We start from the raw sequence: 142,554 nt of genomic DNA, 5'->3' as shown, positions 1-142,554 counted from the left end.
CCCTGTGTTATCATTCCTCTGGTCCATTCTTTTGAGCTGCATCAGACCCTCTTTGCTGCCCAGTGAGCTGGTCAGTCCTGGGCTGGGACAAAACCTGGCTCCACTGTCCTGCAGGACAGCTGCTGGCTGGGGATGAGCGAAGGCACACATGCTGGAGCTGCTACCCCTTCTCTGTCTGTTCTCATGCTCAGGGCTCCTTCCGCTGCTCCGCACTCACACTCCTCCCAGAGCCTGTAGACAAAAACCTAATTGCATGACATAAATTATAGCAACTCTCCAAATAAAAGCCCAGGGAAAAAAAAGGCTGTGGCTGGATGGACACTTGAGGGCTATTAGAAGATGCATAAATTCTTTTCCTTCAGTTTTTCATTTTTACATGTCTAATTACAGTGAAAGGAGCTTTTCAAGGGTTGCTCAACTGCCAGGGCACTCAGCAGCCCCTGGCAACTGGAGTGGGAAGAGGTGGCAGTGTCGGAGGGCCTCGTTTACCTTGGATAGAGCCTGGGGCTAAACAAATGCCAAGGGCTTGGGAAGGAGACAGGGAAAAACCACTGCATTCCCCTGGGTCTCCCCCGGGAACCTGCTTTGGTTCCCCGGGGCACCCATCACTCCTTCTATGCCATCGTGGTCCCTCTTTTATTTCTCTGACACTTCTCAAGCATCTTGTAAACTTTAATTAAACATGCCTCCTAGGGGTATCCTTTACACTCATTTTAAAGATGGACTGGCTGAAGACAAAGAAAATGATCAGTGTTTCTGAGGACTGGGAATAAAACCTGGGAGGGGGGAGGTGGTACTTTAATGGTATCCCCCCCTCCATCCCCGTGCTCTGCCCAACAGAGACTCTGCCACCAACAGTATCACTGGCACCATCCTCAGCAGCCCCAGCTGCCCTGGGGAGCTCAGAGGGAGCAGAAAGGACCTAGCAGCAGCTGTGGATCCCCCAGAAAAGGGAATCACAGGCTGGAATGGGGAGAAAAGCCCTTAAACCAAGAGAAATGTAGTAGGGTCAGAGGGCAGGACTGCTCCCAGCTCGAGGCCCCGGTCAAAGCACCCAGTGCATGACGAGCCACTGTGATAATTAGGGGCAATTTATACTTCCAGGTCAGGGGCTCACTCTGGCTTGTCATCGATTTTTAGGTGGGTGATAAACTGCCTGGAAACCAGAGCTGTCGGGATAACACGGGAAACATCCTATTAGAGGGGGAGCTTCTGGAGCAAGTGCTGACACCATCACCCCCTAAAGTCCCCCATGGCCATGGCCTGGAAGGGGACTCCCGAGGTTTGCTGTACTGAACTCAATGGTCAAGTATACCGGTGCTGGGTGTGCAAGGCGTTGCTTTGTGTCTGGCTCACTGTCCTGCCATGTAGGCTCTGTGCTGTGCTGATACAAGGGGTGAAGCACAGTCAAGGCGAGTGTGGGGAGCTGGACCCCCTGCCTCTCCTGCCTGGGAAGAGTTTTGTCCCTTTGGTTTTCAAAGCCCTGCTTGCAGAGGCAGATTCTGCTGCTCCTGGTGAGCACAGTATGAGCTTAAATATGTTTGCTCCATCCCTCTTTCTGCAAACTGCTCTAGCAGGTAGAACTGTTCCCAGATTTATTTTCCTAGCCAAAAGAAAGCAGCAGCAAGAGGCAGCTAAATGTGTGCAGCAGCTCAAGCTCAGCGTCTCCCTTGTTAAACACACACCCAGCCCGGCCGTCCTGTGGATGCTCTCTGGGCAGATTTGATTGCACTGATACGATCCTACTCCAGATATGCTGCTGTATCTGGAGTCCAGCTCTGCTTCCTGTAATTAAAGGTGTCAAGTTATACCATAGGCTGAATTCAGCAGTAGCAGCTAAGTACATTACATTGCTGAGACCTTGGAGTGTCATGAAATCACAGCCTCTGTAATGGGTGCTCTGAACTTCTGTGGCTGAGAAGTGTCCTTTTCTCATAAAGAGGACCAAAACAAATTGAAAGTGACCTGTCTGAGGAGACTCATGAGGATCAGTGCTAAAATTGCTTGATCTGTGTCTCAGGCCCATCTGTGGCCCTTGTCCTCTCTGGATATACCCGATAAAGAGCAGACACTCAACCATAAGCCTTGAGCTGTTGCAGCAGCTCCATTGTCTGCAAGGACAGTAATGGGAACGCTGCTGTCTGCATGTGTGCTGTATCCCAGGGCTGCAAACAGGGGCTGGCACTGTGGGACCAACGGCTGGGCACCATCACAGTCTTCCTGACATCCTTCTGTGTTGCTTTAGGTGATGTCCCCATCTTTCAGAAACAATCCCTTGTCCTGATGGAGACATAACCAGAAGCATCTGACCTGGCCGTTGTTGGCCAGCTCAGTGCAGGGCTGCAGGACATGGGCCTTTCCAACAACAAAGAATTCCATTTAAGGAAATTGCCACTTACAAATGGGAAACACAAAATTATCAGACAAATGGTTTGCTGGAGCTGTGAGTGAGGTGCTCAGGGAGCACTGGTGTCCGTGCCCATCAAAAAGCAGGGCTCAGCAGATATCCCTTGCTATCAGCTCTTGGCTAATCCCCTCCGTAGTGGCATATTTGTGAGGATGCTCCTGCCATGTCATTAAATAAAAAACTACATGAAGGTGGCTGGGTGTGTGATGGAAAAGTGACTCTGCACCATAGAAAGCCACCTCCAAGCCCAGGCACAGCTTGCTCCTTGCTCAGCAAAGCCCCTCTCATCAGCAGTGGCTGGGTGGTCTGCCTGTTAATTACAGGGTTAGTGCCATGTTACTATCAGGAGAAGTTTCTTAACCTGATAATGAGTAGGAAGCAGCTGTAGCTTGGAAAATGTAATAATTGCAGAGTGGAGCAATGTAATTATAAGGTGTGTAACAACTGCCTCCATGTTTACTTAGAGAAGACTAAATCCCCTCAAAAGCAGCAGCCGTGGCAGCAGCAGGCTCCGTTTGTTGCAGGGGAGGTGTAACTGCGTAGGGAAGGGGAAAGCAGAGGCAAGTCCTGGCCTGCTCCTCTCTGCTGCTGACGTGCTGGGGCTTGAGCCGAGGCTATGGCAGGCTCTGAGCCCAGCAGCACCCAGCATCAATCCAGCTACCTGGTGGGGCATCACCAGTTTTGGCAGGCAGTGGGCTCATGGACCATACCTGGCCACCTTCCTCCCTTCCAGGGTTGCTGCCATTCCCTCAGGAGCTCCTTGGGAAAGACTAGTAGCATCACAACTGAGCCTTTTATTTTCTTTTCCTGACGTACTGTTTCAGATCTAAGTGTGCCCTGAGCACCTCCCTGCAACCCCAGAGCTTCCCCCTTCAGTTCCTCCCCCACTTACCTGCACACGAGGCAGTTTTTACTCTGCTGTCTCCACACCAGAGCAAATTTCTATTAGGTGAAAAAATTGCTTCCCTTTCATGCCCTGAAGGTGAAATAACCAGATGAGTGGATGTGCACATGCTGTACAGAGAAAGCAGTGCTATGCTGAGTGTTTCTCCCACTGCACACAGCTCATTACTCCTCTTTTGTCATCAGTGGTGCAGACACTGGTGAAGGTGTGCCCTGTCACAAGTGTGCGATACATCCCTCACCGTGAGCAGGAGCTTAGTAAAGGCATGAAGGCACAAATGCACATGGACACAGCCAGACCATCCCTCCCTCCTGCCACACTGGCTGCCAGGCAATGCCTCTTCATCTGCCGTAGGATCTGGAGGTACGATTTCTGTCAAGCAGTCACTAAATCAGGATAAACCTCACTCCTGAGCAGGTCTCCCTATCTCAGAGAAAGCAGACCCTGCAGCTCAGAGGCTGCTCCCTGTGCTGCATGGACACATCAGGCTCCCTGCCACCCATCCAGGCTGGAACAGGACCCTCCTCTCAGCACACGTCTGTGCTCATGTGTTGGCATGCATGTGTTCATTCTCCCTCATTCTCATTCTGGTTAAAAAAGCACTTTTGCTGACTGCTTTTCCCCTGAAAAATACAGATTTAGCTCAAACAAAACATTTGTTGCGATTTTGCTGGGTGTGCTCCTTTATCTACACTTTGCTGGTGCTCAATTATCCTCCCCTTTAAAAATAAAAAAAAAAAGATAAAATATGCCAATATGGAAAATAAAAGTGGGTCAAGTTTTAAATGAATAGCAGTAATACTGACTCTGAAGCACAGTCAAACTGTTTCATCAGTCCTTTACAATGCTCTCCTTGAGATCCCAACACAAAGGCACAGCCTCTCTCGAAATGTATTGCTGGGCTTCACTGCCTGCACAACCTTTGCAAATGTCTTCCTTTGATCTTTAATAATTACCCTGTGCTAATGTGTTTGGGATGTGATGAATGAGATGGTGAGGAGCAGGGAAGGGTGAGAAGAACTCTTACCTTTCCCTTGTTAAGGTCCTTTTCTTGGTGCCTGTGATCTGCTCCTGCTACTGCCCCGGTCATCAGCCAGGCTGGAAAATGGCCCGCGTGTCAATTCAGGAGATGGACTGAGATCTGTGATGCCTTGAGAGACAATCTGCCCTCTCCATGAGCTAATTAATGAGAGGAAATTCTTCATGGCCTGGCACGCTTCCCAAATGCTCCCCCTTTTTGCCAGGGACAGGAGGGGACATCGTGCTTTCCCCATGGGGTTGGCTAGAGGAGTTGGCAGATGTCCGGCTGGTCATCGTATTCCATCCCACACCCTCTGTGAATGCTGGAGTAGGTGCCAGGCGACATCCCATTCCTTGGCAGCATCTCCTGCCGGCACTGCTGGAGAGACAGCCATAGCCTGCCTGGGCTGGTGGTCTGCATTGCCAGGGCATTGCTCTGCTCCTTGTGCCCCATTTCCCCTGAGAACAAGCCTGAAAATGTTATTTTTGATCCTGGCGCCTGTGCACCATGAGGATATATGCACAGAGCACTTTGAGAGAGCTCACACAGTAGAAAACTGATGGCAGTTAAAATCTGGCATACTGTCCCTGTGGCTTCACTCTGAAAACTCCAGAGAGTGCAGACCCCATGTCTCCTCCTTGTTCTTTCTCATACTGATATAAATGCACCACGTTCTTCCTCCTGGCAAAGTCCCCATCTAAAGCCTTTGCCCTGTGGCAGATGACACTGGTGTTCTTTGTGGGCAGCTCTGAGCCAGCTCAGGTATTAAGGGGATGAGAGTTTCTCCAGTGCTGAGTGGCATCCTCATGCAGTCACCAAGCAGCTGTGAGGGTGCAGGTCTGGCTAATAAGATCTAGCATGTCTGCGAAGGCCCTCAGCCTGTGCAAAGTGAGGTTTTCCTCAGCCTGGCTTCTGCTGCACAATTTTTATTTGAGCATCCTCATTTTCCGGTCTCTTTAGTCAAGCTCAGGCCCTGCATGCTGGAAATCCGCAATGGAGATTAAAGCTGTGTTTGCAGACGGTTGGTACTGCTAAATCAAAGCAAGCAGATTAGCCAAACCATTTGGCTTCTCAGTTCTGCTTTTCTGCCATGACGGCGACACATAGTCCAACAACTCCACTAATCCAAAAGCCAACCAACCCCTTTCCTTGGGAAATCCACCTCCTCCGTGAGGATGCGCAAGAAGCTGGCTGCGGAATACTCACTTCATGGCTGGCTCTGGGAGCAAGCACTGGCAGGCTCAATGTGGCAAACAAGGCATTCATCCCAGCAGAAATCCCTGGATATTCCCCTTTCCTGGTGCCACGCACCATGGAGGTCAGTCCTGGATACATCTCCCAGCTCCTCACCTGGCCTGCTCCATGCTGTGAGCACTGACTTCAAGTAAAGAAAAGCAATAGGCAATTGCTCAAGGTTTACACGGTGCTTTCTTTCCCGTTACTTTATTAAAGCAATGCATACAGAGGGAGCTGCTTTGTAACCACCTGATTTTTGCATGTAGCCAAGGGAGTATGAGCAGCAAGTCGCTTCGTTATGATGGCTCACTGTTTCCCATCACGTGGCTGTTTTTCAAGGCTTAAAGCAGTGTTCACCACATTGTCTCTCTCCAGGGCGAACTATTCTGGGCAGAATTTTCCTTCCAGCTGTTCTGGCTTTTGGAAATTTCAATGGAAAAACAGTTAATGTGGTTTCTGAAGGAAGCAAGCTGAGAGGACAACATCTTTGTTTTTCTCAGACTGAAACCAGCAACAACAAAACTGGTGACGCTATGTCGGTGACAAAGACCTGACCGGTTGTGCGGCTTTCTGAGGGGCAGAGGGCATCAGAATGTGTCTTTCACCAAGCCAGTCAAAATCCACTTCAGTTTAGTCAACCTGTGAAATCTGAGATTGCTTTACACAGTTTGGCAAATAGATTTTGTCTTGATGCTGTCTGAGTTGGGGAAATGCTTTGCAGGGTCCGTGTTTCTTTGTGCCAGTGAAGGCACATCTGAAGGCAGGGAGAGGCTCCAGGGGAGGCTGAGCAAGGGGAGAAGTAACAGTGATCCTTCCATGGGAAAGGTGTAAGAGTGAACCACGAGAAGAGGCACCAGAGATTTCACAACCACCCTCTGTGCTGTTTTTCCCATGTCTGAATGCTTGATTTTACCACGTTAACCTCCTTTTAGCAGAAGAGCAGTCTGCATGTAATGGACATGGGCTCTGCAACCTCATCTGCTAAGGGAATTTGTCTTCATCACAGCCTTGGCACGGGCTGCTTCCAGAGAGCAGGGATTCTCAAACACATCTAATTGCTCCCCATGGGTGCTGCAAGGGGGGCACCCTGAGCCCCTACAGCCACTCTGTGGTTGTGGAAATGCCACTAAAATGCCTGATTCTTCACCTGGAAGAAGGCCCAGGTGAGCTCCCTTGTGATGAGCCTCAATTTCTTCCAGTGCTAGGACTCAAACTGCACCACACACCTACAAAAAGAGAGAAACTGAGGCAAATTAAGTAACTGGGCTGCAGCCATGTGGCATACCTGAAATGTGGAGTCCCACATCCACTGAGTGGATCAATACAGCTCTTAACTCCCCAACACTTACTCTGCCCCCCTCCTCTGTTGCTGAAGCCCTCAGAGAGGTTTCAAATCATCGTCTGCTGGAGAATGACAAGCCAAGTCTCAACCAGCCACTTTGCTGATCTTCCAAGGCCCACGAAAGCACTGGTAAACCTCTCAATAGAGGGCATTTTTAAGATAAATGACTCTATCACCTTGGATTCAAGCCAGCCATGCAGCTACCTCCAGTCCTTTACCATGGGCAAGGCCCCTTGCTTCATCTGCTATTGCTTATGAAAATGCTCTTGCATTTGGCCTCTCTGTTTTCTTACTGGCAAGGATGCTCCTATTCCCTGGAGGTAACAGCAATCAGCCTCCAGTACCTTCCACCTCCAGGAACCACTTGCTGGATATCAATATGTACCTCAATATAAGCGTGCATGTTTGCGTGTGTGTGTGTATTTTTATGTATATATGTAGAATCAATAAAAATTAACATTTAAGGAGCTGTAATACAATCTGCGTCATTGTCGGGAAATGCAGCAAGTGTTAAAAGCTTAATGGAAAGCGGAGGAACGGATTTAAGTGAGTTGTTTGCAGACTTCAGCATGCAGGATAAGAGGGAAATCAAGGAGAGAGAGGACAGGAATTTAAGGGCTTTGGAGATGCTGCCTTTGGAGTTGGTAATGGGTAAGAGTGAACAGACTGAAACCCTGGGCTGCCTCCAGAATGTGGCCCTGGCACGTGCTCTGGCACCTGCTTTAACTTTGTGCTGTTACCTGTTCCGACCTTGAATAAAGCAACGATTCCAATGGGAATGTTGAATTAAATCAGCTGCTCAGCTCCCCAGGACAGGTGCTTGCCTTCTCCTGTTTTCCTTACACTAGAGATCTTAACAAGTGCAATTTAAACCTCTGCTGCAAATCTGGGGAGTGAAGAGGGTTCCCTGGGGATGAAGGAGCTGGAGCTGGAGGATGCCAGACAGAGATGATAAGGAGAGGTGCATGCCCTGGGGCTGGGCATGCTGCTGCCTGGCACGGCGAGGCTTTTGCAGCATCTCAGTGACACTGCTGCAGCCATACATGCTCCTCATTTTGGTCCCAAGGTCCAGCAAGGAAGCACAGGAGGCTCATGTCCCTTTAGGAGGCAGGGAGGAACCCTGGGGTTGGTGCTCATGGACCAGCAAGAGGACAGGACCTGAATGGCTCCCACATGTCATGGGAGGCCAGTGGCACCTGGGAGGGTGGTGCCAAAGGTTCAGGCTGTGGGGAGGGAGGGATGGTGGAAACTCAGCTGCTGGAGCCTTTTACGCTACTCTGCCCCAAATCCTACCAAAGGGGAACCTGCAGAGAGCTGTGCACCCATCTCCTCAGCCTCTGGAGTCTTCCAGCCACAGCAGAGGAGTCAAGGGTTGCTGTGGGACTAGGGACATGGGCATGTTGCTGCAGGTGCTTGTGACATTGCTGTGGAGCTCCATGAAGATGCAGTTGTATTTAATGTGGTTGTTTCACATCTCTGTTTATTGTCAGGGCAGAAGAGAGATGGCAGCAATCTTGATTTGCTTGATTTTTCTGATGATGATTTATTTAGAGAGCAATGGCTCGTCCAACTCAGTCCTTTGGGAGAAAGCTAGGGGCCACTGCACAGCCACAAATATTATTGAGACTTTCAACTTTGTCATCATGTTACATCCATCATAGTCTTCCTTGCCTTGCCACTGCCCTTCCTTCTCTCCATGCCCCTCAGACATTTCTCTGTGCAAACTCAACTGAGCCCTAAACAGTCCCTTTTCACCTGTTGTTTGACATGGTCCAGGGAGCATCCTCCCTACACTGGAAGGGTTAAAGCCTGCCTCCCCTGGAGGCTACGCTTCACTTGATAATATCATCAGCTTGTGACAGTATTAATGTGGGGATCAGGTGTGTGAGGCAGCCTGCATTACCCTGGAGAGAGATGAGTTGTGTCCGGAAGAGCCAGAACTGCATACGTGGCATAATTGCACCAAGGCTTGATGACGCCTTCCTGACCCCTTCTCTCTTAATAAACCATTAGCTGCCCCTCCAACAATGAACATCCTCTTGCCTCTTGTTGCATGAACCTCTCCTACTCCTCTATGGCCACATCCAACCATGTCTGCCTGCCTTCGGGATGCTCCCTCTGACTGGCTGAGCTGCTGCTCCTTCCATCCTCAGAAAGACAGCATCTCCTGGATGGCTGCTCTGCTGCAGTGGTGCTAACCCAATGCCACCCTTTCCCCTGCCCCAGCTGCACTGCTCAGCCCTCCTGTGCTATATCCCTGCCACCCTCCTGCTTATTAAACATACTGGGAAATTTTTCAATATATATTCAAATCACTGCATCTCTCTGTGAGCTGAAGGCTACCATTCTCCACTTATTCCTCCCAGTCACACCAGTGCTCCCAGCCAGGAAGGGGAGTGCTGGGCCAGGGGAACCCACTGCTGGGACCTGCTGGTCTCCCCAGTGCTGAATGCTGAGTGAAGGCAGCATGCACCTCTTCCATCCAGCCCTGCTTGTCCAGGTGGCAGGTGCATATTGAGGATGGTGAGGTGGAAAATGAACATTGAGGGTGGTGACTCCTGGCACTCCTCTGGGAGATGAACAAGGCTGGGAGTTCACTGAGGCAGAAAGCAGGACCCGCTCACTCCTCTGGCCCAGCTGTGCAGCAGTGAGGCAGCAGTTCTGCACTTCCCTAACCTGGGATTCCCAGAACCACTTAAAAGCCCCATGTACACTGCATGAGAGAGAGCCCCGATACTGCCCTAGGGCCCAAGCACCTAGGGACGCACCACCACCAGCCTCCTGCAGAGACCTGCCAGCATCATTCCTTAAGCCAGAGAGCAGAGAAAGAGCAGCAGCAGCAGTAGTTTCCCAGTTGAAACTGGGACAGGATCAGGCACATTAGAAGCCCTGAGCCTGCCCTGAGAAACCTGCAGAGGCTTGGAGGATGGGGAGAGGCAGAGTGGGGCAGCGGAGAGGCAGGAAAGACTGTTTCTGTAAAGCCTTGCTTTTAAATAAACAAGCAGCAGGCAAACAGGGATGGGTTTGGAGGGGAACCCTTTCAGATGTACTTGCTGTGAGTGCTTGACTACGCAAACCAGACCCGCACAAGGAGTTAGTCCCTATCTTTCTTGTTCTGCATTTTACCAGTAAACATATCTGCAATCACTGGGCTGGGTAGCATCCTTCAGTGAGGTTCTGGCCAACTTTTACAGCAGAAACTTATCTTCTCCGGTTGTTACTGGTTATTTGTATTCCACTTGTGCCAGAAGTTGCTTGCTGCAGGGCATGGAGAGATACCTCCCTCTCCTCAAACTGGAGTTATCGAAGGAAAAATAAGCTTTTCCACACAGCGCCGTGCCTCATGATTTAAACAGCGCAGCGAGTGCCTACAGTGGCCTCGTGACACCTCTGTTCTCTCCAGCTGCTGGCTGTGCCACGTGCATCCCTTACGAGCTGGCAGTAGTTAGGATACTGCAGCATTCCCTCCTCTCCTTCCACTGTGCATCATTAGGATTTTACTCACTGACCTTATCTGGGTATCCCATTGCTCCTGTCCTGTTTCATATCTTCTCACAGTCACCTCTCACTGGCTTGGTTCTGTCATCTGTCCTTGGGTTTGGGTGATGTTTTCCTGGTCCAGGGGTCTTGAGAAGCTTGTGTTGATGTGCAGTAACCCCGACGTCCCCTTTCTCTCAGAGCAGCCAAGGACACTGCAACATAGTTAGAAAATAAGAGCGAAGGGGTAGGAACTGAGCTTACAAGCCTGGGAAGTACTTCCCACTCAAGCCAGGCTGCCCTGCCAGCCAAACTCCAGTTACTGCATCTTCATGGCTCCTTTCAACCTCCAGGTAATATAGACGTGTCCCAGTGTGGGGATTTTGCTCAGAGCAGGACAGCTGGACTTGAATGGAGAGTTGTGTGTCTGCCAGGTCCCAGGACGTGCTCTCTGCACAAGCATATTTATCATCCTTTCACCCCCATTTTTCACCTTCATGATTTGTTTACAAATCAATTTAGAAAACTCCAAGTCAGCTCCTATTTTTTAACTAGTTTCCGCTTTTTCACCTAGAGCTGCAGCAGGAGGGCAGAGCTCTGCTGAAACCTTCAGCATCCCAACGAACCTTGAGAAGCACTTAAACCTCTGCAGTCCCCTAGTGAGGTGCAGGCCTTGCCCACATCCCTGCCTGCCTCCTCCCTCACTGCCCTGGTTCCCACACTCCCCAACACCTCAGCATCCTTCCAGGCTCCAAGTTTGGGTTTGCTCCTAACTCCCAGCATCGGGGCTCTCTGACAGCTGTGATGTATCAGTGACAGGCTCCCTTTGTGTCCTGCTCTTGCACAACAATAGATACTCCTGTCTGTTTATACAAGTTTGAATTTGTCCTTATAAATACGGTGCTGAAGAAACAGTAGGCTATAGATTGCATACTGACAGCTGAAAGATTAAGGGAATCCATTAACTAAACCAACTGCCTGGAAATCTTATGCAGAACATATACCTGAAAGCTATTATTGCTGTTCTGTCATACGGGTTTATCTCTTTATTTAGGATACTTTTTGTTCGGTTGAGGGCTTGGTGCTTTGTTGGTTGGCTGGCTGTTTTTTTCTCTCTAATAATGTAAACTTGTTCTGGAGTAACAGAGGAGCCCTTGATTAAGTATCTAAGTATTTTCTGCTGAAGAATTTATGAACTCTGAGCCAGCACTGTCCTTGCCAGATCCCATGGAGCGTAAGGGGAGGGGGCACTTGCCTGTCTCTGGGTTTGTGCTGTGAATGGCCTTGGATCAGGTTTCCTTGCAATGAACTGTTTGCATTGCTCTCATGGGCGACTCCGTCTCACTTAAATATCTGGCTGCACTTAACCTTTTTTCACCTGAGTTCTCTCCATCACTCCCATGCTCCCTGCCCTTACCTCTGCGCCAGCTCCCCGCTTTACAACAGCAGCCCACCCTCAAGGTTACAAGAGCACGCAGTCACTCGGCTCTCCAGAGCCATGCTGGGGCCTGGCTGTGATACTGTTGAAGTTTTTTTTTCCTATTCTGGTCTATTCATTTCTCTACACAATGCTCGTCACCATAGTATCTGTTCAAGCTCCTTGTTCTAAACCGAGCACCACACCGGCTCCTCTCTGGTTGTCCTCCCCTCCTTCCCCCATGTCTGCAGGGGCTTTGAAGGGGGGGGGGGGGTCTTTATGCACCTTGCTGTGTGCTGGAATGAAAGAAGGCAAAAGCGGAGACATGTGGCTCTTATAGAGTAAAAGTCTTTGAGTCTGAAGAGGACTGCTCTCTTATTAACACAGACATGCCCACGGTCTCTCCTGGCAGCAGGTCCAGCGCAATGGTTCTGGCTGGAGGAGGCTGCAAAAATCACTGACCTGCTTTTGGAAGCTGTTTTCCTGGGAAAAGACCCACAGGTCCAACCCTCACTCGTCCCTTTTCCTCATCCCTGCTTTCCTGCTTCTCCCTCAGCTGAGCCTTTCCAGTGGCTCTTCAGTGGACCTAGATTTGAGTTTGAAGTTATTCAAGTGATCGGTACACCTGTATGCTCAGGCTGTGCTACGCTAGGTTTGAGCATATGATTCCTTCCCCTGTTATTATGGATGGTTTTCTCCTTTGTTTGAAATTCCAGAGTGGGGCAGTGCAGGAAAGAAAGGTGAATGTCATGGCTAGTGAAAATGCAATTCGCACTCATGTGAGATGTGGAAGTGTGAAACATTTCCACGACCGAGGCTACCTGGCAGCAGCTTTCTGCAGCACTCAGCTCTGCACGGGGCAGGAGGTGAATGTCCCCTCTGCCAGAGCCCCCTTTCTTGCGTGATGTGTGAGTGATTAATGCTGTCCCGAGCGAAGAATAAAGTTTCAGTCACTGCTATTGTCAGGGGAGCAAGAGCGGTTCCCGTCCGGCTGTACAGATAGTAACCATGGCATCTGCTGCTCCGCAAATACAGCCCGGCTAGTGATGGTTGGATGAACAGGACAGGGGGTAAATCACATTCAAGCCCATCTCTGCACCGAGGATGTTACTGTGTTATTGAGGCGTGAGGAATTTGGAAAGAGGCTTTTAAAAGTTAGCGCAGCTGCTTTGTTGCAAACTCACCCGAGTCAGTGTATTTTCATTTCTCTCTTCCTCTAATAAATACCCTCAGGATTTTCCCACCTTCTGAACTAATCACTTCACTTGTAACATGTCAGTGAACAAAACCAGCTGCTTGTGAGCAACAGAAGAGCCGAGACAAAAGAGAAGGATCTTGAGGTCTATGGAAATGACATTTTTTGTCTGAATTAAGCAGCACCAGCAGAGCCTGGATGGACATCCATGGATGCAACATCAGTGGCTTCTGCTTGGAAGTTCTCTATGGGGCTTTTAGCAAAGGAGGGGTGTGTTTGAAGGCACAGGTGCTGTTTGAAGTTTGTTGGTGAGCTCCAGGAACAGCTCAGCCTCACAGTTAGGCTCTCCAACACAGTGAAGAAACTGTGGTGGTCCCTCAAGACCAGCCAGTGGCTGCCCTGAGCCATGCCCATCCCTGGTTGGCATTTGCCACCAGGGAGAAGAAAGGCAGGACTGGAGATGGAGAGATGAGCATGGCACTGTTGGAGGACTCACTGAGCCCATGTAAATCAGCTGGTGGTTGTGCTGGAGAAGGCTCCGTGTGGTTCGAGCTCATTTGGGCTGTGTTGGGGGGAGATGGCAGAGGTCGGGAGAGCCGGTGTTGCCAGGCAACACTCCCTGTATATTAGGAAGATAAATCCTGTAATAATGGAAAGAACGGATACTTTCTGTGCCTGTTGTTTATTTCTTTCTTCCTCCGTGGTTCTGCTTGCTCGGATCCCAGCTGCGGCATCAGGGAGCAAAATGACCTTTCAGCGCCCCGAAGGACCAAGTGGTTTTATCCTTGCTGATGAAAATGGTGCGATTTGGTGCGATACAAGGCCTTTTGGATATGGTGGGTCGAGGGCTGTGTCACTGTGGGTACATCCCTGGGCAGGAGGCAGAGGGCTGGCAGATACCTGCATGTCTGGTTTTTTGGAGGAAAAAGACTTGTGGGAAAGGCAAATTCCTTATCTCTGGACACATCCCACTCATGTACTACTTGCCTTTTGCAAACATGTGTGTGTTTGCTCTTTACCTATCTCAAAGAAAGTGTGTTTCAGTCAGTCTACCGAAGCGGCTGCTGAAGCTGGTGTTTGGCTGAGGTTCCCCCAGCAGCCAACCCGCAGCACCAGGTGACTGCTCTGATCAGTTGTGACTCCAGCTAACACACAGCTTGAATACTGAGCACCCTCAGAGAGCTGTTTGCAATCAAGCCAGAAAAACATAAAAAGAAAAGTCTCCCTCCCAAAGACATTTAAATACTTCCAAACAACAAGAAAAACTGGAGGAAATTGCAATGATTAAAGCGAACAGAATCGTAGGCTTAATTTGTCACATATATCATTTGCTCCAACTCGTTCAGCAGGCTCTGCTATTTTCCATTAGTGCACTTCAGGGTTGCAACTGGGATGAGAAGGAGAAGTGACAAAGCACGACAAGACTCCAGCTTGCTGAGTGTTTTGCTGAGTGTGCAGTCTGCCATAGCTAACGCCTTTGGACACGCTAGCAGCCATACATCCCAGCCTTGAGCTCACAGCCCTGCTTAGCCCTCAGTGCCCCAGGGCTGCATCCTGCCCTTGCTGGGAGGAGATGGTGACGAAACCCCTGGTGGCTGGTGGCTTCTCTAGTCCCACCACCACTATTCCTCACCCCAACCCATCCGGCAGAGGATCCAGCACAGCATTGGTGGGCTGCAGTCATTGGATGCCAGTGGTGCCACTTAGCCTATAGCCCAGGCACTTTGTCGTTTCCGTATGCAATTAGCTTACAGCAGCATGGTAAATATTTCATACCGTATAGCAAAGGTTGTTTAATTTTTTATTATTTTAAAGCTGCTCATGAATGTTTTACAGAGATTATCTCCTCTGGTGGAGGGGTGAATGGGAAAGTGAAAGGAAAGTTTCCTGCAGTTTCAGGTTTGGGGATTGTACTCCAGTCACCCGGCGCCCATGGTAGCTGTTAATTTAGCCTGCTAATGAGAACAACTGAAGTAGGATGTTGAGCAAAGCATATTTGCTAAATATGTTGTTGTCTGAATATGCCCCTACAATCCCATTTATTACAAAAGTAATTAAATTGTCCTTTATTCCATGGACTCAGCTACACTGACTCAAAAGATGATGACCCCCCAGTGTGCATGTCATGACACCACCTGCTTTTGGGTACTCATTTGAAGTTTCAGCATTGATGAGATCTGAAAAAAAAAAAAAAAAAAAAAAAACCAACACGTAGCTAAAAGCTTTTGAGTAAAGAGCCATTGCTTCTGCTTGTTGTGGCATGGCCTTGATGAAATGTCATTTATGGCAGATGCTCCTGGCCAAGTCCAGGAGTGACTCCTCAGAGCATCTGCTCTACCACTGACTTTGAGAGACAATGGGTCTCTCCTTCTGACATCTAAAGTTAGACAGCTACTGTAAAGTTAAGTGAGAGGAGTTTCTTTCCAGCTTTCAGGACGCAAACCGACATCAAATTTCATTTCACATGAAATGAATGTCCAGACACAGTTAGAGCCAAAAAGAAAGTGTCTTCTTTTATGCTTGTCCTGGTACAGAGCCTCCAAAAAAGTCCTTTGGGGACTGGCAAATTCCATATCTTTTTCCCTCAGGTATTGCATTAGTGATCTTCCTGCAAACATTTCTGGAATGACCACCTCGCTTCATCTCTATTTCTCTTTCTATGGGAAAAGAAAGCAAAGAGCATCTTTGTTTGCGACATTTATCACCCTGGCTTTTAATTGTGCATGCCTTGGGATTCCCCTTTGACTCAGATACTTGTCTGCCTGTCTGCAGAGCAAACTGAGGGCAAAGTTGGTTGTATGAACCCAAATTAAGTCTTCAGGAAAGGACTTGGGACTTTAATCACAGACGGTAACTCAACCATGCAGGATATACTCACACAGCAGCGTCACTTAGATGTCTGCTCCTGCTCTCTCCCTCCTGCCCACATCCTTCGGCAGTTTAATAGAAATAGATTTCCCAAAGCCTTAATCATCTGTGAGCTAGAGCAGCTCCTTCTGCTTGTGTTTTGCTGAACTGCTATTTGCTGCACAGCCAGGCTTGAGTGCACAGCATCATGGCAGGTAGCTGGTTTTTTGGAAGACTTTCCTGGAGAAAAAAACAACCTCCTTTCCACTCTTCCTCCTCCACCACTCACCACAGCTCTGCAAAGAGGAAGGATGCTGAGGGTTTCCTTCAAAACCTCCAAGCCTTCAAACCTTTCCTTCAAACCTTCAAGCCTTTCCTTCAAGCCTTTCTCTGTGGCTCCCTCTCCTCACCCCACACAGCCAGACTGAAAAGGCATCTCATTTGAGTAGTCTCAACTGCACACACTTGAAAATCCTTTTCCTCTACAAAAAGTGAGGAATGCACATGATAAAGGGCACAAAAAGGAAGGAACATGCATAATTAAAGTTTATTATAATGATTTAATAAATAATCTGAAATCAATTTGAGTAATATCAGTAACTTTCCAGTTGGGATTAAAAGTACAACCTGCCACTTTGTACAACCCATTTAAGGGACCCAGGGTATGACATCCATTTTTATTGTCACTTAGGAATGGGGGATTTAGATCGACCTCTTCTAGAACTGCTGGAAGGGAACGTTGTGCACAACCCCTGAGAGGCATGTCTGGATGAAGCTCCAAACACTGGTTTTGTTTTAGTTCTAATGGTCTTTCTTCTGTAAGATGGTTTATTTCCTCCCCCTTTCTGAGCCTCTCTTCTAGGTCTAGAAGGACCTGTTCTGCTTGCAGGTGCCACTCTAATGCTCCCAATAAAAAAGGCAATTACTAGTACTGACCAGCTGGGAAAATGCCTGGGATCTGCTTATCAGAGGCAGATCTTGCTGTTACTTGTTCACAGTCACTTGTTTCAGACCTGCCCAAGAATATTCCCTGTATTTCAGCTCACACAGTGGTGATCCTCGTGTTTGCTGCAAGCGCACAGGGCAATGTCTGCCCCACAGGCAGTGTGCTGTGCTGGGGCAGTCCTCAGCCAGGCTTGGTGGTGGTTTTCCCATCAAAGTCCAGTTGTCTGGATGCCCAGTGGTAACCAAGTTACTGATTTTAGTTCGGCTGCTGTACAAACCAGCAATTCAGATCTGCTGTTACCATGTGCTTGGTGCAAGCCATGGTTTTAGCAAAGAACTGTGAGCAAAATCCTCACGGAATGTTATCAAGTAAATGTTGCAGCTGTGATGCACTTTTATGACCTTCCCTAGGGCCCTTGGAAGCAGCATTTGGTGGTCCTGTAACAGAAGGACTTTGGAGAGAGTTTTGTGGTGGCTTCTCCCAGAGCGATTCAGTCTCACATGGGATGAAGGTAACAGCCAGAGGGATCCCCTTCCCCTCCTCCACACCAGCCTCATTCCCTCAGGAGCTTCCTCTAAAATACGGCATCCCCCAAGTCACCTCAGCATTGGAGAAGAGATTCTTTGAGATGCTCACCATCTGTCAACCCTGCCATACCCAAATACCACGTGTCTGTGCTCCATAGGGACCACACCGTCTGCATGCCTCCATTTCACGGGCTGGCAACTTCACACTCAGTCTTTCATGTTTCCAGAACTGCCATTTATGTTGCATTCAGAGAAGCTATGGTATAAGTTGCACTTAGTCTTAGATTTCCCCTCTTTTCCCTGGGGCACGAGCAGGTAATGAGCCCTGATGCTCTTGGAGCTGCTGCTGTGCTCAACAGGGAGACTGCTGTTTTTCTGGAGCTAACCTGGGGGTTTGCTGTGCCGGATTGGGGTGCAGTGATAGGACAAGGAGGAATGGCTTTAAACTGAGAGGGTAGATTTAGATTAGACATTAGAAAGAAATTCTTCCCAATGAGGGCGCTGAGGCGCTGGCACAGGGTGCCCAGAGAAGCTGTGGCTGCCACATCCCTGGCAGTGTTCAAGGCCAGGTTGGACACAGGGGCTTGGAGCAAGCTGGTCCAAGTGGAAGGTGTCCCTGCCTGTGGCAGGGGGTTGGAACCATGTGGTCTCTAAGGTCCCTTCCAACCTAAACCATTCTATGATTCTATGATTTCATGGACAGCCAAGTCCCCAGAGCCCAAAGATGGACAAAGTGATGAGCACCAGCCTGTCCTAGCAGCCCTTCATCTCATGCTACCGACAGACAGATAGAGCCGAGTCAGGTGGCAGAGACATCATTGCTTAAGGATGACTGTGATCAGAAATTCATAAATAATGAAAATGCCGTGTTCCACCTGATTTTCTATCTGCAACTCGCATTGTGTGTGGCTTTCATGAATACATTAATTAGAGGCTATGAGTCTCTGAACAATGTTAACAAATCATCACTATGCATTTGTCCATACTTCCCCTAAATGTTCAGTATTTGAAAATCTGATTAGGATTGGCTAATTTTAATCAGACAGCAGAGGAACATGGTATACCTCTCCTTCCTTGCTGGCTGAGTAATGCAGGCACATGGGCTTGAATTCAAATTCAGCTCTCCACAGCCATTTCCTGGAAACTCAGAAGAACTGGGGGGGTAGTGGTGTGTGAATTTGGGGTCACCAGATCATCTCCTTTGAGTGCAGGGGTATGTCATCCAAAAATCCTAGGAAGACGTTTTGGAAGCATTCATCTCATGCTGGTCTTGAGCAGCAAGTGATGAAAAAGGAGACTAACAAACAAGAGGACAAATTCCTCTCCCACGCAGTGAGTCACATGTAGATGATGATCTAGTGCGAGCTGGTGTCTCCAACAAACAGCGCCAGAAACAGCAACAGGTTTCCCATCATGTGTCTTCTATAGGTGCTTGTTGCAAGTGGCTTTTAACTAAAACGGCATCACAGAGTCCATCTTACAAGGTACAAGCACGCTGATCCAGACCAGATTTTTTACTTCACCTCCTCTGTCTGAAAATATGCTACTACCAAAGTGTCAGACAGGGAAGAGACTCCCCTTTGTCTCTTCATTCACCAGGAAGAATCCATCACCCAACACTTTTCACCTGCCTCAGTCACAGGTAAACCCCAGACCAGATTTTTTTTTACACTCAAACCCTCCACGCTTCCTCTCACCTCCCTCAATGGAACAAATAAAGCCCAATAATATGCAAAACCCTTGATTTCTCAAATTCCTTCCACTCCAAGATGTCTTCTGGCAAGGAGCCTCCTGCAGAAGGGATGAGCCCCGTCTGTGCCAAAATGCAACTCAAGCACTCGCTTTCAGCTCTGTGTCAGATTTTTATCGTAACATCACTCTGAATACATATATACATTAAAAAAAAACAACTCACAAAAAAAAAGGACATCCAATTTAAACCCACCTGCTTTGAAATGTGAGAAACATGAGCGGGACACAGGCACGAGTGGCCTCACCGAGCTCCCGCATCCCCCAGCCCCGCTGCCCTGCCGAGAGAGCTTTTTGTCTTCCCAGCACGCTGGGGCTGAGCGGCGGAGGGCTGCTTCCCAGAGAGAAGGCAGCTTGTTTGCAGAAAAAGGGGAGTTTTCTTTGGCCTTTTTGAAAAATAATCTGCCTTTTTTCTTTTTCTTCTTTTTTTTTTTTTTTTTATATATTGGCATAAATGCTGCAATTCTTTGTAGGATTTTTTTCTCCTTTTTTTGTTTCCTTTCTCTGCTAACAAATGCTCCAGTGTCTTTACCAGGATAAAAGGGTGTGGGAGGGAAAGGCACAACCCCCTCCTCTCCAAACTGAACCAGCAACATATTTGCACTATTTAATTTAATAGGGAATTAATACCATTAGCGGATTAAATATGCCAGCAGCGCTAGCAGTCAGCATTCATTCCAGCGAAGCAGACGGGTGTGTGTGGATCTATCACACACTGACAATGAAGTGGGAATGAGCCAGCCTGGGCAGCACGACATGTACCAGCATGGTGGAGTCCGGTGTCCTTCTGCAACTCTGTGTTGTGCAAGGATGTGTGCAGCCCAGGGTCAAGGTTAAACCATTCTGCATGGGCTCCCGGTGTGGCCATGGGATGGAGGTTGGATGGAGGCTTGGGAGAAATACCTTTGGGTGCACTGCTTTTGTCAAGCCTCAGTTTCCTTATCTATAAAATGAACACAAAGACACTGGTCCAGCATCTGCTGCAGTCTCCTGATAAGAACTGCTCCAGGAGAGCAAGATAGTGACGATATTATCTGTAAGAGCTCAGGCATCAGCAGGCACATGTGGATGGAGCAAGGGACATTTTGCTCCCCTTAGCACTGCCTGCCTTGATGCCCCATCCAGGCGACCGTGACAGAGGTGTGACTGCCTCGGTGATGGGACTGCATGTCTCTCAGGCAGTGGGAAACAGCTTTTACTCCACATTTGCTGCCTTCACTGACCCTTACTGTTAATTTTCCAATGATGAACTCAAGACTGTGACATCAATCCCCCCCCAACATTGGTGGAAAATGCATCAGCTTGCTCCCCTCTGCTCACTTCTATAGAGCTCTAGCCAAGCGTGGGGCATCCTCTCGCCCATGCTCCCCCTGTGGCAGGTCCTCCCCCTCACCCTTGCGGTGGCAAAAGCAGCCCCTGCCTCCAGCACCCCTCAGAGAAGAAAGCAGAGTGTGGGCAGGGAAGAACGGGCAGGGGTTTGGGGTGAGGCTCTTTAGGATAATGTCCTCAGGATCACACAGGGAAAGTGGCAAAAGAGAAATCCTGCACACCAAGAAGTGCCTCTGTGTTCAGGGGCTGCAGCAGGGAGCGATGGGGCACAGCAGAAGACAAGAGGAGCAGGGATGGAAGGGGGAGCTGCAGAGGAAGGATGATTAGGGAGGTGACATGAGAGAAGCATAGCATGAGCATGAGATTTAAGCATAGGGAGAGAGAAAGGAAGGGAAAGAGGCCAATAGAAGCGTCACTGGGGCCGGTCAAACATTTCATTTTTGGCAGCTGTGCTCCAAAATGTTCAAGCAGCCAAAAAGAAAAAGAAATAAAGAGAAACCACTTCAATAAACACTAAAAATTACAAGAGCCTTTTATTTTAATATGATTTGCACAGTATTTTTGTTAGCAATTGACAGGATTCCCTCCCTCTCTGGCGAGGCACCTGGGAGGAGAGGAGAGATGAATAGAGGAAGGACTAAATGAACAATGAGGGGATGCTGGCTGTGCCACTGGCATTGCTCCCCAGGCTCCAGTGGGCTGAGCTGGCAGAGGATTTGGCTCATTGCTGGCACTCTGTGGAGAGGTGAGGGAGTGGAGCAGAGCGTGGGGGGTATCTGGGGTTCCTATACAGGGAAGATGCCATTTGCTGTACATGTTAAGGCACCTCCACAATCCTGATCCCATTTCACAGCCTCTTAGTGCGGCACTGGGGAAAGGGCATCCTCTGGTACTGGGGATGTTGCTCTTGGTTTCCACAGCTGCCACCCTAGGCTTGGGGTGTCTTCACATGGAGCTACCAGTCCAAAAAGACCCTGCCCTCAAAGGGGTGGTGAGGGTGATGAAACACTGTCACGCATTGCCCATAGAGGTGGTAGATGTCCCATCCCTGGACACACTCAAGGCCATTGGAGCTCTGAGCGACCTGACTTAGTTGAAGATGTCTGCTCACTGCAGGGGGGTTGGACCTTTAAAGGCCCCTTCCAACCCAAACTATTCTGTGATTCCATGAAAGCCCAGAAGCCATATTCCTGCTTGCCTCATTGAGCAGCCAGACCTGGCTACAAGAGATGGTTCATACCTGACTGCATCCCCCCAGGAGGCCTGGCTCCCTGGGGGAGTAAGTGCCAGAGACAGAGTGCTCAGAGCAGCCGACAGCATCCTGACACCTCTGGTCTGCATCCGGGCGCCACGTGCACCTCTCCCCTCCTGGATCCCCCTTCCCAGAGCCCTCAGCCATCCTGTTTTATATTATGTACATTAGCTTTTGGACTTTTAATCCCCTTCATTGAATAAATCACTCTTTTTAGCTTGATAACTTTTCTTCCCCTTAAGCTATCATCCTGGTCTTTCATTCCATACAGGATTTGAGACTCTCCCTGCTGTCTGCAATCAAGCTGCATTCTTTCAGCAATTATTTTGTGTCACTGCTCTCCCCTCTAAAATTTCTGGGGCTAGCATCTTTTTTCGCTTGCAGGCTTCCTGTTGCTGCTTATCTCCAGTGTCTCCAGCCAAGAGGTCCTTTCATTCCACCTCCCCTGTCTGACACTAGCCCTGGATATGGAACTTGGTCAAAAATGCTTTCTCAACACATGTTTGTCAGGATGGAGAGCTTGCATCTGTGCTTGGTGGTGCAGTGTCATGTTCCCTGTCAGTGGGGAGACAACAGGGGGGCTGAGCTAATGGACTGGATCAGGTTCTCTTTGCTGACAAAGATAACAGAAGGAAGCTGTACATGTGTGAGGGAGAGAAATGGGAGGGCAAAAGGAACAGGGGCTGAGTGCGGGCGGAATTCATATGGGGAAGAGCAGAGATGCACAAAGCAGCCCTTGCTTCCTGGGGCTGTCAAACCAAGGACAAACTTTCTGGAACCCTTTGAACCCTTTGCTGTGTCAAGCAGCTGCAAAGTGCAGTTCAGTCCCATGCCTTGCATGGCTTGCATTGTTGGAGTCGATTGCCTTTCCTCTCCTGATGGAGAAGAGTCAGGAGGAGACAGGGCTGAACTGTGCTCCCTGACCTGGTGGCAGCCAGGTTGGGTAACAGAGACCTGAAGCGTGATGGCTGCGTTGCTCCCGGAGCGTAGACCACAGTAGGAGTGATTAGATGTCACGATACAGAGAACAAGGTGATTTACTCTAAGGTCAGGGAAGAGATCATCCTCCACGGTGCATGATTTATCTATTTATTTATTGCATGCTTCTTAGTGGTGGACAAGGCTTCCATGGGTCTCAGCAGGAGCCTATGGGGCTCTGTGATGTGCCTGTCACCATGGCACTCACCTAGCAACCATCCAGGGCGAGCAATCCTGAATATGAAGCTGGTTTAAAACAAAATAACAAACTAAACAGACAAAAACTTAAATTTTCCTTTGTTTTTGATTTGGGGTTAGATCCATCCCCTCTCTCGGAAGGAATTCTGATGGTAATCACCCTCATAAGCCACCTGTGGTGGTGGTTCCCCTGTCACAACCCTAACACACAGATGCTTGCAGCAAGATGGACCCTCTCAAGCACAGGCACTGCAGCAACTCAAACCCCTGCACTAGTTTGAGGTTAGGGTTTTTGCTCATACAGATGGTGGCAAAGGAAGAGGGAAACCAATTTTACATTGCTGTGTTATTTTAAATACTGGGTGAATCGTTAGATGCCAATGGGGATGAGCGTGCAGGTGGGTCTGGTTTCTGCTGCTGGGATGGCCTGGAGGCACATGGGAAGGGACCAACCCCATGATATTAGCAGCTGTTCTGTGAGGATAAATCATATGGTGAAATTCACTGTACCCCCAGGAACTGGGACACAGAGAAAGGAGCTATTTTAGGTGATGAAAAGGTGTCTCAGAGAGGGCTGATGGAGTCTTAAAACCATAGCATCATAGAATGGTTTGGGTTGGAAAGGACCTCAAAGATGATATTGTTCCAACCCCCTGTCATAGACAGGAACACCTTGCACTAGGCCAGGTTACTGCAGGCTTAGCACAACCATACCTTAAACCAGTCCTGGGGAACACAACGATCAGCAGGCTTGGTGCTAGAATAAACCTGCCTCTCCCAAACTGTGGGAGTTAAAAGCAGAAGGGGAAAAATCTCTTCTGGAAGAAGCACCTGGCAGCAGAGTAAACGCATTCTGCAGCAGATTTACTGTGCATGGTGGTTATTTGTTTAAGATGTGCCCTGAGTGCTCCCCCCATATTGTGAAGCCCACTTAAGCAGACACTTCACCTGAAGCATTAAGTGGTTACCACTGTGCGCAGGGTTTCTTGGGCGAGTGTCCCCGCTGCCCCTCAGCCTTCCACTCCCCTTCCCGTGCCTGCACGCTCGCACACGTGCGCTGCTGGGTAATGCATCCATTAAATCCAGCCACATTCCTGAGACTACACAGATAACAAGGAGTATAAAAAAGAATAAAAGGAACCTCTTTGTTCAGTCATTTCTCTGCTGCCGTGTGTGAATAAAACCATCTCAGACAAGTGCCTGGAAGAAGAATTAATCCTGAAAAGAGGAAAAACATTTCCCATGAGCTCTCAGTCTCCCCATTTTGTGCCTTGACGAATGCTGTATAACACCCGTACCGGGTGTGCTGGTCCCGTGGCTGCTCTTGGGTAGCCCTCTGCTGTCACAGTGCATGTCAATGTCCCAGTCTCTTTCTCTCCAGAGGGGTATAGATGGAGCCACGGGGGTATTAGGAGCTGCAGAGCCGTCCTGTCTGGGCATGTCGTGCCTGCGAGCATCTCCAAGCCCTGTGCTGGCTCCAGGGCCTGCAGAAAGCCGCCACACCGGGCAATTAGGTGAGGCGAGTATGTGACACAAATGTGGTTCTGTCTCATCAAGTTAAGGAAACTTTTCAGCTCACTTGGTGGGGGTTTGGCCTTTGAACCAAAGCTCTTCCCTGGAGCCCCAGCCCTGGGATGCCGATGGCACAGTGGAGCTGGAGCCATACCTTCACCCTTATGGAGCCATCCTGCCGCTTTCCCAGTTACCAGCTGCCCATGGCTGCTGTCTGAATATCCCTGGAAGCTGGGAGGAATTTGGGCACCACAGCCATTACCTGGTGGCTGTCACCTGCCCACTGCAGACAACAGCTCCAGGGGCTCCACTGACTGCCAGGAAACCTTTAGGATGCACTGAAGCAGGCAGGAGCGGCGGGGGATCTCCCTCTGTCCCACTGCCAGCCCCGGTCCAAGGCACTGCTCCTGCTTCTGGGGATGCAGCTGTGGAGCTGGGGGTGTTTGAATGATTCAAGGAAGTGCTTTTGCTGAGCCCTGCTGTCCCAGAACCACTGGTGGCTTCAGGGGCAGTGCATCAGTGCAGGGACAGTGAGAGGAGTACAGCAGCCACCCACCTTCAGGCACCTCTGCAAGAGGTGACACGAGGCTGTGGTAATAGAGGCGAGACAGGCAGGATGGGAGGGTGGTGATTTAAACCCCAGCTGGATGTCCCTCCTGGAAGGAGGCAGTTCAGGGCAATGTGCCAACCCCTTATACCCACTGAGAGATGACATGGGTGCCCTCCACGGGCACGGGTGGCACTGACTCACCCTCCTGCTCCCAGCACCACACTCCCATCACAAGTCCTCTTGGCCGTGCCAGTCCAGACTGAGCCCGTGACCACCAAGGCTTTCAGCAGCCAACCCCAGCTAAACCATGCTGACACCGTGCTGTTCCTTACGGTAATGGTGAAGAAAACCCCTACAGAAAGCAGGTTAGAGCTGAGCTTTCCCTGCTGGACTTTAAAATAAACAACTTCATGGAGCCGGGGCCAGGAGCAGGAATGAAAGTAAAGGGAAGTTGGAATGAAATCCTCCTCTTCTCTCCATCCTCCTCTGCTTTTTTTCACTGATGACATTTAGTCTGCTTAATAAAAGGAGGATTTATGTTTGACTCCTATAATGGTGCCTTTTAATCTCTGAGACCTTGATACTTCAGGACCGCGTGTGCGGGTGCATGCCCCAAAAAGCAAGTTTTTGTCCCAACAGGGGAAGGAGGGGGCAGGAGGGGCAGCAGAGGGGCCGGGGGGATTGGGGCTCTCAAGCCAGGTATTGCAAAGGGCTTTCGGAGCTGTGTGACCCCACTGCAGGGGGTGACCTGCACCAATTACAAGGGGCTGGGAGGGCTCAGGGCATCTCAGGGATCTCTGAGCAGTGCAGATGTCTTCTGAGAGCTGCTACTGCTGAGGGATGGCTGGGGCCGCCCTGCAGCCTCTCTGCAAAGTGGTTATCGCTTCTGGAAGGAGGAAGTGACAGAAGCCCCTCGAAATAAAACATTGAAGTTTCCATTAGCGACATCTCCGAGTTAGCTGGCGCTGATCGGCTCCAGATGGGATGTCAGGCTCCAATTATTGCTTTTCTCCCAGGGGAGGGCGAGGGGCTGGGGAGGCCATGCTGAGGATGGTCTCGGGGCTTGTGGGGAGTCTGGGCTGGGCTGGTGGATGAAGTGGTGCTGCAGGTGGAAGGCAGGCAGATGGTGGTGGGATGGTAGGGCAGTGGGATGATGAGATGGTGGAATGGTGAGACAGTGGGGTAATAGGAAGGTGGAGTGGTGGGACAGTGGGGAGGTGAGGAGGTGGGACGGCAGAGTGGTTGCATGGCGGACAGGGAGCTCATCTGAAGCCCCCAAGGTGACCACACAGGCTGGCTGATGGGAGAGAGGAGAAGATGGCAGAGCCAGATGGCAAAGCAGCATGCCAGCCCTCCCATGGGGGCTTCCACAGCTTTCTTTAGATAGAAAATAAAGAAAACCCCAATTTACTGATGATGCTAGTCCCAGGGATGCAAATCCATCCCTGTTTTAAAGACTAAGGAATGGGGCAAGAAGGTGAATATCAGCCTGTGATCACACCGTGAGGTGAGCTCAGCCTGCAGGCGCTGCTGGCAGCTCCCTGTTCCCACCAGCCCCAGGGTCTGCCCAGATGCATGTTCCAGTCTGGGTCTCCGTCTCCTCCCTGCTTGCCCTGGATGAGGCTGTGCCTTGCCAGTGAGTGGGGCCATGGGGTGGGCTGGGAGCCACTGGCTCTCAGGGGGGTCCCTTTTCCAGGGACACATCCCAGCGGGACCCGCATGGCTTTGGGGCTCCCAGTTCCCCTGCTGATTAATGGCTCTTTACACAGAGCCAAAGCTCCCTGTGGAAAAGAGAGTTTCCGTTTACCCAATTAGAGCTGAAGACGTTATCTCATTCATTCTGGAGGCGGAACCATGTAAGAATTAATTTTTCGGGGTATTTCCCAGGACATTTTTCTCCCAAGGCTGCTTTCGGAGCTGCTGTTGTCAGCCAGAATGTATGGTCTCCGGCGCACATTGCTTTTGGGGCAAGAAAGCAGGTCTGGCATTTCTTGTGTAGGTCCCACGCATGGTGTTTTCTTTGGCTCTGCAAACCACCCCTTTCAAGTGGATCATGGCTAAGGAATGACAGGGGGCCAGTGACAAATTCTAAACATTGTTTAGACATTGGGGCAGAAAGCAAAGAGGTCAGACACTAACACTGGCGATGAGGGAAGCAGCAAGGGGGAGCCGCGCTTGTTTCTTCTCACATGTGCTCAGGGGCTGAAAACCAGGAAGAAAAATCACACCCAAGGTCCTGAGCTCCTCCAGAGCCTCAAATGGGGCAAATTAATGAGCTGGAACGTCACAGTAGAGATGGGTGCAGGGGGACCTGTCAGCACTGGCCGCTGCTGGGTGACAAGCTGTGGGCACCTTTGAGGGACAGGCTGGCATCAGGGAGACAGGGGTGCACACCTCCTCTGTGCTCAGCCCTGTGCATTGTGCCAAGGGGATGTTTCTGGCTCCTGCCTTCTTCCCCTGCCTGATCTGCTCTGCCAGAGTGTCTGAGGTGGGCAGGAAAAGGGTAAAGGAGGGTTGCTGAAGATGCAAACCATCTAGTGGGTGGGAAATCGGAAGGAGCATGAGGTCTGGGTATAAAAGAATGGCTTGGCCCCACAACCTCCACTGGGTTTCACTTCAGCTGCTTTCCCCATAGCTTATACCAGCTTCTGGGGCTTGCCATGGCATACCTGCCCTGGCAGCATCCTCCCAGATCAGCTGCCCTGCCCTGCTTCAGCTGCACCTCCTGGCACCGGGTACAGCCGTGCAAAGGAACTACCAGCACCCATCCTGATCCTTAGCACTTTCCATGTGCTTTAAACAGCCCCGCTGCCCAGCAATATCGAATCATAGAATGGTTGAGATCAGAAAAGACCTGAAAGCTCATCCAGTTCCAATCCCCTGCCACTGGCAGGGACATCTTCTGCTAGAGTAGGTTGCTCCAAGCCCCATCCAACCTGGCCTTGAACACTGCCAGGGATGGGGCAGCCACAGCTTCCCTGGGCACCCTGTGCCAGCGCCTCAGCACCCTCATTGAGAAGAATTTTTTCCTAATATCTAATCTCAGTCTCCCCTCTAGCAGGTTAAAGCCATTCCCCTTGTCCTACCCCTACAGGCCCTTGTCAAAAGCCCGTCTCCATATTTCCTGTAGTCCCCTTCAGGTATTGAAGGACAGTTATAAGTTCTCCCTTGAATGCAATACCCCTGAAAAAAGAAACCAAAATAACCCAGAATATGCAAGCCCATCAGAAGCCTGGTCAGAGATGGAGCACACATTGCACATCACTTTTGTGCAGTGGGGGCAGATACTCCCTGGCAGGCACAGGGCCATGAAGGTGACCCATCGTCTGCAGTCTGCTGCACCCACATGAGCAGCTGTGTCAGCAGGAAAGGCCTGGGGAGGCACAAGCAGCAGCACAGCATGGACCATGGAGCGTGGCACGGCATGGGGTGCCGCATCGTGGGAACGGATGGAGGAGTTTGGGGAGTAATCATCTGAATCAAACATCAATCTGTTTGGATCATTGTCAAATATTTGTTTCCTTTGTGCTCAGTGTTTTCCAGTTACTTCACCCGTTTCAGTTGTTCCTCTTCCTTCTGAGATGTGCCCTGAAATATTGAAAAACACGACCTGCAAGGCTCCTGTGCAAGGTGAAAGCCTCCACGTTTTCTGAAGTGCAGAAGGGTTTTTGGGAAAAGCAAGTTGAAGCTGCCAGGAATCTTTTTTCCACTCTCATCTACCCCCAGTGTTTTGTTGTTGTTGTTCTTCTGGACATAGTCCCCTCTCTAAAGTCCAGTTCCGGCTGATTTTCCACCCATTGAATTTCAAACACTCCGGCTCTGCCCTTGCCTTCAGCAGGTGCCAGATCTGCTGAGCTAGCAGTGGGAGCATCGCTCAGCCAAGCAGAGCTGCCTCGCTCCACTGAGATGGTCCCCACAGCGGGAGGTGTCCCTGGAGCACAGCTCTCCCCCTCGCACGAGTATGCATCCCTAAGGACCCCCTGGGATGTGCATCCTCCTGGGATGAGAGGCTTTCTCTCCTGCAGCCAGCAGGCTCTCCCCAGCCAGACAGCACACCCCAAGTGCTGACCACGGGCTCCCCTCGTGCTGTGGGGTGTCACAATGGTGTCACAACTGCAAGGACTTGGCGGGGTTCACCTTTGAAAGGGTTGCTAATAAATAGCCAGCTCCAGCCTCCACTGAGGCTCCTGGGGAAGTTAAAGCAAACTTTATGCTGCTTGCTGAACTATTCCCCCCCCGCTGCATTGACCAGCTTCTCTGCTTTTCATGACATGCCCTTCTGTCAAGAAACAGAACAAAGCAGCCTCTCCAGAAACTCCTCCCAAATCCAATGAACCAGTCTGCATCTGAGTGCCATGGCTTAGACCCACCCATGTTTCCATCTCTTTTGGCATTATCTCCCTTTCTACCCAACGGGTACCACCCGAGCTGCCTCCTTCTTGGGTTCACCTCTCCCTGGACCAGGCAGGGCTGTGCTTTTCCTCCAGCACTATCAATCAGGATTAAAAATGTTTTCCTTGACACCTTTAATTCAGAGCACACAAAGCCAGTCTGATGAGCCCAGATGAGGTATTCAGGAGGGCTCCGAGGATCTTGGAGAAAACACTGCTGAAAATTTCCATCCTCTCTACCTCCTGACGGAAAGACGAGAGGAGTAGAAAGAAGGGAGGTTGTTTCAGTTTGCCCTGAGCTGGAGACCACTGGAGAACATCAGTTGTTCTAATGTCTTTTTTCTGGCAAATCTTTGGCCCTGGTCCTTTCAATTTGCTTTCCTCCCTTTGTGATGAGAGAATAAACCTGCAAAAGGCAGATACCCAGTGTCTGTGCTTCCCCAGAAACACTGGCAGCATGGCTTGTGCCCATCTCCTACTCCCACTCAGCCTCAGTACCCCCAGCCTTATCCTTCTCCCTGCACCCCATGTCTGATGGGTAAAACCCAGACCAGAATGTGATGCTAAGTGGCAGTGCAGTGATTTAATCAGGGGGAATGAATGGCTTGGCAAAAGTCACTTCAGTCACTCAGGCTGGCTTGCACCATATGAGCTGGGTGGGCATCCTCACTACCTGGAGTGATGCTGGGCACACTGGTGGGTACCCCAGGTCAGGATCGAGCATCCTCTCATAGCTTCAGCAGCACAGGTACACACATGGAAAGACAAGCACACAGAACAAACTGGAAGCACGTCTGCATGCACAAATGCTTCCACAGACACATTTCTAAGTAATAATCCCACCCCCACTGTTTTTTTCCCTTGATCAAAGCCCAGACGTGAGGGAAGTCCATCTGTGAAAGATTGAGCTGTGTGTTTTTTGCAAAGGTATATGGGCTGGCAGCGAAATTTCTCTGACAAGTCCAACAGGGAAAAATGGGGAAATGAGCGCCTTTAAGATGTCTGCATTTCCCAGATGACTGGTGATGTGTGTGGGTAACATATGGGCAGTCTGTGCCCACTGTCCCACAAAACATGCTGATTTTACACTTGGATTTCTCAAATTCCCTGACAGCTTTGAAGACCGACTCTGACAGCCTGGTATTAAATGCCATTCAGTTATATTACTGCCTGCGCCTGGTGCAGCTCTGGCAAAGGGCAGGGGATGACCGTAACAGCAGGGCTGCAGCCGCAGCCGGTGCATGGTGCATGCTGCAGCCAGGAGTCCAGCTTTCCAAGAGGTGTGAAAATGGGGGAGCAAAATTTCCAGCCACATGCATCAAACCCAGGCTTGAAACAGCTTGTAGAAATACAGATTTTGCTTCTTGCTGTCAAGTATTTCTATTTCCCATGAATTTTGCAGCTCTTTCTGGGACTGAAATAGCACAAAGGTTGCTGCTTCCCATCCAACTGCCAGCCTGGCTCTGTGGGCTGCCAGTCAGCAAGGACCAGAGTGAGGTTTTCTGGGCTGTGCTGCTCCCAGTCCCTGGCATTCAGTGCTGAGGAGGCTGGAGAATAAAGATACTGCCACCCGGTAGGACATGGATCTCTCTTTGTCACCTGCTGTGTGGCTGGGAACCACCCCTGATGTGCCCCAGGAACACCTCCAAACCTCATGACTTGCTTTTTCTTTTTCCAGGATGACTAGAGCTAGAAAATGCTAGGTCAGTCCCCTTTGCCCACCCCCAGGCGGCCACACAGACCAAGGGCCAATTCAGAGATAACACACGTAAAAAATCAGGCAGAAAAGTATGAACTTTGCTCTTTCACCTTCTGATTTAGGGACTCCGTGAGCAGAGAGAGCATCCAGGTTGGTATCCCTACCAGCCAGGGATGGACTGCCCTTCCATGAGTTTGGCTAGCACCTATTTGAGCCTATGTATAGCCATGCCACTGTTAAACCTTGTGGCGATAAATCTCAAAGCATAATATTGCCTTTGTGAGAAAAGATGATTTATTAACCTTAATGAACTCTAGGAAAACCTGGGGTTTCCAGCTCAGTCCTGACAGAGGGAAAAGGTAGTGTGCTGTCCTCGTACCACAGCTCCTTCCTCTGGGAAACAAACTTGCTTCTCACCCAGGAAACATGAAACAAAGAAATGGGATTTGTGGGTTTTGATTTCCACCCTCCGAATCTTTAGTCTATAGGGAGCCACAGAAGTGCCCATTGTAGAAACAGACCTCTCAGGTTATCCACATGGAAAGGGGGAAAGTAAAATGAAATAAATTGCCCAAAAGCATATCCCAGCTCAGAGACTACGCCAGGATCAGCTCCCTGCAGCTGGCTTAGGAAGAGCCACTCAGATGGAACACTCACTCAGTGCCTCGATGCCTGCTTGCTTGTAAAACCTTGGAGATTTGATTCGCAGTGTCTGAAGAGACTCCAAGTGACAGATCACAGCCTCCCTCTGTTTAGCAATGCTCCTTGGTTGATGGGTTCTGTGATCTTCGCCTCTGTGACCGTAAAACATGCAGGTCTTGGAGGTGTGAAGCAGTTCTGCTTGGTGATATCAAAGTTTGGCATGATCAAGGGAAGTGCTGATTCTCCTCCGATTGCTCGGGAGCACAGAAGCAAAGACTTTACAGTCAAATTACTAAGAAGGTGTCTTACAGAGACACTCTCAGATAGCTCCCTTGAGTGCATCCATCAGAGAATGAAAATTTTGAGAATGGGAAAATAATAGTCACATACTCTGTTCTTACGTTAACTCTCCAATTCTGGGTATTTGCAGGCCCCTAGGTGGAACTAATGCATGTTCTCCCTATATTTATTGTTATCTGCATTGTTAAAATATGTACACTAATCCTGTAAGTCTAATTGGGGCTGGCTTTAAAAAGGTTCTGCTCAGCTGCAAATCTCAGTTGCTTGTGCAGTCACTGGGATGGAGTGAGCACACCATAGAATCACAGACTGGGTTGAGTTAAAGGGACCTTAAAGCTCCTCCGGTTTCAGCCCATTGCCACAGGCAGGGACACCTTCCACTAGAGCAGCTTGCTCCAAGCCCCTGTGTCCAACCTGGCCTTGAACACTGCCAGGGATGGGGCAGCCACAGCTTCTCTGGGCAACCTAAACCCAGGTAAAGCAGAGGGTGAATGTGGCTGAGAGGCCTCTTAAGTGCATGTTTCTCTGCTTCTGCACCCAAGCACCATTGCTGGGCTTGGTCCAAAAGGTCAGCGCTCCTATGGTTTGGTCTCTGAGGGAAGAGCCTTAGACCATCTCATAGAGGTCCTGGACTCCATGCCCAGGGGCTGAGCTGATGGACGTGGCTGAGCAGTGCTGCCTGCTTGCAGAAAGCTTCTCCCACTCCTCATTCATCTTGTGTCTGTGCTGCTGCTGGAGATGCTGAGTCTGGAATAAGAGATGCTGCGTTTCTGCAGGGAAGTAGTGACCGGATGCACTGTGAACATACGAAAAGTGCTTCGGGATCCTCCTGATGGGAAAGGTAGCAGAAATGCAAACTGTTGCTGTTAGTGCCATAGGAAGCTGAACATTTTCTTGGTGATTAGCATGCAAGGTGGGTGGTGCAGCACCATACTGTGTATTCAAACTCTATTTCTATGTAGAATTATGTTTTTAATACTCCAATGATGGTATCTAATATTCAATAATTATTGTGGTTCAGTTTTTAAGATGCACTTTAGATTTCCCAGACCAGTTATTGAATGTGAGTGAGATGCAAACTAAACATTAAAAAACGTATTTATGGAGGGGCTAGCAGCAGCTACATAATGTTATATATGGAACAGGCCACAAGAATCAACTAGGCATCTGGGAGACCTTGGGGAGAATTTGTTGTAAAAGCAATTGGCACATCATTAGCCTAGAAAGCAAATCCTGTTTGATGTGAAAGAAGTCTATAATCAGCCAGAGGTACCATCTCTGAGTAGGACATATGAAACTGATGCTGAGAAGGTGGAGCTGAGGAGCAGGACCAAGATATTGGCTGCAACCTTGGTATGTGCAGAGGTGGGTAAACCCCCTTGCAGGGTCTGGTGGCACTACTTAGCCCTGATATTTCACCCTGGCCTCCAAGCTGCAGTGTGCTGCTTCAGAGCTATGGAGGTGGCTGGAGAAGACAGAGGATGTAAGATGGTGCATTAGGTAATCCAAATAATTTGGTCTTCACACAGCTCATCATTAACAGTGGGTTTTGAACAGGTAGAACTTTGAAAGTCAAACCTCAATTTTGCTGCTAGAGTCCACTGTTGAGCTATAAAGCCAAAACATGGATCCATGGTGCTGGGCAGGAGGGCATCACCCACAAGGGCATCACCCACAAGGGCATGTCTCGCCCAACCTCTCATTCCCATTTCTTCAGAAGACACCAGAAGACCAGTCTGATCTCTCAAAGCAGGGTAGCTCTGGGGACTTGGGGCCACCTTCACAGGCACATAGAGCAAGGGGAAGCCTGCTACACTCAGTACAGATGAGTGTAGCATCCTTACCCATGTGGCAGGAGGAGGATGAGTGGTTCGGTGAGGACAGATCTGTTCAGTTGTCTATCCAACAACGTCTCTGCAGATTTGGATGAGCCTTTCTGAAAAGACCAGTGGAGGATGGGGATGGCTGTACCACCTGATGGTTGCTGACATCTCCCCAAGATGCAGACCCACAACAGACTTTGCATTCCTACCCCCTGCTCTGCCAAGAGGTTCCCACCCATTGTGCAATACAACAGAGCTCTCTTCTTCCCTAGTCCTACTCATTTTCTCTGGTTGCTGTGGCTTGACTGAAGGCTGGTGTAGAGACAGGACCCTGAGGATGGAGCAGCCTGTCCCTGCTGGGACCAGGGGACCCTGGAGCTCCTGACTCACAGTGGAAACTTGGAAAGATGCTGTTAGCTTTCACAAAGGGGAGCCTTTCCTCAGGGCCACTTTCTCAGCAGCTATGTACGCCACAGTCCCTGAAATCTGCTGAGGGGGCACAGTCAAGGAGGCCCTGCAGGGCAGGGAGCAACCTCTCATCTGGCAGCTCTTGTGCTTCAGGTGCGAGCTGAAGCCTTATTGATTTCTAATCAGTGAGCTCATATTCCCCACGGCAACGGTGGGAGAGGGTCAGCAGCGGAGAGGAGGGTGGAGGAAATCAGCAGTTCGGGTGGTCCCGGGGTGGGACTGATGGAGCCGCTGACAGAGGCTGAGTTACGGCTCCGCATGCGCAGTGCTCAGGAGATGGTTTCAGAGGTCTTGTGGAGCCTCACTTATTATCTCGCTGAGTCCCGTTTTGGGGAAACCACTGAGAGAAGAACGTGTGAGCCATAAAACATGTTGTTGTCTTTTAATGAACGAGACTCACAGGGGACTAGGGCTATTTTTTACTTTGTTGTTATTCTTTCCTCAGCTCAGAGAAAGTGCTGTGTCTGCCAACTGCAGGCCAGATGCTACAGCAGACCCAGGCAGTCATGTCCTGTCCAGCCTGGCCCGGACCAGCTTCACCATAGAGTTCCCATCTGCTCCTACCCTGCCTCAGACCCACCAGTCTGGGCTGTGGTCACGCAGATGCAGGCAATGGCAAGACCAACCGTCGGGGCTTTGATGTTCAAGAGATGATCTCAGGAGAGCTGGGCTGTAACATGTCCTGACCCCACAAGGAACCTTATTAATGCTACTGCTGAAGGGAAAGCAGTAATTAATCCTGAAAAGTAAGCTTTGGAAGTGTTTTGGAAGAAAAGCAAATGCATGCTCACTCTCTTGAGTGTGAGGAAAGCAAATTACATGGAGAGCACAGGGAGGACGTTGGTTTCTTCTTGATGCAAAGCTGATCTGCAAGACCACTCTTGGTGTCTGGGAATGGGCACCTCATTAATGACTCTGCGCCTTAAGCATGGGAGGCTCAGGGTCTTTCTGTAAGACCTGAAGAGCTCACACGCCCTTTTTCATACCTGTCTCTTCAGTTGCAAGGACCTGATCCAGAGGTTGAAGATTACATCAGAAAATACGGAGTGAAGAAAAGACATGAATTAACATATGGGACCTAAATGCCCTGGTAAACATTTGCTGAAATCTAACTACAGACTATCTACCGTTTGAGTAGAGGCTGACATGGTGGCACAACTCGATTCTGTTTTTTGTAAGATGGTGTGATGGAGAGAACGCAGCCATTGCATATGAAGTCTCTTCTCCTTCACTTCCATTGCTGCAAAGCCTTTCTGGAGCTAAAAATGTCTCCTGAGGTGTGCTGGCTGAGGCTGGGGTCTGAGCCCAGGATGCTGGGGGGGTGGTTCTCTTTATGAGGGAAGGTGTCTGGAAGTCACCAAAGCCTGACTGCTGGCTGACTAGGCTGTGTTGAATGGGACCATTCAGCGCTCTGACTTCTCCACATTACTCACAGCAAAACCAGGAGTGGCTGAAGTGCTTGCAGGGGGCACAGCACCAGTGGTGTGGAGCAGCTTTGGAAAGGCAACTACTGGGACTTTCTGAGGATGTGCAGGGCACAGGGCTGCTAGCTTGCTCCCCTTCCCATAGCCCCTCTGAGCATCAACAGGTCCTACCCTCCAGTTTGACCGTCTTCCTCTCTCTGTCAGGGCTGTTGCCACCCTGCCAGCCTGGCTCCGCTTGGGATCGACACTGGGAAACCCAGCTGAGCTGCACCTGTGGCCGGCAGGGAACAAGGGATGTGTGGGGCCCCTTCTCTGCCCAGAAGTGGCAACCTAAATCATTCTGTTTTGTCCCCTTGACAGATACAAATGACATTTTACAGCACAGGTGCTTTAAAAAAGAACAATAAATTGGAAGCTCTTTGCTGAGCTCAGCCAAAGGACTAGGATCCCCTTTCAGAGGGTATTTTAGGACCGAAGGCACCACAGCTGTTTGTGGTCTAATCCCTCTGCCCTCCCCATCAACCTCAGAAGGAGACTTTGTAGACCCACTTCAACCACAAATAAATCAGGAAATAGCATTTTGTCCTCTCCAGAAACAGGCTCTTCTCAACCCTTTGAAACTGGCATCTGAGCCCAGCATCTGCTTAAGGGAATGCAGTCAGGCTGTGTTTGACTCTCAAGGACCCATGGGACACTTGCTCAACCCCGAGCTCCCAAGGACACGGGGAGAGACCCTCATCAGGTCATCACCACGCTAACCCTGTTGGCAAAACCTGCACTTTATAACTGGGGTCAGAGCTGGCCTCCAGCAGGCTGGAGTATTGTCTGCCTGCTCTGAGAGGGAGCTTTTAGCTGCAGTTAGGGCACAGCGGGGCTGGGGAGCAGCAGCAGAAGGGATATGGGAGACCTGCTTACCAAGGTGAGGGGCTGGACCTCTCTGCAGTGGAGGATTCATATTTCCTCCCTGGGTGAATTGGAGCAGCTCTCTCCAAGGCTCAGATCCCCAAAATGGGCTGCCCTCACAGAAATGGAGGTGCAAATGTCAACACTTTAAAGCTGGTGGAATGTGTGGCCTGTAAAGCTTCTCAGGAGAGGAAAAAGGTCACTGCAGTATCTCTGCCTTGGTCCCTGCCAGGTCACCGAGCAAGAGCATCACTTCCCCTGCTGAAGCCCAGATGAGGTGATGGAGCCTGGCTGCAGGCAGACACCCTGTGCCACACTCAAGGCAAAGAGAGCCTTGGTGTTTTGCAGAGGTTTCATACAAGCTGGTTTTAGCTGAGCCTGGACTTTGTGGTGGTCAAGGCCCAGGACAAGAAGTGCTGCTGAACTCCCCAGGATGCATCTGGTCTCTGAATCCTTGGTGCCAGGACCCATTTGCTGATGGTATTTGTTCTGCCCCTGATTATGAGCCTCTTTTCCCAGCGTGAGAACCACAGTGGGGTGTGAATGAGAATAAAACAAGGGCCTCCACTCTGTGACTAACACAAAACCATTCGGGATGAGGAGTGGCTGCTGGGAGGAGATGCCATGCACTGCTCCCCTCTGCAGAACAATGTTTCCAGCATGTTTGAAGCCTTATTAAACAGATAATTAAACATCCCCTCTCAGTTTAGCATTTCTCAGATCTGTGACCCAATGCTGCTAATTTAAGTGGCACTGGGTATTTTATATATGAAATGCAAGCACGTCTGTGCCTGATATCTGCAAACATCCTCTTGGCTGAGCCCTGGGACTGCTGCCCCATAACACTGAAACCCTCTCTGCAATGCCCACAGAGCTCTTTACTTTTATGTGCTCTTAAGGAGTGCAGGTGAGTTGCAAGGTGCTGCCAGGGCTGATGCTGCAGCAAGGGCTTGGGATGCCAGGACCAGAAGCTGCACAGACATGCTTGGGATGCCAGGACCAGAAGCCTCCACAGGCACAGGGGACATCCCAGCAGGCAGAGGGGCTTCAGCAGGGTTTGCCGCAGCTCTGCAAGTCATGGAACTAATTGAATCCAAGTGTGGAAGCAAGGCTCTGCCCTCTCCAATGCGGCGGGCAGGGGGAGAGCTTTTTATTTCTCTTCTGTTCCTGGGTTGCTTTGAGTTTTCACCCTTTGAAAAGGGAGGCCTCTCGTCTGTATTCACATAAAATGTGGCTTTTCTAAGTTTTAAAGCCTTTTGGTCTCTTCAGGGAGTGCTCTGCAGGAGGCTGGGCATGGCTCAGGCTGGCTTGGCCCCCCCACAGCCGCCCTCCTCACAGGCAGCAGCAGGCAGAGGGATGCACCAGCCTGGAGCTGATGGTCACTCCCTGTCCCACCAAGGAGCTCAAAAGGCCAAGTCCAAGCTGCACCTGGGGTATGCTCCTCCTTCCCTGCCTGGTGTGGGACACCCTTGGGCACCACAGGGCTTTTGCAGGGCTGGCGGATGAGAGATGCTGCTCCAGGAGGACATGGATCAGGTCTGGAGCCCAGCAGCAGTGCAAGGAGCAGAGGGCCAGAGTCCAGCAGCACATGGCACAGCAGACCCATGTGGCACACTGATTTTAAGACAGATCAGTGGGTTCATTTGCCATGCAGGTCTAGCAAAGGGCAGATCTGGTGCAGACCTCTCCAGTACCTCAGCCTGTTCTCTGATGCTCCTGCTTATTTCTCCACTTGAGGCTTTAACATCTTTGCAGAGGACCTGACTGGTGCTGGACAAGTAAAAATCAACTAGTGATCAACATTTTAATTTTCCCAACATCATTGACATAAATAGGGATTTATAGCCAGGTATTGGCAGGAGGAAAAGAGACCTGTGCAAATCCAAGCTAAACAGTTAGCCCTGCTGCCAGCCATAGTAATCAAGGGGCAATAACAGGGAGCCGTGCAAGAAGACCATGTCATAGGGGGAAGCGTTTGCTCTGACATGGCTGCAGGGGTGATGAGATTCCCGCACACCTCAGGTGCCTTGTTTCAAAGCCACTGGAGCTGCAGTTCTTTGACTGTGTCCCTCCTTCTATGAAACACTTCTTGTTACAGAAGGGTTTGCAACAGCCGGCTAATGAGGCTCCAACCCCTGTCATTGCAGAGGTACCTGCCCGGCTGGAGTAGGAGCTCCCCGGGTGCCCTCAGCCCTCCAATTATCTCAGGAGATTTGCTGAGAGCATCCGAGGGGAGAGAGGGGGTGAGAGATCTGAGAGCTGAGGCGCAGGCTGGGAAAGCGACACAGCCCTGTCGCTGTGGGGATTTCAGGAATTAGAAGTGAAATTACAGCCTTAATCTATCAAAATATATTTTTTTTTTCCCCTTGGCATTTTAATGAAAATCTTGTAAACAGGAGAAGGCCTATCTTGGCCCTGCATTCCCAGCCTCATGCTTTCTGAGGTTATTTATTGGGTTGCCGCGCAAGCTGGGTTTTTTCCTCCCCTTTTCTTTTCTCTTCCTTTTTTGCTTTGCTTTTGCAAATTGAATTATTTAAATGCATTGTTTGGTAGCCTTAAATCCAGGCGTTTCACTCTCTTTCCCCTTCGGCTGCCATTTCTTTCTCTCCTTTTTGCTCTTGTATTTTCAGGATCATTTGCTGCGTTGTTCCAGTGGCATTTATTGAAATTTGCACAAAAAAAGATCTTTCTTCAATGACATTATTTCAGCCCATGCAAAAGATTTATGGGTGCAGGAAGACATCCATGGCAGGGAGTCTTCGCTGGCAGAAAGGAAGAAAGGAGGGAAAGGAAACGTGCTGGAAAAGCAAAGGTTACCCAGAGCTGTGAATGGACAGAAGTGAGGCACCACAGGGATGAATACCTGAGGACTGGGTTTGCCTGGGAAACAGCCTTGTTCCTCTGCGTGGTAACACACGCACTCCCATGGGTACAGACACATGCATGGGCATGGAAATCTTCCAGTCTCAGCAGTGAGTGGGTATGAATGCAAGCACATGGACTGGAGGACATGAGGACACTGCTGTGTGCCCTCAAACACCCGTGGCCTGGTGAAAACACCCCAGAGCGGTGGTAGGGTTGCTTTGGTGCATGCTTAGTGTGCTCTTGGTGTGCGCTTGGTGGCAGGCAGCCCAGTACTGCCACTGGGTGCTGTCTTCTGCTGGGAGCGATACGGAGAAGTGGCTCTTGGAGGACTTTTGAACAAGCTTTGCAAGAATCATCACTCTTGTTTCTCCCCATCTCTAATCCCGCTTCAAAGCCGTCTCCTTTTATTTACATATTGACTTATGATTCATTTAATTGACTTTCTCGCCTTGGAATTGTACTTACTTAATTAATCTGATTACATTTCTTCTTCTAGTTAAACAGTTTCTGTGTTCCAGCCTAGAGGTGACTACGTTTCTGTGAAGTGATGTGATTCCGGTTGATCTAACCAGCAGATAGTCTGCAAAGCATTTTGGGATCCTTCAGTAGGGGAAGACAGGCAAAAGACATGGAAAGTGCCGCAGCAATTTCCATTTTCACACACGCAGCATCTTTACTTGTGGCAGAAGTAAGACACATTCCTAGTCAGTGGGATTGAATTATCTCCATAAATTCATTACATTTTTAAAAATATGATAATCAGCACGAAATGAACATCCCGAGGGAGACAGAACATGTACATCTCAAGTACTGCTAATAATAAGCCTTTATTTTACAAATGCCTGAGGCTGGCTCAAAGCAGCCGCATCCTGTGGCAGAGGGGCTGGTGCTGTGCCCATGCCTGGACCCTCCCCACCACCCCTGGCCCAGGGCAGTGGATGAGTGCAGTTGCGATGCAGGATGTCAGCCTCCATCATTTCCCAGTCCTCCGGATGCGGCCCCTGACACTAGCTGCCTGGCTCTGCCATTCTGACTGCAGGGAGGGATGGAGGTTTGGGGTAGGTGGCCCTTGGTGGCATCTATGCAGTGGCACGGCTTCCCCCAAGTCCCCTCTCCCAGCCCCTGCCTGCAAATGCCGCCCTGCACGTATCAGTGTTTATGAAATGATTAGTGCCTGTTTAATAGGCAATTGAAGCAATTAGCAAGCATGCGGCAGCAAGGGCTGTATCCATTTGTCATCATAAAGTATTCATGGGGCTCAGTGCTGAGGTGGTTGGGTGGGGGGCTGCCAGCGTGGCCCTGTTCCACCACTCACATGGAGGAAAGCGGTTCTTGGTGTGACTCAGGACAGCTTGTTGCTGGTGCCCTCAGCCAGTGCCAGCCTGGCCAGGACAGGAGGGTTCCAAAAGCATCCTGGGGATGATGGCCCCCATAGCCCTTTCTGCAGTAGTTCATCTCATAGCCTCAGAGTCCCACCAAACAAACAAAAACATCACTTGGACGGCACCACCATCAACTTTTTCTCTTTATTATTCCATTTTGGTGGCAGACAGGCTGCTCCTCTGCTCTCCGTTTGTTAAATAATAATTAATTATTAAATTATCCATTAACTATTAATAGCTGATTTCATGAGTGTTAACGACAGCCATGTGCAAAGAGATCTGTGTCTATGGCAAACCTCCTAAACCTCGGGGAATAAATCCTCAATAATCAATATGGCATCCACTCCATTTGCAATTCTTGTCTCATTCGCTCTGCATTTAGCCTGCACTTAAGTGTATTTTATACAAATGTGAAAGCAAATTTTGCTGCTGGTGGAAATTACCAGCTCGCAGCGATAATGGCAGAGCTCTTTGCTTCTCTGCAGTGCCAGAGGGGCTCACTGATGGAAGTTCTGCCTTGGCAAAGGACCTGCAGAAGTTACTCTGTGCTGCAAGCTTTGAGCACATCCCAAGTCCCTACTGGATCATGGGCTGCTCCTTGCTCCGGGGATGCATTCTCAGAAAAGCAGGACTGATTTCAGAGCATGGATCTAATAGCAGCAGCCTTCAGCACATCCTGCCTGGGCTAAACCAGCAGCCTTTGGGCAAGAAAGTCTCTGCAGAGCCTTTGTAGCCCCCTGAGGCAGGCGGCTCCTGCTTCACCAGCTCGTGAAGTGCTACTGACTTAATTACAAGTGAAGTCTAATGAGAAACACATTGAGGCTGGAAACAGGGAGAAGGGTGTGATGGGCCAGGAGGGTGGAAAGGGGAGGCAGCTGCCCTACTGGCTTTTGCTTTTGCTCTTGGCCATTGATGCAATGGATCCTGTTCTTGGCCACGGTTCCAGCCCTTGGTTCCTGCAAATGTCCAAGGGGTAGGCATTACCCTCCTCACCTGTTCTCCTCCTACCCGGGAGAAGGGACCCCCACCCCACATGGACCCCACAGCAGCAGCAGGGTGATGGGTTTGCAGACAAACCCACCCCAGGCACTTCCAACCGCATGTACTTGTCTTGGGCCCCTGCTGTCTTTTGATGCAGTTTTTGGGATCTAATAACATGTCAGCGGGGAAAAAGGGGGGAGGATTTATTTTTCCTGTAAAATGCCTCTGTTGCTTTTGCACCACTAAGATAAAGCTGTTTCTAAGAATAACAAACTCTGAGCAGCCAACAAACAAGCAAGTGCCTTGCGAAACCAGGCGAATCCCAAGCCGCACCGCTCCCTGGGCTCCCCAGGTTCCCCCAGTCCCTCCTTCCCTGTGCCAACTGCTTCACCTTCCCAGACAGCAGAGTTTCACTTTTCCTTGGGCCCTTCCTGGTGACCTCCAGAGTGGGATGACCTGTGCAGGGTGGACGTGACAGTGAGCCACCCACTGCCATCAGGATAATGCCTGGGCACCTCCACACTTGCTATAGAGTGGACAAAGAACACATGCCGGGGATGTTCGGTGGGATGCTCAATAGGGATGCTCACCCTGCAGCAGCTTTGGAGGCAGGGCAGAAGGGCAGCAGGATTCTGCACCCATCCAGGGGGACAGGCAGGAGAGCAGAGGGGACGCGGGTGCCAGCAGGAGCAGGAAAGGGAGCAAGTGGAAAGGGACACGCGGCTGATGTGCTGGAGCCGGTCCACAGTGAGTCTGAAAAACAAGCGGCCGCAGGCATCTCCGGAGCAAGCCTTTTGAAGCAGATGGCCTTGCCCCAGGGAAGAGTTTTGGCCCAGGGAATGTTATTTTGACTGATGCATTTGCAGTCCCCAAAAAGCAGCGCTGCTTTTCAGGACACCCTGTGAAGAGAACCATTGCTGCTCGAGAGAGAAAGCGGCTTGGATTATTTTCTCATGTCAATTAATGGTGCTTTCCAAAGGAAACCCGGGCTCCTCTGAATCCAGAGCACGGGACCCCAGCCAGGCTGCTCCCCCTGAAGAGCTGGAGTTGGAGGGAGAAATCAAGGCTCTTTGGCCAGCGAGCTGCTGGGCTGAAGCCAGCAAATAAAATAGTCATAACGAGGCTTTTGAGATAAGTTTGGAGGCTTGGGTTGCCTTTTCTTTAATTTATTTTTTTCTGCTAGAGTAACCATTTGGCCCAGGGGAAGCAGCAGCAGATTCAGCAGCAGCATCACTGCAGGGCTCACCACAAGTGCATGTTCTGCCCTGCAGCTCCTGCTTTCCCAGTGATGCGTGGTGTTCCCGGTCAGGCCAAGCGCTAAGTGCTAGCACTTAGCCCAGACCTCACACCATGGATGTGTTTGGTTCCGGCAAGACTGAGGTAACAGGGAGGGTCCAAGCTCCCTCCGTGGATGAGGATGAGGAGACATGGGGTTGGAGCAGGCTGGGAAGAGCTGCAAGAGGCAGCCAACGTGTCCGCTGTCTGCCAGCCCTGCCAGCAGTATCCCATGCTGCTGTTTGTGTGTGGGGCTGTGTCAAGTGTCCCCATCATGGCACAGCGAACCCATCAAAGGAAGCAGAGAACAAGGGTGAACCTTTGCATCAGGGCACCTGAGTTGCCATGGGTTAGTGCTGCTGGCAGATAACAGGAGGAATGCAACGCAAGGAATATGAGGAGGTTGTTCATCATGGGGTAGGTTAGCACTGGGATTTGAGCACATTGTTATGAAGCTGTGCAATTTTTCGCCTTGTTTCTAAATGCTCTCCCTTCCTCACACCTTTGGCAGGCTCTGTCCTGCAGAAGGACGAGCCTCTTGCCCTGCTTGGCTCAACAAAGCTTGGTTTTCATGGGCTCATGGCATGCCAGGACTGTGGGTGAGGAGAAGTGCGGATACTGTTAGAACTGTGCAGCTCCCGGTTCAGGTGTGGGTTCAGTTGTGCTTTTGGCTGTGGGCTGGGGCATGGGTTGAATTGTGGGTTCAGGTGTGGGTTACCTGCTGCCTCTTCCCTGGCTCCAGCTGTTTTCCCAGAGCAATCTGGGAGCCCTCCAGTGGCCAGCCGTGCATGGAGAGCCATGCTCCCAAGCTGGCTGCACCCAGGCTGTGGGAAATTCCATGGGGCCTTCTCAGGGATGCACAGAAATCCCTCAGAGGTGGCGGTTTTGGAAATAGCATCCTCTTGGAGGCTGTGAGGTTCGCAGAGACTTGCCATACAAGGAAGGCTTGCAAAGCTGTTCAAGCTGCCCATGAGGAGAACACTTTTCCATCCTCAGTGACCATCTATAGATGTTGTCAGGAAGATGCTTTTTGAGAGGGAAACAGGTGCCAGCTGGCCAAGGTCCCCCTTGGCTCTTTGTAAGGAAAGCAGGATGTTGTCCATGTCCACCCTGATGAACAGCCAAGGTTCCTGCACCAAAGAGCAACTGCCCCCGCCGTACCCCCTCACCAGCTCTTCATGTTTCAAAGGCTCTCCCACTCCCATCGCTATCCCCAGCTGCTCCTTTGGGGTGGGCTGGGATAGCGCTGCCAAACAGCAGGAACAGATGAGGCCGCCCCGGAGAGTGGCTCAGAAGCAACAGGATGAGCAGAGATGCTCCAGAGCACAGGAGATCAGAGGGCTGGGGGGGGGGGGGGGGGCTGGAACCCACCCACGTTGCTGGGACCGCTGCAGATGGTGCCTATCCTGTGGGTGAGCCTGGGTGGGGAGCAGACCCCCCCCCCCCGGCCCCCCGACGGCAGATAAAGGCCTTGGGGAGAGGTGTGAAAACCTCCTCCTTCTGTTGCACCAGTAGCTGTTGAGGCTGCATCCTCATCATCTCGTGAGGTGGTTCAGGGGGCTTGCGGGAGGGTCTGCAGGCAGGGGCTGAGCTGGGACCCCTCAGTCACCCTGGGGCTTGCTTCTTGTACTGGGGAGCGAGCCCTGGTCAGCAAAAGGCTTTTCTGACTCTGTGCCACCTTCTGTCTCCCTCCCGTGTGAAATATGGCACTGGGATAAGAAGAAAGGCATCCCGGCCTGCAGCAGAAATCCTCATTTGAAAGATGACCTGGTTTAGGGTTTCAGACCAAATGGAGCAACAGATCGGCTCAATTCGGACCTCCCGAACCTTCTTCCTGCCACTGCCCCCGCTCACAGTGAAACCTCTGATCTCTCTCCAACTCTTTGCATAGCTCTTGGGACTTTCACGGGTCTGAGCCGGGACTGTGAAGCTGGAGATGTCTACAGGGGCAGCAGGGCTTTGAAGCCTCCTGCCCGCCTCTGCTTAAGGCTTGCCCAAGATCCATGACCTATTCAGATCAGGCTGTGGCAGCTCCATAGCATCCTTGCTGGATGAGCCATGCTTGATGGGATAAGCAGGGCTGAGCACACCCATCCCTGAGGTGCCCAAGAGAGGAGCTGCTCAACTGGGATGAGTGGAAGCCTGCACCCACCAGGAAAAGGAAAACTGCAGGGTCTGACACTCTGCATTGCCATCTGTTTGGAAGCATGGGCAGGATGCCCATGGCTGGGTGATGGAGGAACAGCCCTTCTCCTCTGGCACTGGGCAGCAGCAGGTCGGGGCAACTATTGGAAGCAGGTGTGCTGCCCTGCCAGGCAATGGGAGCCATTAGAAAGAAAGCTTCTCAATAAAATTTATGTCTGTCTCTCCTCAGCCCTCTCTCCTGAAACAAATCACACTATGGTCCTGCCCTGTTTAGGGAGACCCACTTGGGTCTGGCCCCACCCTGGGGTCCGCCAGCCCCAGGGACATGGCAGCCCTCTGGTAGTGCAGTGGGGGCAAGCGGGATGAAGGTTTTCCTGGCGGGCCCCTAACTCATCTCCCTGTGAGTCCATCGGAAGGGATCCCGCAGCACCTGGGCTGCTGCCCCTCTCCCAGCCGCCCCGCTTGGCAGCCGCTTGCTTGAAGAGGGGGAGCGAGGAGGGGGGGACAAAGCGATCCCCCCCCATCACCACCGCTTTACCCCGAGGTTTATTATTACACAAATGTGAATTCCAGAACCGGCATCTGGGGAGCAGCTGCTGGGAGTTAACCCCTTCGCTTGAGAGCTGAGCGGGAGCAGCGGGCAGCAGCCAGGGCATGGCCATGCCTGGGGAGGACGTGGGCACGGGGACATGGCTGGGACACCCCTGCTCGCTGTGACGTGGCTGTGTGGAAGGTGCAAAGGGCTTTTGCTGTGCAGGGACATGTCTGTGTGCAGGGATGGGGAGGCAGGTTCCTCTTCTCTTTCTCCTTCTCTCATTTCTTATTTTAATAACATGCACTTCTGTTTCCATTCAGAGGTTTTATGGGGATTTGCTCTGCCTCCTAGGCAAGGCCTGAATTTCCAGTTTGCTCAGGGATGCAGCTCCAAAGGATGCTGCACTTGTCTTTTGATGAGCAGCCTGGAGATAAGGGGTGAGACTGGGAGGCCAGCTGCCTGCTTATAAGGAAGGGCTCAGCTGCAAGCAGTTTATTTGGACAGCATGGTTTTGCTGGAAGAAGGCAGGTCCTCACAACCTTCTCCTCTCCCACCAACCTTTACAGCAACTTTGCAAGGCTTTAGGGGCTGGTCAAACACCGACTTTCCTGCCACCCAAAGTCTCCCTGCCTCACCAAGCTCTTCCCAGGGCCATCCATGGCCTCACAGCAGGTCATGGATGCTCAAGTAGTGCACGACCAGGAGAAACCTTTCCCTCCTTGGCTTGGCTGGGAAGCAATGGCCAGGTTGAACTGTTCCAGGGGTGACTCACCAGTGGCAGATTTCCCTGTGCACTTGGGAGACTCCAGCTCCAGCCTTTCCAGTCCTGAGAAAGGGAATGGCTCCTTTCCACCAGCCCTGCGAGGGCTCCACATGTCACAACCAGCACCTGAAATTCACCCTTGGAGTCTAATAGGAAACTAGTGCCAATGGGGATGGAGACACCACAACTTCAGTGCACCCTGAGGAGTTTCCAAGTTTCTGTGGTGTGTGACCCAAGGCAGGTGTCCAGAGTCAAGGTAAGCCAGAGGGGCAGCTGTTGGGAAGCAATAGCTGCCAGGGATGGGAAGGTCTTGCAAATCACAACTGTGAGACAGCTGCTGGCCAGCAGGGATGATGAAGCAGCTCCCTCCAGAGCTTAGGTAAGCACAGGCTTAGGAAAGCAGAGGACACATAGCAGTTGTGTGTAACACAGGGTGCTTTTGAGCAATTTACAGTTTTATCCTCAGTTTAGCATCAAGGACTTGAAATAAATGACTGACAACTGCAGTGATGCCAGAGCTACTTTATTGACCTGACAGGAGGCAGGGAAGCAGCTTGCTACCTGCCCTGGCCCAGGGTCCAGCCCAGGGAACACCCTCTGCTCCACAGGATATATGTGCAGAGGCTGTAGGTGTGTAGGGGGAGAAAAGTCAGTGACCAAGCAGGCAGTGAGTGCTCCCCAGAGGGATGCCCAACAGGCAGCAGGGCTGCACTTTGACAGCAGGGGTCCATGGCCCCATAGCTTTCAGTCAGTGCCATGCTCTCCTTTCTCTAGGTAGCCTCCTCTGGCAGCCAAGCCCATGCTTCCAGTTCTTGACTGGCAGCCAGAGGTGATTTCCCAGGACAAGAGCTTTAAGCAAGGTTAGCAGCTGATGGAGGAAGCACCGGCGTGCTCGCTTAGCGCTGCAGCTCCACATGCAGTGAGATGTCTGCAGGCAAAGGTCATGAGCAGACAGGTTCTGTCAAACACAGCCGAGCCTCCCAGCTGCCAGATACCATGGAGATGGGCAAAGCTGAGGTAGCAACAAGTGTCATAAAGGCCAGGAAAGATTTTGGAGGAGGTTTTAGTGCCTGAATGAAAACCAGCTGTGAGTTTCGCTCCTGGGCTGCCATGGGCACTGCCGTAGATGCTCAGGCTGTGATGGGAGTAGAGCTGGGAGTGCAGAGGCTCTGGCAGCCATGCAGGCTTGGGATGAGGCTGGAGACAGTCCAGGAGCATAAAAAAGGGCTTCAGCTGTCAGACTCGCTCCTCTGGTCACCAGGTTTCATCAGCAGTGGCTCCCACTGCCTCCAGCTCTCTCACCGGGACCAGTGCAAGCGTGGAGGTCATCCCCTGGACTCCTTGCGAGGGCACCAGGGCTTGATGGGACTGCTCATCAGGCTGGGTCCCTTTGTAGCTGTAAGCCTCCTGATGCTGCTTTACCCACAGACTCCCCCCAAGCCTGAACCATTCTGACACCAAAGTGGAGCTGACAGGGCAACTCAACAGACAGAATAACAGCAGCCAGAGCAACCCCTCTTTCCTGAGGAGGTGTTTATAATGCAAGGAACCCTGAAGGGATCTGAGCAGGAATGGCAACAGAAGCTGCTTTGGTTGGGCTTGAACCCCTGCCTGTTAGCTGGCACATGGAGCCCAGCCAGTGGAGCTGCCTGCTCACTCTGCCTGCAAAGCCGGTCTCCAGTCTCTTACCTCAAGGAGGAGGAGTGAGAAATGAAGCTGACAGGAGCTCCTGCAGCTCCGGGAGCTCAGCAGCCCCCCACAGACTGCAGTGCCATGCCAGAAAACCCCTCTCTCCCCTTGTCAGTCAATGCCCTGCCTCTCTGAAGCCAGCTCAGCATCTGCCCATAGTCCTCGGCCTCTTCCCTCCCTTACCTTCTACCCTGAAGCTCACAGAGTTTGTTTTTCTCAGCCTGTAAGACTTTTGGGGCAGGCAATAAGACCTCTCTCCAGGTTTCATGAACCAGCCCTATAGTGGGGGGCAGGAGCTGTGCTGTAATGGATCACAGAACGGGCCTGGCTGGGCATTGCATCTCTGCTGGCTGCTGCACTGGCAGCGCACGCCGCGGTGAATGCGTTCGCTTTCTCCCCAACAAGCTGAATCCCACTAGGCAGCAGGGGTAGGATGACAAATTGTTCTGACTAACAGTCTAAACAATGTGAAACAATGGAAATCAGGGAGCAGCATATAAAATATGCAGCATGCAGGGGACTTGGCTATTTTATTTGATTATCAGATGGATATTCCAGTGGCCGGGATCCACCAGGAATAGAACAACGCATGTCAAACTCAATAATGGTTCACAAGGGACAGTAGTGGGGGGTTTGAGAAGCTCCTTCTCTGGAGTGTAGTTGGGAAGCCTAACTTTGAGTCAGCTGCTAGTGAAAATGAAACAGCTTTCCCTGCCCAGCACACAGGAGCACCCACAGCATCTTCTTCAGGAGAGACACGGGGGAAAATGCCTGCCCATGATCCAAGCCCACCAAAGAGGGGTAGGAATGCTGGGCGGATGGGAAGAGGCTTGGGAAGACTGCCCAGCTGATGTGGTTGAGCAGCCGGGGGAGGTTTTCTGTCTTCTCTTTGAAATTCCTTTGCATTCAGAGTCATTTTGAAAGTCAAAAGCTGTTAGATTCCCCAGGACTCCCAGGGAGGGATATTGACTGGGTTTGCTCTGATGATATTTCCCTACACAGCTGTTTGTGCCATCAGCAGTAGGGTTTCTCTTTAAAAAGAAGGTATTTTATCCATTAAAAAGAAATCCACATATGATGAATATGTATTCAGCCTCAGACTGAGTGATGAGATCCTCTCAAAGGTGCAAAGATCCAGTTATCTGTCCATCTACTAGCCCTGTGAGGGACCAGTGGTGGGTTTCCTTGGAGACTCCTCAGCTCTTTGAATGCCTTTGGGTCAGTAAGGATGAGTGGGGTTCTCTGGCCAGGAAGCTTTCCCTCCGGAGGCTCCGTTCACTTCCCGTGTCTGAGCAGGGCAGGAATGCTGTGAGAACAACCCCTCAGAACTTGTTTTGAGACTTCCAGCTGGAACAGAAAATGTAGGATCAGCAGAAGAGTTGGGGGGGGAAAGCTGCTGGTGGAAAGGAACACACTCCTTTCCGCCTGCTGCAAGGGATCCACTCCACACATGTCCACCCAGGAGCAGACTGCTGTATTTGCTACCCCATGTCTGTGTTTTTCAGGGTGAGTTTTTCAGGCTGACCCAAGATTTCTGAAGATCTGCAGTGTGCCCAGAGTGTGGGACACCTGAGCTGTCTACAGCTGAGCGGGTGCAGGCAGCCATGGAGTTTAGGGTCCACTCCCAGCACTGGGAACCTGCATGTCTCTGCATTGACTGCAGGTCTGATGGTGTGCACAGGCACAGGGTCTCTTTCCTGGTGCCCATCACTCCTCTCTCTCAGTGTTTCTGGGAGGCTGTGGGATCCAATAACTTCCCCATCCAAAATTGTGCTGTTTTATTCCCATTGCCATAATATACATTGTAAAATGTGATGCTTCCTTCACGGGATCAATGCAAGTGACTTGAACCTTGTATACCCAGTTGGCATGCGCCACTTCTTTGCTTATTTTACACTTCTCAGTTTCTCATTTATTTTTGGATTAGGTCATTTATTTTGCATGGAAAGACATGCCCTGGATCTGGCAGAAATTCCTGCTGTATTTTGCATGCCCTCCTGAGCCAGAGCTGATGTTGGCAAGGGAAGATGGAAGTGAATTGGTCTGACTAGCATCCTGTCTTGCTTCCATGTCTTAAGAAACAGGTTAAACATAAGCACTGCAGCTCCCCTGGTTCTTCCTCTCTCCAGAGCACTGTGGCTTGGGTGGCATCCCTGCTCGGTCGGGTCAGGCAGGAACTTTCACCCCGGGGGCAGTCCCATTTTCACACCTGCAATACGTGCCCCAGCTGATGGCATGAGCTGCCGGTGCTTGTGGCTGCTGGAAGATGCATTCACAAGCATCGCAGATGACTGCATCACCCATGGCTGCATTGCCCAGAGTGGAGGACCTGACTTTTGGCTCCTGTGTGAAAGACCCTTCTGGAGCACTTTTCCCTGCTTTCGAGCTTACAGCTACTCCTACTCAGAAAACTTGGCTTTTTGCTTTTGCTTCTCAGTCTTGAAAATGTCACAATAGCCAGGGCAATAGGATGAGAAGGCAGAGAACAAGGGGGACCTGGAAAGAAGCAGGCACAGAGAGCAGCAAGCCAAATCACCAAGGCAGGAAGGAAATGTATCAGCTGAAATGGGAACAAGGGTTTGAAGTTTGCCACTGTCTGCACCTGATGTAAATCCATTTGCCAGGGGAAGCTGGGAGCAAAGAACTGAATGCTCCTGATTTCACAGGTTTGTGTTGTGAACTGGAAGATCCCCAACAGACAGAGATTGGAGGAAAAATAAAAAGGAGAACAAACAACCAAACCAAAACGATGCAAAAATCGGCAGCCTTGGAGAGGGAGCACTGCCCTGGAAGAGAGGGGGCAGGCAGCACGGCCCAGCCAAAATGCTTAAAAGCCTCTTTTTTGTATAGCATTTGTTCTTCAAAGACATTAGGGCTTGTAAAAAACCCCTGCCATTTACCTCTGCCTCTGACATGTTAATGGTTGTATTTTTGAATCATTAAAAATTGAAATGTGTAACACTTTCAGCAGCTGCCAAACCTCTCCACAGTGCAGCTATCAGCCCTCTGCTTTCTCCATGTGCTCTCTCCTCTGGCATTCCCCCCCTCCATCCTCTTCTGTCTCCTTCTCCTGCCTTCCCCCTTTGCTTCCCCATCCTTCTCCCCTCTTTGCAGTTTACCCCCAAGTCTTCCTCCCCATCAATTCTCTGCTGGAGGCTCAGTTCATGGGAAGCACTTGATAATCTGCAGCTTTAATATTCTCACCTTGCCATTCTCCTATTCAGTGGGACTTGGAGAATTAGAAAATGTATTTATCTAGGTACACTGGAGAGCGAGAGAAACAAAGAAACCAGCAGGGCTTTTCTAATGAGGAATGACTAATTTGACCCAGGAGAGCCCGTCCTCTTTCAAGCACTCAATTTTCCTCAGGTTTTGCATCCAAAGATAACATTGGCGATGCCAGTGGCGACGATGATGGGGCACCTGCCAGCCCGCAGCTACAGCGGGTGCTGGGCTCCCCGAGGCACTGCTACCAGCTGCAGAGAATGGCAGTGTTTGCTTTACCTGCTCTCTCAGATGTGACACAACCTGCTGCAGCCAGAGCAAGCTGCACAGGACCAGGAAACACGAGGGTTCGGAGAAACTGCTCTTTGTCTGCTGACAGCCCTGCTCGGGGCTCCTAAAGACTGAGTTCAGGTCCTGAAGTACATCCTTCCCGAGGCTGGGCTCGCTGCAGCCTTCCTGTGGCTTCCAGCAGCTTCTGGAGGCTCATGGACTGGAAAGCAAACATGGATGGGTTTCCTGCACCCATGACAAATGTGTCAGCATGGCCTCTGCAAGTGCTCTCAGCTACCATTACACATTGCAGGTGCGGACAGAGCTCAGCTGGGGTTGGAAGCCTTGGGAGGTGCATCTTGGTTGGGTCTTAGTCGCAACAGGCTTGTATGGCAGCCCCAAGAGGGTGGTGAGAAGAAGAGAGAGGTGGTCTTGAGTCCCTGTGCCATGAAAGGGCCTTACCAAGCTGCAGTGTCACTAGAGCCTGGGCTCAGAGAGGTGGATCAGCATCAGGTTCTCAGGTTCCCCCAGTGCCTTCTGCTCTGCAGGCTGAAAAAACCCAACTCTCTCAGCCTTTGCTGGTAAGAGAGGAGCTCCTTTCTAAGACAGCCTTTCTTCTGCTGAGCCCAGTTACTCCAGTGTGGATGGGCTAAATGCCTGCTCAGCCCTGTGATCTGACTGGAAACAGACTCTGCCTTCTGGTTGATCTATTCAGCTCTCATCTTGCATTGAGTGTGCTTGAAAAGGATAGCGGGTATCATGGTTTGCTGGTTAGAAAAGTGTATTTAGGCCAATGGATTTGCAATTTTTTCATTGAAAATGAGGAGCTGGGATGGGGTTTACTGATCTGAGGCTGACACAAGTCATCTCTGATTTTTTTTTCCCCAAACAGAGGAGCAAATGTGGTTTAGTGGGCACAGACAGGACAACTGGTTCTGAAAACATTTTGCTTGTGTAGTCTAGGACCAAATCAGAGGCTAAGATGTTTATAATTGCTGCCTATAAATACATTGGAGAGGAAACACCCAGGAATGCAAGGAACACTGTAAGTGGAAGGGCACTGTTGGCATAAGCATAAATTGGTAGAAAACTGTCGTGAATAAATGTCAGCTAAAATTGAAGGAGGTTTCTCCTAATCATCAGATGAGGGAGTTTATAAAATAGCTTTCCAGTGGGGTAATTGAGGGAAGAAACATAACTAGTTCAAGATGGGAGTCTGACAAATTTCTGAATTTCATTTTAGGAAGGGGCTGGATTTGACAGTCTGGCCCCTCTCGACTATGTCCTGCCTCAGAGCAAGAGGCAGGGCACAGCAAGACTGCGCACTTGTGTAAGGTGGAGAGCCCTTCTGCTCCCTTCACATCAGCCTCATCTCCTCCTCCCTGCCTGGCAGCACAGACACGGCCACAAGCAGCCTGCACACACACACATACACACGCTCCTGCCCCACTCACCTGTCCCTGACACAGAGGCTTTTCAGCTGGCTAATAAGCTGTGACATGCCAGACATCGAAAGTATGAAAATTGGCCAATTTTTTAATGTTTTAAGCCCCATCACATATATTTTACTGCTCTGAGCAAAGCGCTTTATGACGCCTTAGCGAGGAAATGGAAACTATCATTTTGTATAATCTGCCAAGATGGATTGACCCACTGATCCCTGCCGGACCCCTCCTCTCCCAGCCCCCTCCTTCCCCTGTTCCTGCCTCCACTGCCCAGCAGGAACATACCCAGACAGAGAGTGTGGCTGCAGCTGCTAGCACTGGGATGATGCTACCAAACAGGCTGATCTCCTGCCTTGTGGGACGATGGCAGAAGTAAGGGACAGGCAAGAACAGGAGCCAGGGAAGCTCCTGAGCAAGGAGCAGGGTGTCTCTCTCTTTCCCCATCCAGGGATCTGCCCCAATGGACCAGTGTGTACTACACCTACAGAGTGGCTTTTGCAAAGAGATATGGTGCAGTTTGTGCAAAAAGCTGTGAGCAGGGAGAAAGTTCTGCCTCTGTCATGTCTTTCATGCAGCCTCTTTGGAAACAGCTGAAGGGAGACAAGGGAAGAAAGGTGGGAGGTCTCTGTTTCTCCTCCATTCACTTGTCTCACCCTACCCTTTAACATGGCACCTGGGCCTGTCCTGTGGATGCTGTGGTGTTGCAGCCTCACCGGACGAACAGAGGTCTTTGGAGCTGCTCATGATGAGGTGTCTTATTTGCAGCCCGTGAGCACAGCTTGCTTTCATTTCTCTGTAACGAGAAAAAGCAATCGCTTCTTGGGAGGACTTTTATAATGGGGTGCAGAAGAGGTTGGAGATGCTGTGAGATGTCCAGGTGCTCCTTGGGAATGGCCTTTGGGCGGGATGACTGCAGGCACCCCTTGCCTTTGGTGTATGGCAATCAGCAGGGTGAACATCCAGAATATAAGAGACCTCTGTGCCTGAGGAATGGTGGAAAGAGGGAAGCACTGTCTACCTAGGGAGGCAGGGGAGAAAGAGAGACAGACAGCAAACGCTTCTGAGCAGCCTCTTGCACCACACTGGTTGCATCCATCTTCATCTACTCCCTTCTTGTGTCAACACAGAGAGGTCCATGCTCAGAGGGGCTGTGGTTTAGGCAGGTGAGGTGCAGAAGCAGGATGGGGAGAAAGATGCTGAGCAGAGGATGTGGAGCCTGGGCACTGCTCCACATCGCAGTGCCTGCACACTGCTGCCCATTCCAGGCCGCCCTGGGAAGGGCTGAGCAAGATACAGGCTCCTGAACAGGCTCCTTTCTTAATTTAAATGAGGGAAAGGTATTTTTTATTCTCCCTTTTATTTCACCCTGAGTGTTGCCACTGACAAAGGAGCAGGAATTCCACACATTTCTTTGGCTGTTTAGCAGAGCTGCTGTCCTACTCTCCCCTGTCAGACACTAATCTCTCCTAATATTTAACAGTCCCAGTAGGCAGAAGGATTTATCCTCTGGCCTTTCTACCTGTCATTTCATCCCTTCTCACTAAGGAGCCCTTTGATTCCCTTCCGAAAAGAGGTGCCAGGACCAGTGTGATAGATTGGCTCATGCTGGCAGTTAGAGAACCAGCTCCATTTCTCTCTGTTCCAGCTGTCGGGTATTTATCTGGGGCAGCTCTGTACAGCTGGGGAAGGCCCTTGTGCCTCCTCGCAAGGAGACATGTGGATGGGCAGACTTACTGAGCGGGAAGGTGGTGTGGCTGTTAATGCTCCGGCTCCTACAGGGCCCAGCTCCAAACCGCAGACTGAGCTGTGGATGTTTTAGCTCCTGGGTTGATCTGGATCTAATACCATCATCCATTTCAGGGAGGAATTCCTCCCCCACGGCTCCCCAGACGTCTTCATTCCTTCCCATGGCTCTCCCTCCACACGTTCCCTTTCCTCAGCATCCCAGCTACCATTTCCTTGGATGCACAGCTCAGAGGACAAACACCCTCAGAGGGGAATCGGCTCCCACAGGCACCCCTGTGCTACCCTGTGGGGCTGCTGCCAGCCGAGCTGCCCTCTGGTTCTCATCCTGCAGGAGTCCATTCCCGCAAGATGCATGGCTGGTGGCAGGGTGGATGCTTCGCTGTTGAGCAGGGATGATGCATCCCCCTAACAGGGTCAGGAGAGATCCTGTGCATGCAAGCCCGCACCATACCAAAGCCTCTCCTCACTCCCCAGGCAGGTGGTTAAACAGTTCAAGAGCCGAAGGTGTCAGGGCAACACAGTAGCTCTTTATACCAATAACAAGCCCTTTGATTGCTGTTTCCTTACTCCGGGAGTTGGAACTCATTAGGCTCCAACCTGTCCTCCTGCCTGGGCTCCAGTTAGGGGGCTGAGCTGGTGTTTGCTGGAGGCGAGGGCAGCTCTGTGGGGTGCTTCTCCCTGAGGACAGCATGAGAAGGGCAGAAACTCAACTCCCTCACTAATGACCCTTCCCGCTGTCACCAGTCCAGCCCCAGCAGCAGCAGCAGGATCCGCGTAGGCAGGGTCCGGTGTTTCCTCCTGCTGCCGCCTCTTCGCTCCTGTGCTCGCTTTGTTTCTTCCCCTCGTGCCTAAATAGTGGCAACTTCAGAGCTCTGCAGGGCACCATTAAAAGACAGATGATACTGCCAGAGCACAGCTGTCTGAGGCCGTGGAAAACAGGCTCCATATAATCTTTCTGAAGGGGCATGTGTTTAACATTGACCTGGTTAGGCAGCCCGCAGCCAGGCCTCTCCCATGTGCACATGCCATTTCAGACAGAAACAGTGGGGCTAAATTGGGCAGCTGGAGTGCTGACTTGGCTACCTCACCACCGGCCGGGCTGTACCTCCTGCTGCCTCTGTCTGAGGTGGGAATCTCCTGGTTTAAAGAGCAGCCACACAACAGCCAGCGTTAATAACCTCCAAGTGCTAGAACCATGCATATGGCAGCATGGGCTCTCAGGAATGGGGGGGAGCTGGAGGGATTCTCTGAGTCTCCCTTTCAAGAGGGAAGCCCAAGTCCTGCTGAGATGCTCCTGTGATGCTCTTCCTGAGCAGCCCCAGCACAGGGCAGCGCTTCCCCTTGTACCCTGTGCACACTTGAACCCCCTCTGTCCCAGGAGCTCACATACCTCTCCCACCTCCTACGCACACACATACACTCCCAGGGCCAGCCCTGGCTCCGGATGGTCCAACCACCTGCACACGATCCCTGCGGAAACCTCAAGGGCAGCATGGGTGGAAGTTACCCCTCCCTCAGTCCACACATGGGCCAGATTGTGCCCCGGGTTGGCAACGACCTGCAGAGCATCAGACAAAGATGTGGGTGGGCTTCAACAGCCAAAGGGTGAGGAACAGATATTAGAGTCATGGTCATCTTGCCTTTCTCATTTCACAGAATAGGAGGGAGTTTCAAGTAAAACAAGTGTCTGGACCGAGAAAAGCTTAAGGACTTTGCTGTTTCATGTTTGGAAATAACCAAGAACAACTACAGGTGACAGCCTTCCGAGCCCTCACAGCTAAAACATCAGTACTGAAGTGAAAAAAATAGGAGCCAGGTGAGGACGCATCACTGGTGCTCTGATCATCCTGCAGGAGGGATATGCTCTGTGCACAGCCCCAGATATTGAGGATTTCTCTTCTTCCCCCAAACAGGGTAAATCAGGTGCTGCCAGGACAGACATACCCTTTACCTGCTTTCTCCCCATCTCCATCCTCACCTAACGCAGCCACCTCTAGTGCCACTATTTCGGTTGCAGCTCTGTGTAACAGGACTATATCCACGGAGCACAGTGTCAGAGCCCATGTGCCACCATTCCACAGACAGTGCCAGCGGGGTTGGGAAGCACAGCACCGGGGCAGCAGCGGTGTAATGGCCAGGAAGCCTTTGGACACAGCCGGCTTTGTTGGGAAGAGGGGAATAATCACGACTGTTGTCCGAAGCCCAGCGCCGGAGCTGCCGCTGTTCCACGCGGATCAGATTTAAATCCGCGTGCAGACAGCTGGCAAGCCACACCACGCACGCTAAATCCGACACTGACTTAACAGCCTGAGAGGGCCCCTTCTAAAAAGTCATTAGTGAGGCTTTCAGGGAGGGAGCGTGCACCATTGTGCCGAGGCACTGAGCTTGTTTAAACAGAGCCAGCGCGAAAGGAAAAGCTCCCTGGGGGACTCGTGGGAATGTTTCCGGGAAGCTGAAGGAGCCTTGTTTGCTCCAAGCTCCAGCTCCGTTTTCAGCATGCTCTTGGCGATTCACTCTGTCCTGAGCACACGAGGGATTGCACTAGGGGGTTGTATCACTCGTATTTGTGTTGCTGCAGCAGGGCAGCCCTGGCATGGGATGGCGAGCAAAGGGATGGTGAGCTGCGGGATGGGGAGCTATGGGATGGTGAGCTATGGGATGGTGAGCTATGGGATGGCGAGCTATGGGATGGTGACCTATGGGATGGCGAGCTATGGGATGGTGAGCTATGGGATGGCGAGCTATGGGATGGCGAGCTATGGGATGGCGAGCTATGGGATGGTGAGCTATGGGATGGCGAGCTATGGGATGGTGAGCTCTGGGATGGTGAGCTATGTGATGGTGAGTGGCAGTAGCTCCTTTCTCTCTGCAGCACCAGCTTTCTCTCAGAGGTGAGAACCAGGATGCACGTATCTCCTCCAGCAAGGGGAGCACCACTGCCTTCATCACACAGGAGCTGAGGCTGCCTCTAGGCTGGGCTGAGCCAAGCATCGCTCAGCCCAGAGCCTTTTTGCCCCCACTCTGCACTCCCCTTGGGGGACCCCCAACATGCCTCCGCTCTGGCTGTGGTGGGGAGCTGGAAAGCAGCTCCTGCCTCTGCACCGCCAACTCCGTCCCAGCGAGGCACAGACGGCGCTGAGAGAGCGGAAACATTGCTGAAAAACATTAAACTTTTATGAATCTCCAAGCAGGCTTGGCGTGAACTCGAGTTTGTGGGGTTAAGCCCATCATTACTGGATGCAAGCCAGCATGTTTTCCACTAAAAATAAACTCCTGGCCCACAGACTGGGGCTATTCCTATGTACAGCACAGTGCTGTAGGATGCTTGAAAGGGCCTATTGGCATAACCAGTGGCTCTGGGAGGCTGAATGGAGGTTGGTAGTCCCCAGCAGCACCTCAGGCTCTGCCTCCATTCCTGCGGTGCTGGTGGGTGAGTCAGAACTCAGCCCTGTACCTCAGTTTCCCCAACTGAAAATTAAGGATAAACAACATATCAGAAGGGTAGTGATTTGCATTAATTGCTGTTTGGAAAATGCTGTGAGGTCCTTGCGTGAAAGATGCCAGCGGAGCACAACTGCGGCGGTGCTGTGCAATTGGGCTGGAGGGCTTTGGTGTGTTACGTAGGACGGGACAATTTACTTGGGTTAGCATCAGACATACCTTTGCACACGGACGTTTGTTACACAGCTACGCACCCTTGCTGAGTTTGCAGTAATCACTCGGAATGTGTTCTGTCTGCCCTAACTACGTGGTTAAGTGTGGGTTCCACCTGCCATGGACACTCAGATGCCAATGCTTGCCCTCCTCCTTCTCCATGCCCTGTGCACGAGGTCCCGTGGCAAGGGGGGTGAGACCTGGAGACTTCTGCATCCACAAGAGGGCAATGGCCCAGGCAACCCCCAAATTTCCTTGCCTAGCTTCCACCAATCCCAGCCTGCAGCGTTACACCTTCCCCATCACCATTAGCATCCTTCTGCCCGGTGCTGGACTTCCCGCCAGCTGCCGCCTGCCACTCCCCTGCCACTGCCCAGAGCCGTGCCGTGATGGATGTGATTAATATATGCTTGGAGAGCAGTCGATCCTTCCGTGCTTGCTTTGAACCTCTGATCATTAATGTCTCCATATGGGCACCATTTTTCCTTGTCATGCCGCAGCTGCATCTGGAGAGAGCGCGAAGCAAGTCTGCTTCCCAGTGGCAAAACCCCCAAGAGCCACAGCTCTGGACGTTTACCTACCTTTGGGAAAGGTCAGAAATATAAATAGCTGTTGCCAGGAGGTACTCAGACACAGAGCAGGAATGGAGATCGGTGCTTGGCGGCTGCTTGACTACAGCGGGAAGGGCTTTAATAGCCTTTTTCTGCCTGTTTTTGAACTCTCTCACTGCTCCCTGCTCCTTTCCCCTCCATTGCTCGCTCCCTCTCTGCCTCCCTCTCATTTCCTTTTTTTTTTTTTTTTGAAGGGCCACAATTTCTTTTCAGTTTTATTTCTCATTAAAAATAAATACCGTTGCTATAATTTACAGTGAGTTTAATTAGAAATGAGTTACGTGATCTAAGCATGAGGATTTAATTGCTCGTTCCTAAAACGATTTTCTCATCTGAAATGTCCCCAGTTAATGATCATTCATTAAATAGGATTTGAGTCTCTTAAGTGGAGCTAGAAGGGCTGCAGTTTCGCTCTGATGGCTTCTGCGGCCAGCCCAGTGCCAAGGGCTCTTCATCACCCGGACCTGGGGACCCCGGGTGAAGGGGAGCTGGTTGGGCGCATGCAGGCATCGTCCTGAATTCCTCACAATGCTCCTCGGCTGGGGCTGACCATTAAACCTTCCCTTTGCAGCAAACCCATTTGAATTGTGTCTCTGCTCTGCAGCAGCCCTGGCTCCTCCAGGCACGGGGTGTCCAAGGCATGTATGGACTGCGGTCAGAGCTGCCATGGGGTTGTATTTCACCGGACAAAAGCCGTGTGCTGACACCCACACCTTCCTTTTGGGAGGTTAAACCCACGGCCCTCCTCTGTGCAAGGGCAATTCTGAACAGCTTTAACTGTTTGGGGTTTTTCTGGGGTGAAGGGTGTGGAAAAGAAGGTTTTCATGAGGAATGTCGACTAATCAAAATAGAAACATTTACAGGAAGTGTAGAGCCATGCCAATGACATTGTTTTGTGCTTTACTTGCCCATTTTTATTCTAATAATTTCTAATCAAAACCATTTCTGGAGAGAGTAACACTTCACCTGCTCCCAGCCCCATGCCCAGACCATGGTTCCCAGCACCAGCCCAGGCAGGATTCATCCTGCTCTCCCAGCTCTGTGTCCCTGTGGGGCTGATGGAGCAGCAGGGATGAGTTGGGGTGGGATGGGATGGGAGTGTTCTCTTCCTTCTCAGTTTTGAGCAGAAATTCCTGAAAAGAGTTAAGCTGAAGTTAGCACATTCCTGTACAAAACCTTTGTTTTGACACATCAAAACTGCTCTGCTCCACTCTCCCAGTGAGTGGCAGCAGCTGGGCTTCCCAGCCAGCATGGATCCTCAGTGTGTCCCATCAGTGCTTGGCAGATGGCTGGACCCTCATGGACCACAATGCCCTGTCCCACGGCAGCAGTAGCAGCTTCCCTGCCCACAGCTCTGTGAGCAGATATGGTGCTGCTAGGACAAGCCCATCCTTGTCCTTAGGTCTGGTCCAAGCAGAGTTGCTAGACAGATCCTCACCCATAAGCACAGGTCGGCTGCATGTTGAACAAACTGCTTAGGCACCTTTTCTGCACTGGTCAGCACGTCTGAGGAGTAGCTTTGCCATTACACCTTGCTGGGACAGCTCTTTTCACACCTTATCTCTCTTTTTCCTCTCTCCCTCTATTCCCCCTTTTTTTGCTTTATTTGCATACACATATTTATTTACCTGCAAAATAAGGATCCTGAAGCAAGGAATTTGGAAGAGGATGGTGACGTGTAAGAGCTTCTTCTCCCTGAGATGAGGTGCAGAGGCAGGATTGGAGCTCCAGCCGCCCAGGTTTCCTAGAGTGGATGGATGGACGGATGGATGAGCAGACAGACAGACGGATGGATGGCATCCCCAGGACACGTGTGCCCAACGCAGCCACAGCAGGAGGACACTGTCACTCAGCAACGGGTAAGCAATGACTAACACTTCCTAGGGTGTCAAACATACCATGTCACTGATCTCTTTCCAAGGAAGTGTAAAATGAGGAAGAGCAGGGTTTGAAGAGAGAGAGAATGAGAGAAGCAAGCGTGAGTCAGCCCCTGGATAACCTTGAACGCATTAACAGATGGCTGGGACCCAATGAGCAGCGTTTGCAAAGGCACCACCGTTCAATCAGCAATCCTTGTTTTCTGCAGGATAAAAAACCAGGCTGTTAAAAGGAAGCGGCAGGGCCGGGCGGAGGGTGTCTGATTGCACTGCACGGAGGCGGTCGCTTCCAGCATCTGTCACTGCACAGCTTTTGGGAATGTATATGTACAAATAAATGCAATGAAAAGGTCTCCAGTTCCAGTGAAAGGAAATGATTTCCTCCTCAAGTGATTATGGGTACCATTATGCAAATAGTAGCCAGGCCAACAAAACAGCCTCATAGGGAAGGGGAACAGAGGCAGCAAAAGCAGCTTCCAAGACATCCTGGCAGGGGACAGCAAGATATTACCTGTATAAGGACCCAGCCAGAGAAGAGTGGGGTGCAACCCATCTGAGGGGCATGGGCTGAGAAATAATCACTGCCCTAAGGGAAGGAAAGGGAAAGGGTAATGGAAAGATACTTGAGAACAAGCAACAGCCTCTGCACCACGCAGGCTCTCCTCAGCCATATGCTCACTTGTGGTTTTGGAGCTGATGAAGCATGAGCCAGCTGGGACAGAGAAAAGCGGGGATCTGTGCTGTGAAAGTCCAAAAGCTCTGCTTCCAGAAGGTTTGTGCTGCACAGGCTGGTCACAGGCTGCCCAGCTCTCGCCTTGGACACTGCCGAAACTACCAGAGTTTGGCTGTGCTCCTTTCTTCTCTCCTTTGCAAGCATTTAGCAGTAGCAGATAAATAAACTGACATCAATCATCTGTGCATAGCAGCATGATCACCTTACGGGACTCATTTCCTCTCAAAATACACAAGTTTAATTTCTATTTAGCTTTCCTTAAATTTTAACGTCTACTTTTGACATAGACATTTTAGTGTTCAGAGAGGGACAAAGTGGAAACGGGTGATAGGAGATTCCACAGGGCTTCCCCTCAGGTTGCAGAGTAGAAGTATCCACGGCTTCACCCCTGCACGAGCAGCAGATGCCTGGGTCTTGGGACATTGAGGACCAGTAGCCCCTCCTGACCTCAGGTTGGTTTGTAAAACCAGTACCAGCTGCTGGGGTGGGCTGGAGCCCCCAGGTCCCTGGAATGTTCCTTGTCAAGAGTGCTGAAGGTGCTGCATTGACAGGGCTGGCTGCAGCTGCGGGACACAGCTAAGCCTGAGTCCTTCCTAGCAGCACCTACCCCGTGCCATCACTTGCTGCACCTTCCAGGGCATGGCAGTATAAGGAAAAGCCTGCCCAGCAATGGCAGGCATGGTACAGGGATCCTGGTGAGCAGTCGGAGGGTCGTGCTAGCAGAGGGGTTCCCAGTGCTGGGGCTGAGGGCGCCTGGGGTCTGCTGCTTTCCCACCCTTGCCCTTACTGGTTGCTCCATCTTTGTCAGTGCCATGCACTTGCAGCAGGAGAGAAAATGCGTGTTGGCTTTTCTTCAGCATTAGGCAGATCAGTTTGGCTCATTATTTCTGCAAGAAAAACACCCACCAGCATCTGTTCTCTGCCAGGGAGATGCACTCAGGACAGTGGCATCCCTAACCAGCGTGGAGGTGGGAGCCATAACTTCTCCCCAGCCGGGAGCAACCTCAACCCCAGTCTGTGCCCCATTTACTGTGTTTACACAGAGCTCTGTAAACTCATCCCAGAGATTCCTGGAGCTTCAGTCAGATGGTTTCTATAGGCCAGTGACAGTTTATTTCCTTATTTATGTTCTCTGTAAGAAAACATACAGATTGCTAGAGAAAAATGGCTCCCAAGTTCCTTTCCTCTTCCCTTGATGAGTGTGGGGCACTTGGCTCTCTCACTGCCAGTGGCAGAGGGGGTTCAGGTCCCCCAGCCGGACAGGATTCCCTCCTCAGGCACAGTCCCTGTCCTCATGGAACACCTCAGCCAGGCTGCTGCATTGCTCCCAGTGGCAACGGGGAGCAGGAATTGGCAGTGTCCCTTTGGGTACTTCTGCACAGCTTATGGTTTGTTCCTTGGGACATCAAACCACCAAGGACCTCGCCAGGTCCAGCGGCTCCACGTAGGAGAAGCATTGCCCCAGCAGCCCTGGCTGGCCCAGCCTTGGGGAGCTGGTGTGGAGCACCAGCCACCCCCGAGCTGGTGTTGTGATTGATTTGTACACGCACGCTTGCACACAGCCCTGCCTCTCCATCACGCTGTACCACATGTGGTTGCCGAGGGTGGAAAGCAGGTGCAGCATGCTATCGAATCCATATGGTAACCGTTTAGTCTCACTTTGCTGCAGGATGAATTACGGCAGAAGGAGCAAGGCAAGAGTCAGACCCAGCCAGGGCTGCTGGTTTTGAGGTTCTGTAAATGAACCTTTCCCAGCCTCAAACCTGCTTACACTCTGCTCCACTCCAGCTGTTTTTCAGGGATGCTATCTCAGCACTGAGGGAAACACCAGCCTCCATCCTCATGACAAATACCCTGAGCCCTTTGTCCAGAAGCTCCCAGTCGTTGGGAGCTACTTCTGGGTGATGAACCGCTCAGGCAGGTTCAGAAGGACAAGAGGCAGAGTGGTTTGGGCATTCATGCACCAGCACAGACCACTACATGTGCTTCTTAGACTGCTTTGGGTAGGAGGCCCGTCCTGGAAGACCCACCTGTGGTCCCCATGCAGTCTGTGGGGACCTCACAGATGCACAAATCCAATGGAGAGAAAAGTGTTCATAGCAGTGTGGACATGGCTTTAGCTTTCCCTTTCCACCAGTGCAGCATGGTTCTGGTTGGTCTGATCTCCCACAAACCCAGTCGTTCATTTGCTGGCTGGTGAGATGACCGCCTGAAAGAGAAGTGATTTGCACCATGATTTACCTGGGAGGGGAATCCTAAAGCTTCATCCAGATGCCATCAATCCCTGTTAGGAGAAAGTCTCTTGCTCGTGCTGCTGGAGTGAAAAACAGACTGACCAGTGCCTATGTTGGTCAGGGTTTGTAAGTAAAGCAGTCAGCCAGGCTGCAGGAACCAACAGGCAGCACCAGGCTTGGCTCAGGGGGATTATCCCTCTGAGCTATTAGCAAATTCAGGGATGGAACTTGTTCCAGCACAATTCCTCATGCTGAACACCAGCACGATAGCAAACATTGTCCATCCCCACCAAACCATATTGACCCCTCCTGAAGAGCCACCAGGATCCCGTCATTCACATAATCCTTCCTTCCCTTTTCCTTCATAGTATTTCCAGCCTTGTTTGGGTCTTTTTAACCCCTGGCCTCGTGGGCTTACCTTTGCCTCAGGGGAGTTTATGGAATAAGACACATACCCTTGCCCTTTTCAGCCCAGAGAAAGCTTCTTGTGACATGACAGAAATCCAAGAAATCAACAGCTCTGGAGGTTTGTAATAAGTCTGAATCCTTCCTAAACCCAGACACTCAGCACCAAGAGGGGTCAGTGATCCCCAAGCTCCTTCCCCTCTGCCTCCTGCCATCCGTCTCTCTGGTGGATGATGGGAAGCAGATGAGGCACGCTCGGGACACCCAGCTGCTTCAAGGTATGTTCATGGTTTGTGTCTCTGGAGCAGGCTCTGGGCAGGACTGTGCTCCAGGCACTCCTCTGGCAGGAGATGCAGACCTCCCACTCAGAGACCCTGGGAGCACTCCCACAGCTCCTGCTTCCTCCCGGGCTCCTATTCCCTGTTGGGTCCCTGCAGCAGCAGTTGCAGGGAGTGAACCTGTCTGTGCAAGAGGTTCCTCTCACACGTACTCATGTGTGCATGTGTGTGCCTATGTCCTGGCAGGCACACACGTGGCCATGCAGCAAGGGTTCAGGCTGTCTTGCTGACCTTGGAAGCCTCTCTGAGCCTGGACTCTCCCTTTGCTGAACGAAGAGCTCGGTAACACCATTTAACCCTTCTGGGGGCTTCACCATGCTGACTTACTGCAGGAAAGAGCCCCTGGGACTGCTAGGAAGCCAGCCTAGCAGATGTATCCATCTTCCCTACTGCTAGTCTGCAGGTAAAATAAACACAGCTTCCAAAACACCCATGCAATGTCACTTTACTTGCTCCTGCAAACTCAGACTCTCACACTCTCCCTCTCTCTGTCACTCTCACTCACTCCCTGTCCTTCCTGCCTTTGGCCTCACATCCCTATCCTGGTTCTTTGCTTCCCACCCATCTCTCCCCTCCAGTGGCAGCACCCCGTGAAGCAGACGGGGTGCATGGTGGGGGCTTAGCCCCAGCTGCAGCTCAGGGATGACGGAAATGCTGTGGAGCTACCCAAGGAGCCTGCTGCCAAGGCCCATAAATAAGGAAACCCTGTTTGCTTTCTCCTTGTCCGGCCCTGTGCAAATATTTACTGCCCCTGTGACCCGTGGAGGCAGCACAGGCAGCACCAGCTCTGCGAAGGGTCACTGGTGCAGGAGGCATCTGCCTTGTTCCAGCTCTGGGGATCTCCAGTCTTTGCACATCTGCAGCAATTAGCAGGGAGTACTCAAACTTCACTGGACCTTACCCTGAGCCCACAGTCCTGTGATTTCCCAGGGTGCAGGGTCTGCATGATGGCAAAGCACTTTAGCTCTCCACAAAGCCCCAGAGTTGTACCTCTGTGTGATTCACATCCCTCATGCCGCAGGGTGAGAAGTCTGTCTAAAGCGATGCAATACACTCAGCAGAGGTGTGTGTAAGCCTCTGTCTGGAGAGGTTCCTCAGTTTTACCCAGGGCTCTGCACATCTCATCGTCCCTCATTTGCTTGCTCAGTCTGGGTGTCTCTCCCTCAGTCACTCTGGGCATGTGTTTTCTCTCCTGTCCTGTTTGTGGGCCAGTGGCCTGCTGTTTAATTTAAAGATAAGCCCTTCACATCTTCTCAGCTTCACAGGGGAGTGTAGCACACCTGGAGGGCAGTGCCAGCAATGGGCACATCACACCTTCCAGCATCTCCTGCCTTTTCAGATGAACAGGGTGAGTGTGGAGCAGCAGGTCTGAGAGGAGAGCAGAATCATGCTCCTGTTTGCTTTTCCTAGCATCTATCACCCTGGTGGGTACATAGCTGTGGGGCCATGGTGGAAAGGAAGGTGCTAATTGCCTCCCTCTGGCTAAGGAATGCTGCAATCAACTGGCCCAACTGGGGTTTGCTGGTGGGAGGGCTGGGCCAGCTGCAGGCTGTGTATTTATTGCAGGGAGGGAGATGGTGGCTGGTTTGGTTGTAGGTGAGGTGTTGCATGAGGCTTGGTGTGAGCTCCTCTCCTTTCAGATGAGGGGCTTTGTTTGAAGAAGCTCTGTCTGGTTTTGGTAAGGGGGGGGGGGGGGGTGTATGTCTATCCTGATATTTCTAGTTACGCTGCAGCCAGTTTTCTTGGTGGATGAGCAGGACCTGGATATGGCTCTGGGGTTGACTGTGGTTCAGGTGATGTGGATGGAGCGGTAGACACGTTTGTCCTGGTAAGTTTGCCCTTGGTCTTTCCTTCTTCTGACTCACTGTATTGGGTGTGCACCTCTGTAGTCTTCTTATAAGGGAGCTGGGAATGTACAGAAATATGAAATGTTTTCCTTGCCCTTTCAGTGTCCCCAGTGCTGGCAAGCTGCACATCCAGCCAGACCTGTGGCAGAACAGATTCACTAACAGCTTTCTTTTGTAATATCTCAGCTTGGAGAAGTTAATTATCTCCAAATATTGAAAAGGGCAGATGGATTTTGTAGGATTTACTTGGCTGTGTAATTTTGGTGCCCCAGAGATGCTATTTGGTCTAGCTGTGATGAGTGACACATCATTGCACCTGGGTGCAAATGTCACTTGAGTATATTACTCCCTCCCTCTCCTGTTATTTGCCCACTGGGGAGAACTGTCTCTTTCAGGCAGGCCCGGCTGTGTGGAGACTGCTAATGCTCCTGCCCAGCTCTGTGTGTGGCTATCTGAGGATGGACTGGAGGCAGCTTTGCAAACTTCCATTCTTTGTTTAATAGCCAAAGTCTGGAACTGGAAGGCAGAGCTGCAAATTGAGTGCTTCTGGCTCAAGCTACCATACAAATGTTAGGAAAAGCTTCTGAGTGCATCCTGTGCATGGATGTGGTGAGGCTGGTTGCTCCCGAGGGCTGATGAGGAGCCCAGGCTCCAGCTGGCTGGAAGATGTCCCTTCTCAGCCCTTCTTTCATCACTCCTATTCCTCAGAGCTCCCCTCAAGGGTTTTGGTGAAGTCTGTGCTAATGCTCTGGCAGAAACATGAGGGGTGGGGTGTGAGGTTTTTCTTTCCCTGGGGGGAGTGTGTTCCCCCTCTCTGGATGTGGGCAGCACTGGCTGTTGGAGCTGGCCTTGGCTCTTCTCTCCCTGCCCACCCTTTCTGCTGTAGTGCTGCAGGATCAACCTACCTGCTGTCTCCCAGCCTGGGTTGCACTTAGAGACAAGAATTTTTCATGTGATGCTCAGATCAGGGATAAATTCTCCTTCATGTTTATTTCTCCTTCATCTCTTTCTGCTTTGTTTCAAGCACTGAAAAAGCTAACTGTGCCATTGCATTATCAGCACTCTCAGCCCGGAAACTAAATAGAGATGTTCCTAGTGAACTCACTTTAATCTGTTTGTTTGCCAAGCAAAGCAATCTCCCTGTGCAGTTGTGGCTCTCAGAAGTTGAGGTGGTAGGTGACTGCTAAAAAGGAAACGGGCACGTGGGTTTTTCCTTTACTTGGTTTTAATGCAGGAGGTGAACTTTAGCGGACCTTTGCAACACTCCACTTCTGTTTATAGGCAGAAGTTGACTTTTGTGTTTGGGGGATCTGGGTCAAATAAGTAAAGGGCCTGTCTTCGAGGGTTTACCAATTGTTGGAGTTGATTGAATTGGACTGGGGAGGTCAGTGACCACAGTGCTTCCCTCCTAGCCTCCAGCTGGTTTGACTTGCAATGCAAATGTTTTCTCCTGTCACCTCTTAATGATCCTTTTTCCCCTTGCGGGTGTATAATTTCCCCTGGAAGTCTCCAGTGAATGGTTTCCATCACAGTTATTTGTCCCTTTCTTTTCAAGTCTACGGAAACCTCTATAGAATTGCAGACCTGGCATGATTTGGGGTGGGAGTAGATTGAATTGCAGTATTTCATCTCTGCTGTCAAGTGAGCCTGTGTTACCTTCTGTGGGGCTGACAGCGAGGAGATGTCAAACCTGCTGGAATATATAAAGTGAGCTGACAAGTGGCCCAGTTTGCAGAGCAGACCTTTCAGTTCATACCATGTGCTCTGGGTGAACAGCATTGCGCCCCAGGCCAGTGGAGAGGGGCCTGGGATGGAGGAGGAGAAAGGAATGCTTGGTTTGGTGGAGCCAGGCAGGAAGGAGAGAGCAAATGCTCTTCTGGGGGATACTATTGGAAAGACATCATAGAGGAGGAGTTCATAAATCCACAGGGCTTCTTGCGGCTGAGGCTTTATTCATCTTTACATCAAAGGAGACCATCAGCCCCTTGGTGAGGCTGCAGGAGTCAGAGGGAAGATGGGGTGGCTGAGGATCAGGCCCCCGTGCATCACCCTGAAACAGATGCACTTCAAAACACCTCATAAGCAACAGGTAGGGGTGGAAAACATATCCCCTGGAATGTGCAGCATGTACCTACATGTGCTTGGGGTCTAGTCCATGCCCTGGGTGGCAGATGTTGTAGCACTGCTGCAGAGAGCACTGCAGGCATCAGTATGCTTGGTACAGGGCTCAAAATGCAAACCCAGCCTGATGGCTGCGGAGACAGGACTCTGGAGAAACATCAGTGTCCCAGGGAGTGACAGCTCTGTGGCTGGGCTCTTCATTGAGGTCTGCTCACTCTTTAGCTGGAAGGTCCCTCTAGGCAAGGAGCTTCAGGGCCCTTCCCCTGGAACCAGGGCAATCAGCCTGCGTACTGCCAGATAATTCAAAATTCAGAGGTCCATGTAGGTTATGCAGAATATGGAGCATGTCTGAGCAGGACACCAACCCTGGGCTGATGTATCATGGTTCCCATATATTATACTGAATTATTCAGCAACAGAGCTGCTATCTTCCCTATGTTCTTCATAGGCAATGCTGAGGTGCCCGGACTTTTCAGCTGAATATGAGAAAAATGACAAGAAAATCCCTTGGCATCACTTAAGACCCTAAAACTGGCTGGTCTGAAGCTGGGCCTGGGTGGTGTGAGATGGTCCTTCTCCCAGGAACCCTTGTGCTGCACCAGCTCATAGGTCTGCTTTGCTGCTTTCCTGTCATGCACAGGAAGGCGCCATTCCTTCTCATGGCATCTACTGTTATGTCCTGGGTTCAGCACTGGGCTTAAACCACAACTTATTGCCACACTGGCGGTAGGACCTGCTTCCAATTTAACTCCCACTAAAATCATAGGTTGGAAGGGACCTTAAAGATCACCTAGTTTCAACCCCAAAGTAAGGTGGGATGTTTCGTCACTGATGCGCTCCTGCCTCCTCTTCTATCCTGGGGCCAGTGTCAGGTCTGCCGACAGGAGAAGGCAGCCTTGACAGGAGATAAAGCATGTGCCATGTTTATTGACCGCTGCTTCTGCAGGGGTCCTAAACCTTTCCTCCCAGGGGGACTGTACCACTGATTGATACTAAGGCAGCCTCTCGCTGTGCTTTTTTCTCCTCTCTGACAGTGTTCCTGGAGCAAGGAATGAGCAGAGGGAGCTGCTCAACAAAACAGACACTTTTCCTGAGTCCCAGCCTGGGTGCAGGCATCCCCACTGGGTTTCTGAGAGGAGCCAGACCTTATTTTCCTTGTGGAGGGAAATGAAAGGCAGGACTTGTGCTGCTTTTCAAGCAAGGTGTGGGTTCTGCAATGGGAGCAGAGGCAGAGGGGATGGGCACCGTGTCCTCAGCACAGTCCTGTGGGTTAGGCAGGTTCACACACACTTGTGCCAGGACTGAGTTTCCAGCACCTCCTTTATTTTGGGACGTGGGTGCAACAGGCTGGCAAAATCCCTTTGATCCATGAAAAATGTAGCTCAGTTTTTGCGTGGCTAGGTCTTGAGAGGACAGCTTTGGGTGTACAGCCGGCTTTAGAGCAGCTTCCACCCTTTCCCTAATTCCCAATGGGAAGAGCTGAGCAGGGGCTGTGGCAGCTTTCCTGTGTCTCTGGTGTCCCCTTGCGTTGCTCCCCCCCATCCGCTGGTGAAGGTCAGGAAGGTATTATTGCTCCTGCCAGACCACGGTGCCCTATCAACCTTCTAGGGGTCCAAGGCAGGGTTCGAACCGTGGGCTTAAGTAACTTTGAGTGTTAATGATGGCTTATGATCCTTTAAAACCTTTGAGCCTCACAGGCCCCCAGAGAATTTGACCAAATGCAGCCCTTGAAGGGCTCACCTTGCTGCCAGAATAGAACCAATTCTGGGGATGAAGCAACACGGGGGTTAGAGCACAGCTCTGCCATGGGAGAAGAGGTGTCATGATGCAGAGCGAGCTGCTGGGGGAATATTGGTAAGGAGGCCCCTGGAAAATTCCTGGTCAGAGTCTGGGTCAAAGCATGAGGAATTCAGAGTCCTAAAGGTGGTCCTTCCCACAGCACAGCAACCTGCACAACACACTGCTGTGGCAATGTGGGACCCCATAAGCCATCGCTCGTGTGATTTCTCCTGTCCCAGCCTCAGCTGCCCGGAGCTGCTACCCCGTGGGATGCAGCGAGATGCAGGAGCTTAACACATCCTCCAGCAGTTTTTCTCTTCTCTCCTTTTAAACTTGAAGTAGAGAAAGCAGCACTGGAGGAGAAGGGTCTATAAATCAACCTGCTTTATTGCCATGCACAGTTAAACTGCTGCTGCATTTCACCCTGGAGATGGCTGCATTTCAGTGCAGGATGAATTGATTTCTGTATACCAAAGGTCAAACCTTGAGCTTCTGACTTAGTTCTTACTTAGTCCGTACAAAGGCAAAATCCCCTTTGAAGCAAGTGTTTGGATATCAGCTACTCTATAAATAACACAGAACTAAGTGAAAACTAAGCCCGGCTCTGAAGCTTGCAAAGTGCTTGGGGATCCTCGGAAATGGATGGTCCTGGGGTAACTTCTGATTTTAGCAGCAAAGGGAAGAACAGAGGCTCGGATCACAAAGTAGGGAGGCTTTTTTTCCTTTTCAGCTCTTCGGCAGCCTGACTTCCTCTCTTTGACAGAGGAATCCCTGAGAAGTGCAGCCTTGCTCCGAGCTGTTTGGTCTGATCACCTCACAGGAGCTTTTCAGAGCAGGGAGGATTCAAGCAGAAGGCGGATGAAACCTCGCGTTCCTGCTGCCCTCTGCATTCCCCTGCTCTTTGTTTCACTGTAACCAGTTCTTTCCCCGAGTTTGCCTTTCTTTCCCCCAAGGGAGGCTGTTAGCTTAGTGAGCTAATGCTCCCCTGATTGTTTCTGGACATGCAGGCAGTGCCCCATCTCTACCGCTGGCCTCGCTCGATCCTGCTGGATAAATCACGCTGACTTAAAATTGATCGTTCTGGGATGTGGAAGAAAGTGGAGTGGGCGGATTTACCCCATTAGGGTGCATTGATCACCATTACTGCGTGTAATCAGGGTTAATCTCGGGATTAATTGGAGGGATTTGCTGATGGAAACGATCGGCAATTTGTGTTGCTTACTCCTCTATTCGCCTCTAATGGCTTAATCAGATTACAAATTAAAAGTGGCTTCTTCAGGGAATCTCCCTGGACTTCAGCAAGAGCCAGAGCGAGAGGAGAGAGGCACAACCAGAGCATATGGTTGGAAGCTCTGAGCTCAATTACCCAGACAGGAAGATGAATGGATGGATGGATGGATGGATGGGCTCCGCAGCACCTACAAGGAGCCGTGGCCCGTGGCAGGGAGAGCACTTCTGGGCTGCTCGGCAGGGTAAGCACCCGCCTCGCCCTTGTTATTTGCGAGCTGGGAACAAAAGGCTTGTGTGGAGAGGTGATATTAGTGCATTTTCCTTAGAGGTTTCTCAATGTGGGGAGAAACCCTCTTGACCATCATGTACCTCTTGACTCGAGCAAGGTACACGATTCCGAGCTGCCATGGTGTGTCTCTGCATGCTGACACCAGCAGAAGTACTGCTCGGGCCATTTTGTCAAGGGAAAACCTTCCAGGAGGGAGCAGGAAGAATTTTAACTTGGAACAAACCACTAAAGCAGTGATTCCACAGTGAATAAATTAAGGCTGATGAGCTGAGACTGGTTAAACTAATGACAGAAGGGGCTCCTGTCCTGGAAAGAGATTCATCTAGCAGGAGCTGAGCTGGAAGCATCTGAACACTATTAGTATAGCGGATTATGAAGTCAGAAGGCTCTGTCTGTGAACATCTTGGCTGAAAGGATGCAGGAGGGGAGTCCTGCAGTAGCAGCAGTCACCTGGGGATCCACCACCCACAGAAAAGGCTGTACCTGGGAGAAATTAGGAACTGTCAAGTCTGGCACTCCTGTGAGAAGGCAAAAAATAGATATTTTATTTGGAAGCACACTCCCATCCAACTTTACCTTAACAGATGGGGCTAGTTGTAAATGGGGAGGGCTCAGTCTCGCCTCATTCCTAATCTGTGCTGATACTGAGTTTCTGCTATGTGATAGTCAGATATAAGTGCTGGAGATCTATTTATTCAGCTATTTATAAAGACATTAGCAAACCTGAAGGAAGAAAAGGAAAGTGAATGTTTCAAGTGGCTGCTGACAAGTTAGAGCAGTTTAATAAATCACTTGTAATGAACTACTTTGTGTGTGCTGAGAAACGCCACTGACTTCTCTAATAAGCCATTCATGATGAAACCAGCAACACTTAAAGAACAGAAATTCATTTGCGGGGCTTGTTGATGTGTTCTGGCTGCTCCCTGCTGTAAATTACTCACCAGATATGTCTGTGTTGGTGTGTGCTACCCAGACTGTGTATAAATCTGTTGGTAAGTCTGTAACTCATAGGAAGGGCATCTTTGCCAGGAGCTGCTCCTCATCAATTAGAGCCGAGTAGGAAGGGGTAGCCCATTCCTCATTCCTGGATAACACTCCCCTCTTCTTCCACAGCATCTTTATCTCCCATCCAGCTAACAAAGATGAAACCCTTTCCTAGGGAGTGCATCAGGTGGTCGGGTGTGTTTGTGCCATTGCTCTAGAAAGATACATCTCATCTAGGATTAGGCAATGTCACTCCCTGCTTTTAGCAAACCCAGCAGAGGCAGCTGTGCCTTGTCTCTTTGAAATGCTGCAGCTCGAGCTCTGGCAGGACCTTGGAGGCCAAAGGACTTATATTTGTGGAGGGGAGGGGTGAATACCAAGGATGGCTTGAAAAGAGCTCAAAAGGTGTGTTTAGACTAGCAGGAAGCTGGTTTGCAGAGGTCCAGGTTGCTGGTGCTCAGCAGGTCTGGCAGCAGGGACGACTGCAGCTTTGGGATGAAGCTCAGGGTGTTTCAAATCCATTTTCCTACATCTTGACAGCCCTCGAGTGATCCTGTCTCCAAAACCCAGCGCCTGCTGAAGGAGGTGAGCCCTGCCATGGCATCGCTGTGCCTGCCCCATCAGGGGCTCAGGAGAAGGACCCTGGCCTTGCTGTGCCTATTAAATCCATGGAAAACTCCCCTCCTACCTCCCCCCCCGCCTCCCCTGACTTGGCTTCGATTTGGGGATCTGCAGACCAGGCTTTGAAATGTCAGGCATTGTTCTGTCTGTCCCAGAACATCCAGATGAAAAGGTGAAACCCCCCCACTGTTCAAATAGAGGTGAGAGTATTTGACCCGACTTTGAGCACGGCTTTTGTTTTTGTGCTCCTCGGGCTACGTGGTGGTTCAGGAAGGCACTGCGAGAAACTGCAGTACACATGATCTGATTCTAATGCATGTTTCTTTGTAAATGCAAACAGAAAGGAGGAGATGGTCAGAGGTTGTTCCTTTTTGAGTTGCTAACTAAGGATCCCTAGACTAAATGGTTTCACTGTGGAGATATTCCCTGGGTGGAAAAAAAAAAGCAGTTCCTAAAACCAAACCAAGCTAGTTTTGTGGATTTTTTGCATCTACACCCTGACATATGGGGTGTATGAGGGAATGAAACCTTTTCCTCCTCAAAGCATTGGCTCCGAGGAGACTCAACTGTGTCTGAGCTGCTTTCCTTTGCCAGGTGCAATTCCTAAAGCCCCTTGGCAAGCAGTAGCAGGGCTGCTCTGCTATTTGTTTTTTACTGTTTCTTTATTAAAAAGCTCCAGATACAGACTTGCTTTGTTCAGCGTGTTGCTGGTGCCTCTGCTCACCCTGTCTGATAAATGTATTGCCTAACGTTTAAACCGGGTGCTCCTGACTTCTCACTCCTGTGTGCTTCCAAGTGATCCCACCTGGATCTGCACCCAGTTTGCTGCAAGTCTGCCCACATTCTCCCCCTCCTGAAAATAACTGACACCTCCATGGTTTTAATCTTTCAATCTATTTTGCAGCCAGCCAGGTAACCTGCCACCACATGCTGCTTGCCTGCTGCCAACCTGTGCCTGAAGCCTCCTTGCCATGCAATTAAGCAAACCCACAGCAGCATGTCTTGGAAGGCAGCTGGGGATGATTTGCCCTCAGGAAGAGGGTTTGCTGGATAGTGGGAAAACCCCCAAAACTGTCGCTGAAGTTTCCTCCTGCAAGTGGTTCCAAAGTCACTCCTTGAAGCATTGCTGATGTCAGGAAAGAGTGTTTTCCAGGACAGCCGCTTAGCCAGTGTCTTAGACCACCCCTTGTGATGCTGCAGGATCTGGTAGGCACTGTTCATGTGTTTCACCACCTTTCCCCCTCCTCTGCCACACAACCCATGACTTTAGTGGCATAGGTGGGTCAAAAGCTGTCCTTGCTCCTGCTTCTGTCTCTGCAGATGGGGTGGATGGGGAGGAGTGGGGCTCAGCATCATTCTGCCTGCCAAGGAATCATTTCCCCAGGCGTGGAGCCCTCAGTGGCTGCTGGGGCCAGGGAGCTGTGCCTCCTGCCCGCTCAGTGGGTAAGCCGCACATTTTTTATGGTTATGATTATTGCTCTTTCCCTTCTGGAGGAGGTGTAAGAGAAAGCACTCGGAAAACAGCTTCGGTGCTTGGCAAGACAACTGGAGACCCCATCTGTTGCTTCTTACATTGTTAAAGCTGCTCTCTGCTTCCCATGCCAGCCTGGTTTCTGTTAAATGGAGCTTCCCCAGGTCATGAGAGCCAAGCAGCTCTTAAATTAGCTAAGACATTAATCAGGTCCCGTTTGGATTAGTACAGGGTGTATACATCCCCACCTCCCCACCCCACCCCCCTCTAAATTAAGCAGGTTTTATGTGTTCAAGGCTTCTCTGAAATCGTGTCCTCTTCACCCTCCACCCCCTTTCCAATTGCTGGTGACAAGTATATGCAGCTTAATTGGTTGGCATGGGAGAGGGCGGACATTAATTGGCTGTGTTTGGTATGCAGGCTTCCCCTCTTCCAGTGCCTCCCAGGGATCTCATCCATCCCATCGCGGAGACCAGCATCTCCTAAGCACGGCTGCCACTGAGATGGAGTTTATTCTCTGCTGATGATGACTGAGATTTTGTTTGGCACTTAAGGCCCTTTGGCTGGGGATGAGCAGTTTTCACACCACTGCTGGCAATCCCTGCAGTGAGTGCACGAGGGTGGAAGGGATCCACACGCACCCAGCTGCGGGGTAGGTGGGAGAAGACACTGTGGGTGCCTGCGTGGCTGAGCAAGGAGCATCGGGATCCCCCGGGGTCCAGGATGCTGCTCCTGGAGGAGGCGATAGGTGTAGACACCCCAACAGTCTCTGCAGATGGTTGAGATCCCTCCTTGTCTGCATTCTCACTGTCTTTGGTAGCCTGTGGGAAAGTGACACAGCTGAAATGCCATCTCCAAAAGGGGAAGGTCCTTCTTCCTCTTCCTCTCCCCACGTTTTGACCTCCTGGAGCGTCTCCCACTGTTGTTGCTCTGCAGGGCCAGGGGGCTGTGAGTAACCTTCTGCCTAACAGCTTTCCCAGGCAGCCTTTCCTGGGTGTGCAGCCTGATTTTGGTTTAACCCATCACGTATGCTACTAACATTGTTTAGGGTTAGAAAGTGAGACGCAAAGTGAGACGCAAAATAACGTTTCTGGAGATGTGGATTTGGGTGGTGATGTATACGTTCTAATGAGTTTCAATAACTTATTTGAATGGACACATTTAGCTCCTGGTCCTGACCGTTTTCACACCTCTCCCTTTACCTGATTAATTCTTAACCATCTTCACAATTAGCTGCGAAAGACAGCAGCTGCCCCTCCTCTCCAAACAATCTTCTTACCATCAGGGATCAACACTTGTGCTGGGATGAACAGGAAGTTTCTGGTAGCTCTAACTATAAAAAACTAATGTGATGCGCTTTTTATTGCCTGGTTATGACTGCCTGCTTTCACACTATTTACTTAATAGGGTCCTAAACGGCCATGCATCCGTCCCTGGTGCAATCAGTGATGCTGCAGCAGTGTCAGTGTCGGTGCTTAATGGTGTCTGAAGGGTTGGAACAGGATTTCAAAGCAAAGGATAACCCTGGCCTGTGAAGGCGAGCAGCTCGGGGTGATGCTGTAGCAGGGATTTGCTGTCGTGCATGGCTTTGCATTGCTGTTCTCCACGCTCGGAAGCGATAGGGATTCTTTTAATACAAATGTGCAAAATCTTCCCTTATTTTTATTTATTTCATTTTTCATTGAACTTGTAGTTAATGAAAATATCTGAGGGCTCAAAATGAACAAGAAGGCGGAAGAAAGGAAAAAGAACATCGTCACCTCAGCCTCCAGGTCTTCAAGCACTTGCAATTCTGCCTGAGTCTCTGATGGGGTGCTGCTCAGGAGAAGCCCCCACACCTTCAGAACCCACCCCCCCCCCACCCGGTCTTCCCTTTGCCTACATCTCTGCCATTCACATTCTCTGGAATGTGAATGGCAGAGATTGGGAGCAAAACCCTCAACAGCCTACAGGAGTGGAAGATAATTAGGCTTTTACACCTTTCATAAAAGGGGCAGTTTGGGTGATAGGAGAGACAAAGGAGCTCTTGACTGCTCATAAAAGCTGTGGCCTGGTTTTACCCTTTCCGAGGGGCTGTGAAGGAGGTGGATGTTAGAAATGCCCAGCAAGGAGCAGAAGTTCACTTCAAGAGTTAACTTTGTCCTTACATGCCACAGACAAAGGAATGCAAGACCTGCCCTGGCAGTGGAGATTGCCATGGGATTGCAAATGCATTTTCAGAGGGAATAGAGCATCCCTCCATACCTTGCAAGGCTGCTCTCACCTGATGCCACCTCCTTAGGTTAGGACTTCAGCCATTAAAAAGCACCACTTTGGTCTCTTGCCCAGGCCAGCACTTCCACCAAAGATGTAGAATGCTGGTTAGCAAACCTCAAAACATCCTCTCTCATATGGCTTTCCATGAGGGAGATGGTATCTCAGCGTAACTTCACTGTTAGGAAGTTTAATAATATTCAGCTTTATTTTTATTAACGTGGTCCCCTTGCTTTTAGTGGTCTGTCGCATAAGCCTCCTTCTCCACAGTGTTTATGTAGTCGGGCTATTTGTAAGATGCTGTCATCTCTCCCTTCAGCTGCCGCTTGCTTGAAGTAGGCAGATGCAGCTCTTACAACATTTCTGCCTGGATTTCTCCAGCCTCTAGGTCATTAGAGCCTTAAACTCTTCATGTTGTATCAGTATCTTTGCTAGTAATTACGTGCTTAAAGAGCATGTGATATTCCCCTGTTTTAATACACCCTCTCCAGCCCAGTATAAACACACAGCAACATGTATACAGAAAACAAACCAAAAGACTTACTCGGAAAGCTTTCCACTCCATCCACAATTATCTCTCTTGGGGAGTGAATGAGAAAGAGCACATGCTGCAAGTGACAGGCTCTCAGCATCTCTCGGAGCACTGCTGGACTGTGTTCAACAGCTAATGGCAATGACGGGGGAAGGACACGTGCAGCAGGAGGATGGACTCATCTTGCTGTCTCAGCCTGGGCTTGAGGCTGCAGGTTTTGCGTGAGCAGCCTTTCTGGAGATGCAGCATGGAACGGGAACTAATTTTTGGTTTAAAAGTCGAACTGTGCTGGAGGAGCAACTCCTAAAGATAAAAAAAAAGCCTCCCCAGCATCTGCCTGTACCCCTGAGGCTGTGACTGCAGGTTGACGAGGCACCACTGACCCCTGCAGCTGGAGGGACTCTGACATGGGGCTGTTCTGCCTGCTGGGCTGGAGAAAGCCAGGGTTATCAGCTAAAGACTTGGGGTTCAATGTGTTTCTTGTGGAAATAGGACGGATGTCTGCCCACCAGTGTGTATAGCATTGGGTGACCTGGGGGCTTGTTTTTAAAGACAGCCCATTTTCATTGTTTTAGCAGAAAAGTTGATAAGCATCTTTGACACTGGATCCTTTCTGTAAGTCAATGCAGATCCATGGGGGTTGCACCTGTTTGTTCATGGCCAGGATCGGTGAGCACCAGTAATACCCTTTGCTGCTGGTCTATGGCCTCTCACCAGCACTAGTTTCATGCCCAGAGGATAGAAAGGGCAGCATCAGGGAAAATACCCCTCGGTGCTTGCAAATACCAGGGGCTTGCCGGTCTGTGCCCTGCTGGAGGCTGGTTTTGATTGTGATAACATTGTGTTTTATTGAAGGTTTCAGTTTCCTCTGAGCGTAACTAGTTTTGCCATTAAGACCCGAGTCTTTGCTGATAAAAGGAGACTGAGCTCACAAGACTATAACATTTCCAGACGGTAACTGGAGCACCAGCCCTTCCCTCACACTCGTTGACAGCAGGTCCAGTCCTGCTCCCACGAGGGCTGCACAACTTGGTGAGGCAGGGAGGGCTCTGTGGAGCTCATGGCCCCATCCTCCTCTCAGAGGGTGGAGGTGATGGTAAATGCTTTTTCCAGGATGGTAATGCTGTACAGACAGAGACTGACATCTCCGGAACCCCAGGGGATGCTCTGTGACTTTGCATCACTCAGGTTTCTCCAGCAAGAATGCACAGCTCTTAGGTGAGTTTTACTCCAAAAATACTTTTTATTTGATATCCTTTCTTAATATATTTTTTTAACCTATGCCCTAAATTACAACATGATATAAAAGATAAGATACTATCTGTTTCTCTTACACTGTTCATTTCTTTCTATCAGATATTAGCTATTAAACCACAGGGCTTTTGCAATGCAGAGACATTATTGCAGATGAGTGACCAGGCCTAAGCATTCCAAATGTCTGGCTAGTTAGGAATGAAAATGGTTCCCAATATGAGACATGAAAGCATAAGCGAGTTAAATCAGAGTGCAGAAAGGAAAGGAAAGATCACCGAGGGTGATCTGCACCATCTTGGTCCATCTAACACAGAGGTGGATCTTTTCTCCTTCTTGCAAATCTCTCCCTTTGGGAATGAGCAATACTTCCTCTTTCCACACACTTGGACTCCGCTAAGTTTTGAGTGGAGTTGTTCACTTGACTGCAAGCAAAGATGTCAGCGGCCTGTTTTTTTGGAAGACACATGCTGATCCAAGGGAAAACAAAACAAAATAACAGAGGGCAAATCTTTCCCTTTCCCTCAACTTGTGCGATTAGGGAGGATTTTATTCTGAGCCCTGGTAATGTGGGACCATCTGTGTTGGCTCCAGCAGGTCCCATTCCCCAGCTCCTGTGCTTAATTGCACTTCCATTGGCAACTTAAGCAGTTGCTGCATGTGTTTCAAATGAACTCTCCACTTCAGGCTGGTTTTACTGATCACCTTTGTGTGATTGGCAATTAAAGCCCTTTTCAGGCAAGGGAGAATTATTGCCTGTTTTTCAGCTTGTATCTCCCTCCTTCAGCTTGCTCTGCCTTTTGCATTTTCTAATATTCCCTCAGTTCCTTATCTATTGCAAAAGCCTCACATGGAGCCATTTGTCTCTTCCTTTGATGAGAACCATGCCTTTTGGGAGACCATCTGGGTTTTTCCCAGCAGAACAGGATGGTCTCCAGTGCTGCAGCAGATCTGCCCAGTTTTAGGTGCTTGTGGGGAATAAAGGAGGAGGCAAACAAAACAAAATAAGAGATTGAGAGCAAAGGAGAATGAACTTAGCCCAGTGTTAAATCCATCCCTGAAGCTGTGGTGCAAACAGGAAATGATCTCTTAACACTGTGCACCTGCATCCCGGGAAGAGCATCCAAAAGGGGCCCAAGCCCACGGCAGGGTCTGGAGGAATGGCGCTCACAAGCCCAACTGCAGGGATTTTTAAGACTCCTTGGCCAGCTTCAGTCCTTGCTCAGCTTCTGGTTCCTGCCTCCTTGTGCCTTTGCCAGATGCGCTCTCCTTTCCCTTATCCTACAGTAAATTAATGCAGTGCTGTTGAAAAGTATTGAGGTGACAGCTCTGGAAGCTGGGGCGCAGTGAAATGCTGGGATGCTGACAGCATCTTGGTGCCCTGCACAAAACACCATGGGTTTAATGCCTGGTGCATGGCTGGTATTTGGAAATAATGATGCTGCTGATGGGCTTTTAGCAATCCAACATGGGCTGGAAACATCAAACCTGGGATCTTGCAGCTCTCCAGCTACCCCATGCCAAAGCTCATCAGAAGGAATTAAATGTGTACACACAGATGAAAAAGTGCTTATGTGGAGCCTGGGATGGCTGCTCCCAGGCCCATTGTGGAGCCTCCCTGGCTTAACCCCACACAGCAACAGGGCGTCAGTGGCTAAGACAGGAACATCAGCAGGACCAAAACCAGAGCAGGAGGGAAATACCCTGCTCAGCCAGGAAGCGGGTTGGGCTGCTGGGAGGTGGGGTGGGTGTCAGTGTCTGTGCTCTCATTAAAACCCAGCTGAGGTTGACAGTGCGCCTGGCCAAGGTGCCACCTGAAGCACAGGTCCTACCGGGTCTGCTGGCTCTTCCCTTCCGTTCAGGAGTGACACAAATCACAGCATCCCTAAAGACCCGACACGATTTGAGAGGAAGGTCTGATGTCATTTTGAAACAAGTAAGATCACAACAGAAAGAAGGTGATTCCCAGCAATGCAGACTCACCCTGTCTGAGGCAAACAAACCCCCTTCTAATCACAACTTAACAGGGGAATTTGCCTTTTCTTTGCAAGACAGGCAAGGGCCCGTGTGAAGCAGTGCCTGACCTGAGGAGCATGCCTGGCTCCCAGTTTGCCAGGCACTCAAAGGATGCAACCACTTGCAAACAAGTGTTCTGCCCTGGCTCAGTGCTGTAAGTACAAGCTCAGGTCAGCGTTCCCAAATCCGTTGTGCTCCCCTCCCCACCCTACAGATGAGAAGGAAGAAAGGGGTCAGAATGCCTTTGGCAGCAGAGACCTAAAGCTTGGAAAAGCCTGAAAGAAATTGCCTGCAGCTGCTGTCGTAGCAGGCTAAAACCCAAGCCATGACAGTACTTTTTGGATTCCAGTGGGATGGGAGAGGTGTTTTCTCGAGGCTCACTTCCCCCTGCCCCGCAGGGGGTTATAACAAAGTGATTGTGGGATTTAAGTCCATGATGGTGGGATTAGGCGTTTCTCAACTGAGACTGTTCCACATTCTTTCCCCCTGATTTGCCACTTGGTGCTCTCCCCTGACCAGAAACCGGCTTGCTCAGCTCCCATTTACACTGCTGGAAGAGTTTACAGCACAGCCTCAGCCCAGCGTCCCTTCCTAGTGTATGTGCCTTGATTTAATGCTTTGATTTGAAAGTTATTTTTTATAATAAGAGAAAGATGGTACATGCCAAAAAAAGCAGTTTCATAAAATGCTGAACATGACTTGCATTCTGTAATTGCAAACCTGAGAGACTTGGAGTAATTGACATTTTGGATGTATTGCAGAATATCATATTTAATCTTGAAAAGCAGGTTCCAGGCAAAGGAGGCAACTGCCAAGCCAAACTCGGACTCCTCAATGGGTTCCTACCATAACTCATTTTCAGATCCATTCAGCACAGTTCTGAACCTAAATGTTTACGTTTTTGATTTACTAAGATAACATTCCTGGGTCACTGAAACTGTTTGTCAGGGAAGGTCTCCGGGAGACAGCAGGAATTAGTGATGCGCTGGCTCAAGCCTGGGGAACACGTGAGGGGTGCTCACACTTCAGAGAATTATGTCAGTCTCCCGTGATCTGGGGGATGGCAGCAAGGTCTTACACCCCCACCATATGCTCTGATGGCTGTTTGGATGATGCAGGAGTGCGCACCCTGTTTATAGACGTGGTCCTTGAAGCTAGATGTGGGAAATGCCTGAGGCGTAATAGCATAGAGAGCTCTGCTCCAGGTCCTGTGCAATGGGCTCCTTGCTGCCAGGATCCCCATTCACGAGTGTGTGAAATTGCATGAATGTGGGACTGGACACAAATTGCATTTCACAGAAGTGTGACTCAGTGCATGTGTATTTTTGTCAGTGCATGACTTCAGTGCGCGTGTAATTTTATAAACGTGTGGGATGTGACTGATGCTCGGTGAGCGAGTCTAAAGCGGGAGCTGCGTTTCAGAAGCCAAACTTCCAAGCTAACCCACGGGTTCTACTTTTCCTTTGTCTACAAGTGCAGCTTCTGTAAAGTATCTGTCCCACATTATCGTGGTTTACAGCCTGGCTATAAACATTTGCTTCTGTTTGAAATACAACAAATATAAGCGGAAATCTGCTCTCTGCTTTATGCATCCTGGTAAAGGATACCAGTCAAAGTCTTTAAAAGGGCCAGCCCTCTTCTTGCAAATAGAGTGTTTACATTGCTACAGATTTCAGTGGAATGGATACTAATTTACAATGGTGCAAATGAAAAGAAAGCAGAAAACCCAGGAATGTAAGCGGGAATTATACACCCTGACCGTGGAAATGAAGACACAGCCCCGGCACCACAGCTCTCAAAAGCATCGGCTGAGCCACATTTATATTGGGCCAAATTCTGACTCAGTGACTCATGCTGGATAGGGCCAGACATTTGAACTGCCTTCTTAAAGGTCTCCTTGCAGGGCTCCTGGGACCATAAGTTATTTCTCGTGAACAGCAATGGGGCCAGGCTTGTTTGTGAGATTTGTTATAGCTGCTTCCAGGATCCAGCCGGGATTAGGATGGTGTTGAATTTGGTGCCAAATGCACATGATGGAAATACTGCCCTTTAGCTATGAGGGTATGGGGGGAAGGAGCTTCCCTTCCCCTCTTCTGGGGTGGGTTTTCCAGCAGGGCTGCCAGCCCAGTTTGGGGATGATTTGAGGGTCAAGGCTGGCATCGATTGCGAAGAGGTTGTTATTTGCCCAGCTGCACATCTTTATTCATAACGTGCCCGTTGTTCTTAACATTTTGCATATTTCATTGTGAGAAGTGGGATGGGGAGGGGGAAGCAATCGCCATGTCTAGGGGAGCTGGGCTTTTATTTCAGTGGTGGCGGGCTGCAGCGGGAGCCTGTGACTGTCAGGATGTTCACATCTGTTCCTGATTTGTGGACAATGGAGCACCATCCACTCAGTGCACATAGACGATCTGTGACAACTTGACAGCCTGCCCAGGAATTCAGACCGAACACTCACTATCCAAAATGATCAACGTTGTCTGATCCAACAGTAAAAGCAGTGCGGGGGGGGGGGGGGGGAGGAAGAATAATTTCAAAGGGAGGGAAATAAAAGTTGCCTCTATTTTTGGCGTTTCTGATGAGTGGCACTGGAGCCTCCCTTCATCTGGTGAGACAGGGTGCAGCAGGAGCTGGTATGCTTCAAAGTGGGGCAGGATGCTGGTCTCAGATGTTCCCCTGCCCTCTGATCCTGGCTGGTTTCTAAACAGAGCAGCTGGAGCACTGTGGGCAGCTCTGCTGAGCCCGGCTCCCTGCCTGCATGCTCTCTGTGCCTGGGGAGGCAGCCAGGGGCTCTCTGGGCTTGGGGCTCTGCTTGGGCACCCTCAGGTCCTGCCATGGGAGCGGATGTGGGCAGGAGGGGCTTCTGCCTCTTCAGCTCATTCTGGAAGAAAATATCTGCTCCTGCTTTCAGCTGTCCTGCAGGATGAAGCTCTCCATCTATCCCAGATCCCGATCATACAGCAGTGTGGCATGCTCTGTCCATGCATCAAGGTAAGGGTGACAGGCTCTGGAGGTGGCTCTGTGGCTCCCCGACCCCTCCTTTGGTGTGGGATATCCGCACCATAGCTTGTCCCCTCCCCTCACTGACCACCCTGCTGCTGCCTCTTGGCAGGACCATGTCCACCTGGGGAAGGGGAATGCCTGGATGATAGTGTGGTGGAGAAGATGATCTCTTGCCTTCATGAAGGTGCTCTGAGGTTGCCCTCCTGCTCCACAGCATGTGTGCTGCTTCGCTTCACCTCCCTTCCTGCAGCAAATGGGTGTAAGTAGGTCTGAGCAAGCCTGACAAAATGCAAGGGACCTAAATTACATTACCTTGCACACCAGCTCTGAATCTGACCTTGGGGATTAATTAGATAAACAACCATCTTGTACAGTACCTTATATAAATGTACAAGCAAGGCACCATTAAGGATTACGTTGTCACTAACCTAAGCCCTTAGTGATTTAATTAGACAATTAGAGGCTGCTTGGGAATGCTCTTGTAGTAACCAGAGATATTAACACCATTTGTATTTATATTTAATAGCATTGCAGAAGGGATTTTAATTATTTTGAGTCTTCCTGGTCTTTAAACTTCCAAAGAGGAAATTCTCTTCTGATTTTAGCAGAGCCTCACAGGTGCTGTCGCAAGCATCACTTTGCCAGGTCCTAGGCCCAAACCCCCTTTCCATGGTAACTCCATGCTGATCCTTGGCAAGCAGTTTGTTTGCTGAGATGGCATGGAGCATGCTGATCCCTTGGGTAACTGCTGGAGGAGCAGGAACCAGACCTGGGTTTGCTGGCACCGTAGCAGCAGTAAGTAACGAAGCAGTAATGACTGTGCAGACAGAAAGGTTTGTGTGATGGTGGTTAGGATGGTAAAATCAATGGTCAGTTCAATAACTGTATGTGGGAGAGTGACTGGTGCGTTCTCTGTTCCTCGGCACTCTGTAAAAGAGCAGGATGTTTATTGGCATGGGAAGCAAGATGCTCCATAGAGCCTCCGATGGGTAAAACAAACCCCGGCCTCACGCGAGTCCTCTGCAGCATCCAAATCACCAGTGGCTCGGCAGCAGCTTAGTAATATCAAATAAAACCTGGCGACTAGGGAGAGCCTTCAGCTAGCATCAGCTGCAACCTAATTTAGGATATGAACTGGAATCCCTGCAGGAAGAAAGTCTTTGTCTCAGCACAGGGTAGCACTCAGCCCCTCCTTCATCAATACCAGCCAAGCGTCCTTTCTTCCTGCCTTCCTAAAGATGCCATTCTTGCAATATCACTGCCAATAATTGTATTTTCACTGTATTACAGCTCCAGTAATATAATTAAGCCTAAATAATATAGATGAAGTGGAGAATAATTTGATTTGCTAACTAATGTTTGAGTCAAGTAGATTATTTTTTTCCTGTTTTCATGAATCTACAGTTGACTAAACCCACAACCATTCCTCCACTCCCGTCCTTTAGTGAAACGTGGATACAGAAGAATGATTCATCAGAGGAGACGGATCCAGGCGTTGGGAAAATGAGAGGATGTTTGGTTTGGTTTGTGTGGAAGGGGTGGGATCCTCTTGGGAACTCTGTATGAAGCAGTGAATGGGATGTCCTTGGATAATCAAAGACTATGAGGAAAAGTGGGGTCAATGATCCATTCAACAAAAGCATAAGGCAAATGATACATTGAGCAGCTCCAGAAAGTGGTAATTTGACAACAGTCTGCTGCAGCGAGCCATCTGGCCTGAGGAGAAAGCGGGAGCACCAGTCTGTGTGGTGGGTACCTCGGGGACAGGAGCTGAGCTCCGGGGGCTTCCAGCATGCATGGCTTGGCCTCTACAGAACCTCGCTCTATGTACACACACATAGTGAGGCATTGGAATGAAAGGAGTGAGAGGCATTGCTGGCCTCTAAATGTAGGAAAAAATCTTCTGTGGAACCTGAAGAGTAGTTGTGTTCATGTGTGACTTGTTTTCCAGGAGCTGATTAACTGGATGTGGGCTTGGTGAGTTGATGTAGAGGAATACTGCACGCAGTTATTCAGGGTCAGGGCTTTGGCATGTTGTGTTACTCTTTTCCATTTGCGAGGGGCAAAAATATGAGAGTGGAGCTCAAAAAACCTGTGTAAATAAGAAATAAGAAAGGAAAAATAAAACTGCAGGGAACGGTTTCCTCCCATGTGCTTTGCTCTGCCTTTTTTAGGCAAATCTGCTGCTCACCCTCACAACCTCCAAGCTCTCCCTAAGCTCGAGCATCCCAGCAAGCCAGGAACCAGTTCATGCTCAGGCTACCACCTGGGGATGATCCGATTTCCACGGCATGGAGGATTCCTTTGTAAAATCAATCTGCAGCAGTGGCCAGGCTGTGCCAACTTGTAGCAGTGCTCTGGAGAGGGATACAGTGGAATATTTTGCAAATCCTTTTTATTCCTTGTTTACCAAAAGACGTTAAGGCTTGGTATTGAAGGAAACCAACAGTTTATGGTTTTGGGAGGATGCATGAAGTTCAGAGCCCTGCCTACTCTGAGCAATGACTTCCATTTATTTGGAAGGGCTAATACTGGTCAGGCCAGGTCCTCCTGCACAGATGAGCCTCCAGCAGCAGCAGCCAGAGGCAGGGAGGGAGCTAAAGCAGGAATCAGCAGTTAGGTGATGGTAGGGAATAGCCAGGATGCTTTATTCAAAATAGATGTGCTCTCCAGGCTACCAGACAAGGAAGGAAATTGGAAAAATTGTCTCTTTCATGTGGGTTTTGGTCCTTGTTGCAAGGAGTTAGGATAGGTTTAACTGTCCTGTTGGAAAAGGGCCACGGGAACAGCCTCTTGCAGGGTGCCTGAGCTTTCCTCACCAGCGGGCCTGGCTGGAGCTGGCCAGTGTGGGCAGGGAGGAAGGAGCTGGGAGACACAGGCATGATTTCCAGTGCTCCCAGTGCCCCTGCATGGGCTGGTGTGCAGCCAGGCAGGGCTCCCTCCACCAGACCTGCTATCCCATGTCCTGCTGCCTTCCAGACCTCAACTTTGCTTTGTGGTTGCAAAAGCAGCTGCAGCCCCTCTGCTTGAGAGAGCAGAGGCACTCCTGAAGCCTCTGATAGACCTGGCTGCTCTGGCTCAGTGTGCTGGCCCATGGCCCTTTGCCATGGTGGTGGTGTCTCCAAGCCCACCAGTGAGGAAAGCTCAGGCTCTGTCCAGGCACAGCTCAGGGGTGAGCGTGTTCCCAAAGGAGATGAATGCAGCCACCTTGCTCAGGAGGACAAGAAAGCTCAGCTCTGCATGGATGGGCTGAGGTGTAGAAGGGGCCTCAGGGCAAAGGAAGGGCTCTAGCCCACTTGGTTTGCTAATGTAGATGCATGTGAAAAGGTGGTGATGTCCAGATTAATATCTGCTTGGGAGTCAAATTGGAGCTGGGGGCTCTTCTGTCACTTATTCTAGGCTAAAAAATAATGTGTATTCCCCCTCATCCTACCATAACTGTGAAAAGCCCCTAGCAGCAAGGGAAGAGAATTAATTTCAAACTAAAGGTGGAATGGAGGTTTTACATGCTTGTTTCTGCCAGAGGTGGAGAGCTCTTGCACTGCTTTCAAGAGAGTCCTGGCCATTGCAATGAAGACAGGGAGTGTCCAGCACAGGTGATGGATAGTAAAGAGAACAAGGAGGAAGGAGGAAAGGCTTGCTTGGTGAAGTGAACAGTTCATTTGTTCAGCAGATGGTGCCAAGGCACAGAACTCTTGGTTTGCGCTTGGTGTCGGTGGCCAGTGCTGGGAACGCGAGCTACTGCTGAGCAAACCCCACTGCTGACCATGATGGAGCACTCCAAGTGATCTCACACATGTGCTCGGGGTGCATTGGGTAAGGGTGCTGGCAGCCAGAGTTCCCATTTGAGCAAACCCTGGTTCTGCTGAACACACTCCAGTGATTCTGTGTTTGAGGCTGTTACATGGGAGCTTGGAGAGGGCGATCTCATTACAAACATTGACCTAGATGGTTGCACTGGGACTGCAGCTCTGCAGCATGGAGGCAGAAACTGCCTGCTTTTATTACACATGCACCGATACCAATTCCCTCTCTTCCCCCTCCTGCTCTTCTTCCCAGCAGTTGTTCTTGGTGTTTTGTACCTGGCTGGTGGCCTGAGGCCTCAGCTCTCCACCACAGTTCTCACCTGCACAGCCCAGTGCCCCATGCAGCAGTGCCAGGCTTGGAAGGTATCCAAAGGAGCAGAGCCCTGCAGCTGGGGACCATGCACTTGGGGGGCAGCTCTGCCAGCTGGGGACACTGGGAAACCTCACCAGCTAAATATCACTGCTGTCCTGCATCCATCCTTGGGGTAAGCAGTGGGGGATGTCAAACAACGTGGTGCAGCGAGTCCATAGTTCAGCAATGCAATGGCCAAAGGAAACAGGGTCCTCTCCCATGTGCAGAAGGTGTGGGTCATGCAACAGCCAAACACCTGAATGATTCCCCAGCCCTGGTAGCTCTTGTGTGGTAGCTCCAAGGTGGGCTGGTGGGGGGAGTGTGGTGCTTTCTCCGTGCAGCACCCCAAACAAAGTGGCTGGAGGCACCAGCAAGATTTGTCTTCTCCTGAAGCATTGTCCCCCAGCCAGAAATGAACCATTCCCTCCATGGCAGCCTCTGTCCTTCCATCTTTCTCTTGGCAGCTAAGTTGTTAATAAGCTTCCTTTTGCTATGATTCCATCTAAATTACTATTTTAAAACAACTACAGATGTGCTAAATTGGCTCAGCATAATAGGATGAGATGGATAATAAAGGTTCCCCTAGTGGGCTGTCGCCAGCACAGGTAATTTATTACCTGGGTGGCTAATTATATGCTTCTCAGCTTTCTAGGGTGAAAACATCTTGATATTTCCTAGTTAAGGAGCCCTGACACAACTGAAATGACCAGACATGTGAATAGGAAACATGGTGATTAAGTACCTGAGAGATGAAGAATGCAAAGGAAAAGGCATTCTGCAGCCAGAAAAAATGAACTGCGTGATTTCCCCCAGCACCTTGAGGGAGCAGGGAAGGGCTAGACCTCTCCTAACTCCGGCCAATTCAGGCATTTTGTGCATGAAAACAGCAGCCAGCTGAATTCCAAGCTGGGAAAAAAACCAACCAACTCCTGTAAATGGGAGAGAAGAGATTGTTTCATGAGTTCTGCATATGCGCTCATGAGTTTTGGGCTCTGGGGCTGATGGGAAAGAGAAAGCCCTGTCATTCTCCCTACTGCTCAGTGCTGCCCATGCCCCATCTCACTGTGCAGCCCCCAGCCCTGTAGATGGGTGTTGCTCCACTCTGGTCCATATCAAAAAGTGTAGGTAAGAAACATATATCCATTATACTCTCATTCATTATTTACTTGATAAAACACGTTTGCTTAGTTAATGTGTTTGAGACAAGGTATCTTATAAAATACACAGTCTGAACACAGCAAAATGGGCCAGTTTTCACAGTACTTAAAATCTATGGCGTGAGGCAAATCCCATCAAGAAGACAGATGCCTCACTGAACTGCTAGTGTCAGCCTGCGGGCTCCAGCCACATCAGAGGAGCCAGGCAGTCCTGCGTTCCTTGTGGTGGATTTGCACCAGAAAGGCAATATAAAACCTTGTCAAAGAGTTTCGTTTTCCCTGGACAAGATGGGATGTTCGGCTCAGGCAGGGGCAGGGCATGCTTGGGCTGGTGGTGTGCTGCCTGCTGGGTGGCCCATCCCTTGCACTGGCTTTGAAGGGTGCCTGCGGTGCAGCTCGTGGTGGTGTGACCAGGTCCCATTGCTGGCAGGAGAGGGCTGAGGTCTGCCTGCCCTGGGCTTCGGGCTTCCTCTGAGGCCGTATAATGATCTCACCTGAAATAAAATGCAGGCTTGAAGACCTCTGGGTGCTATTTTAGCATCCAAATCTTCTCCGTCCAGCAACAAGGATGTACCTGCTTCTACTTGAGCCATTTCCCACCCTGTCTACCAGTGCCCTGCAAGACACTCCTGCTCACTAAAGGGAACTGCCATGGGTCAGCACAGCCCCCATGGCACAAGTACAGCATAGGAGAAATCGAGTCCAAATCCAAGCAGATACTTCTCTTTAAAGCCACGTGAGGTCCATGGACTTTATAACAGTGACAGGGACCAGGATGACACCTCCTGGGAAGGCTTGCCCCTGGCTCTCTGCAGTGGGGGAGCAGCAATAGCAGCTTTTGTTCTCATAGCACCCCCATTTCACGCACTGCAGCAGGGAAGGATGGGGCTGGGTGAAGCCTTGCTCTGGCCACGGGAGGGGATGCATCCCGCTGCAGCGGTGCCCGAGACATGGATCTTGGAATCATAGAATGGTTTGGGTTGGAAAGGACCTTTAAAAGACATCTAGTCTAACCCTTTTCAATGAGCAGGGACATTTGTACTACATCAGGCTGCTCAGAGCCCTGTCTAACCTATCCTTGAATGTTTCCAGGAATGGGATCCCACCTGCTATCGCTGTGTCCCTGGGCCTCTGACCAAGTTTTTCCCAGAAATCCTGTTTTTCCCTGACCCGTGGGGCTGTGGTAATTCCCAGCTTGCCCTGCCCCACAGCCCCTCCAGCAGTAATGAAGAGGTCTCTGGGCAGGCAGAGTCTTCATGGTAAGAGGAAGAACCAGAAAACAAGATGTTTGCAGTACAAAAAGGGCCTCATTCTCACGGATGAAAGGGAAAGCCGTGTATGCGTGTCTTAGGACTCTGCAGCATCTCCCAAAGCTCTGGTTTTATGCTTCTTTATCCTTCAACTTCTTCCTTAATGAGAAATTAATTAGCCTTGTCGTTCCTGCCTGGGAACTTGTAAACATGCAGCGGTGATGCCTGTTGCTCCCCCCACTGCCCGCCCTGTCCCATCCCACCCCCCTTCCCTGAGGTGTAGCCCAAGATATCTGACAAAAACACTCGAGAACAAAGCTGCCGCGCTAATTCAGGGAATTATCAGGAAGCCTGTAGCAGAGCTGAGATAATGGGCCTTAAATAGCAGCCTGATTGCGCTTCCTCCAGAGGCTTCACAGGGCTTTCCTCCCACCCTGCCGTGAGCAGAGAGGGGCTCCTGCCCACCGGGACCTCAAGCTGGCCGTGTTCCGATGGGGATGCTGGTCTGGGGGGACAGTGCTGCTGGCTCCCTGGCTTTGCGTTTGGGCAAAAAGAAATAAAGGCAAAACAATGGTCATTTGGGGACGCTGCTCATCGCAGTGTCCTTGCTGCAATGTCCTCCTGCCATCCGGGCATCACATTGCAACTGGGCCATCCTGCGCTTTAAGCAGTGCCTGATGGCTGGGCAAGCAAGCATTTTTGTGGCTGCTCCAGGGCTCTGCCTCACACTGTAAGGCTTCTGCAGCCTCCCTGGACCTCTGCGTCCCGAGATGGACCCCAGCAGCACTCACGGCCCATCCTGCTGCAGCAGAGACCTGCTAATGCCTGGGTGTCTCCATAAGCCAGAGCTGAGCATCTCCAGAAACCAGCCAGACCCTTGAAAACAGCCCCGATAAGGGCAAGACCTGTGAAAAGGATGTGCTTCAAGGGCAGCAAGAGAGACAGTGAAAGAGGTGAAAACACGGTGGAGAAGAGAGGGCTTGACACAGTGAATCTCATTGCCCTGTGACATGCACCAGACCTTGGGCTGTGGCACAGAGCAGGGAAAAACTGTGTTTGTGACAGGACCTGATTATTTTTTTTTTTTCCTCACTAAAACAGGGGTTTTCATAATGGAGAAGTTTAATTGGCAGGAAAATTGTGATCAGTTGTTGCAACCAAAGGGGGCAAATCAAAAGCCTGTGGACAAGGAGTGCCCTGAGGCCGCAGGGCAGCAAAGCACTGAGCCTGTGTTGTGTGTAAACCTGAGCATGGGTCGGTGATGAGGCATGTTCCCCTTCCCACTGTGCCAATGAGGATGCACCGGCACCATGAGCTGCCTGGTGCAGACACTGGCCCAAGGGAGGCTGCGGATTTGGTCCGTGCTAGCAAACCCAGCCTGCTCCACATGAAATCTTGATCATTCCCCACTTACGGCATGGCTGGTGCTGTGTCAAGGGACTGCTTTATAGCCTTAATGCTCAGAAGCTTTACTGCTGACACATATTTTCCCCAGCACAGTTAGTTAACAACACAGGAGTTTCCTACCCCTGAGGACAGGCAGTTTCAGCAGCAAAGAGGTATGGTGGCAAGGAAAATCTTCTCATGCAAATATCAACCCTTTATCCTCTGCTGCTTGGATGGTGGGACCAAAACAACTACTGTTTTTTCTCATTTCCTCACAGAGGAAATGTACTATTCCAAATATGACTTGTAGCTACTTCAGAAATGAGTCATCACTTCGTATATAAGCTAAACACTGGAACATAATCATAAATAAACTCGCTTCATAAACTGGAAATTAAGCTTATCCCATCCTTGTTTGTAAAGCACCATGATTCATATTGTTGCTTCCTAGTTTAGTTTTTATTTTAAACCAGGTTTTGAAGACTTGTAGGGCCCTTTGCACTGTTTATCCATGATGTATTTTTGATTTGTCCTGTGATATTGCTTGAGGAACATTGTTTGCCCATATGTTTTATATTAATAACAAATTCCACCCTGCGTGTGCCTTCTCCTTTTGCTCTGTCCTTGTGGGCCGGCGGCGGTGACAGGCATGAAGGCGCTGCGATGGAGGCTGCTGAGCATCTGCAGTTCACCAGGTCACCTCCAGCCCCAGCAAAGGCTGTAAAAGCTCTGCCCAGAGCAGGCGTGCAGGAGCCAGAGCGAGAATCCAGAGCGCACAGATCTGTGCTCACACGTCTGACGTGCTCTTCTTGCTGAAAGCTCTGGTCCCACCTATTTCTTCTCCCCAGCCCTGCTCTCCCCTGCTTCCCTGTATCAGCAGGAATGTTTGAGCAGACAAGCTGTGAGCTGGTTTCACACACTTCATCTCATCAAATCCTTTCTGTTTTTTTTTTTCCCCACCAGCATTATTTCCAGCTGGATAAGTTCTCCAGCCTATTCCTCACAAGCAATACTGGGACAAGCAGCTGAGACCGCAGTGCCACCACAGTGAAGCTGTCACTTGAAGGAGATGGTAAGGAACTGCCCCCAACTCTGCTGCCCAAGGCCCCATAGCCACCTGCCCCAGGCTTCCCTCCTGCCTTGCTCTGGGCATCACCTCTCTAGAGGGAGAGTGAGAAAGTGCCTTGTGCCTCAGGCTCCCCTACCCTCTTCCTCAGCACCAAGGGAGCTAGATACTGGATTAGACCAAGAATTGCATGTCTGCCCTATTCATGCCTGATCTGTTCAGAGAGCCAGGGGCTGGATGGATTTGGCATTTCAAGTGGGAACTGACTGATAGGCCAAAAAGCATCATGTTTAGCACAGAGCCTACTGTGCACACAGCTGTCCCCCATCTGAGCCCCGAGGCAGTGATGACGCTGCAGGGTGAGCCCCAGCACAGCTCCCAGGACTCGTGCTCCAGAGGAGCCCGGCACTGACCGCATCACTGCTGCATTGCTACTGCCGCAGGAATCAGGATATTTTGGCTCCTAATCCTCCCCCAGCCACCCCCGGCTCCTGGGTGTCTGGCCTTGGCTCCGGAGCTCTTGGTTAACAGCAGCTCTGGAAGGCTCGCTGGGTGAGGAGGTCAGCACAGGCATCTGGGGTCACTTTAGGGTTACCCTGCTCTTCATTTAAGCAAGAAAAAATAAGTCTGCCCCTCTCTTCCCCTGGGGTCCGAGGAGGCAGGGTTAGGGAAGAGGGGGCTGAGCAGACCTGCGAATGGCCGGTGACGTTTTCCAGGGTGGGATGTCCCGCTCTGCTGCAGGATACACAGGTTTGGGCAGAGGCCGTGTGCCATGGGAAGGGCAAGGCTGCTTTCCCACAGCCAGCAGCGTGAGGAGATTCAGTGCATCCCAGGCATGAGCTGGGGCTGCAGATGGGGGTGCCCCTTCCACACTGGAGCCAGGACGGTGGTTACCTTCTTTCGACACAACACATCTACCTTTGTTCTTGTCCTTTATTTGCAGATGCCTCGTTTTAGCAGTGGCAAAGGACAGTTTAGCCTGGGAGGCAGAAGGTACCACAATTCAGCAGCCCCTTAAATCAGCGTATTAGCTCCTACTTGTGCTCTTTCCCATGCCATACTCTAAACCATGAAGCACTGGATTCATCTATTCCTTAAAGCTGAGACCAGATCTTTCCTGTGTTTTCCACTGTGGCAAGAAACCTCAGAGACCTTGGTGCATGACGGTCCAAATCTCATTCTTAAGTTAAATACCTGCAATTGCCTGATTTGGCAGAGTTCAGCTGCTAGACCTGCTCCCTGCAAACCCAGGCTGGAGCATGTAAAACAGGAACGTTAACTATTTTTCCAGCTGTCTGTGGCTCACGCACTGTAAAACACACACTAACGTTACACCTCCACACCCTGCCAAGGAGATGCCAGTGACACTGGGATTGGTTGGGCTTCTTTTTTAAGAGAGCAGGAGCTTGTACCTGTGGCTGTTGGCAGGGACCGAGCTCCACCAGTGTCCCCAGGTTGCGTGGCTGTCACTTTGTCCCAAAGATAGGACCAGGCAAGTGAAACTTTTCCCACCAGCAGCCCCATCTGGCATCTCCCTGGGGCCATGAATCTTCAGATGGGGAAGGGAAACATCCTCAGATCTTGGACTCAGAGCCCAGTTTCCCATCTGCCAGAGCCTGCTGTCCTGGGAGCAGCACTGCAGATGTCCAAGGACCCCAGCAGCAGTCAATGCCAGCCAGGCACTGAACCCTGCTTTCAGGTGGGAAGGCACATTAGCTGCCTGGCCAGTCTGAAATCAATTTATGTCTGTCTTTGAACCCGATTCCTCTCTAAGCCTGTTTTGGCTCTATTTGTTTGGAATAGACTTGATCCTAAAGGGAAAAGCAGACAAACCAGACTAAACATCAAATATTAAATAGCAACTGCTAATATGACAGCCATTAAACACAAGCGCTCTCCTGCCTCTGTAGCAGCTGGAAGCTGGGCTGCACACCCACCTCTGGATCCTGGTGCTACCAAAATCGAAGTCAGGCTGCATGTGTATATATCAAATTGCTGGAACGAAGAAGAAATTCACTTCCCTGCTGCCAATCTTCCTGGCATTCAATCTTCTGTGTCTGCTTTCAGCTGAGGTAGGAGGAGATGATGTACTTTCCCCTTCTGATATGTGGGGAAAGGGAAGCATGTGGCTGCCCAGCTCCCTGCCTCTGTGAAGGTGCTCAGCAGTGATTGGCAGGGAGGCTTCTACTCCCTCTCCTGCTGGAAAATTAAAGAAATCTTATTTTGTCTTGGGATGAATCCAAGAGGGTTTGAAGTCCGAGGAGGGATCTGCTGGTCAGGCAAAGCCTTCTCTCCTTCTTTCTCTCCCAGAATTTCAAAGCCATGGCACTGGGATAAATCCAAGGAGAGGGCTCCTGCACTGCCAAAGTGAAGGGAAGCGGACACAGAGTGCCCTGGCTTAGGGCACCAGTTTGTCCTGCTGTGCCCAGCATCACAGGGACCAGGGCAGAAATACCCCAAAGCAGTGTGAAAGAGCTGTACCCCTGTTTGCCTGCACACTGGTGCTGACCTTCACCTCTCATCTCAGCCATCCCTTGCGCTTCTTTACAGGTGAAGTTTCACTGAAGAAACTGGGCAAACATCCATGTCCAAGGATTGGCTTGTGCTGGGACAGCAAAGGAATGAGAGACATCCCAACCGCACCCCTGAGCAAGATCCCCATCACGTTGTCAGCGGGCACTCGCAGTTGTGGCACAGCGTGGCCCTGGGTCCTTCTCGTTATCTGCCGTGCTCCTCCTCTTTCCTTGAGCCACTTCTTTATCACATTTTGAGCATACCTTCCACTTGACTTAACACTAACATATGTACAGTCGACATTTCAGTAATGCCTTACAAATTAGCTAGGGCTGGTTCAGAGATTATCAGGCCGGTTCCAGGCTCTTCCCCTTGTCCCTGGCCCCTACCTCTCCACACTGGGTGTGCTGAAGCGGGGGCTCGTCCCGGGAAGGGAGCTGGGGCCCCCTCCTGGTGCACTGGCCAGCTCCTGGGAAGCATCCTTTCCTCCTTTTTCTTCCCTCTGTCTCTAGCTGAAGGACTCTTTTTGGGTGTCAGTGTGAGGCAATGCCTCTGCTCACTCTACACAGCAGCCCAATGGGGCTCCATGGGGGAACCAGCACCCCAGGGCCACTGCAGAGGTGAGGGGGGTTTCCCATGTCCTTTATCCCAACATATGAAGCAGCCCAACTCTAGAAAGCAGCACTTACTGGCAGGAGAAGAAGGCAGCACTCAATGAGGGGTGACTTGTGCTGGGCAGGAGGAGAAGAAAACCCGATACGTGACAGACTCTGCCACAGCCCGGGCTCCAGCAGCGTGCCTGCAGCTTACAGAGACAGGAGGCAGATGGACGATGTACTTGTCCAAGTGCTTTCCTGAGAAAACCTTTAGCAGTTCTCATGCTGGGTTGCTGGTTCTACTTCCGCTGTCCCAGCAGTGCAGCCTTCTGGTCAGAGAGGTTTAAAGTCCTCCTGCAGGCGTTCCCATCATCCAGCAGTTTCCCCAGACACATGTTATTACGGATTGCTTTGTTCTGAGCTTTTACATTTCCTGCAGCCCTCTTGAGCTCCTGCGCTCAGCTCTAAGTTCACTCACTCTACTCGCAGTGCCAGAGCCTTGTTTCTGTGTCAGCCCTGGGAAGTGCTCTGCAGGCATGTTTCTATGCAAGAGGCTGTGGAAAAAATGAGGATATGTTTTATGATGTTCCAGCACAGAGGGGCCCTGCACAGATCATCCAGTTATTATGTCTGGAAGGAACCTTTACCAGCTCACCTGCTCCATTTTATCCTTCGCATCAGGCCGGTAAACCACCCTTGTCAGATATGTACTTAGCCTTATCCTTGAATATCTCTGGGGGAAGCAATTCAAGAATCTCCCAGAGAAGCTTGTTCCACTGTCTGAACTCTAGTTAAAGTTATAAAGGTTTCCCTAATGTTTGACTTTAATTTTCTCTACTGCAACATAACACCATTATTACTAGTTTGAGCTCCTTGATGGCTCTTTTTCCCCTAAGCCCCCATTTAGAAGAGACAGGGATGGAGCTAGATGAACTGACTTACAGCTAGGTTACAACACAGTTTCAGCCAATTCCATTTAATACCAGTTAAGGTAGGCAGAGTTTATGGGATCACATCAGGCTTTAAACAGTCTTAGGCAATGCTCAAATGTCCTCTGTGAAACCAGCTGGCTTGTGGAGCCAGTGCTGTGGCTGCCTCTCCACCTGCATCTGGGGGGGCAAGGAAGAACATGACCCACTGTGGGGGGGGAGCATGCCTGGGGTCCCTCCCTCCTTTCTCCCTGCACCATTCACAGCACCCCTACCTGCAGGCATCCACCTTCAGGCACCCAGAGACTGGAGTGGATGGGATGTATAAGGCACAAGTGTCCTCACCCTGAGCGGGGAGCAGGGAACTTGCTAGATCCCAGCTCACCCCCTCAACCCCATCTCTTCCCCCTCTCCTCAGGGCTGCAGAGGAGCAGCGGAGGCAGTGGGGCGGGTGGCAGGGCTGCGGCTCCCCTGGGAAAGCATTGCATGTGTGAGACGAGCTGTGAGAGTGTCTGGGCAACAAGCATCAGTGCACAAACCAGAGAGAGGAGACTGGAATGTAAAAAGGAAACGAGTACATGGAAATTCAGAACTCTCCCCAGACGAAAAACAGAGGGAGAGGGTTTTTTTGGCAACTGAAGTTGCAAAAAATGTTTCTGATTTTCTTCCTCGTTTCAAACTTTGCAAACTGCACCTAGCTCTAGTCACACAGCTGCATCCTACATCCTCTACTGAACCCAGAATGGGTCAGCCTGGAAGAAGCCACCACCCTCCCATCATCATTGGCAGGACCAGTGGGATCTGCCCCTCTGGCCAAGACGTTCCCCTGGGGTCCATATGTCCTGCTGAAGGAAAAGCCTCACATCCCTTGGGGATCAGATGGGCTGCTCATGGGTGTCCCCCTCATCTCCCCAGCTGCCTTTTCTTATTGCTCCCCTGCCATCATGCTGGTAATTTCTGTACCCTCCTTTTACTTTCAGGGTTGTGAAAAAGGGGAGACTGAGATGAGCTCTTAGGCAGAAGCTCTTCCCTGTGAGGGTGCTGAGGCGCTGGCACAGGGTGCCCAGAGAAGCTGTGGCTGCCCCATCCCTGGCAGTGTCCAAGGCCAGGTTGGACACAGGGGCTTGGAGCAAGCTGCTCTAGTGGAAGGTGTTCCTGCCTGTGGCAGGGGGGTGGAAATGGGTGAGCTTTAAGGTCTCTTCCAACCCAACATTCTGTGATATGATTCTATGACTGTGGTTTCTCTCCACCTCCTTCAGCAGAAGCGGGTGGGTGACTTCTCCCTTCCCCAGCTCCCCAGTCCAGAATGTCACAGCTTCACCCTGTCTGCTGAGCCATGAGTGTGCCCTGCCACAGGGCCACCAGGAGCTGGGGGAGCTGCAAGACCTCACTGGGTCTCTGTGGCTGGCTGAGATAACTCCAAGCCTGCAGGTCAGAGCAGCAGGTATCTCTTTTGATTTCTGATGCAAGCTGAGAGATAATAGCCATGGGCAGCATCACCAGGAGCAGCAGTCGGTCCTTGCTGGGGCGGGCGGATGGGATCTTCTGCCAGGCTGTGCATGGGAGGTAAGACACAGCTTGTTTCTCCCATTCAGCAAGTCTATGCTTTGGGGTTTTCCTCACCCGTGAATTGTCTGCAGAGTGTGATTTTAATTAATTATTCAACGATATTTTTCTCCTTACTGAGTGATTGTAACAAGTAACTTCTACCCATTCAGGGCCCATTTGTAAGCAATTTACCTCAAGAATTTGGCAGCCGAAGTTCAAGCAGCTTTCCTGGGCGAGTAAATGACACTGTGTGTTTCTGTGTCACATCCGGATGAGCGCGACTTGTTGAGTGAGGTTAGTAGCGCATATATTTGTGCTTACCGACTCGAAATGTGCTTCCTATGGATATTCCGTAATATTTACTTAAATCTAGCTGTTTCTGTTAAGGCTCCTGGCAGCAAGAACAATTAGCGAATTTTCATAGCTAACAAAGGCAAAACAGGACACTGGGCAGGGTCTGAACTGATTGAGGACTTGAGTGCATGCAGTATTTGTTTTGTGGTATTTAGCTGATTCAGTTTACAATGTGGGACATTTTATTTATTTATTTTTAAAGCATGTCTTGTGTGCGTCCCCCCCCCCCCCCCTTGTAAATCCTGTGGTTCTATCCAGGATTCAAGTTACAAACTTTTGCTGTTTTGCTTCAGCCATGATTTTTTCATAAAAGCGTGGTTAGGCTATTTTTACTTTAGAAAATGAATTGGTTTTCTCCTTTTTTTTTTTTTTTTTTGCTGATAAATTGCAAATGGACGAAGGGAATTTGCTCAGACTTTTCCCACAGACATTCTCCTTTGGGCAGAGATTAAACATGGGGGGTTTCAGTCTAAAATGCAAATGCTTTGGACATTTATGAGAGTGGGAAAACAGGGGCCCATTATGAGAACTGCTTTGTGACTTGATTGGGGTGCTACTGGGAGCCAGCACTGCCCTGGGAGGCTCAGAGCGGCGTGCCTGGCCTCAGCAGCCAGACTTCACCCTTCTCCTATGATCAGGCTTGTGGGAGAGATGGGGAGCACCATGTCCTGGAGGTGGAGACCTGGTTTGCACAGCAAGATCTGCTCCTGTGGGTTGTTTAACATTTGCTGGCTGCAAATCCCAGCTGATGGTGGAGTTGTGGGACGCTGGAAGCCTCTCCAGCCCCATGGGGGAAGCGGAGTGAGTGTCTGGGGGGACGCTGGTCACTGGTCAGCAGGATGGATACAGCTGCAATTTGGGCATCATATATGGGTTGCTTTAGGAAGATGGACACAGTTCACAGCTCCTTGCTTGCGTGGTGCTTAAGTGAGAAGGTAATGTGACTCTTAAAGCTCCCAGTTTGGGTGAAGGTGAAATATGACATCTTGGTTTTCTCCCATGATACTCCCCCTTGTTCCTGTGTCTGGACCTGGGGAGCAGCTGCTTCTGCTGCTTGGGAGCCCTTGCTGCCTGCAGGGGCCACATGGGAGAGCATAGGGTGGCTGCAAGTGCCTTTGGGAGCCCTGGGAGGCCGCTGATGGGTTTAGGAAGGAGTAGGAGGGGGCTTGTGATGAGAGCTCCTCCGGGGAAATCCCCGCAGCGTCTGACAGCAGATTGGCACTGTGAAAAATTTACATCTCCTGCTGAGAACTCAATTTCCATAGGAGATAATCAGATGTGACCCGTGTAACACAGTGATGTTTTTACAGGATGTTTTTGCTTCCTTTTTTTTTCTGTTTGCTCCTCTCTCTCTCAATTTCCATTTGGCGTCTTCAGCAGTTCCCGATGGTTGTATTTTGACAAGGATTCTCAAACCACTTGTAAACACTTCAGAGTGAGGACAAGGTGGGAACCACAGCGTCTACCTCCAGTTATTAACATGACTTCAGGATGAAGTAGGTTGACCCCAGAGCCTGGCTGCCTGGTCCTGTGGGGCTGGATCCATTTACTGCCATCCTGGAGGTTATCAGAGGGAGGTGTGTGGGAGAGGGAAGAAGGGGAAAGCAGGAGGAAGGATGTAACAGGGCAGAAATGGTGCAGGCATAGGGGGAAAAGTGTGGGAGTGAAGATTATTGGAAGGCAACACCAGCAAAGCTGTGAGGGCAATCCTCTTCTTCCACCCACAGACTCTCTTAAGCCCTCGCCTGTCAGTCAGCCCCTTATTTACATGAATACTAAATCCACTTGCAGCTTCTTTAAATAAAACAAGAACACGCACCTTCCTGTAGTGAAACATATTATAGCAGTTTGTCACAGCATCATCCAGTAGGTATTAATTCCCAAATCATTCTATGACATGTTTTATCATAAGTTATTAAAGAAGGTAGCTGCATTGGGCAATCATTTGATAAACTGAGCCATAATTTAACATGCTCTTCCGTCATATTAGTGAGGAACAAGATTTATTTTCCCAGTGCAACTTTAATTATGGATAGCACATGCAGGCGATTGAGCTGACTGAATCTTTAAGGTTAATGATGTCTCCTGCAGAGCACCTTGGGGTAAGGCACAGGATCTTCCCCACGCTCCTGACTCACCTGTGGTTGGCATATCTGGCTCCAGGTAACAATATGACCTTGAATTTTGAGCCTTAAAAAGGTGGTTGTGTTTTTCTAGTGAGATTTAGGGCATTCAGAATGCACTGCCAAGGTTGGCCAGGTGCCTGGCTGCGGTCCCCTCGGGGAAGCAGAGTGCTTCTGCCTCCCCTGACGCCTCACAAGCAGCAGGAGGGACTTTCCCGACTGAGCAAGAGTGTGTCTCTAAATCCATGCTTATCTGAATAGCCAGAAGTTGCCTCACAATGATTCCCATGGATTCTGGTCACTTTGTGGCCCATCGGGCTGAGCAAACTGTGAAAATCTGTGCTCTGCACAGGCCACAGAAGTGTGTTTTCTGACAAGGACTGCTCATCACACACCGCTGTCTGCTACAGGTAGCGGCAGCAACCCGGCTCCAGACCTGCTTCTCCTGAGACTGGACTCCTTCCCTGAGCCTTGGCTCTTAGCAGTTACTTTTAGCACTTCCACTGCAGCTGCAAATTCTCCAAGACCACTGTGAAGCAGAGGGCCCACCACTGCTTTCTCGAGACCCTGCTCTTCAGGCTCGGGTGGCTGTTAGACGACTTTGGAATCACAAGGATATAGGCAAAGGAGTGTGGGTATCTGCTTCTGCAGCCTGTGCTCCTTTGGGCAGAGCCGGCTGTGAACCCAGCCTGTTGGGGTGCTAAAACAGAGCTCAGGGAGCTAGAAAAGCACCAAGGGAATGACCCAGAGGCTTCCAAAGAAGCTGAGCATCTCCTCCTATCTGGGGGAGTAAATGACCCTCCTGGCGAATATCACTATTAGGCTGAAATCCTCAGGTTCCCTTGTTTGCTGCTGCTTTCTTGCTCTTTTTCACAGCTTTATTTTTGGCTCTGGAAATTGTCTTTTAATTTCTGTGCCTTTGTTTTCATGTCTCTTGGCCCCAGCCTTTTGATTGCTCTCCCAGCTCTGGACATGGAGGATGCAGGGAGATGAGCACAGAGGGTTCCCTGGCTGCTGTGGTGCTGGTGTGGGGCCATGCGTTTCCCTGCCACCTCAGCAGGGAAAGATCCAGGTGCAAAATGCTGTCCCTGAGGAAGGGCTAGTGTTTGGGGGTGCTGGAGAAGCAGTACAGCAAGAGGTCAGGTTGCTCATAAGGATCATTGCAAGTGGCAGAGAGAAACCAGCCCAAAGCATCCTGCTGCTTCCTCCCTGCTGCCACTATGCTCATAATCAGAAATACGGAAAAAAAATACTAATCCCTTATTAAACTAAATTACTAAGCAGTTTGGGACAGGGAGGGAATGTAGGAGGGAAGAGATGCTTAAACACATCAGGCTGATGTAATTTCTTTTAGTCAGGAGCAGGAGAAACACAATCCAGTTCTCTTCCCCCCAGCAGAACAAAGGGGAAAGTCCCCACGGGGAGATTAGGAAAAGTGAAACAAAATAAAACCCAACCAAAAAACAACCACAAATGAGACAGGAGAGTAACAAAAAAATAAAGAAGGAAGAGAAGAAAAAAGGAAAGACAAAACCATCATCCCCCTCAAGTGTCCCCTCTGTTGTGTGTAACAGCTTCTCGCTTCCCCCACTTCCCCAGCACCAGTCAGGCTTACAGAGCCATAAAATAAGAGTTTGTGGTGTGTTCAATCGATTATTTCTCCTAATGCACTGTTTTTGGAGACAGGTAATTTATTTCAGACTCTACATGTCTACATGCAAAAAAACACACAAAAAAAAATCGCTTCTTTCTCTTTCTTCACTTTTTGGTTTACAGCCCTTTCTTTTTTGCCCCTTTGCTCCCTCCTCCCCCTCGCTTCCCCCTCTCAAGTCCCCCCAGACACAAGAGTTTCCCAGTGAAAGGTGCAGCCATTCCCACAGTGAAACCCAAGGCAGGTAATGACTTTCTCACCCCATCCATACTGCTCCAGAAACTGCTGCCTCACCAGCTGCATCCCTTTATTTTGGAGAAACAAGGGGGAGGGGGGAAGTGCCAGCCCCCTCTGATTCCCTCTCCTCCAAGGCCTCCCCATAAAAAAGGAGAAAGATATAAAGGGAGCAAGTGTTTGCAGAGATAGAGTTTCCATTAGACAGCGGGGCTGGGGAAGGAGCAGGCTCCCGAGCCTGCACTGTACTCACCAGGCTCGGCACACGGGGTCCATGGGCAGGCAGGAAGCTTTGTCTGATGCTCCCAGTTCTGGGGAAAGTCAGAGCGGGATTGGGTTCCCACATGTCCCTAGGAAGCCCTGGCTGCCAACCCCAGGCCCTGGGAACAGAGGTCCCAAATTGCTGTGCTGGGTGCAGCTCAGCCCCAGGCCCGCACGCTGCTGCACAGCCGTGGTCCAGCCATGATGGCAGGGTTTGTTGTGGCTGCTACCCCCAGCCCTCGGGCAGCAACACCTTCCAAGTAGTGTTTGGAGCAGGGAGAACCAGGTTTACAGCTCGGCAGCTGAAATGAAACAGCCAGCAGTGAGGTTTGCAGGGGATCTGCTCAGGGCTGCCTGGCCCTGTCTAAGGAGGACCGGCGTTTATGGCAGCCCAGTGCACACCATGACGGGGCTCCTCTCCATCCCTCACCAAGCCTTTGAGCTGTCGGGCCTCTGCTCTGGGACAGTGCTGTCCACTGGTCCCAAGGACAGGCTGGAGCCAGAAGCTGCAGCGAGCGGTGGTGGTGGTGAAGGGACACACCAGTTCTTGTCCCCAGACCTCATCACTCCCATGATAACTGATCTCTGCAGAGCCTCGGTGGTACAAGTACAGATGAGCAGATTTGCAGGGCTTTAGGACACAATATACAGGATTACTCCAGAAGGGTATACACCCTAATGTGCTCTGTCCTCCCAGGAAAAGAGGAGATTACCCATCACTGACAGCTTTGCTGTAAAGCCCAGGCAGGGCTCCTGGACTGGAAGGTTTTGTTATTTCTTTTCTTATAATTTGCCTCTCCAAACCTGGGTGGAATTTTGAGCAGAAAGCTGACACCCCAGGCAGTGCAGTGCTGTTGGATGCTCCACGGCACATAGAATCATAGAATAGTTAGGCTTGGAAAGAACCTTAAGATCATCAATTTCCAACCCCCTTGCCATGGGCACGGACACCTCACACTAAACCATGTCACCCAAAACATGCAGCCAGCCCCTGCACAGCCAGTGCTTCTGCCCTGACATGGGGCAGTCTGGGGGGTCAGACACCCTCCTGGGCTCCCTTCTGCACCCAGGAACATGAAAAGGGCTGCTCTGCACAGGGAGCAGAGTGTTTGCTCTAACAGGAGCTTACCAAACCCAAGCTTTAGTAAGGCCATTGGTGGGGCTGGCAGCTATTTGTTTCCAATCGGGGGAGTGGGAGAGTATTTCATCTCATAATAAAAAAAAAGCATTCTGAGGGGAAATAATAAATATCAGGGATCAGGGAAGGAAGAGGGAGGGGGACATTACTGAAAGACATAAACTCTGCCACCCAGCCAGCCCAGTACTGTGGGGGCTCATCACTGAAATCCTTAGAGGATCACCCCTGTCCAAGATGGAGATGAAGCCTGCTTGGCTTTGGGGTGCTGTCAAGGCCCCATCTGCCCCAGGGAGACCTCCTGGTCTGAGATGTGGGGCAGGCAGAGACCATTCCCCTTGTCTTCAGCTACAGGGTTTGCTCCTCCAGCACTTGGACCTTCTCTGTCTTCCTTTGCCCCACTCCTGCACACGAAGACAATGTGCTGGGACATGCACACTCTTCCCCCAGCTCTGCAGGCTGGGGACCTGTGACCTGGTTTCCCCTCTGTGTTTTGGAGGCTGAAAGGAATGGTGAAGACTCTTCCATTAAAAGAGCAGGTGCACATGTTCTCATCCCTTGGCCCATAGCTCCTGGGCCGTGAACCCAAGCACGAGTGTGCTTGCTAACTGAGCAATTCGGGGACAGAAGGAATATTTTGATCATGAAGCCTTAAATATGTTTTCTGATGCTCTGGAATGAGGTCAAAGCCCATCTGCGCTCCCTCCTCACTCTGGCTACTCCCACTGCCTGCCTGTCCTCCTCCAAAGCACTCCACCAGGATCAAAGCCTGACGGAACCTTTTCCATATGCCCTACCCCTCTCCAATGGGCCCCTAGGCCAGGTGGCTTTTCCCAGCCTTCACACACTATCTGCAGACCTCCCACTTCTAAAAGAAATGCAATAAAGCTGGGCCAGAGAAGCTATTAGAAAGCAGCTCCCTTGTCCCATCTCCTCATGGGCTATCCCAGAAAAGAAATGAAACCCAGTGAATGTGGCACAGGGCTTGAAATTCGGGTGACCATCACCCAGCTGGGCCATGCCAACCCTCTGCCAGCGTGTCACACCACAGGCACATCCTTGTCACCATGGGTGATAGCAGTTGTAGAGCGTTTTTGGCCATAAAAGGTTTTTTGGCAGAGCTTGGGCACATCCCCTTTTGGACATGTCCCCCTCAAGAGCCACCCAATGTCACCAAAATCCTTCCCATCTCCACGCTCTCGTAGCAGTGTTATCCCCAGCATATTGGCCAGGGTTTGACCTGTGCCAGCAGCCACCTGGCATTTCGTCAGGAGCTTAACAATTCTCTGGGTTTCAGGCGGGTAAAAAACCTCCGAGCAGTGCTAGTTCAGTGTTAAGCTGCTGAAGTTTTGGGAAATATATGAGCGTGCATCAGGCGCTTGCATGACAAACCATCTCGTTGGGAATTTGGAGGAGAACAACAAAAATGATTAAGCGGCTGGAGGGATTGACTTATGAAGAGAGATTAAAAGAGCTAAATCTGCCTAGCTGGGCTCGCCGACGTCCACGGCAAGATATGATAACCATCTACAAGTATATGAAGAGCATAAATCACAGCTCGAGGGATTTGTAGAGGGCAACCCTGGGAGATTAACTGGGAGAAACAGACAGAAGTAGAGCACAGGAAAAAAAGTAGCACCTAGACAAGATCTGGTGAGGACTCCTGAGCTAGAGAAGGAGGCTGGGAAAGGTGCGAGCTCCTGGCTGAAGCCTCATGGCCTCTGGAGCAGCACCCAGGGAGAGCTCCTGCAGCCACGGAGGAGGCAGCACTCACTGGGATTGGTGTACTTGGGTCCCCTGCAGCTTCTGAAAAAGGCCTGCAAAGCTGAGCTGGGGACTTGGCAATGAAGGGCATCCATGCCTATGCCAGTAAAATATGGCCCCAAGTAGGAGAGCTCTGTGGTTTTTGGGCAGCTGCAGTGGAAGGGAGAGGTGGCATGGGCTTGGTGAAGACACCCTGTTTGCTGTCATCCACAGCAAAGCCAAAGAAAACATGAACTGTGGAAATGAAGGTTTTTACACAGGTGTGAAGTACATTTCATAGTGCCAGTGTACTTGTGCCAAGTACAAGATGTGAGGTACCATGGAAGCTAAGTTAAAAGGTTTGTTGGAATTTTCTGTGCTGCAGGTTATGCTGGATCCAGGTTCATCCCACTCGTCCCACTCACATGCAAACCTGGAAGCCTGGGTGAGCGCAGGGCACCAAGTGAAAGCAAGTGAGGGTCAGCGCCTCAGGGTGCACAGGAACAAGACAAGGAGCATTCCATCTCTGGCTGAGGAATCCCCATTTAACTTGAAGTTGTATGACAAGCCCTGGCAGGGCTGGAAGGAGCGGTGGGTAAATCTGGGATGGTTTTGCCAGGCTCAGTGGCAACCTGACTTTGAACAGTCTCAAGTCTCTGCTGCTCAGGAGCCATCTGACCTGCTGATGGGCTTCCTGATGGACTCTGCAAGATAACTCATGTGCTTCTGAAACAACTGCATTCACTGTGCCTGAGGCAGATTCCAACATAGTTACACAAGGATGCTGAGGAAGGAGCTGGCACCCTCTGATGCAGCCCCGAAGGAAAAAAGTGGGTATTTCTGGCAGCTTCTAAGGATGCCTGGCTCCCACACACCACTATTTTTGATTAGGTTTTAAAAATATTTAATCTGCACAATTTTACATTGGGATTCATCTTTATTCCTTCAGTAATCCCTCCTGCCTGGTGCGTGAGAGCTGCAGCTTCCCCATCCCTGAAGACGCCTGTTCCTGTCCTGCCCACATTCCTGCACCACAGACATCCAGTAGATCCACATATGATCCACGGAGGAGGAGATGTGGGTCTGGTTTCTGCCCACAGAGACGTGCAGGTCGCACTCAGCATTTGCCATCGGCAAGCCAAGGTGCTGGTCCTGTGGTGAGCTGAAGGGAGTGGAAACTCCCTTCCATCGGCAGCGAAATCTGGATCAGTGTTGAGCTCAGAGAATAAATCACACATAATTCACTCAAGACTTTTCTACCCCAGCACTTCGTAATTCTTCACGTGAAACAGTGTTTGCATTTACTAAAACCAGGATTGTTCTGCAGGTTCCCTGCCACTGCACCCCTGGGTGGTTTTCCATTTGCTGACCGGACAAGCCAATAAATGTCCATGTGTGCCTCCAAAACCTGGTTCCTGCAAGAGCTGGTGCAGGGATGGACTGGCCTTTGTTTAACTGGTTTATTTTCTCTAAAATTGTTTATTTTCTCTAACATCTGCACATAACAAAAACAGAAAGAGACAAAGGAAGGCTGCCTAGTGATGCTCAGGAAAATGAATCTCCTATTCCCTGCCCAGAGAATGGAGCTGGTTTTCGGCCCAGGCTGCAGCATCTCCTCCCTAGTGACCCCTCTGGTGGCTCTGCCTGGCAGGTTGTTCCCCTCTCGCCACCCTGCAAAGTCCCTGTTCTCAGCCACCAGCCCAGCTCCGTGGCTGCCAGCCAGGCCAGCTCAGTCCTTTCAATGGCGATTTCCCATGAGGAGCTCCCAGGTCTCTCATTTCTCTTCTCACCAGCCCAGTCTTTGGCTTACACTTGCAAATGACAAATTATGCTTTTGCCTCTAATTCCAGCTTCCCTGGCATCCTCAATTGAAGCAGCCCTCTGCAGAAAGCAGCAGGTTCTTTGCAGCCAGCGTGTGGTAGGCTTTTCCTCTTCTCTCTGCTCCCTCCCCCCTGCCTTAATTGCAGCCCAACATGGGCTTTCGAGGTGTATTAAACATACAAATTATTCTGCAAAGCCTCATGAAGTGCTAGTTACCAAGGCCTCTAATGGGAAATGACAGTGCAACCAGAGAGGCTGTTAACGTCAAAGCATTGTCTGAAATCGCTCTGGCAACACGATCATTTTGCAGGCGTGGTGCAAGGGACTGGACACCTCCACAGCCACGGTGTCACCAGGCCAAGTCCCCACCACTGGACAGGGGCTGCACAGGCACTGCTGGACCACAGCATCCTGCTGGGACCTGCTGAGGATGAGAGGCTCTTGGCCAAAGGCTCCCCCAGCTGCACCTGCGATATTGCACTGAGCCCTGGAACAATCCTGATGGATTGGAGAGAGTTCAGAGGAGAACCAGGAACACAAGGAGCTGGAGGGCATGATTTATATGGCAAGTTTAAAAGGGCTGCATAATAGCAACAATAATAAGCGCTTGAAGCACATAGTGTTTTTCATCTTTGCACTCAAACAAAGCTAACACTACACTCAACTGCATTAACAACTTAACTGCATCTCGTGCAGGCAGCCAATAGCGGGAGTGACACAAGAACGATCTGCAGGTCTCCTTAGAGCCAAAGCACTGAGGAGAGAGGGGAGCTGTTTTGGAGTTCTGTAATGCCCAAGGGTCTGTAATGAGTAATATAAAGACATGGAAATGAGAAAAGGAAAATGTAGGCTGAGTATCAGAGAAATTTTGCCACCAGAGTAACACAGTGAATGGGGGATGGAGAATAGGGGTTCCAGGAGGATGGGTCTCCTTAAGGGATGCTGGTGTGGGACGCGTGGCATGCTGTGTTTCCCAGGGGCTGTTGGAAGGAGACAGGCAAGGTTTGGATCTTGCTGGGTTTACATCTGGATATTCAGAGGTGGCACCTACAACAGTGTGAATGTAGGTAGAGTCTGGGCTCCTGGCTGATGTCCAGCTGCAGGTCCTATGGCACCAGCATCCCGGACAGCCAAGCTCTCAGGATGTGTGTATGTGCTGTCCCCACCTCCTTGGCTCTGAGCTGTAAAGAAATAACATCAGTGGCTGTGACCAGAACCAGCACCACCAACTACTTCCTTTCAACATGGGTTTTGGCATTAGCTCACCTGGGTGAGATGCTGAGGGCTGGCAAATCACTGATGGAGCAAGAAGAGGGAGATCTTTTGTGCAAAGTGTCCCAGGTGCTCTAAGGCCTCTTAATTTAAACTGAGAGATGTGGAAGAGCGCACAAAGAGTTATGGAAACAAAGGCAGAGTTAAAACCAGAACTGTCTCTACTGTGTCTTTCCACCAGTGCCCCTGGAATATTTCTGGTGTCCTGAACCCCACAAGCAGTGCTGTCTTGCAGGGCTCAGGGGGGATGGCCTGCGCTCTTCCAGGGTCACCTGCCCAGGGACTCCTCCTGTGAGACCCCTCTGACGGAGGCAGGGACCCTTTTCTCTGCCCTCCAAATTCACGCTGCCCCAGCCCCAGCCACGTCCCCAGAGCCCCAGCCCTCCTCTTCATGCAGTGCTGCCTCAGCCCCTGTGCACACCAGCCCCTGCCTCCCCTCTGCAGCATGGGCAGTGGGAGCCAGCGGGCAGGGATTGATTGCTCTGCTCCCAGCCCACTCTCTGAGGAGGAAGATGAAGCCCAACAGTCTAAATATAGGCCAGCCTAACAAAGGCGAAGGAGGTGGGAGGGGTAGAAATTTGTCAGGAAAATGTGCTCTCCGTGGCTCAGCAATGGGTGGCTGCTTTCCCGAGGATCATAGAAGTGGACACGGAAAGTTCCTACCAACAATAATCCAACAAAGCAGAGGGAAATAAAAAAAGGAGCCTCATTTTAAAAGCTCTCTCCAGCTGCACAGAGGGCTGCGGGGGACAGATAAATGCAAATCCAGCCAGAGGGGACCAGGGCATGGCTCAGGTCTGCAGGAAGATTTAGGGCCTTGAAGTTTAAAGGCAGGGCTTGATCATCACACAAGGAAAGAAAAATTTCTGGGAGTGGAATCACGTTAAACAATGTGCTGTAATAAGTGCTTTATGCTTTAGAGGTGGAGAGAGAACAGTGAAATCCCCTGTAAGAGCTAATTACTGCAAATTCCTTTCCAATAAAACAAGACAAAAAAAATCCTCTCTTAACAGAAAAATCCATTTAAGGCTCAGATGAGGTAACTGAGGTTCAAGTCCTCGGCGCATCGTTAGTGGAAGTCAAATGGGCTTTCCTCCCAGCTTGACAAGACCAGCCCAACCTCCACAGAGGGAGCTGCTAGTGTGAAGCTGAGGTGTTGGGCTGTGAGTCTGCAAGTGAAGGTGATCCCTAGGGACCAAAATCCCAGGCACAAAGCTTTCTGGTGCTTATGGAAGAGGCCATGTCAAGCATCATGGTGAAGCCCGCCCTTTTGACTGTGGCAGGGTGCCGGCAGGGTTTGGGTGAACAGCAGCAGATTGCAGGTATCAGCACTCAGGGGTCCAGTAGATCTGGTCTCATGACATGGTAGTCCCCATGGTGCCTTGCCAGTGGTGCCAGATATTCTGTTGTGCCACTGGCACAGTGCTGGGAAGGAACAGCAGGAGCTCCCCACCCTGTGGTACAAGGGTCATCCTGCCCTGGCGGCCCGGGTGCCCCAATAGCCCTGTGCAATCTCTATGACCTCTTGCAGTCCAACCCAATTAAACTAAATAAAGGAATTAGGACTGGGTTCACCTCTGTCCCTCATACTCTGTGTTTCCCTGTGATTTGAAATGGGGCCAGTTTGGTGGATTTCTTGCACATGGGAGCAATATATTGAATTACATGTATGTCCAGTGCTTAGGAGAGATACATTTCTTTTCCACATGTTCATGCAGCTGCGTGACCCCAGGAAACCCAACAGTGGGGTCTGTCTTTGGAGACAAATAGGGATTGTTTTGTGTGTGTGTGTAAATGCTCCCTCCCCCTCCATTCTCCCCAGCCTGTGTGTCTGTGTGCGCGTGTATGAGGGGGAATTCTTCCCCACCGAACACATTCACATCCTACTAAAGCCAAACAGCATAAACACAGGATATTTACTCACTACAAACCCACAGGGTGGAAATGCAGCATTGGAGGGGTGCTTGGTGGCCCCTTGGCCAGGAGACCTGCCTGCTGCCTGGCCTCGGCTGCCTGGGAAGGGGTGGGAGGCTCCTGGTGGGAGCTGACAATGACAAACCTGCAGGCAAGTCTGCTGGGGAGTTCTTTGTGCCACTTCGACCAGACCTGAATGGTCACGCAGCCACCACTACCCTCCCTCTTGTTGCCCATGCCTAATGCTTCCTGTATGCTGGGATAGGCAGAGGGGCAATGAGGAGAGCAGGGATGTGGGATATTCTTGGCAGTGGGATGCTCTAGGCAGCGGTACCCCTCAGCACTCCCTTATCACAGGCTGCCTGCCCACATCCTTGGCTGGGAGCACAGGTTTGGCTCAGCATCCATGACCCATGGGGACCTGCCAGCATAGCCCATAGGAATGGGACCCTGCCCAGTAGAAAAGGAAGGAGAAATCCATGTTGTATAAATCAACCTGGGAGTGACTGTGGTGTGTCTCAGCTGCTGGCATTCAAAGGGACCTGTCTTTTTCATCCCCTGTGCTGTCACTCAGCATCCCGCAGGCCATCCAGAAAGGAAGGAGGCTTTGTTGATAAGATCTGGGGCTTGTAAGAAAATAAAAGCAGAGGGTGGAACGGATTTTCTTCTTAGTTTTTTTTTTTGTTGTTTTGTTTTAAAGAAAAATGTAGGGTCAAGAAGAATGTTTATAGGATAGAAACCTGTTTGATGTGGAGTATCGCTACCCAAACACATCATTCCCAAGCAGCACGCCCAGCTGTTTGCTGAAATCTAGATCTGTAACAGCACCTTTGCAAGCTCACTTCCCAAGCACTAACTTGAGGCAAACTCTGAAGAAGCTTGGGGATGGTACTTGAGCCTTCCGGGTACATCAAACACTGCTGGACTCTAGTGCCAGTTCTGGAGTGATGCAAGGTCAAGGATGACACGTGCCCTTGGGTCCTGTTCCCAGCTCCCTGGAGGCACCGAGCTCCAGCCAAAGCTCCTTAGCACTGTGGTGATCTATTACAGCCACCCCAGCACTCCTAGCATCCCTGCCAAGTCCCAGCAAGGCTGCTGTGGTCCTGGTCAGAGCCTGGGGCAAGGAGGGCAGGTATCACCCCAGCCTGGGCAAGGGACCTTACACTGCTCAGCAGCCCCAGGGGTGGCCCGGGACTAATGAGATTAGCTCCCAAGCTTCCAGAGCTGTCAGAGGAGGAGCCTCCCCGACCACGTTATCGCTGGCACAGCTCTTGTAGTGCTTGTCTATAAATAGGAGTTTTAAAGCAAGGCAATTAATCATGATGCATGCTACTGTCTGGATGAGCTTATATTGGTTTAACAGCATGGATGTGAGTCCAGCATCTACTGCGAGATTTACAAGCCCAGCCTACACAGACAGACATGAGTTTAAGGCTCACGTTCCAAGTGTTGCTTTGAGGATGTAGTGTGAGTGTGGGTTATTCTGGTTTAACGAGTTACCCCGTGTCAGCTGAGCTGTGCTAACTAGCTGCACAATGTGCCGAGCCTGTTGCAGCCTGGGCAGCCAAAGGCACCCAGACAAGCCACTGTCAGGGTTTACCTGCCTGATCTGGCATTTGCAGGAGACTCAGTTTGCGTAGAATTCCATGACATCATCAAGCTGATGAGCAGTACTATCTTAAGCAGGAGCAGCCTGCGGAATCCACCCTGCCCTCTCTAAACTGGGACAGTTTTGTGTGGGGACCTGACCCGAGCATTCTGTAAGCCACAACTCTTTGTCCAAACCCTGCACCCCATCAACACTCACTTCTTTTTGTTCCTAATCAAGGAAAGGGTTGGTCCCTGTCCCTAACCAAAGGTGGGGCAGTGTTTTCTCCTCCTCTTAACCCTGCCAATGATACCTTCAGGGCCACCTTTGTTCCTAAAAGGGACAGAAGCCAGTCCTGCAAAATGTCGCTATAGCAAAGCAGTGTGCATGTAGTCCAGCCATGTCTGCATGCCAGAGAAGGTGCCACCAGGCTGGATGGACCCTCCAGCAGGTACTGTCCCCCTCTGTGTTACCCACAGGTGAGGTGGCTGCTGCAAGTGCTGTGTATATCTGGGGAGATGAAAGAGCCCCTGCTTGTGACTGGCCAGGCTTGAGGATGCTTCTCCCTTCGTTGGGGCTGGTGGCAGTTGCGCTGGGCCCATCCTGGTGGGAAGCCGCTGCTAGCTGATGGTACAGGGAGGGCCATATTGGTTTCAGTCTGTTCTGCAAAACACTAACCAGCATGTGCAATCTGTGATCCCCCTGCTTGACGAGAAATGCTAATTGTGTGAGAAGGACCTGCCAACAGCCCACAGTATTCAGCCTGAAGGGGGTTTATTACTATTAGTATTATTACTATTGTTCTGGCAGCTGCAGAACAGCCAGCCTGGCTCACCATGGCTGAGGAAAGGGAGCAGGGCACAGGAGAGGCTTCTCCTTGCCAGGATCATCCTGCAGCCACGGGGCTGGTGTGGGAGGAGGATGGGACCGTGCCTGGTGCTCTGCGGCTGCCTGTACCCAGTTCCTCCCCCCGGGAAGGATCCTGCCTGCTTTCCCCTTGCCTGTGTTGTAGGGGAGGGGCAGGCACAGCGTTTCTCCTTGGGCTGAAAGTGTCAGTTTTGCATAAAATATGAAGTGAAAATCCCTCCCCCTTCATTTACTGCCTTGTCTGCCAGCACCTGCCTGTGCCCATGCCTGCATCCTGCTGCTTCCCAGCCCAGCAAGGAGCAGGGGCTGTTCTGGATGGATCAAGGTCTCCAGGACAGGGATGCTCAGGCAGATACACAGACCCCACTGTGCCAGGGAGGGCCTCTTCTGTGGCATGTGGTGGATGCAGGACATGGGGTTTGTATCTTCTCTGCAGCCATCCCCAGCGAGGGGCTGGTTTCTGCCTGCTCAGGGCACCTTGCAGGCTCCTGCCTGCTGGGGATGGGGAGGGCAGAGAGGACGGTGAGGGGAGACATGGGAGGAGGATTTCTTTGCTCAGCCCTGCACCAGGAGAAGAGATGCCTTCAATACCCAGTAATCCCACTGAGCTGAAAAAAAACTAGAGATAGACACAATGATTCTGGCTTGATTTAAAATCAGAGCAAAACCTGCACATGGTGTGAAATCACGGTGGCTTTCTTGTTCTTTGTAGGAGAATATCAAGGATCTGTTTTGCAAAATCATCCTGACTTCTCACTCCTGGGCCTGGGAAAAAGCAGGAATGTTGATGGATTCGGTGTTTCTCTTTCTTCTTTGGCCTTGCTAATTTGCAGAAAAGGAACCAGATAAAGTTGGATAACTTTGAAATAGAAAGAGAGAAAGAAGACGTCCCAGGCAGCCAGCTCCTAATACTCCCCCTCCTGTTCCAGAGAATAAATGAAGTGCTCTTCATTCCCGACTCGTCTGCCACCCTCCACTGAGTCTGTCATGGACTCATCTGTGTATAAATTAGCTTTTCACAGTAATGCCATGTAAAATTATTTCTGTCATCCTTTTATCTGACCAGTTTATCTCATCAGCTTGTCAGTCTTAATTCTCCAACCTTTCTCTCCTCTCCGTGGCAGGAGCCACCTGAGCTGCCCCGGCTCCTTCAGCGGCAGCTCTTGGGGTGTTTAACAGGGTGGCAAACATCTACTCACACAGCAACGCCTGCTGCAGCCGGCCAAACGAAACGGTTCACAACACGTCTGTCTGCTGGCACGACGGAGTGGAGCGGCACAAAGACCGCCATTTTCAGGCCGTTATTTATTGTTCAGACTCAGGCAATGACATTTATCGGGATTGGCACGTGGTAGGTGACCCGCTGCTTGGCGTCTGAGAAGGGCTGCACGTGGTCACATCGGATGCGTGGTATTTTCTCCTGACAGTAATGTTTTTGCATTCCGGCTTCTTCTGTGAAGGCTTATGGAAAAAGCATTTCTATTGTCTGGGACTCTTTGTGCTCGCTTGCACGAGTGCTGCTGGAAAGGGAACCCAAAGGGGATGCAGCTGGAATATATTAATTAGAGATTCCAGATGAATAGTCACCCAAGCCCTTTCACCACCTTGTCTCAGCTCCGCACATCCCATGGCTTTCGCAGAGGGTGGGAAGAAGGCACATGCCCCCCTGTGCCCACCGTGAGGGCCAGGATGCAGAATAGTGGCTCTTGGCAAGGGTACTGAGTGCCCCAAGGGATGGCCACACTGCATCCCAGCACCCAGAAGCTGACTTCGAGTCCTTTAAAGTAAGACTGCACCCACAGCCCTGCCTTCACATACTGCACCTACGCTGAGGCTTCTGTCCCACTGCCCAAATTCCTCCTGCCTGCCTGGTGGATCCTCTCCCCCACCATCCTTCCCCTCCTTCTTTCCTATCGCCTCTGGGTTTTTTCGCTATCTGTGAAGCTGTATGGTTGGAAAAATTCCTTTACTCCAGAAAACCAGAGGTACAGACCCCCCTCCTCCCTGGAGGTGCATGTGGTGCTCTGCCATGGCACTGGGTGCCTTCATGGCTCTGCAGTGTCCCACCGTGCTCCCCCGACCTGCTCCCTGATGGCCAAGGATGCACCCTCTACCCATGCACCTTCTGCCCCCATCTCCCTCCCATGTGCTGTTGTGTTTCGATTTTTAGCAGTTGGTTGTGACTACTGGTTCCCCACATTGTTATCTGTTCTCTTTTGCTCAAAGAAATATTGTGGGTTGTAATTCTGTCTGCTACATCTTGTGAATATTTCTGGACTCTGAAGTTTCCCGGCTCCAGATGTTCTGGCCAGACCAGAGGAAAAAACCCCAAAAACCTCAGCATTAATAAAAACCTTTTGAAAATAAAAAGTCATATTGCGCAGTAGTGACATCATATCCGTGAAATATGACCTTATGATGTCACAGCTGTGAAATGAAGAATGATTGTTTCTTTTTGGCAAATGCCGCCTGTTTGGGCCAGACCTGTTAAATAAACGCACATGTACTATAAATATGTATATTAAACCCAGAAGTTGTGAATGCTGCCTTATGGTCACCTGGGTCAGGAAACCTGATGGAGAAAGCTGGTGATGGGGCAGACTTGGGAAAGGATTCTCACCCCCCTCACACAGACATCGAGCAGCCTTGGGGTTTTACTTTGCTCCCCTCTAAGTGCTCGCTCCACGTTGCTGCTGGGGCAGACTTCGTGAGGCTGTCCCTCCGAGCCAGGATGGTGTGTGAATGGCTCCATGCTGGCCAGCAGAAATGGCCTGGGGACCTCTGAGGCTCCAATGGTCCCACTGTCCCTAGCCCACAGCTCAAACAGCAGTTCATGCCAGGCACTGTTGGAAAACACCCCCCACCAAACCACTTATACCTCAAAGCCTACAGATTCAGTTACCCTCCTCATTACCTTAACAAGACTGGCTGCAAACGTTACTGCCTTGGCTATCTTCTCTTACACAATGTATTTAAGCTATTTGAAGAAACAGCCTATAAAATATCTGCACCAACCTGCCCAGCGCCCGTAATCTTGAAACTCCCTGGCACTGCAGCGACGCAGTCTCTATTACACGTGTGCTTTCCTCACCACATATCTATTTTACATGTGTGTGCAGTCCCCTTTATGAAGCAACATACTGCCATTCCATGGAAAAGGTCTATTTTTTCCATATGGGCTGTGCTGACAGTGTCAAGCCTTTAGTTTAAGCTCCCAGCATGCTTTTTTAATTTGTCCTTTCCTCTTTCCCTTTTAGTCCTATTGTTCACAGAGAAGTCTGTACCATTAAGAATGTGCAAAGCAGGAGGGTGATGTCTGCTGAGGTGTCGATAATTGATACCCTGAGTGACGTGATGCTATCTGGGAATTTAATACTGATTCTTGTTCTTGCTTGATCAAAACAGAAACATTTATTTATGTATTTATTCATCCTGAAGATGGAATGGGATTTGATGTGACATTTCAATTCCAGAAGTTGGGGGGGAAAATTGCCTTTGAATTTGCCAGAAAGATTTTGTTTTGATACTCTGAAAAGGAAAATTTCCTTGTCTTCTCACTTAACATGGGATTATGTTTCCAAAAATATGCCAATCGTAACAAAAAAAGGTAGAAGGAGGAAAGGCAAAGGTTGCAGCAGAGATGAAAAGCTGGGACCAACCTGTACCAATACTGTTTCCCTTTACTTAAAGCAGTGAAAAGGGTATTTTTACTTTTTAGCCCAATGCAGATTATTATTTTTTTTTAATCTGAATTTTTACCTGGCAAGAAACTGTTTCTTTGACAGCTTTAATCAGAAATAAAAGATTTGATCATTCAGTGAGTTGGAATACCACTTCAAAACAGTGCAAGAGAGGTGGATGCAAGTACTGGTGTGCTGGGATGCCAGGGTGATTGGAGGCAGCACTGCCAGAGGAAATTAAAGGGGCGCAGAGCACCGGGGATTCTTCTAGGCAATGATGAGGAGTCTTTAAAAGCCAGGTGTTTAATTCTAGTCTGTATAAAACAGGACAAACCAGGCAGGAAAACAGAGCAATTTTACCCCCAAAAAGCCTCCTCCACCTCGCAGCCCGCACACTCCTGCCATAGATAGGCAGGGTTAGCTCCTGGTCTGGAGGGTGAGGAAAAGGGGGCTCGTCAGCTCCCCCCTCCTCAAGATACTTGGCAAAGCCGGAGTACGAAACTCAGCTGCATTCATACCCTGCAGACACGGTGGCCGGCAGCCAGCTGCAGACATGTGGCACAGGGAATGGGAACAGCAGTGGGGAACCCCAACCAGCGCCGGCCGCAGCCAAAGCGGCGATGGAGCCATTGTCTGCGGCGGCTGGTGCTCACGCTGTGGTGGGCTGGAAACCTGAAGAAATTCACTTCCCCCTCACCCCCAGCATTTATATAATATAAGCCTGAAAGCAGCTCAGAAATACCCTGCAGGCTCCGCTTCTTGGGCTATTTCTGCATGTCGCATCCAGTCAAAGGCAGAAAAAGGCAATGGGGTGAACCTGTCCCCGTAAGGCTTCCCGACAGCCCCGGAATATCCATGTACACCCCACAGCACCCAGCAAGGGATCCCACAGCACCCCTGAGAGACAGAGCTCTTTTGCCAGTGGCTGCACTTTCCATTACGAACTAGACTGGAACCTGGATGAGTATTTCCCTGAGCTGGAGAAACACATTTTGCTTTGCAGCCGGAAAACAGGGCCCCAGCTGCCTGTCAAGGCGAAGCTGAGGAGGGGTGTGGGGATGGGCTGGGGAGCCCGTGGTGGAGCTCAACCAGCCTCGCAGGGTCTCTGAAAGAAAGCAGGCCTGCGAGGTGTGGAGGGAGATCTCACAGCTTTGCGGTGCTGAGGAACCAGAGCCAACGCATCTTATCCATGTGGAGCCTGTGGAGCAGCCCCAAACCTTCCCCAATGACCTGTATCACTGCCTGTGCTGGGGAAAAACCCACCACTTCTGGCTTTGGCAAGCAGGGATGGAGGTAACTGCCCTGCACACTCTCCCTCCTGCATGGGGTGTGTTGCAGGGGGCTCCTGCAGAGTCAGGCACTGCCCCCAGTTTTAGCCCCAGCCCCAGTGCAGCTCAGGCAAGCCGAGTCACCCCTGGAGCCAGCCCTTCCCACACTGCCTCTGACCAGGAATTTCTTGTTCATGCACGGAAAAAAGGCTTTTGCCTGAATGATGTCCTGGGACTTTATTTTCCAGGCTTGACTCATTCATTGGAAGGAAAGCGGGGTGTCTAAAACAGGGGATATTCTGCAGGCTTCAGGAAGAAATACGCCTGATCTTGCCATCAATCCGTCGCTCACCTCAGTGCCCAGATATTGCAGAGCAGAAAGAAAAGGACAGGGAACAAAGGGGAAGGTGTAAGGGGCTTCCCTGAGGATGGTCATGCCAGCTGGCACCCAGGGCATACATGCTCTTGAGGCAGCGTATGGCCGGGCATGATAGGGCAGGAGCAGAGACAGTCGGAGCCCGGGCAGAGAATGGGCTTTTACTGAGAGCGCAGCACCTTGATGCCCGGACACTGCTGTTAATTAGCAAGTATTGGTTTATAATTGCACCAGGGATGTCAGAGCAGGAGTGACCTCACCACCAGCTAATTCTTGACAAAGAAGAAGAATCTGGGGGGACCTGGAGCACAGTTCGGCATTGCAGCCCTTTCCCAGCCATGATTAATCCCCAGGAAATGTTCTGTGGTCAGGCCATTACCACTCAAATCTGTGGATGAAAATGAATCAGAGCAGCATATGACTGTGGGAAAATTGTCACCAAACTTGGATGGTTTTGCTTTTTTTCACCACAAAATTATTAATGAAGCATTGAAATGGAGATGGATCTCTGCCTGTAAGCTGGCATTAACCCCTTAGTGGACCAAGTCAGGAAGCTAGTAGCTGCTTTCACAGGAGAACTTCAGCTCTTGGCTCTGTAGAAATTCTTCAAATCAAGACAGAGAGACTGAGCTGTGAGTTTTACTGATGATGGCTGCCCTGTCTAGGTGTCCACCTTGGCTGAACTCCTGCAGTCCTTTCCCAGCCTGCTCCAAGTGCTGCGCAAAGCCTGGTGTGGATTCTCCTGCATCTCTCCCAGACCTTTTCTCTGTCCACCTTCAGCAGTGTGCTTTGTGAGTCAGGCAAAGGAGTGGGAGCATTTTCATGGACCCCTAAGGTCCCTGCTGTCCCCTCCATCCCTGCAGAGGAGTCTCCTGCATCTCCACGATCCTGGCATGCAGTCTACGGGTGGCTGTTTGGAGAGCATCCTTCTGAGGGCTGGACCATGCCATGAATCGGAGATGTATAATGAGATTCTTGGCAATGTGTCTGCCTCTTACAAATGCCTTCTGGAGTAGCTTGCCAGACAGATCCACAAGTGCAGCCTCCCTCTGCTGCTTGAAAATGAAAGAGAGCTTTGTGAAGCCACCACAACCAAATCCTTCTTGTGGGTGGACAGGCAGCAGCCGTCAGCTTGAATGCAAAGCCCTGCTTATGCCACAAAGCCTTGGCAGTGTACGAAGGGAGGAGTGGGAGAGAGGCAGCGGCTGCAGAAATGGGACACGTGGTAGGGCAGAGAAAAGAGAGGCATGTGGGTTGGGGTGTGAGGAAGGGGATGAGACTGGGAGAGAAGACACTGTAATGACGCCCAAGGCTGTAGGAGGAAGGTGGAAGAGGGACTGGATTGCATGGCACAGAGTGTGTGGCAGAAGGATGCTGGTGTTGGTGTGGAGCTCACATAACAACCACAAGAGCCTCCACACATGGGCTGAGATGCAAGAGCCATGGAAATAAATCTGTTTATGCTTTACAGACAGTGCCTCAGAGATTGGTATGGGTTTGGCTCTTCAGCAGCAGAAAGGGACCAACCAGCTACAAGGCAGGGCTGCACAACACAGGCGCGCACCGAGCAGCTGGGCTGTATGCTGCTCAAGCCCTGGGGCTGTAGGAGGAGGCAGTGGCAGTGCCAGTATCCTCATCCCTTCACAGAGCGTGGGCCAGTGGCTGGCATCTCCAACGAGAGGCTGGGAAGAAACAGCAACTGCAGGAGCATTGGTGTGAAACCCAGCTCCTGGTGCTGGGGAAAGAGCCACTGTGCTGAATCTTCCTGAGCAGCTTGCTTAGGGACCTTCATGCACAGAGGGAACTTAATTCAGTAACTGATTTTTCATACATGTATTCATATAAAAGAATGTTTGAGGTGGAAGGAGGTAGAAGTGTGTGTGCATAGCCTCCACTCCAAAATTTCACCTCAAAATCATATACATACATATTTTGAAATGTATTCATTTCAAATAACAAAAAAGAACCCTGAAAAAAGCAAATTCTTTGGCTAATAGGATCCACGGGGAAACTAAAAGAACTTAACAACTCTGCAGCAAAGTCTGTGCAGCACCTTCATGTAGAGGAGCTCTGGAAAAGGAACATGGGGCTTGGTGGAGAGGGGAAAGGAGAGGGGAAAGGAAAGGAATGAGTGCTCTAAAACTGGAAGTGTCTGATAAATGCTGTCAGGCGTCACAGGGTTACCTGAAGGGCCACAGGTCACTGTTATGTGTTATGTTGTTCTAGACAGGACCGGTGTAGTAAACCTGACAGGTTCTTGCTGCTTGTGCATTCTGGCTCGTCATTGCCATCAGTCTGGATTCATTAGGGAGGGAGATGTGTAATTTGCATATTGTGTCATTAATGAGCATGGCTAATCGGCAGCTATATTGCAAACCCACATGTCCCCATGGCAGAGCCCAGCCAGGCAGAGGAGGGAGAAACGGGGGATCGTAAGAGGAGAAATAAAATGAAGTGGTTTTAATTTTTCAGGGAACCAGACCATTCCTGTGAGTGAGAATGGGGCTGGAATGCTTTAGTAACCCAATACAGTGCCAGGCCTGCTTCTGCAGCACTGCACCCCAGCGCTGCTAGGGAGCACGTGGAAAAAATACTGAGGCTTTTCGGAGACAAATAATCTACATCTCCTAAGCTGTGTGGCACACGCGCATAAAGAAACCCAGGCAAAGCTTCCTAAAGCTCCATTCAAAATGGGCTGTGATAGCTAACTGTTGTATTTATAATGCCTCCTGTTGCACTTTGTGGTTTAAATCGATTTCAATATACTGGATTTTAACTGTGATCCCACCACTGTTTGTGTTCTTCCTCACCAAGTCTATTCTCTCTCTCTTTTTATATATATATGTACACTCATTCATATTTATAGGCCCATGTGATATACACAGTTGTGGTTACTGTACCACACACTTGGCTGACTTAAATGTTATTTAAAACGTGCAGTCTAACACTGGATGTGCTGAGAGTTTCCAAGTGCTGAGGGGCAGAACCTTTCCTCTGCAATAACGGCTCCCAGAGAAGAGGGAGGAAATGAGGGCCTGACTTGCAGCTGATGGGACCCCCAGCTCCTTTCACAAATACTGAGACAGATGCTTACTTATGTCAAACCAGAAGAGCAAATTGAGGATGCCACACAGACATGGGCTATAGCTTGCATGGCATCCCTGAGAGCATCCCTGGGCTCTGTCTGCTCTGTGTCACTGGTCCTTTTAGCTACAGAAACTTGTTACATGGTGGTGATGGGGGCTGTGACTTCCAGGTGGGATCTTCAGTGCTAGACCTGGCCTGTCAAGAATCTTGTAAAATCACCACTATGTGGCATGTCGTTAGGAGGCTACGCAGAAACAGCCAAGCTATCATCCAGAACACACAGCCAATCCCAAATGAATCCCTCAGTTTTCCTTCACCATGCTCACTTTTGTCCATGACTTCCTCAAAGAGGTACACAGATCTGCCTGAGGAGCACAGCACTGCTTATGGCATGGGGTAATTGGCCGTGGGCTTTGGAGCTGGATGTAGCTCTCAGGACCTCACTCTGAGGTGCTGGGTTGCCAAAACCATCCCGTCCATCTCTCCTTTACCACTGACTCTGTTGTCTAGAGTAGTTGGAGTTGCTGCTCTGTTTATTTGGTCATTTTTTGGGTGGGAGGATGGAGTGAGGGTATAATTTTCAGCTGTCTATGACAGCATAATTAGGTAAATACAAATGAAAGAAAAACACATTCTTGAAGTCCAGGGACTTTCACATATTTTCCCTGTTATTCCATCTCACTGGAAAAATAAAAGCCACTCAGCATGAACATTTTTTAGCAATTAGTATCTGGGGCGCTTGGGACCTCCTGGGACAGGCTAGGTAATTAAAGCTTCCCACAGCCTTCTCCCTGGATTTTGCTACCCTGAGTTCCTTTCTTGTCCCAGCCCTGCCTGTCTGTGACAGGATGTTCTGTATTTGTGACGCTGAGACCGGCAGCATCAGCAGCTCCAGAACAATGCCCTGGTTGCAGTCTGCTAGGTCAAAACCTTACCAGAACATCCCCACCTTTGCCCAAAGTCCATTAATCAAAAACCAAAGCAAATCCCCTTAGGGGAGGGAAAAAAAAAGAGTACCATGTGAAACCACCATAAAAGGGCAATAAAAAGATCTAGAAGAACAGAGCAGCAGCCCAACAGTCTGCATCTTCACCACATCACTGTGAACTTCTCCATTCTCTACCCATCCTGACACACACTGAGCAGCCCCTTTGAAATCAAAGCCTTTGCTCATACATTGAAGACAGAATCTGTCAGCTTAGTTTAAGCTCAAGTGATAGACTTGGATGTATGTTAATGCAAGGTTTAGGAATCAACTTTGCCATCCGGACAAGCAGTGTTTCCAGGAGGTTTTTTGTCTCTGAAAGCAGGCAGTTTTTGGCAGGAGGAAGGTGTAAACCTTCTCCCACAATGCTGGAGCCTGTGCAGTGGGCATCGTGTGGGTGTGGAGAGCAGGAGCTGGTGCTGGCTTGCTCACTGCCTCATCTGCCCAAAGATAAAGAGGAATACCAGGGTGAACAGGTCTAATACCTTTGCAGAGGCTACTGATGTTACTATTTTTACACTTCCTTTTTACCTTCCCCGATCAGTGTTTGAGGTCCTGGTTTCCCCTCATGAAAGTGAGGGATTCAGTATAGGCAAACTTTAGGCGTAAGGTTCTTGAAAAACCCTCATCTTACAAAGGAAGCACTTAGAGCCCTCATTACACGTCTTAGTAGTAAATAAGAAAAATCACACACTCACACTATTTTTCTATGACTTTGCTTCAAATCTGCTACCTAATAGTAGTCACAAATGAAAACGGCTGCTGCGGGAGATCAGAGGCACTTTCAAAGTTTTACAGAATGTCTTAGGAGGGTCATGGTGAAGGTAAAATTGAGCATTAGGAGAGAAGTACTTACTTTTACAGACACCAAAATGGGAAGAGAAAAAATACTAAAGAGGGGATTCACTTGTCACCATGTGTAACTGTAGCTGCCTGCTGCTCGAGCGCCCTGAGGCCCTCACAGCCACCAAGGGGCAGGCTGCCATCACCAGTGTGAGCGGGGCCCATGGTCCAGCCTGCCACAAGCAGGGCTGCTCTGATGCAAGAGTCCCTTTTCTCTGCTCCAGCCAGCACACCATCCCTCTCCCTGGTTCCCCCGGCCCTCCCTTGATCAGGTTGATGGCATCCAGCCCTGTAAGCTGGCGGCTCATGTTTGCAGGATGTGTTCTCACAGCTGCAGTTTGTGCCATCCTGGAAAAGCCAAACATGCCAAGTCTCAAAATAACATTTCAGTTGGACTTTCATCCTGCCAGGACCCCCAAAGCTTGTTGGTTGTGCAGCCGAATTGGAGCCTTGCTGCTCTGAGGGTCTGTTCTCCTGATGAAGGGTAAGACAGAAGAGGACCAGAACTATGACAGAGCTGGGCTTTCTCCTCCTGCTGGCAGAGGGGCAGGCTGGGGTGACAGAGACCAGCACCAAGCTGCAGCAAACTCCTCTCCCACGTGGAGAGCCACCCTGTTCCTGCCCTGGACCAGGACCCCTGATGCTGTAAGAGTACAGACCCCAGGGACTAGATTTCCCCCAGAGAGCTCACAGTCAGACCAGGCTGGTGCTGCGAGGTCCTGCCATCCGTGTGCCCAGAATCTGCATTCCACCCCTGGATTGCACTGGTGACAGGCAGGACTCAGCCTCACCTGCTGCCACCACCACCTGAAGCCTCTGAACATCACAGCTCCTTTACAGTTTGACATTCCACCTTCCAACCAAGTAAATAATTGTATGTGTCATACATATTTATTGCTGCCAATAATTCTTTGCTGGCCTTTTTCGTTTGGACTTAAGTGACTGTTTAATATATATTTTCTCACACTGGTGGCACATAATAAAGTAATCATGTAATTACTGCAGCCATAAATTTGTCACCTTGATGAATAATTTTTATGACTTCGAACATGAACAGAAAAGTGTGACTCCTTTTCTGCAGTGATGTGGTTTGTGGTCTCAGGCACTTTAAGGGGTGGGTTAGTTTGTGTCATTCTTCTCATTCAGGCACTTAGAATTTGTTTATACTTTGACCGAGTCTTTCCTCAGCTGCCTGCTCAGTGATATTAAAAGATTTTCAGAATTTAACTGACTTGCAAATCACAAACACTCCATCTGGGAAGCTGGGCACCAGAAATGAAGGCACAGAAGAGACAACAGACTCTAGATCTTGGCTGATAAGCCTAGGAACAATCCTGGTTCTTGGCTAGGGCATATACGGCTTTCTCCTGGGAAAAGGAGCATCAGAGTAACAGGATGGTAAAAAAAACAGTGCTGAAAGGGACACCGAGCAGCCTCCCCAGGACAGAATTACCCATTCCCTCCTGCTGACAGATGTTTGTTTGCCCTCTCCTTCAAGAAACACAACGACAGAGAAGCCATCATCCCTCTAGAAAACATAACCTGGAATTTCACTGTTTTCACAAGTAGAAAGTTTCCCCCTTTCCCTGGGATTTATAGCTACTGCTGCCACTCTCCCAGCCCTCCCAAACACATCCTGCAGAACTGTGTCACTTTTCTGAAAACTTGTTTTCACAGTGATACCTCTGATTTACACAAGTACTGCAAATAGCTTGCTTTAAAAAAAGCACCTTTGCATAGTGCCTTTACTTCATTACGATATTGTAACAGAAAACAAGCGATGAAGTTACAAAAAAAAAAAGAGAATGTTAATATTCATTTTGACAAATCATATCGGAAATTTCCAACTGTGCGGCACTGCTTCATTAGGACTGTTTTTTGTTTGATACATTATTTATTTTTCTTCTTGCAAAGGTTTTATTTGGGATAAAATTAGGTTTTCCAGGAGGCAAATTTTTCATTAGAATTTTCTTAATCACTTGTAGAGCCTTGTCAGCAGGGTTGATTTCAGTGCCTTAATGCTAGGTGTATATTTGAGCACTCAATGGCATCAGAGCAGCAGTTTTCCATTTCCTCCTGTTCTCTCTTCCATCTTAACACAACATATCCTTGTATTACAAGGCACCATGAACTGGATTCGGTGTGCTGCCAATCTATATCCAAATAGCTGGTAACAGTGAATTTTTCCATTTCAAAACTCTCCACATGGAAGTCCCAAAGTATTTGAGACATGCGAGTTGTGAGCTATGCACCAGGATGCAGAGCTGTAACTACAGTGTAGTTACGAGACTCACTCCAATTTAACGCTAGAAGTCTGTGGCAGAGCTGGATTCCATGGCCAGGAAGCTTTGCACTTTAAGCAGAAGCTTTCAGATCTTTCCAATTTTCATTTTTTCCTGGTGGAATGAAGGATACTGCTAGTGATTCCTGTATCACATACCTCAATATGCATTCCTCAGTCACCTTTTGAGGACCTCCAGCAAACAGGTCACGACCCCACTGGGGATCTTATGGCCCTCAGGGGCAAAATGCTTCTCCCCAGGGTGGGTTTTACAACCAAATTGTGGATGATTGCTGCAGAAAAGAGAAAAATCAGATAAGTGTCTTTCCTGGTCCACCAGGATAAATTCCCTGCCACAGCAGGGTAATTGTGATTACACTGCTTCTGAAAGCTGCCCAGAGAGTTATCCCTTGAAAGACAGGTTCACACACTTTGCCCGGTCATAGTCAGAGGCCCTTCCTGACAAGCTAGTTGCTGCTGCAACTCAAGAAGCATGTTTTATTCATGCCAAAGAGCATTCTTTTGGCTGTATCAACATCAAGCAAATGCAGCACAGAGTGGGCCAGTTGGGTTCATCCCAGGAAATCATTTATCTCCCTTAGGGAAGCACTGTGCAGTGCCCTTAAGCCCTCACTGATATTTAATGGTGCGAGCCTGATGCTTAAGCACCGTTTCTGCACTGAAGTTGTCTTGCTTCTGCGTTGCTTTAAGGCAACAATCACCAGCGTTTGCAAAGGCTGAGGAGAAGGATTTGTTTAATGCAGCCCCAAACCCTGCCCTAATGGGTCGCTAATCCATACCCAGTGCATCAAATTTGCCAGCTGACTCTCGGGGGTCCTTGACATGCCTCTATCCCCCAGACATTTGCTGGCAGCCTGCGCTTTCCTGGGATCCCCTGGGGAAATGGAACAGTGACTGTAATAACCCCTTACAACCCCCCCTCCCTCCTGACCCAAAAGCAGTTGGCAACCAAAGTGATACGCACATTACTGGATTTATATGAAGTGCTGCTGAGCAAGAAAGATTTGAGGGTGTTTAACAGCTAGATGGGACCGAGAGATGATCTCAGTGCATCGGCTTGTGCTTTGAGGAAGGGCGAGAGCTTTAAAGTAACAGAACAGCAGAAGCCTGCAGAGAGTAAAGGTGCCTACCCCTGTCCCATGGGATAACCAGCACACAAGGGCCATGTTCAGGAGCCACACTGGGACTGTGACTGCATGAGGCAGGTGAATGTGTACTACCCAGAAGTGTCCTTAGAGGAAAAGACTGCTGGTAAATGATGCAATCTGAATCAATGCTTATACCCCAGGTCTGCCCAGTGCAGAGGCAGAGAAACTCAGTAGGTTTCCCATGTAGACTCCCATTACACTACAGTTCTGGAAGAAGCTAGGGCCTCCTGAACATTAAAGAGAGTTCTATCCAGCCATGAGTCTTGTACGTGATCAAGCACAGAAGGATGTCTTACTGCTGGATTTCTTTCTCGATATGCATTACCCTTCACACCGTCTCAGGTCCCTCTTGGTAAAGTGTGCCAATCCCATGGAACTGGGGCTCAACTCAGGGCATCTCAACAAAGCAAACTAGCGCCTACTAGAAAGGAAGTTAAGAGCCCCCACTAAACCCCAACCCAGTGATCAAGTCTCAACAGAAGACTTAAATCACGTTTGTCAGTGGTGAGGAGCTGTGGGATTAACCCTTCTGGTTGCTCCTCACCTCTTTCAGACAGAAAAGCTTTTAATAGGTCAGCAGATAAAAAAGCAGCAGCAAAAACATTCCTTATCTCCCCTGCCATGCCTGGGCTCTGTAATACAACTGATTCCTGCGATGTGCAGACCTACTCAAACAAGTTTATCTTCATTCAAGGAACAGTCATACAGTGAGATTGCAATGTAATTACCTTCTCACAAACCCTAACTGGAAATCTTCACATCCAGTCATTAGCTCTAAGACACGCAGACAGGCAATTATATCTGAATAAATGACTGAGAAATGAATCCAGGAGACTCTCAGCCCTAATTCAACCTCCAGTTCACAATCTTTGGTGCAGCAGCAAGCTGTCCATCAGGCCTTCCTGTACCTGACATGAGCCTTTGCTTACCCCCCACCACTCATCCCAGCCATCCCAAGAGTCCTGCAGGATATCTGAGACCCCCCTCCCCATGATCCCAGCACAAGCACATTACTTGCCTGCCTCCTGTGTAATCTGGGATGGATCTGGGTAACCCTGGCAAGGCCCAGCCCAAGGCTCAAACACCTCCCGAGTATTTCACTCTTGGCTGAACTCCTCCTTCACCTTTTCCCTTCCCCTCTTTTCTCAGTAGGTTTATAAGCCTCAGCGCTGAATGTGTGAAGTCTCCCAAACAGGTGAGCAATAAAATGTCGGAGAGCTCACTGCAGGGGAGGCAGCAGCACTACAGGCTACAGCACGCAGGCAGCAAGCCAGGACACTTGGGATCAACGCCTGGCTCCAACGTAAACTTGTTCAGTGGCCCTGGGAAAGCAGCAGAGGCTTTACACAGGAGCTGGGCTTCCCTCCATGCTGTGCTTCAGTGGGGGTCAGCTTTCCTCCAGGGCCCAGCATCCACTAGCACCCATGGGGGCACAGAACATCTCCCATATGGTTGGTAACAGCTCTCCCTCCCCTGCGGTCATCAACCTTTCTCTTCCTTGCTCCTCTGTAAGACTGGAACACCACTGCTGGCCAGTTTCCAAGCCTTTCCCAACTGAGTTGCACTGTATGTATTTACCAGCTATTCTCTTTCTGAAAGCTATTTTAAAAGCTAAATGCAACACTCCCCCCACAAACCCCTCTACAGGCTCTCTGCATTTAATTGTCCTCCTGTGGGCGCAAGCAATACCATCTACCTGCAGGAGAAGGGGCAGGCACATATGGAACTGCCAACCACCTCAGGGTACCCACAACAGTAATTCAGGGCTGCTGTCTGGTCTGCATTCTCGCTCCCCTCCCTTCATTTTAACGTCAAGATGGATATTTTATCTTGTGTGATTATTTACTTAACGAAACACAGGTATTTGCAGCCCAGAGCGTATTCCCCACTGGGAGGCTGGAATAACAGCTTTGCACTGCACAGTACATCAGGCTTTGGGAGTACTGACAGCATCCTTTACTGGGAGAGATGGCGCGTTGGGGAGGAGGAGCTGAAGCAGCTTAAGAGGTTATTTGATTGTTTCCTGGTTGTGAAAAAAGTCAGCTGGTTATAGGGAGAGGAGGAGGGAGAAGGCAGAGAAGATGGGGGGGTGGGGATGGCCTGCTGACTATGGGAACAACACTTTTGGCACCAACTCTGTACATATGGAAGCTGGATTCCTGGCGAGCCGGGGCTGTGGGTGGCCAGGTCTCCCTTATCTCCCGGGGGACAGTGTTTCCTGGATGCAGTGCCTCCACCCACCCCCAAATAAAACAGCTACAACTCTGTCTTCTGCAAAAACCTCAAATTAACGTCTTGTTATGATGCACAGGGGAAGGAGCCTCGCTGAATACTCTCTTTCTCCACGCTCCCACACTGCCAGCAAGGCAAATTCATTTGGCTGCGGGAAGACCCTGCAACGGCTAGACCTCTCCTCGCTGCTGGGGCCAGGCAGCCAGGGTCCTTCCTCGTGTTCCTCCTCAGAGCCCCTTCCCAGTGCAGGCAGCAGCCGGACAGGAGCCACAGGCATTCCAGAAACACTGGGAGATCAAAACCTCACAACAGAAATACATGTGCCCTGCGAGCAGCTGGTGCCTGAAGAACTGCTGCGAGCCCCCTGTCCCCAAGCAGGGAGCAGCGCTCTCAGCTTGGTGCCCTCACGGGAAGCTGCATCGCAAACAACCCAAATGGGCAGTATGGAGCACCGGGGACGGAGGCGGCCCAGCCGAGAGGAACAGCCTTAGGAGGAGGCGCCGAGCTGGTCCTCGGGCAAGAAGGGGAATAGAGGTGTGCGGGGGGAGGAGGAGGAGGGCAGCAGCCCCACAACTTCCATTCTTCCATTGTAGCACCAGCACCAGCACCAGCCCTGCCGCAGATGGCCATCGGGACTGTCACATGCCTTCCGTCCAGCCCTCTGATTGGCTGGTGTGCTCTATATAACCTGCGTGTCCTACCAGAACTTGCTAGAAAGTGCTGTTTTGCTGAAGAGGGCAGAGCTGTTGGGCGGAATTAGGGGTTTTAAAGCATACATTGCTTTGAGTTTTCTGGACCACACAGGCCTTCCCTGTGGCATTATTCCTAGCAAAGTCAGACCACAGCAAGATTTATTGGCTGAGGGGAAAGCTGGAGTTCAGTTCTCTGTCATCTGGCTCATATGCAGTAACTCCAGTCAGGCGTGCGCCCTGAGCCTGAGTCCCTGTCGCCCTTCGTGTGAGGGTGGGCAGCCGTGCATGGGGTCTGTTGTCTGTTGCTGTTCATGTGCAGGGGGATGTGGCTGGGTTGTGGTCATCCCACAAGTAGGTTTTGGGGCTGCTTGTGCCTCCCCACTTCTCCCCCAGCAGGGCTGGGTGAGGTAGAAGCCAGGCAGGAGGCGGCAGAGTATGGGCAGGGTCTTCCTAAAAGTGGATATCCCTGTGGATTCGACAGGGAATAATGACTTGTGGGGAGTTGCTGCACTAGCTTACAGCAGCCTGCCACTGAAAGGGCAATAAAAACTCAGGACAAAAAAGTGTAGTGCCTGACATTCTGACCAGGAGAGAGACTTGGTAGCTTTGCAGTTGGTTACGCTTACTCTTTCAAGTGCCTCTGAATTACCAGTATTAAACTCCTTGTCAGGGCCTGTGCCATGTGGCTAGTGTTCACCATCTAGTGAAGTGCGGTCCTTGAGTTTCACCCTTCCTGGCCTTGGCTGCCATAGCCCATGGGGCTGCCCAGGTGGATGTGGGAGGTCTGCCAGGCTCCAGCCAAGCCTCTGGGCTTGGCCTGGGGAGGAGAAAGTTAAAAAGTGGGGAGTCTTAGCCTAGGGGATACAGGCACAATACAGTCCAAACTTACAGAGCCTCTGGAAGGTGATTGTCCGGGGACAGAAAAGCATTCTAGGGAGGTGTGAGAGTCCAAGATGTACTTGTGGGTGGCCCTGATCAGGAGAGCAGAGGGCAATCATGCCAAGCTGCAGGGAAGTCCCTGGAGTTTGGGCTGCAGTCTGTGTCTCCCCATCTGGGACCTCTGCTGAGGCACGCTTCACCTGCAGGAAATCCATACCTGGATCTAAGGGGGTGCCAGTAGTGTCACTGGAAGGAGAGAGAGAGAGGGCAAGGGGTGGCCATGAGGGAAGAGGGGCAGTTGTGAGGGGAGAGGAGTGGCTATAAGGGGAGAGAGGTGGTTGTGAGGGGAGAGGGGTGGCCATGATGAGAGAAGAGTGGCAATGAGAGGAGCGGCCATGAAGGGAAAGGAGTAGCCATGAGGGGTAAAGGGTGGCTGTGAGGGTCAAGGGGCAGCCATGAGGGGAAAGGAGCGGCTGTGAGGGGTGAGGGCAAGGGGCAGCCATGATGAATAAGGAGTGGCCATGAGGGGAGGGAAGCAGCTGTGAGGGGAAATGAATGATGGGAGAAGAGTGGCAGTGAGAGAGGCTATGAAGAGAAAGAAGTAGCCATGAGGGGAGAGGGTGGCCATGAGAGAAGGGAAGCAGTCGTGAGGGGAAAGGAATGACAGTGATGGGAGAGAAGTAGGTGTGAGGGGACAGAAATGTCTGAGAGGAGAAGAAAGTGCCCATGAGGGGAGAGGGGATGCCATGAGAGGAAAGGAGTGGCTGTGAGGCGCAAGGGGTGGCCAGGGGTAGAAAAGAACGGCTGTGATGGGAGAGGGACAGCCATGAGGAGTAAGGGACGGCTGTGATGGGAGAGGGACAGCCATGAGGAATAAGAGGTGGCTGTGAGGGGAGGGAAGCGGCTGTAAGGGGAAAAGAATGATGGGAGAGGAGTGGCCGTGAAGGGAAAGGAGAAGCCATGAGGGGAAAACGGTGGCTATGAGGGGAAAGAAGCGGCTGTGAGGGGAGAGGGGCAGCTATGAGAAATAAGGAGCGGTGGCTGTGAGGGGAGGGAAGCAGCTGTGAGGGGAAAGGAATGACAGTGATGGGAGAGAAGTAGCCGTGAGGGGAAAGCAGGAGCTGTGAGGGGACAGAAATGGCCGAGAGGTAAAATAAGCAGCCATGAGGGGAGAGGGGACTCCATGAGGGGAAAGGAGTGGCCATGAGGGGAAAGGAGGGGCTGGGAGGGGAGAGGAGCAGCCATGAGGAGAAAGAAGCGGCCTTGAGGGGCGAAAATCAGCTGTGAGGAAAGAGAAGTGGCTGTGAGGGCAAAAGAACAGCCATGAGGGGAGACGGGCGGCCATGACAGGACAGGAGTGGCTGTGAGGGAACAGGAGCAGCAGTGAGGGGAAAGGAGTTGCCATGAGGGGAGAGAAGCAGCTGTGAGGGGAAAGGAGTGGCCAAGAGAGGGGAAAAGGCAGCCATGAGGGGAAGGGAGCGGCTGTGCAGGGAGGTGGTCATGAGAGGAAAGGAGCATTTGTGAGGGGACATGAGCGGGCGTGAGGGGAGGGAAGCAACCATGAGGGGAGAGGGGAGGCTGTGAGGAGAGAGAAGTGTCCTTGAGGGCAGAGGAGAGACCATGAGGGGTGAGGGACAGCCATGAAGGGAAACTGAGTGGCTGTGAGGGGAGGGACACAGCCATGGGCGGAAAGGGGGGACCATGATTATCTGTGAGGGAACTGCTCGCCACTTCCCCTTTTTAGCCTGCCAGTGTTTTGAGACTGTAAATAAGCTTCACATTTATTGTTAGCACAATATACTGTTTTATAAGGGGAATGCAGCTGTCTGAGACAGATCAGAGCTCTTTCCTACAATGTCTTTGCTTCAGAGGCATTCCTGGGACCCCAGAGCAGCCTGGGAGCAGGGGTTCTAGCAGCAGCAGCAGCAGCACGGCTGGGGGTTCTCCACCTGTGAATGCACACTTCCAAAAAGTGGTGCCATTTATCGTGCAGCCACAATTCCAGGCTGGACATTCCTCTGGAAATGGGGCCGTTCGGTTGGCACACACTGGGCCTTGGGAGCATGCCATGGGCGAGGCATTGCTCCAGCAGACTCACTAGGCTCTGCACTTGCACGAGGTCCATGTATTGCCTCAGACTGGTGACCTCGGTTGCAGTCTTCCCCTCCCACAACAGAAGTAAGCAGGTCACAAAGAATATAGAGGACAACAAATAATTTGGTTTGGCAGTGAGATTTTGGTATCTGAGACACTGTTTTGCTTGCTGGAGGGGAAAAAATGCATTCGTTCTCCCTCCCTGCACAGGATTCTTAGGGAAAGGAGGAAAGTCAGTAAAATCAGATGAGAAAGAACTGTTAATGGCAAGATTTGCCAAATAAATGAGTGCATTCAGTGGCCTGGAAAATGAGCCGGCGAGTGATGTAAGAGCTCTTTTCCGAATTCTGCACACTCAAGGAAACATTTAATATATCTTGAAATAAGAATATGCCTTGGCTCTTGCTGCTGGCGTAAATATTTGTGTTCGCAAGTGTTAGCAAATATTTGAGACATCTATGTTGTTTAACCAAGAGCTTTGTCTCTTAGAGTCCATCTCCCTGTTTGGTCTCCTCTGTAATCACATTAGCCAGAGGAATCCTCTTGGTATTTGTGAGGAGGATCAGAATCATTTCCATTCGTGCCTTAAAAAACAGGCATGAGCTTACAGAAGACAACCAACAAAGGGCATCAGAAGAGCTGACAAAGATCATGCCCTACATCTGTTTAACACTGGTAAAGTCTCCTTTAGGAGATGGCTAATTTAGCTTGAATTTTCAGGCAAATTTTCAGTTGTGCTGAAGGCCTTCCTTGCCTCTAAAATAATTTTCAAGCTTTTATTTAGTATATTATGTGTAAGGGAACAGAGGAAATGTCTATGGCAGTAGTTCAGGTTAGATAAGTCAGACCTTGATGCCCCCTTGTAACCCAACTCTGGTACAAAAGTTTGACAGCTCAACATCTTCAGAGGAAAGAAAAGCAAAACGCAGGGACAGTAGGAGCTGCAGCACTGGCACCCTGGGAAGGGAGAGGAGGAGGCCTTTGCCTCTGCAGCAGGACTGTCACCACCATTTTGGTGCTTCCACCAGCTCTTCCAATCTGTGTATTCCACGGAAGGTGTTCAGGTAACCAGAAAAAAAACACTGCACTGCACTTGTGGCTGCTCACCCGAGCCACCACTGTTTTTGTCAGGTTAGCCATCATGGACAGAGAAAGAGCTCCTGTTCCGTGCCCTTGCTGGCAGGTTTCTTGCAGCTAACGCATTAACCTCTGAATAAACAAACAACTGAAAAAAGCCCTTTCCTAACCTAGCACAGTACAAACACAGGCTACATTCCTCTGATTATAAGATCACAAATGCAGGACACACTCCTGGGAATGGGCTCGATATGTTTCTCTTTGATTCCAACCTCTTGGGAAGATTAAACAGTGTCATTGCCAGGTTAATACATAATGACCTCAATGTCTTGAAATATTATTGCATTGCAAATAAGACTGACATTTACATACTTCAGTTGCCCAAGGGTAGAGAAGATACGTTTCAGGCACCTGTACTGGAAGGCAGCAGTGTATAAGAGTACATGCAGAGCACAGGGCCAGACACAACACTAATAGATGGGGTAAAGACAGTGACTCCCTAATGAGCCAGCCCAAACTCTGGCCAGACTGGCAAGCAGGTGTCAGTCAGCAGCATGCTAAAATCAATTCTCCTAAGCTGAGTCAAGCTCTACTCGCACTGTAGAAGGCCCTGGGGAGCAGAGCTGTCTTCCTTGTCCTCCTGAGCAGGCTCCTGCCGGGTGCAAGGGAGAACCAGCTCGCTTTCTGAGCTGGTTCTGGAGGATGGCCTTCACATGGGAGCATACCAGGCACACAGCTGAGTGGCCTGAAACGCAATGCGTGCACCCATCTGGTCTGTGAAGCCATCAGTTTCTAGTGGCAAGAGGAGAGACTGAAGTCCCCAAGAGATTATTGCTACTTCTCTGTGTTCACACATGGATCTCCAGGTACGTACCTCTAGCTGCAGTCACTCTACAAACCTAGAAGCACAATGAGAGAAAGCTCATGAGAAATGAGAAGCTGGCAGGACAGGGATGAGGAGCAGCTGGGCGAATCTCAGGGTAGCAGAGAACTGTCAGTTGTCATGCTGCAGCATGATGCCATACTCTTAACCACTCTGAAGCAACACTGGCTACTTTTGGGCTGAGGAAAACAAGACTGAGCCCAAAAATGATAACTGCATTTTTCCATGTAAATGGATAGACTTGACCACATACCCTGTGACTTCCAGAGCCTGCCTATGGAGGTGAACTTTTCTCTTACAGGCTTGTCTCTGGTCATATGGTAACACCTGCCTTCCCTGATCAGAAACCAGGTCATCTCCCCATAGCCTGCTCTCCATCTAGAAATTGTTGAGGACCATTTTATGGCCCAGGGTCTCCTTCTGAGCTACCAGCTGCCAGCGTGCTGGCTATAGGCACTGTTGAACTTTGCTTCAAGGCTTTATATATCAAAAGATGCTTGAGGTATTTGGGCCTGTAGTTCACATTCCTTGGCCTCTTGAAATAAAGCCTACAAGCTGTTTGACACATGGGGATGAAAGGGGAAGCAGAGAAGAGAACGCTAAATAAAAAAGACCAGCGTACACCAGTTTCTTTCCTCAGCTGGGAAGATTTGGACACGCAAGCAGAAAAGAGAAGCTGCCTTCTCCCTGCCCTCTGCTCCATGACTCCTCCACCCTGCCAGCCTCCTCCTCTGTGGGGAGGAGGTCCGGAGCGAGAAGCATTCCAAACACCCTGCTGGTACCATGTTTATACAGCGTGTCCTCCTCGCCTAGCTGCTCAGAAACAGCCCTAGAACAAAAAAAGGAAAGGGAAAAACAGAGGGAAGAAATGAACAGCTTGGGCTTTTTGGCCAGAAAACAACATTTTTTTGTTTGTTTTTCTAGCGAAAATGAAACCCTGCCAGAGATTCCCAAGTTTTCAGATTTGAAGGTGTATCTTGAACTGGAGACAGGGGACTGGATATTTGGTTTATTCCCTTTTCTTACATTAAGTAAGAACCATCAAGGCCTGATGTTTTTGGCGGGATTAATCCTTTCTTTATCACTCCTCTGGGTGAGGAAAGGAGTAGGGTCCATAAGCTTAAGTTTTAGTTCCAAAATCAAGGAGGAAACAATAGAGATGTTAATTTACAGTCCTTGCAGTTCTGGTGCAAGGACTGAGCTCTGGCTCCTCTTGGCTGTTGTTTTCATTTGAAATCAGGGTCCCCAGAGAATGCTGCAAGAAGCTGCTCCACACTGATGCAAAAGAATCTCCAAATGCAGCAATAGCCACAGCAAGGGATTGTCTCCTCAGACACTTCAACTGAGCGCACATGGTTTGCTGTAGTCCCTTTTGGGTGTGAAATAGCCATGTCTTTCCAGGAAGCACAGAAAACTAGTGCTATGCCAACAAAACCATGGACAGTATCCACATCTCGTGGAGTTAACCATTTTTAGGGACTCAGAAGGTTTCTTCCTTAAAGAAAGTACCTTGGAGCACCATCAGTTCCTGTATCAGTCTTTTATGAGATCCTCCTTTTTAGGATCCATGAGCACTCCAGACATAATAGATGTAGGTGCCACTTGTTGCTGTAGGCGAGGGCCTAGAACTTGTGAGCAACAGTCTATGCCAAATTCCCACACCACACTGCCAAAAATACTTTTTGTGTATCTCACTAATGTGAAACGTTTCTCTGTATTGCTTCCTCCAAAGTAATCTTCATGTTTTGTTGCCAAATGGAGGAAGGAATAGAGCATAGAGACCCGCATTTCCATCCCCAAGTTTGGAATAGGGCCACTGTCCAGGAAGCATAGCTTGAGTTCAACCACAGAGCAGTAAGAAGACGATAAACACCTTAAGAATGCACTCAAACAAGCCTGAGAACAAGGGAAGCTGCTTCTGAAATAACCCACGTCTGAGAAAAGCCGCTGGCTGTCATAACCCTCACCTAGGTGTGGACAATGTGGTACCAGAGAGCTTCACAGCCCAAAAGCCAGTACCGTGTGTCGGTTCCTCCCTCGCCTTTCCCAGGCAGTGAACCATAGAGATGTTGCTCTAATTTACCCTGATATCTTCTCAGTGCTTTATTTATATCTTGGTTCTCAGTCACGCACGAAAAGGGTTAATTAAGTGCCTAGTGTGGATGACACTGAAGGAGTACCTTGTTCTAGTCATTCTTTGAGGCACAGGAACGACTCACATGATGAACCACACTGGAAGTACGGGTCAGGGCTGTGCTTTCCCCTGTAGATATGTGGGTGTGAATTTGAGTGCCAATATGAATTATGTTGTTAAGCAAAGGGCTGATAGTGCCAGACAGAGACAGCCAATGAGTGGGAAGATGTTAGGTAAGCTTCCTCCATCTGTCCCTATTAACGCTTTTTGGTCCCAGGCCTCACCAAACGCTTTCCACATCTGATCCTCAGCATCCACAAATTTCTGTACACCTCCCTCTGGGTCAGAACAGCCCTTTCCCATTTTTTGTCTTGGCCGTGCAACCAGCTTTGCTGTGTCCCTGCAGAACATCCTTCTGCACCTTCTGCCAGCCCCCTACCCTGTTTGCCTGCTACAGCTTTGTCCCTGGGCTCCTGCTAGGACAGTATGGAATACTGCAATAAAGCCTATGATGCTCTTGTGTTTACTGACAGTTGCAGAAACATGGCAATCCTAACAAATGTTTACCACTTTTCCACCCAGTTTCACATGGGATTTTTCCCACTGCCTGTGTGCTAAGGTACTTCTTCGCAGAGAGTTTCTGGGTCTGTTGATCATGAAGGGAAAGGAGTGGCTGTGAGGGGAGAGGAGGGAAGCAGCCATGAGGGGAAAGGGGCGGCTGTGGGGGGAGAAGGGAAGCCATGAGGGAAGAGGGGTGTCTGTTATCTGAGAGGAGTGGTTGTGATGGGAGAGGGGCAAGCGTGAGGGGAAAAGAGCTGCCATGAGGGGAGAGGGGCAGCTGTGAGGTGAAGGGAGCTGCCATGGGGCAAAAGGAGTGGCCATGAGGGGAGAGAAACGGTCTTCAGGGGAAGGGGGTGACCGTGAGCTGAGACGGGGGGGCATTAGGGGAAAGGAGTGTCTGTGAGGGGAAAGGAGTAGCTGTAAGGGGAAAGGAGCGTCCGTGAGGGGGAAGGGGAGGCCATGAAGGGAGAGAAGCATCCATGAGGGGAAAGGAGTGGCTATGAGGGTACAGGAGCGGCCGTGAGAGGATAGGAAAGTCTGTGAGGGGAGAGGGGCAGCTGTGATGGGAGGCTGGTAGTGGAGATCATGAGAAGAGAGCAAGGGCAACTATGGGTTGTGACAGGTGGCCATGAGGGGTGAATGGCGGCCATGGTGCATAAGGGAATCTTAAGGAGAGATGAGGCGCAGCCGTGAGGGGTAGGGGTGGCTGTGAGTAGAGATCTTAAGGGGCAGCCATGAGGGGAGATCTTCAGGGTAGATCAGTTTGCCCTTAGTGACAAGGTTTACCCAGAAATACGATGTCACATCACTCTCTGTGGATATTCTTTACTAATGGGGAAACTGAGGCACAGGAAACATGGGGCTTTCTGGAGGCATAGGGTTCAGAAACAGGCATCTGCTCCCCAGCCATCCCAGCTGAGGTTCCCAGCATTCACTCTCAGTACAGTGACAGTTTTGACATAAGAGTTTGGCCATTCCTGTGAAAACTTGGCCCAGCAATGAAGCAAAGTGTGACTATGCCTGTACTTGTTTCTGACATTTTTGTTTCTGGCTGGATGAAAGAGGAGCAGCATCAGCACTGACTGTAGGTGAACTTCAGCTTGTCATCGTTGTTGAGGTCTGACAACGGAGTACAGCATGCTGGGAATTGCAGTCTCTCTGGGCCACACCTTGATACTGCAGAAGACCAAGGCCACATTGTGTTTGTTCCACAGAAATGTAGATCATCCCTTGGTTTCCCAGTAAGTGTCTTCTCACAGGGAATAATGGTCCCAATGAAAGCCTACTGAAGTCAATGGGAGTCTTTATGTTGACGTCAGTAAGTTTGGACCCAGTCCCATGCATACGGCCCTCCTGCTGAAGAGAAATAAGCAGCAAATCTTCTATGTCTGCATGAGGTATTCCGTTGCATCATTCATTGTCTATAACCACAATTCAGCTGTTTTCATATTGCTAAACTGACAACTGGAAGCATTTAAAAGGGAGGGAGGATGAAGGTTTGACTGTGCCCTCTCTGCCCAAGGCCTGTTACCATGTCTCAACCTGATCACAGGGTTGATCACCTTCTGGTCAGCATCTTTAGCACAACAGAGATGGTCCTTTGCAGAAGACCTGCCCAGGTTCAGTGGTGGTAGTGCAGCTGGGGAGAAGTGGGTTAATACATCCAGTCTTTTCTCGCCTCTGGACCTGAGAGAGGACAGTGTGATGCACTAGTGGCAGCTCTAAATGTTCCCTCCCAGGATGAAATAAATACATTGCTTCTGCAGAGCCACTACAAAACAAGCAATCATTACTGTGCAAATTTTCAGTGTCTTCCAAGAGCTTGGGGCTTGGCAGGCTTTTGGGTATGATATACCAGGTGGTGCCAGCCTTTCCCAAAATAACAAGCTCTTGAGAACCAGCCTTTGAAGAAGGCAAGATGCTGCCCATCAGCTGATCAGTGAAAGCAGCCTCTCTGTGTGGCTGTAGCCCCAGGATCCTGTGGAGTTTAAAACTCTCTGAGACCCAAGGGCTGCTGCTTTCTGCAGAGACCTTCCCTCATGTGCCGTGGCTCCTGGCTGCCAGCCCTGCCTCAACTCTTCCGGGTGCCATTCTCCATGCTTTCATGTGTCGTCCTCCACACCCGTTGGTGACTGGCTGCTGCTGCAAAGCACTGAAATCCTTCCAAAGTGAACAGCACACAAAGGCAGAGACCATGCTTCAGAGAAGGGTCTTGTAGCGCAAGTGTCTGCAAACAGGATAGCTGGCTGCAGGCAGGCAGTCAGGAGTCTGATGACCCTGAAAAGGGGGTGCTAAAAATGTGATCCAGCAGAGCTCCCACTTGGCGCATCCCTTATGAACAATCAAATGGTTTATTTGTTTGTTTGTTTTTGGTGGTGGTGGTGGTGTTTGGTTGGTTGTTGTCCTTACTTGTTTTATTGCAGGGATGTGATGCCATTCCGTTTGAGTTGACTCATTAATTGAATAGGTGAATGCCCCTTTGAATCCCTGGCAGTGGCCATGAAAAGGCAGAGGCCAGCTGTTCTTGCCCTGGCATGCCAAGTGTTACCCAATAATCTATTACTACACTCCTGCAGCTCTCCACTCTCAACACTTGCTTTTCTTCCTTGAACCAAGTGCTACCTTGTGGCCATCAGTGGATTTTCCGTTAACCCTGCTGTCACCTGAAGGCAGACCCCACCACGGAATAAAGATGAGTTCAGTTGTCATGTGAGGCAGATTCGGGGGATTTTATGAGAATCAGGACCAATGTCTTTTAAATATATATGCGTATGTTACGTATACACACATGTATGCATATGTATATGTACATGTAGACAGATGGAGTGTGTACATATGCCTGTGTGTGTGTAGATAAAGGGAGGGGGTACTTGGTACAAAAGGCAAAGGTGTAGAATTTGAGGGTTGCCATGGATACAGGTCAGATGCCTTTGTTCTCGCATTGTGGTGTAGCTTAGGGAGATGAGAGATGCGCCAGCTTCAGAGAAAGATGAGGAAGAATGTTGTTTAAATTCTTTTTTTATATGGGAAGGAAAATACCCATACTTTTTTTTTATTAAAGTTTGAAATAAAAGGCAGTAAATGAAGGCAATCTACAGCTGTGTGTGTGATTGAACTCACAGATCTGGGAAGCGACTCAGTTGAGTGGCATCAAGGGAAATATTGTTGTGGCATCGTCACGGTCACAGACAGCCCCTCTGTGGAGCCACAAAGCCACTTGTCTGTGGTAACTGCACTGATACGGAGCATGATGTCTTCATGCACTGCCTGTGTATGCTAGTGTTCACATGTGTGCGTGAGGGCATGTGTGGGTCCCTGCCTTTGTTTTTCCCTCTTAAAGTCTTCTCATGGCTTTCTCTGGTCCCAGACTATTTGATTTGGTGCTGAGAAGGAGATTTCAAACCAGGATCCATATGGGGCCCGTCAGTTGCGACTGGGTTCATTTTAAAGTCCTTGTTAAGTCCAACAAAACGCCAAAGATTAGAGCTGATATGTTGGCTTTTATCCAAATACTGATCCTTGAAAGGCTGCCTGGAGACCGCCAGGCGACTCTCTCATTCCCCTTTTTCTTTTTGCTCTTCTTCTTCCCTTCTAATTGCTTCCCAAATTTGGGTTTATTACCATGATTTTGAAGTCAGGTAATAAGAACCATGTATGTTTTTCTTTCCCCCACCTCTTTCTGGTACCAATCAGATCACTCTGTTGGTTCAGAAAGCCCATCTTGACCACCAACGTAAAAGCCTTGGCAAGGCTGCAGCCCTTTGGGATAAGGCTTTAAAACCAGCCGATAGCTAGCAGATACATTACTGGCAGCCAAGCAGCTATGTCTAAAAGAAAAGCAACATGGTTCTTGTCTGTTAGCTGGGAACACTTTTCTCTAAAGCCAGAGCTACAGCTTCTGCTTCTGTTGTCCCTGAGGCTTATTGTTCAGGAGATGTTCCTATCATGGGCAGGGTGTCACAGCAGATGGGGATGTCTTTGAGTGAAGGGTCTGGCACCAAGCACCAGGCTCCACCTGGCTCTGTCTCAGACCTCAACACCTACCCTCATAGATAAAAAAAGCTAAGGTTATGCCTAGGTGATTTGGACAAGGACAGTAGGAGATTTCTTGGTCAGTTCCTGTTGTTTCCTGTGGTCTAGCTGCACTCTACTGCTGAAGACCTCTCTTCCAACCTGAGCTCCTCCCTGCTTTTCACATCGCAACATGAAGCTTGTCTCTTTGAAAACAGATAGCTCTTGACAGTTTGGATTATAAGTGAAGCAGTAGAGTGCCAGAAAAAGAGTCCAGAGCTGTATGAAGAACTGAATGTAATCAAGCAAGGAGAGAAGCAATGGATATGAGGAAGGGGAATGGATATTGGTGATACTTTGTGCTAAAACCAGAAGACTGAACAGAATGGGAGCTGGGAGGGAACTGGGGCCATCTAAGTCTACCAGCCCAAACCTAAACTCTTATGGTGAGGACACCCAAGTGGTTGCTCTTGCTTTGCTTCTAAGTAGCACTCATTTGGAAGAACCTCTGTAAAGCCCGTGTCATCTTTGCTGGTCAGTGCATTGCACACAGTGCTGAAGGAGGGTGACTAAGCTGCTAGAGGCATGAGGAAGGCAAGATAAGGAAGAGAGGCAGCGGGGCTTTGGA

The 142,554-nt window shown here is 50.4% G+C and overlaps 1 long non-coding RNA gene across 3 annotated transcripts; it reads left to right on the top strand.

Annotated features, from left to right (window-relative positions):
- Nucleotides 1–66,437: 66,437 nt before the first annotated feature.
- On the top strand, nucleotides 66,438–104,106 carry LOC134174738 (uncharacterized). Of its 3 annotated transcripts, XR_009968761.1 has the most exons (6): nucleotides 83,877–84,095; nucleotides 84,217–84,366; nucleotides 93,022–93,130; nucleotides 95,035–95,196; nucleotides 97,582–98,607; nucleotides 98,882–104,106. It is a non-coding gene; the product is annotated as an uncharacterized LOC134174738 (long non-coding RNA). The 3 variants fall into 3 exon arrangements; XR_009968760.1 differs by lacking the exons at nucleotides 93,022–93,130; nucleotides 95,035–95,196; nucleotides 97,582–98,607; nucleotides 98,882–104,106 and adding exons at nucleotides 66,438–66,538; nucleotides 85,512–85,883 and having other exon boundaries at nucleotides 84,027–84,095; XR_009968759.1 differs by lacking the exons at nucleotides 93,022–93,130; nucleotides 95,035–95,196; nucleotides 97,582–98,607; nucleotides 98,882–104,106 and adding an exon at nucleotides 85,512–85,883.
- Nucleotides 104,107–142,554: the final 38,448 nt, after the last annotated feature.

This window comes from Pezoporus occidentalis, unplaced genomic scaffold (genome assembly GCF_034315485.1).
Source record: "Pezoporus occidentalis ecotype Australia unplaced genomic scaffold, CSIRO_AGI_Poc_V1 ctg63, whole genome shotgun sequence".
Lineage (NCBI taxonomy): Eukaryota > Metazoa > Chordata > Aves > Psittaciformes > Psittacidae > Pezoporus > Pezoporus occidentalis.
The sequence above is the reverse complement of the archived record's forward strand: the minus strand, read 5'-3'. Positions and strand labels throughout refer to the sequence as shown.